The 144,179-nt window shown below is 38.0% G+C and overlaps 4 protein-coding genes, 2 long non-coding RNA genes and 1 other non-coding gene across 8 annotated transcripts; 4 read left to right on the top strand and 3 right to left on the bottom strand.

Annotated features, from left to right (window-relative positions):
• Window positions 1-37,432: 37,432 nt before the first annotated feature.
• LOC118985883 (uncharacterized) lies at window positions 37,433-41,195 on the top strand. The gene is made up of 2 exons (XR_005066219.1): window positions 37,433-37,632; window positions 41,134-41,195. It is a non-coding gene; the product is annotated as an uncharacterized LOC118985883 (long non-coding RNA).
• Window positions 41,196-48,418: 7,223 nt separating this feature from the next.
• ASDURF (ASNSD1 upstream open reading frame) lies at window positions 48,419-54,848 on the top strand. Its single transcript, XM_037043773.1, has 4 exons — window positions 48,419-48,639; window positions 50,550-50,603; window positions 54,013-54,088; window positions 54,710-54,848. The coding sequence occupies exons 1-4, from the start codon at window positions 48,562-48,564 to the stop codon at window positions 54,778-54,780; spliced, it is 279 nt and encodes a 92-aa protein (XP_036899668.1). The 5' UTR covers window positions 48,419-48,561; the 3' UTR covers window positions 54,781-54,848.
• On the top strand, window positions 54,779-59,100 carry ASNSD1 (asparagine synthetase domain containing 1). Its single transcript, XM_037043770.1, has 3 exons — window positions 54,779-56,259; window positions 56,544-56,725; window positions 58,746-59,100. The coding sequence occupies exons 1-3, from the start codon at window positions 54,802-54,804 to the stop codon at window positions 59,029-59,031; spliced, it is 1,926 nt and encodes a 641-aa protein (XP_036899665.1). The 5' UTR covers window positions 54,779-54,801; the 3' UTR covers window positions 59,032-59,100.
• A 100-nt stretch (window positions 59,101-59,200) lies between these two features.
• On the top strand, window positions 59,201-121,639 carry ANKAR (ankyrin and armadillo repeat containing). Its single transcript, XM_037043774.1, has 24 exons — window positions 59,201-59,656; window positions 61,225-61,355; window positions 63,247-63,882; window positions 67,792-68,229; window positions 69,807-69,970; window positions 70,501-70,604; window positions 72,175-72,355; window positions 73,261-73,480; window positions 78,879-79,080; window positions 82,509-82,717; window positions 85,638-85,742; window positions 87,238-87,479; window positions 91,690-91,858; window positions 98,787-99,028; window positions 99,199-99,352; window positions 99,435-99,596; window positions 104,682-104,788; window positions 106,382-106,504; window positions 109,663-109,821; window positions 112,532-112,649; window positions 114,848-114,957; window positions 116,402-116,598; window positions 120,107-120,153; window positions 121,381-121,639. The coding sequence occupies exons 3-24, from the start codon at window positions 63,282-63,284 to the stop codon at window positions 121,626-121,628; spliced, it is 4,302 nt and encodes a 1,433-aa protein (XP_036899669.1). The 5' UTR covers window positions 59,201-59,656; window positions 61,225-61,355; window positions 63,247-63,281; the 3' UTR covers window positions 121,629-121,639.
• LOC118986049 (small Cajal body-specific RNA 1) lies at window positions 78,406-78,555 on the bottom strand. Its single transcript, XR_005066284.1, has one exon.
• Window positions 121,640-123,308: 1,669 nt separating the features above from the next.
• OSGEPL1 (O-sialoglycoprotein endopeptidase like 1) lies at window positions 123,309-135,858 on the bottom strand. 2 transcript variants are annotated; one of them, XM_037043771.1, is made up of 8 exons: window positions 135,264-135,858; window positions 134,382-134,622; window positions 128,692-129,079; window positions 127,714-127,918; window positions 127,488-127,636; window positions 126,592-126,722; window positions 126,401-126,472; window positions 123,309-124,725 (listed from the first exon to the last, which is right to left on the bottom strand). In XM_037043771.1, the coding sequence occupies exons 1-8, from the start codon at window positions 135,370-135,372 to the stop codon at window positions 124,647-124,649; spliced, it is 1,374 nt and encodes a 457-aa protein (XP_036899666.1). In that variant the 5' UTR covers window positions 135,373-135,858; the 3' UTR covers window positions 123,309-124,646. The 2 variants fall into 2 exon arrangements, with proteins under 2 accessions (XP_036899666.1, XP_036899667.1); XM_037043772.1 differs by lacking the exon at window positions 135,264-135,858 and adding an exon at window positions 130,763-132,085 and having other exon boundaries at window positions 134,382-134,469.
• Window positions 135,859-137,630: 1,772 nt separating this feature from the next.
• On the bottom strand, window positions 137,631-143,303 carry LOC118985311 (uncharacterized). Its single transcript, XR_005066095.1, has 2 exons — window positions 142,464-143,303; window positions 137,631-139,796 (listed from the first exon to the last, which is right to left on the bottom strand). It is a non-coding gene; the product is annotated as an uncharacterized LOC118985311 (long non-coding RNA).
• Between the last annotated feature and the right edge of the window lie 876 nt (window positions 143,304-144,179).

The raw sequence follows: 144,179 nt of genomic DNA, 5'->3' as shown, positions 1-144,179 counted from the left end.
TAGTATTTGCTTATATCAAGTACCTGAATAGGAGTCTAAACTACAGTTTTCTAACTTAAAACATAATTATTTACAAGCCTCATTTCACCCTGAGTTACTCCCAAATTACTGGAATCTAGAGAAAAATATTTGGTTGTCCAGAGCACAGAGATGTTGGTTTGTTGCCTGTTTCTCAGCCAATCCTGATGTAAATTATACTTTGGTTCATGTCCAAAAGAGAATACTGTTTTCCTATCCAAGTATTAATAGAACAAAAATACAGTCATGTGCTGCATGACAACATTTCGGTAAACAACGGACCATATGCACAGCCATGGTCCAATGAGATTATAGTGGAGCTGAAAAACACCTGTAGTCTACTGACATCACAGCTATTGTAACATATTGGCACAATGTGTTATGTGTTTGGTGATACGTGGTATAGCCTACGTGTAAACACACCTACTTCACTACTGCTCTCACGAGTATAGTACAAACAATTATGCACAGTACATAATATTTGAAAATGATAATAAATGACTATGTTACTGGTTTTTGTATTTACTACACCATACCTTTCTCCTTATTTTAGACTGTACTCTTTCTATTTCTTAAAAAACGTTTGTTGTGGCCTGGCTGGTGTAGCTCAGTGGATTGAGCGCGGGCCTGCGAACCACACGATCCCGGTTCGATTCCCAGTCAGGGCACATGCCTGGGTTGCAGGCCAGTTCCCAGCAGGGGATTCACTTGAAGCAACCATATATTGATATTTCTCTCCTTCTCTCCTTTCCTTCCTCTCTAAAGACAAATAAATAAAATCTTTAAAAAAACAAAACAAAACAAAAAACGTTTCTTGTAAAACAGTGTGTCCTGTAATGCTGGCAGCAGACTCATACATCTTATTACCACATCTCCTGATTTCATCATTTTCTCATGCTTGATTTAATCTCATGTTGTTTTGTGCAGTAACATGCTATGCAGACTTATAGTTTAGGATAAATAGGCTATACCACGTAGCCTAAGTGTATAGCAGGCTATACAATCTTGGTTTCTGTAAGTACATGCTATGATATTTGTACAAGGTCAAAGCTGTTTAACAACACATTTCTCAGAACGCAGGCCCATCGTTCAGCAGCACATGACTGTAGTAACTCTGCTGGGCTAAGTAAGGAACAGCACATGGGACAAAGGGCAGTAAAATATGTGAGAATTAGGAGGAGGATGGCCAAGAAAGCATTAAAGTTTACTGGTATGACGAGGTTGTTTGTTCCATCCTGTCACTGCTTCATGAACTACATAAAGGAAGAGCAACTTCCAAAGCAGTATTAGCCAAAACTCCAGTTCTTCTCTCTCCTGTGTCTGACAGTGGATGTAGAAAGGAGTTTTGCATGTTTGACAGAAGCTATTCAGCTAATGAAAAATATCTGTTTCCCAGGGCTTTTCAAGCTCCATGCTTCTAATCATGGGCATCGGGGTCAATGACATTTTAGCTTGCATTGTTGTCATACAGTTTATTTATTTATTCATTTTTTCTTTTTTTCTCTTTTTAAATTTTATTTATTTTACTTTATTTCTCTCTTTTTTATATTCCTACCTCAGGACCTTTGCACATATGTCCCTTTGACAGAAACGTTCCTCCCTCAGATCCTTACGTAGCAGTTCCTTCTCTTCATCCATGTCTTGCTCAAATGCCACATCCTCAGAGACCTTGCCTAACCAGTCTGCCGAGCCAGCCAACCCCTTCCCCACGCCAGGCATTCTCCGGCCTGTTACTGTCTTATTTTCTGCACAGAACTTACTGACGTGGGAAATATATGTTTTATTGTTCAAAGGCTGTGTCCTCCACTAGAATGCAATGTCTGTGAGGAGAAATCGCTGTCTCTCTAACAATGACCATAAATCTGGGATGAAGAAAAACTAGAAAAATCCAACTTAAATTTTAAAAATTAATTGAGTTAAATTGGCTGTCAGATAATTTTACTGTATTGGCCTTAAATCCTGCAACTTACCATAAACCAATGATAGGTTTATCAATAATTGCTACCTATTCATGCCCTACCTTATTCGATCAACTCAGTAGCAACTGTTTTGATGAGGGCAGCCCTTGCTCTGAACCCAAATGTCTGATGAGTGGTTGGGGCACAGGCGTTTTGAGTGATGGACTGAAAGGGGATCATATGTTTTAGTCCGAGATGTACAGAGGCAATGACCCAGGAGTTAGGAGGAAACACCTCTTCTTTATTAAAAACTTCTAACTGCAGTCATTTCCATCTTTAGTGAGCAATTCTCCCGCAGAGGAGACAGCATAATATGGAAGAAAGAACACAGACCAGGAACCAGGAGACCTAAAGTCTAGGCCTGATTCTGCTGAAAATAAGGCAAATAGAGTATTTTTTATTTTTTGTTTTCCCTCATCTGTAACCTGACGGAGTTCAGCTGGATAACTTCCAAAGTCCTTCCTCTCCAGTATTAAACTTTAAAAAAACTGTGAGTTCCACCAATCTGTAAAATCCTACAGAAGGGTAGCTACTGAGTTGAATCATGTGCAAAAGTCTGTCCTTGATCACAACACATATAGAAAAGAGGGAAATAGCCTACGATTGTAAACGTAACAGCAAAGATCGCTCATCACTTTCCTCGGAGATATTCAGACTACCTTTACATCGACAGTTCTGAATATTACAGTGCTGAGACTTGTCTTCCATCCTTTGGTAATTGCATGTTGTCACCCAAACAGTAAACACGTGAGCCACAGTAACAGTGGCTGTTTCAGTCATTCATACCACACGTTAAAAGCTCCTTATACTAATACAGCTACTGGTTTGGAATTCCGCCTGTACAGAGGAAACCTTTCTTTTACCTAAGCCACAGAAATCATTTGTTAAGATGGAAAACATATCCCAATGTGGGGGCCAATGAACTTCCTGGATAACGTAGACATGGCTTTTCAGAAGGCTTCAAGAATCTTCTAGTTTTCTAATAATAACGATGTCACCCATACTCATTCATAGCACTTCAAAGTGATTCCACATGCCATGTTGTTTTTGTCTGTTCTTGGATAAAATTGTATGATTTACCATATTTTCCAGACTATAAAATGCGCTTCCCCCACCCCAAATTTGGGAAAAATAATGGTTGTTAGTGCTGCTGTTGAGTTCTGTTCACATTTACATTGGTGAAATATTATGTTATTTATATTATTAAATATTTTACCACATTTTTTTGCTTCAAATTATTTTTTCTATTTTCCCCCTCTAAAACCTGGGAGTGTCTTAGGGTCCGAAAAATACAGGTACATTTATTTGTAGTCCATATTGAAACACTGCATGATAGTCTAATTAAAATAATGATAATAATAGAAAGTTAATTACAATTACTTAATTGGAAATTCATCATTTCTGATTTTTAGTGGGTTGTCTACTATTAATGTGAATTAAAGAAATTAACCTTCAATTTGCTTATGCTTAATTTATTCAAGTTTAGAACAGTTGTAAAAACAACCTAGGGTAGGTTCCTCAAAGATAAAACTATCAAATGTGGCCTTCTACTTGAAGATAGCACTGTGGTTTGCAATAAATAATAGACGCTATAAAAAAACATAGGGGAAACTGACAGAAAAACTGACAAAATCTGGTAGGCAATGCAAAAATAATGCTTATTGGAAAAACAGAATAAATTTGCTTTTAAAAAACCTTGGAAAACAACTCTAAACTAAAAAAAAAAAAAAAAAACAACCACAACAATTTAATTTCACAATCTCCAAATATTTCAATGCCATTGGAGTTTTGAATTCATTCCAATGACTGTTTCTGCCTTTGGCCCTGTTTTGTAAAGCTAAAGAAATGGTACGCACTCCCCAGTTAGGGCTGATGTTGCTGAAAACAGCAAGACCACATTCCCCCTGAAAGCTGCTTTATCTGCCATTCATGTGCTAATGATTAAATAAAACAAAGTATAAACAAATGAGGCCTGAAAGAAAAAAGTTAAAAAAATATAAAAAATTACACATGTATGTTTCCCAAGTAATTCAGACAGAAGAGAAAGAAAGAGAAGGGGTTGGATATGAGGGTTGGGAGCAACAGGAACTGCTCAGGTTGGAAAGACGGGCGTTATGGAGAGAAGAGATGTGGGGTAAGGCATGTTTTTCACCAGCATCAGGTGGGTGGGTAAGAGTCACCACCTTCCCGTTCACTTTGCCTGTGTTCACCTATTGATAACTGAAAATGTGAGACAGATGATCTCTTCTAGAGCGCCATTTATAAATCACAGTCCATTCATGACTCTAAAATATTAGGACTGCACATCCTCACCAAATGAAAATGTCTCAGCTCCCTCAGAAGGGCATCAAGCACTGTGGGCACAGCAACAGTGCTGGTGCTGTGGGTGGGTTTGGGGCCCCACTGCAAGGCTGTGGTGAATTTAGGACTTCAGGAATTCACTGTGAGCATGTGCCCAAGGTGTCTAGACACTCACATTATTCTGAAAGCTCTCAAACTTGCTATTTTAAAACTCCCAATCAATGTATGCCTCCTACGTTAAAGGCCTAACATTTGTTTTTGTCCAAAAGAAACCACTCCCAAGGATCTTTTATTTACATAGCTATTTGGTACCAGAAAAAAAAAAACTTTTTTCTTTCTCTGAGGCCTAGATTCCGAGGCATACAGATGCCAAGTAGTCAGGGAGAGTGAGCCCCTGCCATTGGGAGTCTGAGATCAAGCCACGTCTATACCAGTGAACCAGAAGATTTACCTTCCTTCTAAGGGAAGAGCTGAGTGAAGAACAGCAGCGTTTCTTTCCAAGACCATAGTGAGACTGTGAGCAGTGGTTCCCAAGAAGGACTGCCGAGACTGCTGGAGCAATGACCTTCGTTCACCAGGGCCATCAGTGGAAGGGCAGCAAGAAGACAGTGGTGCCGAAAGGCTCAAGGGGAGAGCCTGAGTTCTGGCTCTGGGACCGTGTGAGCCAGTGCTTTGAGAGTCTCCCTGTATGCAGAAAGGGAACCTGGTGAAGGTTGGAAGCTTGAGTCATAATAATTTGAATATGAAGAGAGAATTGTCACCTTATTTTAGTCATAGGCTGTTGAGTCCTGGGACACAGTCTAACATCCACATAAGTTCCTTAAGGGCAAAGGTCTCTGTGCTTCAGTTTCTTTACCTATAAATATGGCTAGAAGTTAGGTTTGAGGATTAAAATTATGTATAACTTATATAAATATAAATGTTAACATTGTATCATATATAAATTTATTTATATATTGTGTTTGTTACACATTCTATAACATAAAATTTATATTTTATACTATACATATCTTTTTAAAATTAAATTACAAATGTGTAAAAACAATAGAATATCTGGCCATAGAAAGCGATAAAAACAAAGTAGTCATGTATAATTTTGTGCATTTACCCCCTGGGATTGGAAAAAAGGGAGGGAGAGAGGAAAATAAGAGAGAAAGAACAAAGAGGGACAGGAGAGGAAAATGAACAAATGAATGAACAAAGGAAAATATTCCCCTCTTGTGCCTTGAGAACAATGGAGAATCTCTAAATATGCAAGGAAGTGTCTTTATAGAAATAGTGTGGAAAGCACACATTTAAATAAAACAACTCCATTTTACACAGATAAATCCACCCCCTCTTTTGGCTGTTTCCTTACTATTTCAGCTGGTCTCTTACATCCACCAGTATAACATAACTGACAGAGCTCAGCAGCAGGAGCAGCCCCAGACGTCCCAGACCACAGTAGCTGACTGCCTTGGGCCTCCACACTGTCACTGCCTGTGCCTTTAGCCTCTGGAACAGCTGGGGAATCAGCCAGTGGGAGAGAAGTTGGTGGCTCTGTAACTAGTGCTATAAGAACAAAGCCTCAAATAAGCAGCAAGACAAAATTGGTTAGATGGTCTTTTCCCCTGTCCACTGACATTCCTCTGACTGTTCTCTGGAAAGGTGGTGTTCTGATTCTACCTACAATAGCAACATTGAGGAAGGCTGGTGTGGCAAAGGAGATGCCCTGGCCCTATTCCACCCCCTCCATCCCACATCATACACTCCGTTACAAATGTTGGCTTCCTCCTTGCTATACTAGCCCCCTCCCACCTGTCTTCAAAAAACAAACAAACAAACAAACAAACCCTAGACTATCTAAACAAACAAACCCTAGACTTACTAAACCAGAGCATCATGTGTTTCCCTTATGTCACAATATATAAAACGACGCCGTGTACAAGCAGGCCTGCACCAATCTAATCCATTACACTTCTAGTCAGAAGTGGATGTGGATTGAGGGCTCATGCTGGAAAGTCCTCTTTGTGTTTAAGTTGAGTTGGAGAATTACTTCCATGCCATTGTCATTCTGGAAGAAACTTAGTAGTAGTCATTTGAGTAAAGCCAAAAGTAGGAAGGAGACAAAGTTATCAGAGAAAGACTGAGATTATGACGTTGCTCCTGCTTAGAACAGTGCTTGTCACAGTGCGCACACCCAGCCAGGGTGGGATGGTCAATTGTTCAGCTGGCCCTGGATGTAGTCTCAACTCTGATATCGACTAATTGAATCAACCTAAACAAAAAACACAATTTCTCCAGTACTCAGATTCCTTACCTATGAAGTAAGAAAATTGAACAAATTTTTCTATTTTATTTTCAGAAATTGAATCTTTTCATTAAAAAATCTGATGTGTGAAACTCAACAGGGCAAACAGAAACAAGAGTAGCTGTATGTGTAGGGATGTTGGAATGAAAGGGAGCAGAGCCTCATCCACTTGCCTCTTCCCCATTCCCTCTGATGGCTACTGAGCCATCACAGAGTTTGAAGAGAATTGTCATCACTCAGCTGATCCTCCAAGAAGTCTTTAAATTTAATGTGCACTTGCACCCTGTGTGGTGATGCAGTGATTATTTTGCAACAGGGCCAACTACGGCGGAGCAATCCAAACTACGTTCTTTCTGGCCCTTGGGTTCTACAGGGTGCCTCTGGACTCTTAGGGGCAAGGAAACCCTAAAAAAGCCTAGCCATTGGGGTTCTGTCATTTTCCAACCCCATCCGCCACCATTTCATCCAGAGCATGCCTTTTTACTATCTATTTTAGAGCCGTGTTAAAATTTATTTTGAAAAAGATTCTGTTCATCTAAAAGTTCAAAATTTGCGATTTTGGAAAAGTGGTTCTTAGGCACTTTTTCACCTTACAGCACGAGAGAAGTGGTGTTGACCCGCACCTCCCTGTCCCCTGGGGACACCCAGAGTTGTAGGCAGCATCTCCACTGATTTTCCTCCCATTCAGAATACAGAGGGAAAGGCTTGGGAGAGGATGAGAGTGATGTTACCACACGCCTTGTCTTGAACACACAGTATGTATCTGTTCCTCTTCTGTGGCTAACATGATTGATCTCCTCACTGCTTTAAGCAAGAAGTGAATAGGATATATTAATATTAAATAGAAACTTCTTTATTTATAGAATAACTCTGTCCAGATGCAGCAACTCTACCAATCATAAAAAAACTAAGTTTGGTAGTTAAAAAGAAATCTAAAATACAGCACTATGTATCAGAGGAATATTTACCTTCTAACTACTTCACGATTTGTAATTTATCTTCAAGACTGACTTGGCAAGTGAGTAGGCCTGAGGGGCCTCATCTAAGGTGGGGTTTCTTTCAATTCTTTTTAAAATTATGGGGTTTAAAAGAGATGGGAATCACCAATACTTGGAAAAAGATGTGAGGACAAACAGTATGTAGGATTTAGAAAGATAGCTTGATATGTTGTTGTTTGTAAAGTCTGATTTGTTTAAAATGTGTGTGTATACAAAGCCCAGAGGGAGTAGAAGAAAGGAGATAACTAAGATCAGAGCAGAATTAAATGACATAGAGACTAAAAGAACAATTCAAAGGATCAATAAATCTAGGAGCTGTTTCTTTAAAAAGATAAACAAAATAGACAAGCCTTTAAGCAGGCTCATCAAGAAGAGAGAGGACCCAAATAAACACAATCAGAAATGAAAGAGGAAAGATGATAACTGATACCACAGAAATACAAAGGACTAAAAGAAATTAGTATGAACACCTATATGCCAAAAAATTTGAAAACCAGAGTGAAATGGACAAGTTTCTAGAAAAATGTAATCTTCCAAAACTGAATCAGAAAGAAGCAAAAAGCCTATAAAGACTAATAACAGCTAGTGAAATTGAAGCAGTAATCAAAAAACTCCCAGTGCCGAAAGCCCTGAACCAGACATTTTCACAGGAGAACTTTACAAAACATTTAAGGAAGAGCTAACCCCTGTTCTTTACAGACTATTCCAAAAAATCCAAGAAGAGGGAAGACTCCCAAACTCTTTTTATGAAGCCAGCATCATCCTAATTTCAAAACCAGATAAAGACACAACAAAGAAAGAAAACAACAGACAAATATCACTGATGAACACAGATGTTAAAAATCCTCAAGAAAATATTGGCAAACTACATCCAGCAATACATTAAAAAAATCATACACCATGATCAGGTGAGATTCATCCCAGGAATGGAAAAATGGTACAATATTTGCCAATCAATAAACACAATACATCACATAAACAAAAGGAAAGACAAAAATCACATGATCATGTCAACAGATGCGGAAAAAGTATCTGATGAAGTACAGCACTTATTTATGATAAAAACACTTAGCAAAGTGAGAGTAGAGGGAGCATACCTCAACATAATAGAGGACATATATGAGAAACCTACAGCCTACATCATACTCAATGGGCAAAAACTATAATCTTTCCCATTAAGATCAGGAGTAAGACAACGGTGTCCACTTTCGCCACTTCTATTCAACATAGTATTAGAACTTTTAGTCACAGCAATCAGACAAGAAAAAGAAATAAAAGTCATCCAAATTGGAAAGGAGGAAGTAAAATTGTCATTATTTGCAGATGACATGATAGTATACATAGAAAACTCCATAAACTCCACCAAAAAAAATACTTGGCAAAACAGCAGAATAAAAAGTCAATATTGAGAAATGGAAAGCATTTTTGTACACCTATAATAAAATATCAGAATCAGAAATCAGGAATAAAAGCTTATTTTCTATAGCCACAAGAAAAATAAAGTACCTAGGAATAAACCTAAAAGACCTGTACTCAGAAAACTACCATGACACTAAAGAAAGAAATTAAGGTAGACACAAATAAATGGAAGCATATACCATGTTCATGGATTGAAAGAATTAACACCATCAAAAGGTCCAGACTACCCAAAGCAATTTATAGATTCAACACAATCCCTATTAAAATACCAATGGCATATTTAACAGATGTAGAAAAACATTTTGAAAATTTATATGAAACCAAAAATGACCCTGACTAGCCTCACCAATTTTGAGAAAGAATGAAGTAGGAGGGATCACATTACATGATATCAAAATATATTACAAGTCCATTGTAATCAAAACAGTCTGGTACTGGCATAAAAACAGACAGAGAGATCAATAGCACAAAATAGAGAGCTCAGAAATAAACCCAAGTCTCTATGATCAATTAATATTCAACAAATGGGGCCGAAGCATAAAATGGGGTAAAAATAGTCTCTTCAAGAAACAGTGTTGGGAGATCTGGACAGCTACATGCAAAAAAATTAAAACTAGACAACTAACTTACACCATCCACAAAAATAAACTCAAGATGGATAAAAGATTTCAATATAAGTCATGACACCATGAGAGTCTTAGAGGAGAACATAGGCAGGAAAATTTCAGATCTTCCACACATTAGTATTTTCACCAATATGTCCCCTAGAGTAAGGGATATAAAGGAAAGAATAAGCAAATGGGACTTCATCAGTGAAAAAGCTTCTGCTCGCTAAAGAAAACATCAGCAAAATGAAAAGGAAACCACCCATATGAGAAAATATATTTGCCAATGATAATTTGGACAAGGGTCTAATCTCCAGAATATATAAAGAACTCACATTACACCACACCAGGAAGACAAACAATTCAATTAAAAAATGGGCCAAGAACCTGAACAGATAGTTCTCCAAGGAGGATATACACAGGGCCCAGAGACACATGAAAGGTTGCTCACCATCACTAGCCATCAGAGAGATGCATATTAAAACCACAGTGAGATACCACTTTACACCAGTCAGAACAGCCATATAAATAAACCAATAAACAAGTGCTGGTGAGGTTGTGGGGGAAAGGGAACCCTAGTGCATTCTTGGTGGGAATGCAGACTGGTGCAGCCACTGTAGAAAACAGTATGGAATTTCCTCATTAAACTAAAAATGGAACTGCCTTTTAACTTGGAAATTCTACTGCTGGGATTATACCCTAAGAATCGCGAAACGCCAATTCAAAAGAACCTATACACCCCGATGTTCATAGCAGTGCAATTTACAATAACCAAGCGCTGGAAAGAGCCTAAGTGCCCTCAGTAAATAAGTGGATCAAAAAACTGTGGTATATCTATATAATGAAATACTACACAGTAGAAAGAAGAAAGAAAGAAAGAAAGAAAGAAAGAAAGAAAGAAAGAAAGAAAGAAAGAAAGAAAGAAAGAAAGAGAGAGAGAAAGGGAGAGAGGGAGGGAGGGAGGAAGGACTCCAACTTTTCTTGACAGCATGGATGGAACTGGAGAGTATGTGAACTGGAACTAGGTGAAATAAGCCCACAGACCTTTGTGGTGGGTCAGGGTATCAAGTAGTCATCAGATGGAGGCCAGCAGAATTCACCAGGCCCGAAGAGACCGAGAGTTGGCTGTGTGGAGGGAGGGCTCTGCATGAGAGTGGTGGTGTTAGTCAGGCATGCAAGGGAAAAAATGGTCCCTGTCCAAGAGTCACACAATTCAGTTTTCCCAGAATCTTCCTGGAAGTCCTGGAGGGTCTTCTGCACTGGGGACCAGGCTGGCCACAGTTTGCTAACAATTTGCAGAGTGCAAGCTTGGCAGGGCAAGGCCCCTGGGAATCAGGACAGCATAGCTAGTTGTTCCCCTGTGGAGGGGTTAGTGGATCTCCTGTGGGAGGGGGGTGGTGAGATGATACTGCTCTGGCATGTGGAAAAGAGAAGAAAAATGTCCCCCACTCCAGAGTCACACAACTCAGTCTCTGACTCCTCTGGTGTTTGCTCTCAAGATCCTCCAAGAAAGTCCACACCACAGGCACAGGAAGCAGATTCCTTCACAGGGTGTGAGCTTAGCTGGGCAGGTCAACAGGGAGTTGGGAGATGAGGCTAGTGCCGTCCTCCAGGCTGATACTGCATGAAGGGGAATGCTCAGCCCAAGAAAAACGAAATCTGTAGGTGGTTCAGGAGGACTCAGCAGAGGGACCCTGGTGGCTGTCCCTTCAGACTCTCCCTAGAGCCACACAACCCAGTCTGCCTAGCATGACTCCAGTCTGCTCCAATCTGCCCTGCCTCTGCAGAAGCCCAGGGTGTGTGGCTGCAAACAAGATTTTGTACACTGGCCCTTTAATAGGGCATCTGGTTTCTAACAGACTCTCCTTTCTCCCTGACAGACAGAATCCCTGCTGATTTCCACTGCCAGACGTTATGTGGGCACTCCAGGCCCTGTGGAGCCCAGCATGGGGTTGAGACCCCATGTTCCTCCAAAATCTCAGCCACCACCCCAGGGGTATGAAGCCAGCCCCTTTTCGAATTTCCATCCTTTCTACCAGTCTTGATGTGGTTTCCTCCGTAAATCCCTGGTAATAAGAGTTCTGTTCAGCTGGCCATCGGTTGCTTATTCAGGTTGATTGTTGTGTAATTTATTTGTAATTCCAGTATAAACCTGGAAGGAGGCGAAGATAACTTCCACTGACTCCGCCACCATCTTCTTCTTGAAAGTCTATTGAATTTATTTTACACACGTTTTTAAAACACTGCTGAGGTATGATTTGACATGCCAAAAGCTGTACATATTTAATGTATACAACCTGATGAGTTTGGAGTTAAGCGTATAAACATAAACCATAAACATATCTATCACCCCCCAAATTTTCTTACTGCCATATCTTTAAATAAAATAAAAACATAAAATCTACCCTTCCAGCAAATATTAAGTATATAATACAGTATTGTTAACTATAGGCACTATAGGTATCTAGGTCTTATGGATCTTTTATAACTGAAACTTTGTACCGTTTGACAAATACCTCCCCAAATCCCACCCCCCTCAGCAGTGGCATCTACCATTCTACCCTCTGCTTCTAGGAGTTGAACTATATAAGATTCCTCATACAAGTGGAGATTGTTTTATATTCCCACACACATAACCTCCATCTCCTACAACCCCACCTCCATCCCTACCAATCAAGCCCAAATTCAAGGAAATAACAGTGTAGAAATAATTAGTGACAAAAATCTGTCAGTTTTGCGGCATTAGCAGAAATGAGACCAACATTTTTGTAATTGATATTTAGTTTGGGAATGTTTTAGATTTAAATCTGTGAGGGAAAACACTGCAACAGCCTTTATATAGATTTAACTGTTTTGTCTGAGCAGTATGTGCATTTGGATAAAACAGTGGGAGACTGAGGCCCAGGGACTTGGGGATGAGAAAGCAGGGGAAAATGTATCTAATCTAAAGGCAGCTGAGCCCAGCAGCTGGGACCCAATAAGAGAGATTCAACTGGAAATGCCTCCTGGTCAGTAAAATACACTGATCTAAGATATACAGTTATGAGAGCATCTTTTGGTCATGAATTACCAGTGTAAAAAGAAAACTTTTATTTATGTAAAGGCAAACAATAATTTTAAATATCCTCATTGAACTGAAAACACACACATATGCACACACTCATTTCAAAACGCAAAGGCTTGAGGATAAACCCCAACTGGCGTGGTTCAGTTGGCTGGGGGCCATCCCACAAAGGGAAAGGTTGGCAGTTCAATTCCGGGTCAGGGCACATTCCTGGGTTGCCGGTTTGTCCCAAGTGGGATATTGATGTTTCTCACATCACTGTTTCTCTCACTCTCTTTTTCCCTCCCTTCCTCTCTCACTGAAAATAAATAAATAAAGTCTTTTTTTTAAAGGAGGGTAGAGGGGCTTGAGAATAAGGTCCTAAGACCCCTAGGTATCCATCCAGATCCTTGAGAAACAGTACTCTCTTAATATACTCTCATCATTTTGAGCATCAATACATGGATTGAACAGTGCTTTATATCACACATAAGTAGAATGTTAAATTGCTGGAACTCATTTTTAAGTCAACAGTCTGTAACCAGACATGAAAATCCATATTCCTGATTTCTAATTTGCATAAAAACTTCCACAATGTATGGTTGCATCTTTGCAAAGCTTTGGCAAAATGCGTTGGCCTCAGAAAAATCAAAGTTGTGACACACTCATGCTGAGCGAGGCCACTGTTGTGGGGCCTAGTTTCCCTCAGGGTGCGTCCTGCTCTCCTGAGCACGTTGGACTGGTTTGAACAGTGAAGACTCTTGCAGGCCAGCTGATCTGGCTTTTCTGCCCTTCCCCCTCACGGGACTGCCTTGCTCTAGGCTCAGTTTAAACAAACCAGTTACAACCAGCTTTCTCTATACCTTATCTTACCCTTCAAGAGTAATTTCAGTTCAAATTCCAGGGCTCAACTCACATGACACAAACTTAAATCTAGGAACAAATGGGCCCCTTCAAGCAGGAATTTTCTTTATCCTAAAAACTGCATCAACTACTTCAACAAACATGCTTTAGCAGTCTTCCAAGGATTCCAATATGATCCTTCTTTGAAATGCCAGAGATAGATATCACAGTTCAAAGCAAAAGATTTATAAGTACAGATGGAAAATACATTGCGTAGATCAAGGACCAAGTCACAAGAAATGCATTCTTCCTAGAATTCAAACTTTATCTTCTTGAATTTATTTAATAGGCATTCATTGATATTTTTTTAAAGATCTGGAATACCTAAAGGTTAAATCCCACTAAACATCACAAAGGGAGAACTTTTTCTGATTCAGAACCCAGTCCCATTCCCATATGGGGTTTCATTTGCTCCCCCTTTTGACAACATAATTAAGTCAAGTGGAGTCAAGGACTTAATCTAATAGCGGACATTTAAATTACAGAGAAACTAGACAAAATAATCTAGAGAACTACCCTTTTAAATGAGCAATGACTGCCTGTCAGGGACTATGCTAAGATGTTTTGCTTGTCTCATTGGATGCTCAGTAAAGCCATGAGGTAACCCTATTACCAGGCAATCCTAAAAGCTACCTTTTCACCTAGACAACCAAATAGCCCAGGGCAGTGGGGCCTCTGGAATGTCTCTATGAGAAAGCCACAGGAACTGCATGCAATATAGGAAGATTACAGATTTGTCTTAAAACTGTACATAGCAAGCACATTGTTTTTAGATTAAATATTTAGTTGTTATAGTTCAGGACTCAGTGACCCCTCCGCCAGTCCTCCAGACAGGCTTGCTTCTAGTACCACAGCTCTGTGACACCAGCGGGGACCAGCGCTGTGGGAGGAAGGCTTCGCAATGAATCTTGGTTACTGCAGGGGTGAAAATACATGATAAAACTGTGACAACAAAGAAAGGAGAGATGGAGGGAGTCTAAAAAGAGCGAATCACGAGACTGTAGAAACATGAGGTTTTTATAGCAAAATGGAAACTGCTTCACAGCCCTCCAACAGTATGTTTTCAACTGCTTTCTTTGCATACCTGAAGGATTGGCGTCTGATTTAGGAGGCCTTTTCCATCTACAAGGTTTACACATACCAGTTCAAATGCATGGCGTCAGGGAAAAAAGAAAGCCAAGCTGTATACATACTTTGCTCTCACTAGTAAGAGCCGAACCAGGTGTTCTCATGAGCCCGCTTTGGCAGGGACACTACAAGCAAACAGCGTGGGGGAGGAGGGGTGACATCAAGGTTCGCCCAGGCCTGCAGACGCCACAGCTGTCTTACAAACTGCATTGATTCACGTGGTAATACTGGAACCCTCACTAAATAATTAAAACGAAACAAAGAGTTTGTGTCCTACATGATTCTTTGGCCTCCAACGAGGGAAAAGAATGAATATTACATCAGTCTCACATGATATATTTCATTTCCTGTCACATAAACCCTGGAAGACAAATTGCCAAAAAAAAAACCCACCCCAGAACCATATTACTAACAGGTTTCTCTTTTCTCCTCTCTCCTTTCTTCTCTTCTTCCTTCCCTCCTGTCTTTATTTCTTCCTCCTATCAGAGATCTAAACAATAAATGTGTTTTCTAATATTCGCGTACTGATTATTAAGTTAGTTAAGAAAGGTAAAACACCAAAACATTTTTTCCCTTTATACTAAACATCAGTGACTGAGCCGTTTTCAGTTCAGGAGTGTTTGTTTTCCACCAGTGGGAGTCTGCAGTTCTTTAGGACTGAAGCTAATATCTGGGACATGCCACTGGGGGTGTTAGATAATGAGAGTCCCAAGCTTGCCGAAGGCTGAAGCATGCAAGGCTGTATCTTCTCTTTGCTTTTACTAGCCAGAGCTCCACTTCCTGTCATTCTTTTCCAATGTACTTCTGTGCTGTTTTGGGAGAGTTGACCAAAAATGTCAAGATTGTTTGCCATCTCCAATCCCTGAAAAGAACCTTGATCAGAACATACATGATTTCTAAAAGGGAAATGATAGAATTGATGGTAAACTTTTTTATATGTTTTTTTTTCTTCCTGGGGAAAAGTCATTTTCGTTTTTTTAAAAACATTTTACTGTTTATGCTATTACAATTGTCCCAATTTTTCCCCTCTGTCCCCCTCTATCCAGCTTCCCCCAACTCCTTCAGGCAATCCCCACACCATTGTCCATGTCCACGGGTCATGCCTATGTGTTGTTTGGCCAATCCCTTCAAGAATAACTATCTTGAAAGAACAACTCAAAAAATGTTATGCCTACAGGGGAGTCAGAAAATTAAAATTTGAACAAGACTCAGTTAAATCAGCCAATTGACAAATATCAAGTACCAGGTCGAATTAGAAATGAGATTCTTCCCCTTCCCTCCTCTCCCCACCCCACCCACCCCGTCACATATGAGCCAACTATAAAATAAGAAATTTTCAAATGCTTATCTCCTCAAGCAAAATCTCAAGCATGGCTTAATTTATACCAGAAGAGGCAGGCAAATCTAACATGCAAAAATGCAGTTGCCACTCACATAGAAATAAAGTATCAAATCAGGAGCTGGGCCTAAAAAGATTTTTATTAAATTTATTGGGGTGACATTGGTTAATAATATTACATAGGTTTCAAGTGTACAGGTCTATGATACCTTATCTGCATAAGGCCTGTGTGTCTACCACCCAACGTTAAATCTCCTTTCATCACCAGATATCAAACCAAAAAGCTTCTGCACAGCCATCGAATGCATTTTGAAGTGCGCATATTTTGTGTTCACAATTACCTAGTGTTTCCAGTCTGCATTTTCCAACCCACTGATAGTAGCCCCGGCCCGCTGCCCAGCTGCTTGTACTCAGAGGAACCACTCAGCCCTCTCCAAATCTATTCTTGAGTCAATGTCACCATTGGATCTGTTTAAGTGTGTTAATCTCATGAAATGTGTTTTGAATATGAAAAATCTTTAATTATGGAATAAAAGACTTTTCCTTTTTTAAAAGAACTTTTAGGCCTCCTTGTACAGGTTTGGTACTGTGGTGGGGGTGCAGACAGAGAGTTCCCTATACTACCCTCAAGACCGACTTCTACAATTAGGTTTAGATCCAGGCTCAGCAACGGCAGTGAGTCTGTGTAAACATGTGCCATACAATCTGTGTTCGAGAGAACTCTGTGTGTTTGTGACACTTGTACTTTTCAGGCTCCATTTCCCTGGAAGAGTAAAAACAACTATTGCAAATTGCCTTTTCTTGAAAATAATAGTAAAGTATTTTTACCCAAATGTTTTCATGGTCATCTGCCTGACAACAACCTGTGAGGCCAACAAAGCCGACTTATTTCCCCATTCTACAGGGTGGGAAATCGGTTCCCACAGAAAGTTGAGAGCTGCGATCATGGTGAAAGAACCCAAGTCATCTCAGACTTCTTTCCTTTGCACAAATGGGTCCTAAACATGACACCAGAATCTGATTCCTAAATGCCACCTCTAACAGTTCTGGAATAAGCCTGGGAATCTGAAAATTGGTAAAGCGTTCCTCAGTGATTCTGGTGCTCAGACAGAGTCACACTAGTGAAGTAATAATGGGCAGGCACGTTAGGTAGAGGAAATGCTGACACAGTATGGTGTCTTCTGTGATCATCCCTCAGTCAGCTCTGTGTTCCTTTGGATGGCGTTCTCAGAGGAACAGACATAGAGGAGGTAGAAAGGAGATATAAAGGAGGCAGAATATCCAGATCTGGAGAAAAGGCAGGAAACTCAAGATTGACTGCAAATCAATGTAGAGAGCCATCTATACAATGGATTGATTCAGATTCCCCCGGCACACCAGAGTTGCTACTGACCTCGTGGTTCCCTCACTAGTGTAGCGCTAGTGTAGAAAAATACTCTCTTTGCTTTATTTCCAGGCTTTGGATAAATTTTCTTGGTGAGGAATATCAGCAGGGACTCGGGGTAAGAGGCAACAGTGGCAAGAAGGCTTTTCCTGCATCACTGGTAGGTGAGGCCTCTTGTCCAGCAGCAAGGGACAAGAGGGGGGGCCTTTCTTTATATAAGTTTCTATGTCAGATGTTCTTAAAGGTAACACCATAATTAACATTTGCAATGGTGACAGGTTCCTGTGTGCACTTCATGAATAAAGAAGACACCAAAGGCTTGTACGGGTACATATTAGAATAACTGCATTTATTAAAATGCTTTGTTTGACTAAATACTCTTGTATGTCTGATGCCACACAAATTTTATTGCCCGTTAATTAGTTATTTAGGCTTTTTGTTCCTTTCTGGAAGTTGAAAGCCCTTTTCTTTCTCAGCTCTTCAGTTTTTGAAAATCCTAAAAGTCAATTTTTTGTCTTTTAAGTCCTCTAATCCAAGGACAAAGCAGCAGCATTCCAATAATATCTGTTTACAAAGTGCCATTGTAACTTTATTATCCTAGAAATTGTTATTTTTAAGAAATCATATTTTTCAGGACATCCAAATGGAAATGATGTTTATTTTCTAGGAGTGTTTCCTTCTGCTACCATCTGGCACGGGGAATGGATTAGATGGCCTCTGGGACTCCGTTATATTCATGTAGTCCTGGGATTCTAAAGTAACTGGAGCTTCCAAATGGTCATATATCACACTCCAGGGACACATCATTAAAATTATACATTGAGGTAGATTTCAGCAATTCATCCCTTAAATTTTCTGTCATCAACACATTTAAAATATAAAGTATGTGCTCAGAACATTTACCATTCTCTGCCAACTAAATTATAGGCACTTTAAGAGCTGGGATCCTGCTATCTCGTGCATGTATAAGTCTAACATGGTGCTTAGCATATAGCAGCTGCTTAATAAATAGGTTTTGATTGAAGAATGAGTATTGTTGTTAAATATCTGGAGACAGAGATTCTGATTAAAAAATTAGTAAAATTTTTGTGTTGGACTCCCCAGAATGGAAAACCACTCTATAAAAATATTGAGAAAATAGCCATTTTCAAAAATATCTTTTCCCATTTGAGAATGGTTTATATTTTAGAATGTGAAAAAGAAAAAAAACAAAAAATGGGATCTATTGCTATTAATTATTATACCATAGGCAAAGCAACAACTCAAGTATTATCAACAGGATTATAAGTTTATAGTATTTTTCTCCAGAAGGTTTCTTCAGCTTCTTTCCAAGTATATAAATCATTTTTTACTACATTCGTATCTCATTTCCTTCTGGTCATTATCTGAACTGTCACAAAGTCATGAAACTGTTGCTCTGTTTTGTTGGCTTTGTTGCTGAAAAGTACTAAATAATTAATTTATAACCTTTTGAGTCACTGTTTTTGGAAAAATAAGTATATGTTCCTTTTTTAAAGCTATCTAAATTCTGTTTTGATGTGTTTTCAAATGTTTGCCTTTCAGAGAGCTGTTGCAAAATTAAAAGCAGTGGTGAAAGAGTTTTTTGTCTGAGACCAGCTATAAAACTGTTGGAAGTCTGACAAATAACAAAAATAACAAAATTCCATGTTAAAACGACGTCCAGGAAAATTATTCCATTTTGTTTGGAAAAGGTCTGACAGAATTCATACTGATGGGCACATGCAGTATAATTGTCATCTACTGTTTTGTTAGTTTATTTACTTGTTTTTAAGGGGGCTTGGAGCAGGGAACTGGAAAAGTCACATTTTTTAATCTATGAAAAGTTCCTAATCCATACATCTTTTTAAAATATATATTTTATTGATTTTACCATTACAGTTGTTCTATTCCCCCCTTCATTCCCCTCCACCCGCACACTCCCTCCCCCACCATTCTCCCCCCCTTAGTTTATAACCACGTGTCTCAAGTTCTTTAGATTCTNTTTGATAAGCAACATGAAGAAAATAAACAGAGTTCATGAGAAGTAGTCCTGGGAAGAGGGGGCCATTTCAGAGAGGTTTGTCAGGAAAATCGTCTCTGAAAAGCTGCATAGGTTAGAACTCTTTACATTACAAATGAAAACAATAAGAACTGGCTTAAACAATAAAGAGAATGTATTGACTTGTCTGGGAATAGGTTTAATTTCCTGCAGGGTTTGGTCTAGCAACTTAAAGTCCTTCCAAAAGATCGCTGCTTTGTTCACTGATGAAGTAATCCAGTAGGGCTGCACACAGTTGCTACTCTCCACTCCTCATCCCCACATACGTACACAAATATACTCCCATTTATGAACATAACTACTACCCAATAATCTAGAGAAAGAGGAAGGTCTTATCCAAAAGCTCTCAATGAATCAAAAGAAGCTTTCCTTTACTCAGAAACCCTGATAAATGTCTTCTCACATCTCCTTGGCTCTGACTGGGTACAGGGCTGTCCCTGAACTGACCTCCATGACCAAGGTAATGGAAAATGCTTATAGGCTCAAGCCAATCAGGACCATACCTGGACCTGGAACGGGGTCCATTCCCCACTAACCACAAGTTTAAAAAGGGGTAAGGATAATTGAGTCACTATTCTACCAAAAGAGAGATGGATAAATGTTGGGTGCAAAACAACAGATGCACCCATAAGGAGAAGACATTTAAGCTGCAAGATGAAGATACGGGACAAGCCAGTGAGGGAGGGTTCCATGTACCAGAAATAGCAAGTGAAAAAGTCTAAAGCAGAAAAGAGCTTGACATGTTCAAGGAACAAAAAAAAAGTTTAGGTATTTTTAAAATATATAATACATGAACTCTGGTAATTGCATTAACTCTCTTCTGGCCATGACTGGTGTGGCTCAGTTGGCTGGGAATCATCCCACAAAGTGAAAGGTCGCCAGTTCAATTCCTGGGCTTGGAGCATGTCTAGGTTGTGATTTGACCCCCACCAGGGGCACATACCAGAGGCAAACAACTGATGTTTCTGTCTCATGTCAGTATTTCTCTCCTTTCTCCCTCCCTACCCCTCTCACTAAAAAACAAATAATTAATTTTCTTTTTAAAAGAGAACCCTCTTCTAACTACACATACACCCACACAAAAAAAACTGAGTGGTAATATGGCCACTTGAGGTCTGTTTTCCCATATTCCTATAATAACAAATATCTTCACATGAGCTATTTCAATAATATAGGACCATAATATGCCATAAAATGCTACACATGGTATAACTAAATAATTCTATATAAATTGTATATTTAATTGTTATTCAGGTAAAATTAGGGAATGTCTGAGTGGAATCATAAATTCTTATCTTATATGTATAGCAGCACTATTTTTATCAACATTAGAAAGTATTTATATAGCAATCAAAAGGGTTTTTTAAATTACTTTACTGTTGTTCAATTACAGTCGTCTGCATTTTCCCCGCACCAGCCAAACTCACCTCCCTCCCTTGCTTCCATCCTTGGTTTTGAGTCTATGGAAAAACCAGCACTCTTAGACACACTACGAGTGGCCCTTTTTGAACAATGCTGAGTGGACCCTGAACTATACTCCACCACGAATGTTAATGTTTACACTGACAGCTGGCCTTTCCTCTGCCTTGTAACAGGTTGTACAGACCAGCAATGTGTACGTCTAAGATATTGCAAGTCTATTACATGTTGTATCACACTGTTTATTTTAATAACTTTTTACTCTTCATCTTAGTTTAGTAAATACCAAAAAATAAAATAAAATAAATGCTTTCTTACTTGTACTTAATCTGGGAAAAATGAAATTGTTATGCTTTTGTATTCCATTTCATGCAAATAAATTTTTTTTTTCTTAAACAGTCAAAAAAACTACTTGGTTTTGTCCATGTGTCCTTTACAGTAGTTCCTGAAAACTGTTCCCCCCACTGCCCCCTCCCACCTCCCCTCTGGCTATTGTTAGATTGTTCTTAATTTCAATGTCTCTGGTTATATTTTGTTTGCCTTTTTCTTTTGTTGATTACAAAACAAAAGTTAAAGGTGAGATCATATGGTATTCGTCCTTCACCCCCTGGCTTATTTCACTTAGCATAATGCTCTCCAGTTCCATCCATGCTGTCATAAAGGGCAGGAGAAAGTTTTAACCATATTTTCAATTGCTTGTTTTTGCATATAGCAGTTGCTAGGTGATTGAAAGATTATATGAGTATGCACTGAAATACTCGAGTCAGATGACTTCCTTGTGTGTTATGTGAAGAAAATGCATTCAAAATAGACTCTAGAGGTGACTAGAGAACAAAGCAGACTGTCACCCAGAGCCTTGGAAGCACACTGAGTCCCCAGCACCAACACTGTAGAAATCAGATGAGGAAAGTGCATTTCTCAAGTGGTGAACAGATGGAGAGCTCTAAAGTGTTGGAGACCTTTGCCTGAAGGCACCTAGCACTGCCTCCAAGACATGAGGGACATGAAGTTCCATTGGAAAAACTGCTCTTTTGTGGGGGGTTTTTTAGAGGTGGTATTATCACACATGACAAAAGGTCATAATATGTAAGGGGGGAGTGGGTACATAACAATTAATTGTATTTTTTCTCTGATACATATTTTGAAATTTTTCATAATAAAAAATTAAAATGAACTAATTAAAATATGGTTTGTACCTCTTGATGAGAGACAGTCAGTTGGTCATTGTTTCAATTTGGAAGTAATATAAAGGCCTAAAAACAAGTTGTATGATCTAGATTTGCCCTCTTTAAAAGAGTAGAAGAATAGCCCTGGCTGGTGTAGCTCAGTGGATTGAGTGCAGGCCTGGGAACCAGGGGATCAAGGTTCGATTCCCAGTCAGGGCACATGCCTGGGTTGCAGGCCAGTTCCTGCCAGGGGCCAGTTCCCAGCAGGGGATGCACAAGAAGCAACCATACATTGATGTTTCTCTTCCTCTCTCCTTCCCTTCCCCTCTAAAGATAAATAAATAAAATATTTAAAAAAAAATAAAAGAGTAGAATAGATTTTTTTCAAACATGTAATGGTAGGTTACATATATCAAAGCTCTTTTCCTATAAATATTAGTTTCCACATAGTTAAAAAAAGATTCTTTTATATATACACAGTATACATAAACTACCATAAATTTAACGTCGTTATATTGTCTTTACTAAAATCCTGTCAATTTACATAATTTTGTCAACAAAGGTATTTTCTTTATGATTCAGAACATGGTTTTGTGGGATAATTATATTTGGTTTTCATGCTGGAAACAGCCTAAGTGCCCATCAGTAAATGAGTGGATTAAAAAGCTGTGATATGTTTATACAATGGAATATTATGCAGCAGAAAAAAAGAAGCTCCTACCCTTCACAACATCATGGATGGAACTGGAATGAAATAAGCCAGGCAGTGAAAGACAAATACCATATGATCTCACCTATAAGTGGAACCTAACCAATAAAACAAAGAAACAAGCAAAACAGAACCAGAGACATGGAAATAAAACCAAACTGACAGTCACAAGAGAGGGGGGATCACAGGGGAAAGAAAAGGAAGGGTCAAGTCAAGGAACATGTATAAAGGACCCATGGACAAAGATAATAAGATGGTGGAGGCTTGAATGTGGGGGCAGGTAGGGCAGGGGAAATTAATGGGGGGCGGAAGTGGGGACAACTGTAATGAAACAACAATAAAAAAGGAGAAAATAGCATGTTCAAATGAAATAAAAGGAGAAAACTTTTTTAAAAAATTGTCAGAATCATCAATCAGTCACTGCGGCTGGCTCATCTCCATCCCATGAGCCCAGGTCTTCAGCCAGGCCCTGTAGGCATGTGTGAAGGAGGTCAGGTTCCTCAGGTCACCCTCCCCACTGTTTCAGGCTTCGTCTTTAGAGATGCATTTCATCAAGGTAGCAAGAAAGTCTTTTTTCTGAGAAGGAAAATTTCTATCAAAGAAATGTTGCTGTACAATTAGAGAAAATTCATTAGTTCTCCACATGCTGCCACATTCTCTGGATAGTCTCTGTTCACTGTTTATCATAACCAAGGATATATATTCTTTCTACATATATTTTTTCTTCTAATAGCTGAGTGATATCTTCTGTGAGTGCTGTGTTTGGGTGATATTTAGGGAATATCAGAAGTTTGGGCTTAGAGAAAGGAAGGAGTCCTCTTTAGCCCTTACCGAGTGCTTACTTTGGTTTCTCAGAGGTGACCAGAGGGCCAGGAAGGAGGTTGACTTTGCTTTGCTCACCTGCCAGCTCAGAGTTATGTTACAAAGGAGGAGGCAGTAGGGAGGCCTTGTTCACCCACTAAAGACCCTTTCTTCCTTTCTCACCAGAGAAGTGAAAAGACTGCGGTGTGAGAGTTACAGGTGTGTCTGAGTATGTGCATAATGACCTCGGGTACCTGACTATGTTTACTCAGGGTGGAATGAGGGTTGTAAACAATATCTGTTGTCCCCCTTCCTGTCTGTCAGGAAGAGGCCAATGAGAGGAAAGAACAGCCAGGAGGCAAAAGAAGACCTGGAGAAGCAGTTTGTATTTATTTTCATACAGCACTCGGGTCAATTTCTACAACTGGAGTGTGAATTGGATTCCATACTATTGGCTCCTGACTGGCTCTCCCCACAATCTTTTCTGAACTGCAGCTCTGGAGTGGGTCAGGGACAGGACATTTTTTCTGAAAACTGTGGCTTTTTGCATTTTAAAGAAAGTCTCCAATACCGTTGAATCCAGAACAGTACAAGGACTGGATTGGAGTGTGTATGGTGGGTAACACTGTTGTGCTGGGTCCTGGGGTAGCTCAGGGCACAGACTAAGATTAGAGTAAATTCACTTAAGAATCCTTCATGTCTGTAGTGTTAATCTGTCTAAGAAACAAACTTTAAACATGACAAACTGGTCTCCCTCTGAAGTGGGCATCCTAGGAAGGGAACCCCCTTCCAGCTGAGTCTCTCCAAGGTATCCAATTGGATGACACATTGCTAGGATAAGGTATTATCTTGCTATTAGTGGTGGAAATGTTCATAGTGCCCCCTCTCTGCTTAGAAGAAAATGAGGTAGAGAGTAAAATAAAAATGGTTTAGGTTTCACTAAACAAGGAGGAAGAACAAATAAAAAGGGAGAATGATTCAGCTCGTTGGAAGCAATGAGAATGTTCCCATTAACCCCAATCACACCCCTCCACAAACAACCTGATCCAGGCCCCACCTCCTTGAAGCTCATTAGTCATTGTGAGCTTATTGATGTCATCCTGGAGGAAGGGTATAAGGATCTTGTCTTTGAGCATAAGATAATGTTATATGTATATTTCTGGCATGGCCCTATGCCCACTCCGGGGAAGGTAGCTATGATGTGGTCCTTCCAGCCATGCTTGAGGCTTGATGACAATGTGCAGGACATGCACACACTTTGGTCATTAGGGTCAGGGCACTGCCTTCCTATTTTAAAGCTCTTGGTGAATCCATGGAAGATCTCTGGAGAAACCTGAAGTTCATGCCGGACAGGTGAGTGGCTGCTCCCACGGTGCACTGGTGCTACAGGGTGCCTGGGACCCCAGTTCAATGCCTTGAAGTCAAAGTAGTCAGAGATACCAAGCAGGTTCTCTTTATGCACACCTATGTCATCTGATCAAATCCGACTTCCAACAGAAATATCTGCAAGCAAAAAAGATATCAAAGGGATGGGATTACAAAGGAGTCAATAGTAACTTCTGGGGCCCAATTTTAAAAAATTAAACTTAAAGGAGTCCCTTGAGCCACCTGATGTATCAACACCAAACTGCAGGCCTCAGGTGAGAAGGCGGGGGGGGGGGGGGGGGNGGGGGGGGGGGGGCAATGTGAATCATCCTGCCTCCATCCCAGTCTCACCATCCTATCCAAGTTCCCAGTTCATGGGCCCAGCACAGTAACCATTACAGAGAGAGCCAGTGTTATAGAGGAAGAAAAGCCTATAGACTGGCAAGATTAATTGCAGCTCTTAAAATATAGAAAATAATATTGCACAACCCTCATTTTTTTTACTATCATACCTTAAAGTTTAGAGCAGCTGAGTTACCCAATAAGTGAAAAATTCAGTATTACAGAAACCCAGCTGTGATTGTTAGTCTGGGGATCCTTGCCATGAACCCACAGGACATCTAAGGGCTGACGGACTAGCTTAGGGTACATACACCCAAAGTCATCCCTTGTTCCCAGATTTTTCCTTATCTTTAGAAACACACAAGAGACAAAGCAATCAGACAGGATTGAGAAAAGCAGGACGCTAGTAAGGAGGAATCACCTAATCTTACTCTACTTCTAGCTATATGTTTCTCTTTTGCAGGATCCATCCCATATAAGAAAACAGGAGAGCAGAAATCATTAGCAGAAAGCATTCCAATATTCACATCACAGAGGTGCCAGAAGAGAAAGAAACTGGAAATCTATTTTAAAAAATAATAAAAGAAAACTTCCTTAATTTGGTGAAGGAATTAGACATGCAAATCCAGGAAGCACAGAAAGTCCCAAACAAGATGGACACAAAGATGACCACACCAAGACACATTATAATTAAAATGCCAAAGGTTAAAGATAGAGTATCTTAAAAGCAGCAAGAAGAAAGCAGCTAGTTACCTACAAGGAGTTCTTATAAGACTATATCAGCTGATCCTCAAAAGAAACTGCAGGCTACAAAGGGTTGGCAAGAAGTATTCAAAGTGATGAAAAGCAAGGACCTACAACCTAGATTACTCTATTCAGCAAAGCTATCATTTAGAATAGAAGGGCAGATAAAGTGCCTCCCAGACAAGGTAAAGCTAAAGAAGTACATCATCATCAAGCCATTATTAAATGAAATGTTAAAGGGACTTAAGAAAAAGAAGATGATAAAAAATATGAACATTAAAAGGGCAAAAAATTCACAAATATCAACAGCTGAATCTAAAAAATCAAACTCAGAAAATTCAGAACAGGAACAGAATCATAGATACAGAGATCATTGGAATGGTGGCCAGTGGGGAGAGGGTCTAGGGGATTAGGGGAAAAGGTGAAGGAATTAAGAAGTACAAATTGGTAGTTACAGAAGATGCAGGGGGATGCTAAGAGAAGTATAGAAAATGGTGTTGCCAAAGAATTTACACGTATGACCCATGGACATGAACAAAGGAGGGGGTATCACCAGAGAGTGTGGGGAGTGCTGAGTGAAGGGGAGCAAAGGTAATAAAGATACCTTTATTAAGGTATCTATACCCCTAGAAAGATAATAGAGAAAAATTGGAACAACTAAAATAGCATAATCAATAAAATATAAATAAATAAATTAGGAGCTATTTCTCTTTTAAAATAAAGTTTTCAAAAACTTTGTGCCCAAACCTGGGGCTCACGGTGTTCCAATTCAGGGTCATTGTTCATTTGGTATAGATTTGTGCTCCAGGAGTGAACAGTGATATAAAACACAAAGAGAATTGGGCTCCCTGCACTTACAGGATCCCAAGTCCTACACCCAACACTTAATACAAGGCTAATCAAAATGCATACATTGAAAATGCATGAATGGACTGGAAGCTTGGTGTGGAGTGTCTCTGGTCTATACATTTTTCAGAGTTGGTGTTTTAATGTAACTTGTCATAAACTTAATGGGTATAAAGTGGCATGTTGGTGTTATGATTTATAGTTCCCATAAGGTTATTGGTCGTTTTTAAATGAATTCCCTATTCCTTACCTTTATTTTATTTTTATATAGGACTGCTTTCTTTCTTTCTTTCTTTCTTTCTCAGTTAATAGGCAGGATTTTTAGAATTTTAAACTTTTTTCTTTATATGTTTTAAATATTTTTCCATGTCATTTGTAGTTTAACTTTGTTTTTGGAGTCTTTTACCACATAGAAATTTTACATTTTTTATGTATCAATTCTACTGAACATTATCTTTTGGGCAGTGTTAAAAATTCTGATGGTTTTAAACACCAGACAGATAACACCAATGAGTGAGGTGGTTTAGGAGAGGACTGGGTGAACTGGAAAGCATAAATAGAAAGCAGGCATTACTTCTTTAAACAAAGAGGGAAAAGCCCTCGGTTATGGACATGACTGAGCTGGTTTTCATGTGCTCCCAGAGTTCTGGCAAGGGTACATAGGCCTTGTTAGAAGGGTGCCTGGTCATGCCGGGCTTGAGGATTCCTTGGAAGCATACTGAAGCTATGAAAGCAACCTCTCTAATGGCTGAGTGGAAGGAGATGTGACCTGCCTAGGTTGGGACTGGCCATTCTTCACACATCCACTTTAGCAAAGAGGAAACTGTAGTTCATCTAACTTTGATGCTTGGGATCCCAAGTAGTGCAACATGACAGGAGCATCCAGATACAGACATTTCATTGAAGTCTGCTTGCGGTGATTAGAAGTAAATACCTTTATTTCCCTCTCTTTTACACCCACTCTTTCATCCCTTGCCTAGCTAATTTGGACTCCTTCCAATCTCATCTTAATACTTCCTTTTTTTCCTGGCCTCTTTTTGTTCAATGCACCCCCATCCGGTTGGAGGCCCCTCATATATGCCCCCACAGCAAACTGCACTTTCCCTGTCGCCGTATTTATCACTTCAGAAGACCATTATCTGCTCACCGCCCACCTGTCTGACTACACCACATGCTACTTGAGGCAAAGACAGCTACCTGTCTTGCTCACAATTATATTCCCAGCACCTAGCCTAACACAAAGCAGAAGCTAATACTGATTTCTGACATGAATGAATAATGTGTGCATGCCTCTGCAGGAAGCACTGCATATGTCTCATATTTTTCAGCACAGGAATTTATAAGGCAAAAATGGTCTTCCATACTGGGCCACGAAGTGCTCTCTGGTTGGGCAGTGACGCAGACTTTGTCTCCAACAGAAACTGGAGAACTATGAAAACAAACATGTGGTCACTTGAATCTGTCTCCCTGACAGCTAATGCAAGCTCAACTCAAATTTCATCCCAGAAACTGACCTGTGTTACTTTGGTTGTTTATTTATTTTTTTAACATGAAAGGGAATCAAAATGCTAACATGGAACACAAACTGCTTTAACAAAATACAAAGGGGTGGGGGCAAGGAGGAAGAGATGGAAATAGAAAAAAACAGTGAAAATAAACTGAGTAAAACAGTGTTTCAAAACATATTCATATTCTGAGACAACAAACAGGTAGCTGTCTGACTCTGGTTCTCATGATGTAAAACATCTGACAAAGTTTGTTGATTTTCAAGGGAAAAAAATAAAAGCAACTCCTGGATTCGAATATAGACTTTTTCTTAGATATCAAGTAAAAAACAAAATAGTCTTTCTTTTTACTCAGCAGGAATCTCACCCCCAAAAAAGAGAAGAGAGAGAGGGAGAGGTTCTGAAATTTTGTTTTTATGATTAGGATTATGCTATATAGACTAAACATAAAAACAAGGAAACAGCAAAAAGATTAAGGAATAAAAAGAAAAACATCACCTGCTAATTTTAATGATTCTTTAAAAGATTTTTAATGCTTAGAAAGGAAACAGTCTTTCTCCATTCAAACTGAGCAGTTACTGTAAGCACTTCAGGGATATCTGCAGAGCAAACCCCTTCCCACCATCTCCTTACCCACCCCTCGAATGCTCACACACCAGCTATGACTGCAGCACCCACCCCCAGGAAGGATGAATCTCAGGGACCACCTGGCGCCCTTTCCCTGACATAACTGATTGAATCAGGGCCAACATCTTTCCCCACTGTACCAACAAATACATTCTCTCAATGTGAAGTAACAGAGACACAGAATTTGGTTGCAATTCATTTCTCTTTATAACCAGAAGAAATTCCTGTTGCTTCAACCACTAATTTAAATGATTCCACAGCAATATAGTGAAGAGAAAGAAAGAAAGAAAGAAAGAAAGAAAGAAAGAAAGAAAGAAAGAAAGAAAGAAAGAAAGAAAGAAAGAAAGAAAGGAGGGAGGGAGGGAGGGAGGGAGGGAGGGAGGGAGGGAGGAAGGAAGGAGAGGGAGGGAGGGAGGGAGGAGAGAGAAGAAGGAAGGGAGGGAGGGGAGGAGAGGAAAGAGAAAGGGAGGGAAACAAAACACGCTGAGGATTTCCACAGAGCTGAGATAAATGTACATTAACCCTAGATAGGTTCTCAAACAAGGTGACTCAACACATTTTGACCTACTGAAAGTCAAATCTTGTTATTGGGGTCAAATATTTATAAATTCTGAAGATATTTACTGCAAAGCAATTTATTGGTCTTGAAATTTCTAAAATGGTTTCATAGCTTCACTGAAAAAATTTGTATCACATCAATGTTATTATAAAATTATCTATGAATTTTTAATTCAAGTATGAATCCAGATAGAAAAATTAAATAACTGATTTCCTTTGGAAAATATCTAATAAACTGAAGGCAATAAAGCCATTTCCAAGAGTATTTAGCTATTTTTTAAAAATAAAATCCCAGCCCTGGCTGGTGTAGCTGAGTGGATTGAGTGCAGGCTTCGAATCAAAGGGCTGCCAGTTCAATTCCCAGTCAGGGCACACGCCTGGGTTGCGGGCCAGGTCCCCAGTGGGGGCCAGGTGAAAGGCAACCACACATTGATGTTTCTCTCCCTTTCTTTCTCCCTCTCTTCCCCCCTCTCTAAAATAAATAAATAAAATCTTTTAAAAAATAAAATTCCATTAATAGGTCATAATATGGTAGACAATTAAATTTTAGGTAAACTAACATAATTAATTATAAAAATTCTACATTTATCCTACACTTATTGAAATATACTATGTCTTAGGCCCTCTACTAGGCAGTATAGCAATGAACAAATTAGACATAAATCGTACCCCAAGGAATTTACATTCGAGGGGGGGAAGATAATAAACAAAATTAATAAAATAAGCAGCACAGTCTGTAATATAGTGACAAAGTAGCATGAAAAAGGTGAAAGAGATGGTCAGGAAATCTCTCAATGAAAATTTTACCTCTGAGTAAAGATCTGAATGAGCCATTTACTTTGTTCATGTAGTCTAAATTTTTAAATTGAAATAATAAATTGAACTGATACTTATTTCATAAAAACAAAACAGGAAGGGGAACTCTTCCTTGGTGAGAGAAAATTTTCTGTCCTCAGAGTGAGCAGCCCTTCAAGGCGGTGCCACTGAATCTTTGTCCTCCTGGCAAATGCCACTCAAGTCCTGTGCCACCTTCACAGACACCAGGACGCTCAGACAGGATTCATCATCCTTTCTGTCTGATGTCCCCTCACTGGGTACAGACTTGTAAGATAAACTAGGCTTTCTTCTCTAATAAACTCTCCTTCAGGTCTTTTTTTTAGCTCTGTTTCCCCTACGGGTAGCACAAGAACTTGTTTATTGTAAGGACTCATTTACTTAATAACTGAACAGATACACATATCCAAAGAGTTAACAATAAACACAATTATAAAACACATACCTCAATATTGGCTAGATTATCTCTGGCCCAGAGAATAGGGCATCCCTGTCTAGAAATCCTTCATGGGATTCTCACGGCCAACAGGAAGAAGGGTTAGAAGATCTTAACTAGGCATTCAAGGTCGCCAGCAGCTGGGCCTTGCCCACTTTCTCCGCCGACTCTCCCACTCACCAGGCCCAGTCCGGTCGTGCAAACATGCTTATCATACTTGAAAGCCAAGTCTCTGAGCTTCAGAGGCTACATTCTTTGCCTCTGAAAGTTCTCGTTCTCCTCCTGTGTCTAGTAAATTCCTACTCACCTAAAGAATCTGTTCCAGCTTTGATTCTTCTGAAGCCTTCCTGATTTCCTCAGGTAGAGTTAGTTACTTATTCCTCTAAGCTCCCATATTGCCTCGACCATTCCTCGGCTTCAATATTTACATCACATTATGGTTTCCTTATCTGGCTTCTCCACTTGACTGAGAGCTATTTGAGGTTAGATACAATTTTATTCATCTTTGTACCCTCAGTGGATAGCAACAGTGTGAGGCCAGTCTCCAGTGTACTTGTTCCTCAACACCACTCTGCATATTGAGCTGTGGCTCCCATTCTAGAACCACACAAATTAAACCAAGCACATCATTTATCTATGGAGCCAGGATCTCTGAAATCCTTGGTGGCAGAACACATATGTGGCATGCTCTTTCATGTGCATTAAAGATTTAAAATACCTTCAAAATTAGCAATATGAATAACTAAACGGAAGAATTTAAGCAAGAGGTTTTAACTAGGGACATTCAACAAAGTCTGGAGACATTCTTTGTTGTTGTAATTTGGGGAGTGGAGCTCCTTCTGGTATTTAGTGAACAAAGGCCAGGGATTCTGCTAAACATCTTACAAAGTGCAAGGCGGCTCCCTTAAAAAATTATCCAGCCCCAAATATCAACAGTGTAAGGTTGAGAAATATTGACCTAATCCTTTTACCGTAAGAATCTATAATTTTTTTAGAAGTTACTCTAATTACAAGTTATGATGGGCTCTAATGCAGATGATTACTTCCCTAGTCAACTTGTACGAATGCACAACTTCTAAAAGTTGTCATAAAACTTTGTACTCTGAACTGAGGGAACCGCTGGTCCCAGGAAAAAGGGAAGGGCCAGATTCTCACGTTCTACATTAGCAACTGGAACTCTGCTAAAACAATTAGATGATAATAGTCATCATACTAAATCTCAGAAATATTTGGATGAACTATTAATATCATTATTAATGTATGATTGCTGATAAACGGATGACAACTTTGGAAAGAATAACTTGACTACTTAGCAACAAGATTACCAACCTTCGGAGCATTTTAGCAATGCATACTAGGCTCCAGTAGTTAAAAAATAAGGAAATACATCAAAGCAGAATCAAGAATGTGAAAGCACTCTAAATGATGACACCTAAGATTAACCAGTCTCCCAGACCCCAGAAATATGTCAAGAATCTGAAGAGACCAGCAATACTCCAACCCTACCTACTTATTCCAGTGACACAAGAGCAATTTAGTAGGAAAGCAAAATTCTACCTCTGTCTCTAGCTTCTCGTTGACCATACTTAGATTGTCCAGAGGTGATCTGCCCATAGGTTTCCCTTTGACATACAGAATCTAACATTTTAAAAACTGAGCTTGTCCTTTTTTCATAATAAAATGGAGGCCTGCGTTATCTTCAATGGCATCCCCCAACTTCTGAGCACCTGGGCTCCCAATCCTGTTATCTTCTACTTCATGTGTACACTTCAGCCTCAACATCCAACTACCCTCTGGGTTTGTATCATGCAATGTCCCTTGGATTTGCTCCTTTGCCCCATTTATTCCCTTTTATCTCTGCTTTTCAAACCACTACCTTAATGCAGGTCTTTATTGTTTGTATGCCTAGATTTCTGTGAACAACCTCAGGCAGTATCTATCAGGTAGTATCTTCCTGATCCACTCTGCTCCACATGATATTATAAGAACAACAACCACGGCAAGACTAATAATTCTAGGCTGCTCGTAGCTTGGGAGTTTACAGCTTAAGTTTTGGGGCTAGGCTGCCTGGATTTCAAGCATTTACGTACATCATTTCGTACTTGTAACAAACCAATGAAGTAGCTACTATGATTATCCCCATTTTACAGATGAGAAAACTGAAGATCACATGTCTAGGAAGCGCTGCACCAGGATCTTTCCCAGTCTGCCTGACTCCACAGTCTGAGCCCTTACCGCTGTGTGCACTGCCCATTGTCCAGCCTCTTACCCAGGAGAGTCCTACATCCACTGAGGCCACTCTCTGTATATCCGGATCCAGCGAACCCAACTCATTTTCCCTTTCTGTACCACTTTTGCATGTGGGGGGCTGGTTGCTTTTATTTTATGCTATATATGTAGTGGATTGTTTTTTAACTGTTCTCAAGTAGCTCCATTTGCTTATATTTTGTCTCTAGGTTTAAGCTTTTAAAAGAACTTTGTTATTTTTCTACATTTTTCCAAACTACCTGGTATAATACTCATGACTATAGAGTGCTTTAACACTAATCATTTAATTACTTACATGAAAGCACTTCACAAATTAAAAAGATATCATGAATTTAGGTGAATAGCTAATACAGGATATTATTATGAATATAAAAGCCAAGTTGGAGAGTTCCTCACACGTCATCAAAGCAAGCTAGATTTGAAGATCTTGAAAACAGCAAAATCTTAAAGCTTCATTTGTGAAGGCCAAATACAGGCAGAAAAACCAGACTTTATTTTTTCCACTTATATAACTGGCCTAATCATTTCATTACACTGCCTAGCTTAAAGCATAAAAGCTCCCAATACTTTCAATCCCACGGGCCACTGAAATTGGAACCTAGAATTAGAAGTAAACAGTGGTGGGTAGTCCTACTATTTGTACAGTCTCAGCATGTGGGCAAAAATCCTGGGGAGAAGAGAGACTGGCATCTTGCTCCACTCAGTACCACTGTTACCGCTGTGGCTATCACTCAGAAACCTCCAATTGGATTAATAGCTGCGACAAGTCATTAGTATGGGTCTTTGGTTTGGTTTACTTTGCCAAATCATGTAAGCTCAGACTGGTCATTGCAGCTCATTCATTGTCTGTCTTGTGTACCCATAACGGATAATTCAACTTACTGAATTAATGAGTGGGTTCAGAAATTTATGTTCTAACAGGAATAATAGCACTAATATCTATCACTTGTTGGGTTGACAGTATGCATAGTGGTTAAAATCCAGCTCTCTCGAGTCAGGTTGCCTGAGTCCACACACCAGCTATTTGTTTTTAGGAAAGTTACTTAACTTTTCAGACTCGGGTTCTCCACCTATCAAGTAGGCCTAATGAAAGTTACTACTACCTTCGATAGGACTTCTGGAAGGATTCAAGCAGAAAATAAATACTACACAATTAGTATAGTCTTATTACTTAAATACTCTAACAACTGTAGCTATTTTTGAGTACCCACTCTACGTCAGACATTACACCAGGGTTTCTCAATCTTGGCATGATTGACAGTTGGGCCTAGATAATTGTTGTGGGGGGTTGTCCGGTGCATTACAGAATGTTTATTTAGCACATCCCTAGCCTGTTCCCACCAAAAGTCAGAAGCACCTCCCATGTCATGACAATCAGGGGCAAAATCGGCCCCAGCTGAGAACCACTGCACTAACCTTAGCTCTTTAGAAATATTTTACTGATTCCTTAACATACTCTGACCAGGTTGCATGCTATTGGTATTACCTCCATTTTATAGGCAAAATAGAACTCAGAGATGTTACCAACTTGCCCAGGATTACCCAGTCTGCCCAGGTTCAGTTGACACCGTAGTCTTGGTTGCACATTATACCTCCCTAACGTAGGTGATGCTTTTCTTTGTGACTCGTTCTTGGCTTCTTATCTACAAATGCACCACCTATAGGCAGAGGTCGGGAGGACCTTCAGAGCATAATAGTGAAGCCAAGTCTCACTGCTACAGAGTCATGAGCTAACGTCAGGAATCCTCATCTCATGCTCATAACCCAAGCCACAGCATTTCTAGGCAGAGCAACAGAGGTTTGATAAATCCCCCTGGGAGTGGGTAAACAAGCAAAAAGAGCATTATTCTAAAACCCCCCTCGTGAATGTGAACTAAAAAAACATACAGGACCCATCTTTAATTCCTCCCTCTCCCTCAGTTTCCTAGTCAAGTCCCTCTCTAAATAATAGGCATGCTCTTCCATTTAGCTTCTTTTTGTTTCCACAGACTCCACCTTACCTCTGGCCCTCACAGGAGACCACATCCAAAATGCCCGCTGGCTCACCCTGTGCCACAGCTCATTTAGCATCCTGGTGCCTGACCAATATACAGCAGAAATTAACCACATCAAGTTACTGCCGCACTAGAATAGCACTAATAAACCCTATTTTCTGAAGCATCATGTTTAAATTTCACTAATTGACATTCAAGACCTTTGAAATGCTTTCTCTCTCTATCCCTTGTCATTCTGCCTCTCTGTGTCCCCCCCACTACTCCCATTCATCACCTCACCACCCCACCACACTCCTGGCTATCCTGCCAATTGGCTGCGGGGAACCCTTGCTTCTCTGTGCTCCTCATCCCTCATCCTGTGGCTTCCATGCTCCCTTCTCAATGTCTTTCTGTCAAAATCCTAACCACTCTTTTAGGCTCCGCTCAGGCTGAAGCCCCTCCACAAAGCATTCTCTATTGCAGCTTCATCGAGATCTTTCCATTTAAAGGTGTTCACAGCCCTGCCAATCTATCCTATACCACCTCGCACCTTAACTCTCTGGTATGTGCTGCAGTTTCATGCTTTCCCAAATGCATGAAATCCTGCTGTATGCCAGTGCTATATCTCACGTTTATGGGCAGTGCTCAGAGAAGGTCCTCAATGAGTCCTTACAAATTTGCTCCACAAAAGCCTCCTGCTGCTGTAGGAATAGAGGCAGTACACACAGGCATGTGCGCCCAGATCTTATCTTTACACCTGGGCTCCACCCTACATGATGTCACTTCATAAGGTTCACTGCTCCTGGGAGACACCATCACCCGCACACCTGCTTTCTGCCGACTCATTTTGAGCCTGAGCCCTCTGTTGGCCCTTAGCTCTCAAGACTCCTGGTCTCCTTTTCTTATCAGCACACCCTGACTTACTTCAGCATCGCAGTCTTTGATGTTGACCTTCTTCCCTGGGAGTAAACCCAAAGCACAGTGCTGAAGTTAGCTCTTTATGGCCTCTTTAATTGGCATCTCTGGAATGGAAATAATGATGTCATCTAAGCCAACAATTCCCCAAAATAACTGAGGATAAGATCATATGAGTGCTTATGAAACATTCCAATTCCTGGGCCCTCCCTGCTTCAGACCTACTGCATCAGAGTATTCAGGATATGGGCCTAGAAATTAGAATGCTTAGCTAGCATTCCGGGTAATTCTTATGATCAGACCAGTCAAAGAAACACTAATCTAAGATCCTGGGTAATATTTTACCAGCTGATCTAATGAGAGATTCAGGCTGAACTGCCGATCAGAAGTCATGCATCCTGAAAAAAATTGATTTCAGGGGCAGAGCAGCATTCTTCCTTATCAATTTCTATTTTTCTGGCTATTAATATAAGAAAGTATGTTCTACCAAATAAACTGCTACTATAGAAATTTGCCAGGTGGTTTTGAACAAGTCACTAGAGAACTCTTGAGTTTCAATTTCTCTTTCACAGAAAAATGGAGAGTTGGGCCAGATCAGTAGCAGTTCTCTTTCACGGATACACATTGGAATCACTTGAGGAGTTTTTAGAATATATCGTCCTGCCCTGGCGGGTGCAGTTCGTTGGTTGGAGCATTGTCCCTTAAACGGGAAGGTCATGGGTTCGATTTCAGGTCAGGGCACATGCTGAGGTTGCAGGTTTGGTCCCCTGTCAGGGTGAGTATGAAAGGCAATCAATCGATGTTTCTCTCTCACATCAATGTTTCTCTCCCTCTCTCTCCTCCTCCCTTCCCCTCTCTCTAAAATCAATAAGCATGTCCTCAAGTGAGGATAAAAAAGAATATACCATCCACAGGGATTCTAATTCAATTGATCCAAGTAACTATGTTGTATAACTGAAGTTAAAAAAAGTAAACTGGGTGATTTTCTAGATACCTTCCAGTTCTAAAATAATTCTGATTTAATAACGCTACCATTTTTAATTCTTCTATTAACTCTACACATATATGACATACATAAAAACTTATATGCTTTTTTATTCCGCATTTTTAATGCCATCTTTGTTACATATTAGATGTTCATGTAGGAAAGAAACTGAATAACTTCAAAATACTCTTATGAGTTATTACTACCATGCAAAAATGTTCAGGAGTGTAATTAAGTCTTTTAAAATATGTAGGCCCAGATATGAATAGCAACAGCCCAGTTGCTAATTAAATCGAGTAATGCATAGTGGTTTACCTATCCATTGCTTCATTATTCCAAGTAATATTTATTGTTGGGTGCCTGCTATCTATCAGCCCCTTTGCTAGTTACTGATGATGCTGCAATACATGAGAAACACAGTCCAAGCCCACATGGAAAGATAAACATTGTGTAAATATTACCAATGAGATTAGGATCACAATGGCATACAGAGAGCTGCAAGAATGCATAAAGGGGATCTAACCTACTCGGCAAAACAGGCTTGTAGAATGAAGTGAGCATTAAGGTGAAACCTGACCAATTAATTGGACTTAATGTCTGTGTGGGGGCAGGGTGAGCAGCACATTGGAAGGGACTGAGGTAGAAAGTTTGGAGTCTACTGGGAACAGAAGGAAGACCAAGGAGGCTGAAACTGGTAAGTGAAGGGGAAAGTGGCACAATGGGCTACGTAACAAAACTTAGAATTTATTCTAAAATACCCAAGTATCAGAGTTTAGAATTTGTTCTAAGAGCACTGAATATTTCAAGCAGGGTGCTGAAGCAATCTGATTTATAAAGTTTGAAGTCCCCACAGTGCTTGGAGTGGGTATAGGGAAAACAGGCTATCATGGTAGTGGGGAAATATGATAGACTCAAGTGGTGTGAGCAGAAGATGGAGAAAAGTGAATAGATTCAAGATCTCCATCTAAGGAGACTCAGAAGGGCACAGTGATTGATGGACTGTGGGAGAATGGGCTGTGGGAGGTCAGGGAACGTAATGAATCAAGGTTTCAAACTTGAGTAACTGAGCGGGATGGCTGTACCATTTACTGAGATAAAGAAGCCTGGAGGAGGAGCAGCTTCAGTAGAAAACATGAGTTCAGTCTGGGACACAGTGAGTGTGAATCACCAGTGAGTCAAAGAAGTAGAGGTCTTGTTAAAACGGGTCTAGGACTCAAAAGACAGACCGGGACTAAAGTTACAGATTGAGTGTGCTCAGCATAGAGATGATAATGGAAGTCATCAAAGACAGATGAAATCATCTACTATGTGTGAGGGACTCATGATAGGTGCTGGGGCAATAGATTTACTGTGTTCCAGTGACTCACCTTCCAACAAAAGCAACCAGGTATGATCAGTGCCTGCATTTTAGTTCCAGTGCCATGGAAACTACCCTGAAAATCCCTATTATTGATTATAGTAGGTATACCCTTCTCTTTTCTACCACCTGAAGGTTTAAGACTCAATTCAACCCCAAAGTAGAAATTGAACTTAAAAGTAGACTAGCCTATACTTTGTTCTAAGAAAGTGGGCTTCAACAGAGAGTACCTCTTAAGCCTCTAGGAAGTTTTACTTGACTCTTAAAAATAAAATTTGTAAGTTAAAATACATTTATACTACCATCACACCTTTGAAGTATCACTGAACATGAAAATCCAGGGAGGAAATTGCAGATTTTGTGCTTGGCCATCCCTAGGTCGATGTAAACTTTACAGTTTGCAGGGCCGTGATCACAAAGGCCAAGGTCTGCTATGCCTATGCCACATATAAATAAGTCCACAGTCTAAGGGGTTCTTGGGACATGGTCTGCTTTTAAAATGTACCTTGTAGTTTAAAAGAGCACTGCACCTAACAACTAAGCCTTCTGTTTGAAAGCTCACTGATACCGGAAACAATCACCAATAAACCTGACGGAGATGAACATTTCTGAGATTTGACCCTTCTCCAATTACCCTTTTTGCTTCCCCCTTCCTTTTTCTTTCTCCCTTCTCCCCTCCCTCCTTTCATTGCTTCTCTCTGTCTCTCTCTCTTTTTTCCCCACTTTTCCTTCTTTCCACAGTTTCTGCCCCAAAGCTTTTATGGAATGAGACAAGGCACACATATATTATTTACACACCAAACACAATGCCAACGGCCCCTCTATGCAAGACATTTTGACAGAACCACAGCAGTCATATTAGAACTGGAACAGATCTCATAGATCATCCCACCTAACTCACCCATTTTACAAATAAAGAAAGAGAAACTTTCTTGATGTTCCACTGACATGCTTGAGAATCATCTTAACGTTTATTTGGCCATGATGTCAGATTTCGTACAATAATAGCAAACACTTTCATATTATTTTATTAAGGCAGGAAGCCTAGGAATGCACTAACCAAGACAGTCAGCCATTAGACACATGTGCCAACTGAGCCCTTGAAATGTGCCAAGTCTTAACAGAGATGTGCTATAAAATATATAATGGATTTTGAAGAAGGTATAAAAAGAAGGCAAAATATCTCATTAATTATGTTCATATCAATTACATGGTGAAATGATAATATTTGGATATACTGAGTTAAATAAATATATTAAAATTAATTTTACCTTTTTAATGTTTACTTTTTAAAAAATTTCATCTGAGGGTATGTTTACTGACTTTAGAGAGAGAAAAAGGGGGAGAAAGAGACAGAAACATTAATGTGCAAGAGTCAGCGTTGGTGGTATAATGGTGAGCATAGCTGCCTTCCATTAATGTGTGAGAGAAACTTGGGTCGGTTGCCTCTCGTACACACCCCACTAGGGACTGAACCCCAAAATCTAGGTGAAACCTAGATATGTGCCCTGACCAAGAATCGAACCCCAAAACTTTGGGGGTATGAGACAACACTCCAATCAAATGAGCCATCTGGCCAGGACTATTTACTTTTCAAATGCGGCTACTAAAAGTTTTTATATTAATTACATGGCTCACATTTGCTACTCACGTTATAGTTCTATGGAACAGAGTTGTTCCAGTATAATAATGACTATCTCATATAAGGTTGCTTGTTGATTGGCTAACATTTCAGGTCTTTATAATTTAAGTTCTTAAACCCATTGGCATTGACAGATAAAAGCATTCATTCACATATAAAAAAAAAAGGGTAGACTGCATGTCCTAGAGAGCCCATGCTGAGACTTTACTGGGCACAGCTCAAAAAGTCCAAGGAATTTAATGATTTGTCCTTGATATCATCTCTGTTCTTAGTACAAGACCCAGGACTATTTATTTGCTCATTGACCTTTTATCACAGGACAGTTCAATGGACAAAATTATGAAATGGTTTTCAATGGCTGCAAAACAAATTCCAGTTGAATATAACAAATATTTGAATGCCTCATGGGTGCCAGGCATTGTGCTAGGAAACAGTGTTTATAGGTCATGAGTTATCACCTTAATGTCCGAGAAACTTCCATTCAGTTCTAAATGAAAAACAAAATTATTTTCATGTTTTTCTCATCTTCATAACTTAAATAATAATATATCTATATGGGAGTGTTGTCTTAATTTTCAAATTCTAAACTAAATATTTGATCAAGGTAAAAAAGCTGTTAAATTCCCCAAAATACAAATATATGTTAATAAAAATATCAATTTTGACTTTATGGAATATACATTAAAACCATTACCATTTTTTTCCCTCAAAACCATCTTATTCAGTTTGGTTATAATTTAGTTAAAGCTTAAAACTGAAATGTATTCTCTGAAATGTACTATTATAGGATGAAGCAAAAGTAGGTTTACAGTTGCAAATATGGAAAATAATAAAAAATTAATAAATAATAATACAAGAGTAAACTCTGTGCTTTGCATTTTCAGAGCTATAAAGCTACTTTTCCCCCATCTTGTAGATTCTTTTCTTAAAGGGCCGGATTTTAACATCTATTGATATCATTACATGGTTACATGGCTCATTAAGGTTTGTTACTAAATAGTAAACTTTAGTTTATTTACTATAGGGAAATTTTATAAATATCCTTGGTGAATTTAGAGTAATTGCACTTTATCCAGAGTAATTCTTGGCTTCGAGAGTATTACAGAAATTACTTTAATTACTTGCTTTAAATTTCTGAACACTGTTGCTTAATTCTCTTTCTATTAATACAATGGCTTTATTTCTTTGTCACTTAGTTCATCAAGAAGGAAACCTGGCCTTGTAACCTTGGAATAAATTCTACTTTGCTATGATCTTCTTCCAGTTTGGTGATGGGTTTAATTTGTTAATATTTTAGCCGAATACTAGATTGGCCAAAAGTTCACTTTTTTCCATAAAATAAAAGAAATATTTTTCATTTTCACCAGTAACTTTATTGATTCGGATATTCTGAGTATATCAGCTCTCTCCCACTATTGCTTCTAGTGAGCAGAAGCCAGGAGTGTTTAAATGTTCCAGTGCATAAGACAGCAGACTTTGGCCAAAATGTCAACAGTACCAAGAAACTTTGCAAACCATTTTGACATTTCGATCAGTCACAGCACCTTCTCCATACACTGCACAATTTTTTGTGTGTGATTCAGTTATGTTTTTACCTTTCTTGAATTAATAAAGCATAACATGCAAAAATGTTTCATATTTTCTTCCATCTTTAATATTAAAATGGCTGCACAAAAATTCACCAATTTTGATTTTTTCAATGCACACTGATATGACATCTGTCACAATACAATCTAACAAAGTTATTTCAAATGAAGTTAAAGACAACTAAACAGTAATAGAGCCATCTTATGGGAAAAAAATAAATAAACTTTTTGGCCAACCCAGTATTTGCAACTGTAGTCATAAGTTTTGGGGAAAGGGGGCTACTTTTGTCAGGGTTGGGTATTTAAACCATGTTAACTTCATAAATTAGTAGTTTTCCCATACTTTTTTTTCTCTGAATCAGTCTAGTTCCAATACAGAAATTGTCCATTCAGCAGTAAAAATCACTCAGTTCTGGTAGCTTTTTAAATAGTATTTCTTCAACAGTCTTTTCCATTTTTCTTATATTTATCAGTCTTTTCAATTTTCTTTCTTTCCTTGGGTCACTTTTGTTCATTTATATTTTGCCAGAAGTTGTTTCCTCTAGATTTTAAAATGTATTGCCACTGGATAACTGATAGTATTATCTTAAAAGGTTTCTTTTGATTTCTTTCATGCCTATGTTCATAGTCCCCTTCTTATTCCCAAATTCATATGTTAAGATTTTTCCTTTTCTTTAATCAGGCTTACCATCTTTTCCAAGAATCCAGCTTTTTATTTTATTTACTTTCTATTAAATTTTCAAAATCTGTTCTACTTTTTCAAATTTTATTTTCTCTAAATCTCTGTTTCTACTAGGTTAGGTTTGTTTTGTTGCTGTTATTTTAGTCTCTTAATTAATTTGAATTTCTAAATCATACTGTTTAAGTGTTCCTATTTTAAAATTAAATAGTTTGAAATACCTAAGTTGGGGAAGGAAAAAGGATGAATAGTTTTTTCCTTTGTATTCTTCCATGTCATTTGACTTCCTGCCAAAATATAATCTTCTGTAGTTTGACAGAAAACAAAAGAATAAGGCATGTGTTATTTGTGAGGTCCCACAGAAATTGTGGTGAATAAGTAAGGGAAAACTTCATATCCCACAACCATTCAACAATGGTTGAATGACCTGACCATTACAATGACCTGACCACTCCAAAACAATGACCTGACCACTACCCTACAAAAACCTGTCTCCACTACATCGCTTACCTTACTTTCCCCCACGAACACCAGCATTTATCCTCAGTCATTGAGGGGCAGTCGGGAATGGTGATGTTGAAAACATCCAGTGTAAACATACAAAATGACAGTGAACTGCAATGGAATATTGCTAATGTTGCAAAGCTGTGATATTTCATGGATTCCTGGAAAAGCCTTTGACTAAAGAGAAAATCAGAAAGGCTCATATATAGCACAATAGATGATTCAAGAGAAAATGCTTTCAATATCAAAATATTTAGAGTCCATTTTGGGGAAATCAATGAAGTATGAAGTTCTCAAATATATTTGCAAAATTGGCCTTTGATCATTTCAAGTAAATTAAATATAAAGCAAAAGATTTCAAATTAGGCTCCCATATATAGTTTATTCTTGTGTCTCAAAACCCAACACAATTCATTCTTTGTTCATTCTAAGAAATAGGCATGGTAGTCATATAGCCTAAACTTTGTTAAATATAAGATAAAAATAAATTTATTTTCATAAGCTTCATTTTTAAAAGTAATATAATGTTGTTTATTTAAATATTTACTATAAAATTTGTTTTTATTTTAAATATAGTCACTTCTGAGTAAACTTTTCTAGTACCAATTATCCCATTTGTACATTTAGCAACCTTCCCAGAAACCATGTGAAAATGTTTTCTTATTCATCTGGTGGAGTAGACAGTAAAAAAGAATAAAGAGAGAAAGCATCTAGAAATACTTTAACTGCTTCATAGTTTCTCCCAACCAGGTCTTCTTCATGCAGTTTTATTACTTGTTTTCAGTTGAATTCCAAGGACCACAGGCAATAAGCCCTGGACTAGCAGATCAGAGCCCAGGCTGCTTCAGTTCATGTTGTGCTTTTCCCACTTACCAACTGCATGATGTTGAGTAAAAACCAACCACTCTGACCCTTCATCTGTCAAATGGGGTAATATTAACTGCACTTACCCCTCATAGTGTTATTACAAGAATTGAGTTACACACCTGTCAGAATGGCCATCATTAATAAATCAACAAACAACCAGTGCTGGTGAGGATGTGGAAGAAAGGGAACCCCAATGCACAGTTGGTGGGAATGCAGACTGGTGCAGCCACTGTGGAAAACAGTATGGAGTTCCCTCAAAATATTACAAATGAACTATCTTATGACCCAGCAATTCCACTCTGGGTATATGCCCAAATAAATCCAAAACGCTGATTCAAAAACACCTATGCACCCCTACATTCACTGCAGCATTATTTACAATAGCCAAGATATGGAAGCCACCTAAGTGCCCATCAATATAATAGTGAATGAAGATGTGGTACATACAAACAGCAGAATATCACTGAACCACAAAAGGAATGAAATCTTACCATTTGCAACAACATGTATGGACTTAGAAGGTATCAGGCTAAGTGAAATGAGTCAGAAAAATAGAAATACCATATGATTTGACTTACGTGAAATCTAGGAACAAAATAAATGAACAAACAAAACAGAAACAGACACATAGATACAGAGAACAAACTGCAAGTTGCCAAACAGGAGAGGGACTGTGAGGCTGAGTGAAAAGGGCGAAGGAATTAAGAAGTTGGTAGTTACAAAACAGTCATGGAATTGTGAAGTACAGCAGAGGGAATACAACTAATAATGTTGTAATAACCATGTATGATGGGTACTTGAATTACTCTGTAAATTATATAATTATCTAACCACTATGCTGTACACCCAAAACTAATACAAAATAATATTAAATGTCAACTTTAAGTTTAAAATACAATTAAAAAAGATGTAAGTTAAAATATGTAAACTACTTAAATCAGTGCCTGCTCTATAGTGATAACTTCCCAATAGATTTAGCTGTTGCCATTCATATACATGGGTATGTGAATGCCAAGTAGAAAAGTACATAACTTTAATTGTGTTGTTGGATTGATCATCCCTGATTGCTTTTGGATGTGTTCATTGAGTACACAATGAGAGTTCATTATAATAGTTGCCTAAGTGTTTCAGCATATTTTCATTACCACGTACAAAAATTAACACTACACATTACATTTCCAATGATTTCATTTGATAATAAGAGTAGCTTACAACAAACACTGATCTTTAAGATAAAAATTATAAATAAAGCTTTTTCTTTCCAACATCATTTCTATTAACTTTACATTTTTTATGCATCTTAATTTTATATTAGAAATACAAAGAATAATAGAAATATCTGGTAATATTATCTTTCCCTCTGCACTAAGACCCTGAAATCTTAATACATACACACAATCCTTTGCTATTAAGTACAGAAACACCAGGATTCAACTATTTTCCAGTTGCACAATCAAAATGACAATGACATTTGCATCATGTGACTATTCTATTTCATCTGTTTTTTCATCCCTGTTGTTATTGTTTTGCTAAAATACATTAACAATAGAAACAGAATTTTTTTAAAGAATGTGGTGAGTTTCAAAATCTAGGTTATATTTTCCTAACACAACCCATTAAAATCTATTCAACTGTGCCTGAAAACATTTGGTTGGTTATTTAAAAACACACCCTAATAATGTGTTTTAGAGGTTCCAGGTTCTCGCTGGAATTTTTTTCTTAATATGTGCCTTCTCTCCCCAACTAACCTGTTTTTTTTCCCAAATTTCCAGAGATAAAAGTATTATAACACTCTGGTTGGTTAGGAAATGAAACTATTCACCCACAAGTTTAGCAAATATTTAATAGTGACCTAGTGTGCCTGACAAACAGTCACAGTCTCTGACCTTGAGGAGGTAAGCTAAACAAGTGATCGCACAAATAAATGTGCATAGTTACCAACTGCTCTCAAAGAGAGAGAAAAGGAGGGGCTAATTTAAATCAGAGGATCAGAAAACCTCTCTGTATCTAACATTTAAACCAAAACCTAAAGAAAGAATGGGAGTTAACACTGGAAAGAATGAAAGTATCCTGGGCTAGAATGTGTGATGGCCTTGAGGTAAGATGCAGCTTGGTTTGCTGTAGGAAATAGACCAGCTAAACAAGAATATAAAAAAGGATATGAATGGAGGAAATGAGTCTACAGCCATAGGTGAGACTCTGTAGGTTATTTACAGGATTTATTTTGAGCAAAGAACAAAAACAATAATATTGTTAGTTATTAGTGGCAACCGTTTTTCAGGTATCATGTTAAATGCTTTAAATGAATTATCTCCTTCAGTCCTCACTTTAACCTTCATTTTACATTGAGAAAACTGAAATTCCAAGCGGTTTGGTGATTTGCCCAACTCACTTGGCTGGTAAGTGTTAGAGGATATAACTCCAGAGCCCATGCTCTCAACCACTTTGGCATACTGTCTCCCACGATCAGATTTCTATATTTATACACACAATAATTTATAATAATAAATGTATATCTAAACATGGAATATGTTAACTATGAGATGCATGTAAGACATTTATGTCAAGATATAAAAAGAGCATTTAGATATATAGGCCTAAATCTCAGAGCAGAGGTAAAGTGAGGATCAAGTTAGGCTTTAGCCTTTGGATAGATTGAAAGTCATAGGAGTGAATGAGGTTGCCCAAGACCAGGTTGTAGATTGAGAAAAAAATGGCCTGATTAATTCTAACATTTATTGATTGGATACAGATAGTCAAAATGTCTACTTTGGCTAAGAAATTTTAAACAAAGGATTAACCTACTAGATCAGGTGATGTTTCTATTAAATAATTGTGAAAACATTGTCAATTAAATTTTTTGGATCTATACAAGTGCATATTTATGCCTATAGACCATCCTTTAATTTAAGAGAGATTACAATGGAATTTATTAACGCCCTCCAGAAGTATGAAAACATCTTACATTTGCACAGAAAAGCTATTCTAAATTAGACACAAGGACACACAGAGAATTTATAGCTTCAGCTTTACAACTTCAATCCTAAGCTGAGGTCAACACAAAAATTCACTAGCCCAGATCTCAAAAAGCTGCTCTCCTTTCTCCTTTCTCAAAATTCTTAATTATTTTGAGCTTGCAAAGGACAAACAAAAAGACTAAAAAACTGGATTCTCCGCCTTCGCTCTTCTGATAGAGACCAGCTCTCCATTACCCAACAGGTATCACCAAATGACCAGACCATAAAACCAAATTTCCAATCACTGCTGCTACCAATGTGGAATGACTTAGCCATGTGCAAAACAAAAAATTTTTTTTTAGTCATTAAAAAGGAAAAACAGTCAGTAAACTTCATTCTATAACCACTTGGGATTTACTCAAAGAGTCAATAAAAGATAAGCCTGACAACCCATGAGGCTTGTTGTTCCTTAGCCATAGCTGGCGCCATCATGTGAGTCTATCTGGGTATCTCCATGGAACATTGAGATTTCCAATGATAAAGTATAATTTAAAAAAATATAAAACCATGTCTCTCATGAAAATATAAATGAACATATGCCAAAATTTTATTCAATGCATTAATTAATGAGGGAACACGTAAGATGTTAAGACCAATTCAAAGAGTCTCTGAAAAGCTAGGCCTATATTAGTAAAGAAACGTTAGCCTGGGATTGCAGGATTTGATACAAAACTGATTAATGCTTTACAGCATGATAAATTATAACCTGTGGGGTTATGTGGTCCCTCAAATAGAACTTATTTTCACTTCTGCCACACAAAAATCTACAGATTAACCTCTGCCCCTACGGAATCATAAGTCCAGTCAATAGAAAGTCAAGCCCAGAAAAGCACTGAAAAGCAGCCAGTAATCTCCTGCCTATTTCCAAGTTTTAGATAATTTTTCCCATAGGAGTGAGATAGTGCAAATATTGTGTAGGATGTATATTTACTAAAAAGCTGTTCATTTAGCTGAAACTCATATTTAACTGGGCATCCAGTATTTATCTTTTAACCCTAATAAGTTAACAAACTAAGGCTGTACAGTTTGTTTTATAACAATACACCTCTTAAATCTGAGATAGCTTCATATTAGATAATAAATATTGGCCAAAAAGTTTGTTTTTTCCCAGAAGATGGCTCTATAGCACTTAGTTATTAAATTCATTTGAAACAAGTATGTTAGGTTATATTATGACAGCTGTCATAACAGCATGCATTAAAAAGACTCAAAATTGGTAAATTTTTGTGTACCCATTTTTAAATTTAAGAAGGAAGAAAATACACATTTGCAGTGTATTATGCTGTATTATTTTAAGAAAGGTAATAACAATTGAAATGCAAAAAAAAAAAAAAGATTTGTGCAGTGTATGGAGAAAGTGCTGTGGCTGATCAAACCTCTCTGCAAAGTTTCCTCCAGGAGATTTCTCCATGCTCAGTGGTTGAGTAGACCAGTTCAAGTTGACAGCAATCAAGTTGAGACATTAATTGAGAGCAATCAACATGAGAGATGGACAACATAATCAAAATGTCCAAATCAATACATTTATCGGCAAAACGAAAAATGTGTTTTTATTTTACAAAAAAAAACTAAAAGGAATTTTGGCCAACCCAATATTAAGTCCTACTTCTACTGTACTCTTATCCTTCATGTATACCACTTTGGGGCACACATAACTCACAGTCTACCAGCCGGAGGAAGTGCAGAGGTCACAAAAGTGTTTCTACTCCGCCTCCTGGAGGTGACCTCTCAGGGACCTATCAGATTTCTCAAAGCGCTCTGCTGTCGCACGCCTTACGCATCTGTGCGCAGGCGCAAAACTGCTCCCAGGCTAGACCTGAACTGCGCAGGCGTTCCAGTGAGCGCGGGGGGAAGCTGTGGTGCGCACTGTGGGGGAAGGGAGCCTAGGTCGACCCGCAGTGTGGCGCCCAGTCTGGGAGCTAGGGGCTACTGGTGCGCCGGCCGGGCTGCGCAGTGCGTATTTTGTGCTCCATGGACCTGCCCTTACGGGAGGCACGCCCAGAAGACAGCGCGGGGTTGGCCCCTCACCGAGAGGATCTCTGCAGCAAGGTGAGTGCGGGAGCAAATGAGAAGGCCCGCAGGCTCGGGACCGGGCGCCGCCGGCCCCTGAGAAGGTGCACCGCAGCGGCAAGGCCCGGTCTCGGCTTGGTCCAAGTGCCCTGCTGCTTTTATTCCAGCCCTGGCCAGCTACAGTTAACGGAGACCCCGAAACGTGCCCGGAAATGAGGCCCAACTGGCAGTGGGCGGAGATTTGGTCGGCACGGCCTTTGTGAGTTCCGCCGGCCTCGGATCCGCTGTTCTGAGAAAATGTGGCCACCATCCGTGCAGTGGTCCGTCCCTCACGTCCACCTCGAAGCCCTGTCCATTCTACTCCTGAAGCTCGTGTCACGCGTGTGCTTTTGTCACGGTGCACACGCCTACCGTCCCAAACCAGCTGCCGTGTCTGCCCGCTGCCGGGAACCGGCCACGGCCCAGACCGACTTCTCCTCCGTTACCTCCCTCCAGTCTGTTCTCCACTGGAGCCAGAGTTGTGACCCTCAAACACTGATTGTCCTCCCTCCGCCCAAAAGAGGGGAGAGGGAAGCCGATGTAATACAGATCGTAACTGCCCTGGACAGACAAAACCTGCGAAGTATATCGGGGTTGGGGGTGGTTGTGGCCTTCCAGGTATTAAATACCCAACATTCTTTGGTTGTGTCCGAAACTAATGGCCCTGTCTGGGGCAAGTCTCTAATCCCTCTGTGTCAGTTTACTTGTTTGAAACAAAGTGAAATATGTGCATACCTGCCGTTCCTAAAATGCATGGGGAAGCATTGATGAAATACAAGTTTCGAGGTTGTGCAAATTTGGCCTCGGGATTCAACTGGATCCAGTCAGCTGCCACACTGACAGTTAACTGGGGAGACAAAGGGGTACACACTCCTGGGCGGGTTGCATTTTCAAACCTCACGCAGCCCAGTCTGATTTGTGTTGTGCCAGAGCAAGCCTGACATATGACAGACACCTGAGGTATGTGAGGTAGGACAGCGCTTACAAATTTGGTTTCAAAGGCACTGGTGATACTACGTAATGCGTCATGTTCACAAAATAACTACCATTGTTGAAGGGGGGGGCACGTGTTTTCCACTTAGTTGAGCCCTCTCCTACTAATAGAAAGTAAAGCCTCCTGCAGCCATACCTGCACGGTACTAGTCTTTGACACAGAAAGAGGAACAAAGCAAAGATGGAAGGTGATAGGTCTTACTGACCCAGGTGGGGCGTTTAGAACTATTTGCATGTTCTGAATGCCTCGTTGCACTATTTCGTACATAAATCGTGAAAAGGCATTGGTATTTGGGGCAGGGGGAAGTAACCCACCCCTCTCTCTGTTTGCTATTCTTTATTTTGAAAAGCTAAGACAAAACAAAACCGTTGAAAAACTGGTACATATTGTCTATTTTTAAGTAAAGGGTATAAATCTTGTTGAGTAATTCTGCCTCATGCATGAATGCTGATTACCAATAACAACCCCCCTGGGGCTGTCTAACACTTAGTGAGTCTACTCACTGTTTCCTCCTCCCACTTTCCCACACCTGCACCCTCACACACACTGCTGCTGAAGAGAATCTTATTTCACAGACTCATTTGGGTTTGGGGGGGGGGCGTGTATTTTTCTTTTTATTTTAATTGTTCAAGTACAGTTTTCTGTCTTTTACTCCCATCCTAGCCACCCCCCCAGCCCTCCCCACCTCCCTCCTGATTCCACCCTCCCCCCTGTTTTTGTCCATGTGTCTTTTATACTTGTTCCTGCAAACCCTTCCCCCTTTCCCCTGAAATTCCCTCCCCTCTCCCTTCTGGTCACAGACTCATTTGGACAATGAGTACGTTATAGCTTGTTTTCCCATCTCTACTTTTAATGGGTCCCTATTTAACATACTTTGAGAACTTTTGATTAAAGAAATTTTTCTTCATTTCAATAGATTAAAGAACAAAAAATTGTTGTGGATGAACTTTCCAACCTGAAGAAGAACAGGGTGAGTTATCAGAGTGATTATGAATCATTTGTAGGAGGGTTTGATTATATTTTATTAACTGTATGCTAAAGTTATTAGAATTTTATATAAAATATATTTCAATATTTTTTAACTTGCAAAAGCCAAGTCTCCAAGCTTATATATATATGTAGATAATATATAGATGTCTATTTAAATGTAAATGTATTTACCTTAATTTTTGTAGTTCAAGAGAAAATATAGATACCTATATATTAATCATAGTTGATAATATTTTTTCTCATCATATAAAATTCACATTACCTTTGAACCAAATAATACTAATTGTACCATGATACCTTGGAGCTGTAATAACTAATGATATTTATTTTGCACTTTAATTTGATAGTTTCTTTAAAAATAAATGAACTTTAAATATATATTGAGAAAGAGGAAACAGTTTCTTTAAGTGAAAGTGGATAATTGTTAAAAAACAAAAAGGATTGCCCTGACTGGTGTGGCTCAGTAGATTGAGTGCTGGCCTGTGAACCAAAGGGTCACTGGTTCAATNTGGAGCTGTAATAACTAATGATATTTATTTTGCACTTTAATTTGATAGTTTCTTTAAAAATAAATGAACTTTAAATATATTGAGAAAGAGGAAACAGTTTCTTTAAGTGAAAGTGGATAATTGTTAAAAAACAAAAAGGATTGCCCTGACTGGTGTGGCTCAGTAGATTGAGTGCTGGCCTGTGAACCAAAGGGTCACTGGTTCAATTACCAGTCAGGGCACATGCCTAAGTTGCAGGCCAGTTCCCTGGTAGGGTGCGTGTGAGAGGCAACCACTGCTGTTTTTGTCCTTTTCTTTCTCCCTCCTTTCCCCTCTCTCTGTAAATATATAAATAAAATCTTTTTAAAAAAGGATAAATTGCTTCCCCACCCACTCCCACATTTTCTTACATAAATGTTCCAAATATCTAACATGGTCATTTAATGCCATTTCAATTAATGTATTCATAAACAAGCAAACTACTGTTTCATGTATACTTATACTGTCAAAAAATTACACTTTAAAGTTAAGGAAGAAATGACTTTGAACCCTTTAAAGTATTTTACAGTTTATTTGATAACTGACAGGTTAGATATTTCTGATATTGTCACTTGTATAATATTAGAGGTTAAAGCACAATTGATACAGACTTCCTAGAGGGCAAATTGACAGAATGTATCAAGACCTTAAAGGTATATAACACTTCAACCCCACAGTTGCATTTACAGGAATTGATACTGAGGAAAGAAGTCATGGGAGAGCACAGAGATTTAGTTACAAATATGTTCATCACAGCATAGGTTTATAATAGTTAAAAGTTGGTAACACCTTAAATATCTAAAACTTGAGAATTGACCAAACTATAATATGTTATACCCATACTGTAATGTTACAAAAGAACACATTAATAAAAAAGCTCTTAATACATTGTTCATTGATAAAAGCAAGTTATAAATCTGTACTTACAGGAGACTTTTTTTAATAAAAACATTTTAAAATATTTTTTATTTAATTATTGTTCAAGTACAGTTTTCTGTCCCCCACTCCCATCCCAGCCCACCCCCCTATGATCCCCACCTCCCTCCCATTTCCATCCCCCTAAGTTGTTCTCCATGTGTCCTTTATACTAGTTTCTGTGCATCTTTCCTCTTTTCCCCTGAAATTCTCTCCCCTCTCCCCTCTGGTCCCTGTCAGCCTGTTCTGTATTTCAGTGCCTTTGGTTATATTTTGCTTGCTTGTTTGTTTTGTTGTTTAGATTCCTGTTGAAGGTGAGATCATAGTATTTGTCTTTCACCACCTGGCTTATTTCACTCAGCATAATGCTTTCCAGTTCCATCCATGATGTTGCAAAGGGTAGTAGTTCCTTCTTTCTGTCTGCTGCATAGAATTCCATTGTGTAAATGTACCATAGTTTTTGGATCTATTCATTTATTGATGGGCACCTAGGTTGCTTCCAACTCTTGGCTATTGTAAATTGTGCTGCTATGAACATCGGGGTGCATAGGTTCTTTTGGATTGGTGTTTCAGGGTTCTTAGGATATACTCCCAAGAGTGGAATTGCTGGGTCAAAAGGTACGTTCATTTTTAGTTTTCTTAGAAAATTCCATACTGTTTTCCATAGTGGTTGTACCAGTCTGCAATCCCACCAACAGTGAACTAGAGTCCCCTTTTCCCCACAACCTCTCCAGCACTTGTTGTTTGTTTCTTTGTTTATGATAGCCATTCTGACTGGTGTAAAGTGGTATCTCATTGTGGTTTTAATTTGCATCTCTCTGATAGCTAGCGATATCGAGCATCTTTTCATGTGTCTCTGGATCCTCTGTATGTCCTCCTTGGAGAAATGTCTGTTCAAGTCCTCTGCCCATTTTTTGATTGGGTTGCTTGTCTTCTTTGAGTGGAGTCCTGTGAGTTCTTTGTATATTTTGGAGATTAAACCTTTGTCTGAGGTATCATTGGCAAATATGTTTTCCCAAGCTGTTGCTTCTCTTTTTATCTTGATACTGTTTTCCTTAGCCATGCAGAAGCTTTTAATTTTGATGAGATCCCATTTGTTTATTCTTTCCTTTATATCCCTTGCTCTAGGGGACCTATCAGTAAAAATATTACTGCGTGGAATACCTGAAATTTTCTTGCCAATGTTCTCCTCTAGGGCTTTAGTGGTTTCACAGCTTATATTTAAGTCTTTTGTCCACCTTGAATTTATTTTGGTGTATGGTGTAAGTTGGTGCTGAAGTTTCATTTTTTTGCATGTGGCTGTCCAGTTCTCCCAACACCATTTGTTGAAAAGGCTGTTTTTACTCCATTTTATGTTATTGCCCCCTTTGTTGAATATTAATTGACTGTAGAGAGTTGGGTTTATTTCTGGGTTCTCTGTTCTGTTCCATTGGTCTATGTGCCTGTTTTTATGCCAGTACCAGGCTGTTTTGATTACGGTGGCCTTGTAATACAGTTTGATATCAGGTATTGTGATCCCTCCTACTTTGTTCTTCTTTCTCAAAATTGCGGCTGCTATTCAGGGTCTTTTATGGTTCCATATAAATTTTTGAAGTGTTCTATGTCTGTGAAATATGCCATTGGTACTTTAATAGGTATTGCATTGAATCTGTAAATTGCTTTGGGTAGTATGGACATTTTGGTTATGCTAATTCTTCCAATCCATGAAGGAGAATTTTTATTTGTTAAAGAAAAGTAGTACTGTGGTATTTGCAGAGAAAAAGGAGTTTCATCTCAGTGTTAATGGTAACAGTAGCAGGATAATGGGTAACTTTCGTTTATCTTTATGCTAAGGTACTGTTCTGAACATGTGCCTGAAGTTCAAGAATAAGTAATACTGGGGTACAAAGTTTTGACTTCTGCTGCTTTTTATATCAAGTCATAATATTGGCCTAAATTGTTTTGCAGAAAGTATATAGGCAGCAACAGAACAGCAACATTTTCTTTCTGGCTGACCGAACAGAAATGCTTTCTGAAAGCAAAAGTAAGTTTTTTTGGTATATTATATAGAAATACACAGAAAGTCTTTTGCAATCTTTAGAAATCTGTAGAAATTCATGTCAGTACCTAAATTGTACTGTCTGTATCAGACTGTTTTAATATCTATCTAAAGATTGGGTAGTGGTACACCTTTTAATAAATTTAATACAATAGTGTGGTTTTCTTCAAGTTAGCCTTCCAAAGATGAGTTTATGGTAAAAGTGAAAATCAAATAAAAATATGTAAGATGTGTTAGAAAGCACTAATTATTAAAGCGTGCTTTAGAGTTTGAGATAGACCTAGTATGAAAAACTATTCTACCACTTTCCAAAACCTTTGTGACTTTGCATGAATTACTTTGAGCCTCCAAGTCTATGGAATTTAAATAAGATGGTATGTGTAAAAGTGCACAGCCCAGTGCCAAAATAAGCATTTAATACACTAAAACTATTTTCCTAAAAGGTAAATATTCATATGAGAAGCCTGTTGTAAATTATTATTTGCACTAATACACTGCACTATACTCAAATGGTTTGATCTTGGTAAATATGTTGTCATGTGAATTACTAGGTAAAAGTGCAAGAATTTTTATTTTACTTAATATTCTTTTTCTGTTTCCCCACAGATATATTGGATGAGCTGAAAAAAGAGTACCAAGAAATAGAAAACTCAGAGAAGACCAAAATCAAGAAATAGTGAACTTGATTTCACATAACAATGTGTGGCATTTGTTGTTCTGTAAGCTTTTCTATTGAACATTTTTGTGAAGATTTGAAAGAGGATTTACTGTGTAATCTTAAACGACGGGGACCCAATAGTAGTAAACAGTTGTTAAAGTCTAATATTAACTACCAATGTTTATTTTCTGGTCATGTCCTTCACTTACGAGGTGTTTTGACTGCCCAGCCTATGGAAGATGAAAGAGGTAATGTGTTCCTATGGAATGGAGAAGTCTTTAGTGGGATAAAGGTTGAAGCTGAAGAGAATGATACTCAAGTAATGTTTAATTATCTTTCCTCTTGTAAGAATGAATCTGATATTTTGTCACTCTTCTCAGAAGTTCAAGGTCCTTGGTCTTTTATATATTATCAAGCATCTAGTCATTATTTATGGTTTGGTAGGGATTTTTTTGGTCGCCGTAGCTTGCTTTGGCATTTTAGTAATTTGGGCAAGACTTTCTGCCTCTCTTCAGTTGGCACCCAAACATCTGAAGTCGCTAATCAATGGCAAGAAGTTCCAGCATCTGGAATTTTCAGAATCGATCTCAAATCTACTTCCATTTCCAAATCTGTGGTTTTAACATTGTATCCTTGGAAGTACATTTGTAAGGAGAATGTTATCAAAGAATGTGTTGATAGCCTGACTCAAATTTCTGCAAACTTGCCAACGTTTGTATCAGTGGTAGCAAACGAAGCCAAACTGTATCTAAAAGAACCTGTTGTTCCTTTAAATATGACATTGCCACAAGCTTCATTTGGTAGTCGTTGCAGTGATATTTCCAACATTTCACCTACGAGAGAGACACTTCAGGCCTTTCTTACTGATGGACACATGAAAGAAGTAGTTCAGCAGTTCATTGATGTCCTGAGTATTGCAGTCAAGAGACGAGTCTTGTGTTTACGTCGGGATGAATACCTGACACCCAGTGAAGTTTTGAAAACTTGTGATAGGAAAGCAAGTGTTGGAATCCTGTTTTCTGGGGGCATTGATTCCATGCTTATTGCAGCCCTTGCTGACCGTCATATACCTTTAGATGAACCAATTGATCTTCTTAATGTGGCTTTCATGACTAAAGAAAAGACCATACCAACTAGTTTTAACAAGGAAAGGAGAGAACAGAAAAACTGTGAAATTCCCTCTGAAGAACCTTCTAAAAATGCTGTTGCTGCTACTGCTAGTCCTGATAAACAGTTCATTGTACCAGATCGAATCACAGGAAGAGCAGGACTGAAGGAACTACAAATGGTTACTCCTTCCCGGATTTGGAATTTTGTTGAAATTAATGTTTCTGCGGAAGAACTGCAAAAATTAAGAGCAGCCCGAATTTGCCACTTAATTCAGCCCTTGGATACAGTGTTGGATGATAGTATCGGCTGTGCAGTCTGGTTTGCTTCTAGGGGAGTTGGTTGGTTAGCGACCCAGGGCGAAGTGAAGTCCTATCAAAGCAGTGCAAAGGTATGACAGTATTACCACTCAGAAGAATTCCTGAGACCTAATCTTGGTCCTTAAAGCTTTTGGCCTTTAAGTTGTGAAAGTATAGCGTATTTTAATTGCATTTCAACTACAATACAATGTATATGACTTTAAAAATTGAGCACATTTTACTATTTTATGACTTTGCCTTGTGGATTTTCTCTGAAAATGTTATCTTTGAGGTAATTTTTTTTAAGCTTTTATCTTTATTTTCTTTACTGTATGGTAGATAACATGTTTATATGTATTTCTTTAAACTTCTATAGGTAGTTCTTACTGGAATTGGTGCAGATGAGCAACTTGCAGGTTATTCTCGTCATCGTGTTCGTTTTCAGACCCATGGACTGGAAGGATTGAATAAGGAAATCAAGATGGAACTGGGTCGAATTTCTTCTAGAAATCTGGGTCGTGATGACAGAGTTATTGGTGATCATGGAAAAGAAGCAAGGTAAGACCAGTTCTCTGAGTGTTGTGTAATTTTGTAAAAATAATAGACTGTAAAAGGAAGTTTTTAGGCTCATTTTTTCTTTGGAGACTGTTCAAGTAAATAACCGTAGCAATGATAATATTGTAGCTTTATATAGCAAACATAGATGGCAGCAAAGGATGATGTGTCATTCAGTTTTAAAAAGAAGACGTGTTCAAATAGGTTAATTTATTAAGTGGTAGTTTATTATAAGCATACAAGAGCAAGGAATCCAAAAAGCTTTGTGGGATTTAGAACATCCTAATACACCAACCCTGAGACTTCTTTGTTTCTTGTTTCTGTTCTTTTTTTAAAATTATTTTTAAAAATTTATTTAATTATTTTTCAAGTACAGTTTTCTGTCTATTACTCCCATCCCATCCCACCCCCCGTGCTCCCCCCTCCCTCCCATTTCCACCCTTCTTAGTTGTTATCCATGTATCCTTTATATTTGTTCCTCTAAATCCCTCTCCTATTTCCCCTGAAATTCTCTCCCCTTTCCCCTCTGGTCACTGTCAGTCTGTTCTCTATTTCAATGTCTTTGGTTATATTTTGCTTGCTTGTTTGTTTTCTTGTGTCTGTTCTTTTCCTCCTTCCACTGAGCTGTGGTTGCCTTTGCACCATTGTCATTCTTATGTTGTCTGTTCTGACATGTAAAATCTTGACCACTGTCTCATGATTCTAGTTTTCAAAATTACTTTATAAAGAGAAAATGCCACAATACAAAGTCTGTAAAATGTTACTCCTTTTGAAGGGTGTATGTATGTGTATGTGTCTGTGTGTGTGAAAGAGAGAGGTGGGGGGAAAAATTCAGTCTTATTTCTGCTAGGTCACGGAAAAGGAATTTATTTTATTTAGTGAAAGCAGTTAATTCTGAAGGTCCCATATGATACTGTCAGGTAAAAATGCATATGAAAATGTTGAAAACATTGTGATTTAACAAACACCATAGTGGCTAAATCTAAAAAATTTATTGTGTACTTTCACGTGCACGTTAACAATAATTGATTGATTAGATTCTTAATCTAAATATTCTTTTATAATTAATTCATTTTTATAAAATACTCCAAATAACAAATGCTTTTACCCTTCTAAGTCTCTGTACTTGAGCTAGAATGAAATACAATGAAATGCAAACACCACTTTAACTGTATTGCATTTTGAGGAACTGGGAGGAAAGAGAATGTTAAAGTACAATATTTTAAACAGAAAAAAGAACAGTTTTGTAGGAAAACAGGAAAGCCAAAAGTGCAGAGTTATTTTTTAACATCTAATACTTTGTTATGTTATATTCAATTAAAATGGCTTAAATGTAATTGAACTGTTCTACTACTTAAAGTTTAAGTTCAGGATTATATAGCCCTTCTGTATTGGTTTCATATCCTTAAAGTTCAATTTATTAAGACATGATAAAGACCAGATAGAAATTGAATAATTGACTCAAGACTATGCTTATTTAAGGCATCCTCAAACATATCTTATGAAACAATTTGAAATTATTTTTTGATGCCATAGGTCTAATTTAATTATTTATTGAGGCAAATTTTTGTAACGTACATATTAAAATTATGTATTATGAAATACTTTTTTATGTGATTAAAGGTTAGCTGCAAAACTGTGTAAGTAACCAGAATATTTTTATTTTTTATTTTTTTAAAGATTGTATTTATTTTTAGAGAGACAGGGGGGGAAACAGAAAGAGAGGGAGAGAGACATCAGTGTGTGGTTGCAACCCCCAACCAGGGACCTGGCCCGCAAACCAGGTACGTGCCCTGACTGGGAATTGAACTGGCAACCCTTTGGTTTGCAGGCACACGCTCAATCCACTAAGCTATACCAGCCAGGGATAAAGAATATTTTTAACTGAGGAAAATAGTACCTTGAAAAGTTTATTTTATACTGTAAATTATAGCATTGAATAAAATGCAAAAGTACATAAAAAAGAATTAATTATAACATTGATTTTATATTTATAGTGTTTCTATTTATCTGTTTATTTTAGATTTCCTTTTCTGGATGAAAATGTTGTCTCCTTTCTAAATTCCCTACCAGTTTGGGAAAAGGCAAATTTAACTTTGCCTCGTGGAGTTGGTGAAAAACTGATTCTGCGTCTTGCAGCAGTGGAACTGGGTCTTACAGCCTCTGCTCTTCTGCCGAAACGGGCCATGCAGTTTGGATCCAGGATTGCAAAAATGGAAAAGAATAATGAGAAGGCAGCTGACAAATGCGGAAGACTCCAAGTCGTTTCCTTAGAAAACCTTTCTATTGAAAATGACATTAAAACATAATATTTCACAATGTAATAACATTTGCTAAATAATGATTATATAAAAATAAAACACTGCTGCTGTATTGTATAATATAGTAATTTTAAATTCATTATGTGAATTTTTACTTAACTATACAACTTAATATAACCAATTTGGTCATATTGACCACCTACAGAAAGAATGATTACACTCGAAAGAACAACTTTGGTATTTTAAACTATGATATTAACATTGTTTTCAACTCTGACATGGTTAATGTCCCACCAGCAACAGAAGGCAGCCTTCGCTGACACTCTTCATCATGGTAGCTACATGCAAAAATCACTCAGTTTGTTGTTAGGATCATGGCTTACATGGGACCCTATTTGACAGTTGAGAGAACTGAGGTTTAGAGAAGCTAAACTATTTGCTTGAGGTTCATGCTCCTGAGCAATACTTGGTGCTTTTGTTACATTTCCTTAAGCAACTCATTTCCCACTCTGAGAACATTTAAACACTATTTTAAACATTCTCTTGTCTCATAAATCTCTGCTTCCCTCTCTTTGCCCCATTCTCAATTCATGACCTGGGCTTTTCACAGAGAGATCAGTCATCAAGCGATGAATGGCCTCCACTTTCCAACAGCAAAACTTCTGATGCACCTGTAGGTACACATATCCTTTTCTCCTTCATGCCATTGGGGAAGGAAATGTGTTAGTCCACCCACGAAAAGGGTATGCCTCCACATGTTCTCTGTATCTCAATCCTTCCTGGATTCCTTCCTTTTCAGGAATCTTACACTCTCTCCAGCATCTTCAGCCTCTTTGCTATCATTATTTAAATATTGCAGTCTGTACCAATTGAAAATGCACATCTCTAGTCCTTCATCTTCCTCTACTTACCATCTGCTTCCCATCCACACTTGCCCTCTCCACCTTTCACCTGATTCACTCAACTCTACTCCAACTTGACATCCACCCACAGTATTCAGCTGTGATCACCATACTAAGACCACTGCTGGGGATCTGTCCCCAATTAGGGCTGACATGCTTTCTGAATATGGACATGCTTTGATTCTTTGAGTCATAGGAAGAAATATTAGGGTACATTTAGGACAGACAATTGTCAAAGACTTTCATATGCCCTGAATTTATTCCCTGGTGAATGCAATTTTTAAACCAGGTTTACATATTATCTGAATAGCTTTCATCTCTACCTAAAAGCAAACAACTCCAAAGTATCTGGTATTGATTGCTAATTTGACATTGCTCATAGTGGGAGTGGGTGACTTAAGAGGTTTGCCCAGCAGCCTAGACTATATTAATCTTTATAATAATATAGTTCGGTACTAAAAACAGCTATCGTGTATGTAGCGCCTAATCAATGGAACCTGTAAGGAATCTCCCAGTCATCTGCTCCGGCAGGATTCTCTGTGTGCATGTTTGTTTTTGTTGGTTTGTTTTTTCTGTAGTTCCCAGAGGGCCTGATTGTTTACAGCCTTGGTAATTAATTCCACAAACGGGGATAAAGTTCTCTGTTAATCCTTAAAGGAATAATCTTTCTGAAGGTTTGAGACACTTAGAACAAACCATATGGGTATCTGAATAGGAAGCATCTTATGTGAAGGAATTTACATGTAGTGATCCTGCTTCATAACTGCAAACAAATCTCTTAAAAGCCATGATTTTTGACACCCTCTTTCCCAGCCCATGGTCTTGGTTAGCTTTCCTTCCTGTGCTGTCCATACCTCTGACATCTGTCACATTGTTTAAATAAACCTATACAATCATTTATGGCCTCGGGGCTTGATGTCTGCCCTGTGTTCCAGGTTCTCCAATTCCCAACGCGGTGCCTGGCTCATAATAAGCGGTTCATAAATGTCCAAGAATGATGATGGCGGTGGGATTCCAACTTAGGAACTACCTTCCTTAGAGCCTGGTGCTGTCGCCTCTGCCACTCTGTTTTTGTTTTCTTCACTGAGACAAATAGTGGAGGTAGAAGAAAGTAATAGAGAGGCCAGGTAGCCAGAACATGAGGAGTGGCTGAGTTTTAAAGAGGGCGGGGCAGAATGGGGGTGATGCCCTCGTACAGGAGGAATCTGTGCAGTCATCAGTGGTGCCCCGGGTGCGAGGACCACCGGCTCTAATCCCTGCGCGGGAGGCTGGGTGGAGGGGCTTCCAGGGCAGCCACACGGAGCAAGCAGGCCTCCCCGGACTCTTCTTGCCCGAGCAGGCTTCCTGATGGTGGATTCCCACCCAAAGAGAAGCCATTCCTGATGATCACGGTCTACGGCCCCCAGGAATATCCCGAGGACCTGTGTGGACGCAGTTTCGCTCTTCGGACAAGGAAACGACCATTTCAAAGTAGGTTTCTACACTTTCTCTCGTCTTTTCCCCTTTCCCTTCTCCATGTGGGCATAGGTATAGGATTTGCTTATGGACAGACCTGGGTTGGCCCTGATTCTGAAGGTGTGAAACCTTAGGCACGTTCTGAGACCTTCTTAGTTTCCATTTCCATCTACACAGTGAGGGTACTTACTCTCTGAGCCGAGTTCTCAGAATGACCTGATGATGGCATCAGCATCACCTCCTAACTTTTCAGAAATGCAAATTCTCTGGCCCCAGTCCAACCAGCTGAATCATTAACTCTAGGGTAGGGTCCAGAAATCTGTTTTAACAAGTCCCAGGGGTGATTTCAATGCAGTCTGAGTTTTGAGAACCACTGTAAAAAAAAAAAGGTGGAGGGGAGGACAAATAAGTTAAATATTGGTATGAAGAGTTAAACAAATATTAGATGTTCAGTAAATAATGGTTATGATTATTATTCCAGGAACAGAGAAGTAGTTACACAAAAACAGTTAAGCAGGCAATTCTTGCTTTTCCTTTTCTTTTAAGCAAATCTTTATGTTCTTGCTTTTAAAAATTAAAATAAAAAATAAGTATATGTCACTCCAACAAAAAATAGCTATGCAACATTAGCTTCTCATATATAAACTTACATTTCTTTTTGACATTCTTATTAGCATCTTTTGACTTCTTTAGAATAGCAGANATTATTATTCCAGGAACAGAGAAGTAGTTACACAAAAACAAAGTTAAGCAGGCAATTCTTGCTTTTCCTTTTCTTTTAAGCAAATCTTTATGTTCTTGCTTTTAAAAATTAAAATAAAAAATAAGTATATGTCACTCCAACAAAAAATAGCTATGCAACATTAGCTTCTCATATATAAACTTACATTTCTTTTTGACATTCTTATTAGCATCTTTTGACTTCTTTAGAATAGCAGAACATGACTAATGTTAAAGGTCTTACTAGTTTAATTGTTTTAATTCAAATTATAACTTTTTAATGCTGCAATTGGCTTAAGATTGAAAAGTGTAATAGTCCTGGCTGATGTAGCTCAGTGGATTGAATACAGGCTGTGAACCAAAGGGTTGCCAGTTCAATTCCCAATCAGAGCACATGGCTGGGTTGTGGGCCAGGTCCCCAGTAGTGGGTGTGCAAGAGGCAACCACGCTTGATATTTCTCTCCCTCTCTTTTGCCTTTCCTTCCCCTCTTTCTAAAAATAAATAAAGTCTTTTTTTTTAAAAAAAGAAAAGTGTAATAGATCCTACCACATGACCCAGAAATTCCACCTCTGGGTATTTATCCGAAGAACATGAAAACACTAACTTGAAAAGATATATGCACCCTCATATTTACTGCAGCATCTTGTAGACAAGATATGCAAACAATCTGTGTCCAACAACACAATGGAATATTATTTAGCAATAAAAAAGAATGAAATCTTGCCACTGTGACAATATAGATGAATCTAGAGGGTGTTATGCTAAGTGAGGTAAGTCAGAGAAAGAAAAAGAAGTGTTGTATGATTTTTACTTATGTGTAGAATATAGACAAACAAATAGAAACAATAGAATCAAACAATAGAAACAAACTCATACATACAGGGAGCAAATGGATAGTTGCCAGAGGACGGGCAGTGGAAGAATAGATGACAAAGGTGAAAGGGGAATAAGAGATACAAACTTTCACTTATAAAATAAATAAGTCGCATGGATGTAACATACAGCACAGGAAATATAGTCAATAATATATTAACTTTGTACAGTGACAGAAGGTTACTGGTCATATGGTGATCATGCTGTAAAGTCTATCAATGTAGAATCACTAGGCTGTATACCAGAAACTAATATAATATGGTATGTCAACTATAATTTTATTGCTTGTTTTTTTCTTTTTATTTATTATAGAAAATTCAAAAAGGACACACCAGAATTAATTAAAAATGTTAAAACTGCCCAAAAAAGGATTACCTAGATTTGATCAAATTCAAGATGAAGAAACCTACCTGGAAAATTTAGCAGTACAGAGAAATGCTTCTGCTTTTTTTGAAAAATATGATCGGAGTGAAGTGCAAGAGTTGCTAACTACTGCACTGGTTAGCTGGTTGTCTGGTAAAGAAGACGTCCGCTATCAAAGTGACATCCCGGGTGGAATTATGAGTCAAATGAATAATGTAGCCTTCAACACTGCCATCCTGCTGACTCCTGTGGACCCTACTGCCCTCTTAGACTATAGAGAAGTCCATCAGATCATAAGGGAGTTGGCTGTTGGGATTTATTGCTTAAACCAAATTCCTTCAATTAGTTTAGAAGCTAATTATGATCAGAGTTCTTCTTGTCAATTACCTCCAGCTTATTATGATACTAGGATTGGGCAAATTCTGATCAATATTGACTACATGCTGAAAGCACTGTGGCATGGAATATACATGCCCAAAGAAAAGCGAGTCAGATTCTCCGAATTGTGGCGTACCATCATAGACATTGATCCAGATGGAAAGCCTCAAACAAATAAGGATATTTTTGCAGAGTTTAGTTCAGCAGGTAAGATAATTTAATACATTTTATTTTTATTAGATGCCATTTAAAAATAATTGTGTGTGTGAGTGAGAAAAAGATTTTTTAATTGAAATGTATTGGGGTGATGTTGGTTCACAAAACCATACAAGTTTTAATTGCATTGTACAACCCCACAAAACATCATCTGTACACTACATCGTGTGTTCATCACCCAAAGCAAAGTCTCTGTCCCCATCTATCCCCCTTTGCCCACCTCCACCTCCCTCCATCCCTCTTCTGGCTATCACCACACTATTTTCTGCATCCATGTGATAGGTAGATAGATGATAGACGATAGATAGATAGATAGATAATAGATAGATGATAGATAATAGACAGAGATATTTTTCTTAATCTCTTCACATTCTTTCATTCAGTCCCCCCAAACTCCCTCCACTCTGACAACTTTCAGTCTGTTTCATGTAGCCATGCCTTTGTTCTGTTGTGTTCGTCAGCTTACTTTGTTCATTAGATTCCACATTCAAGTGGGACTGTATGGTATTTGTCTGTCTGGCTTATTTCAGTCAGCATAATAATCTCCAGGTCCATTCATGCTGTCATACGAGGTAATTTATCTATGACTCAGTTTTAGGTAATTAGCCACATTTCTTAAAAGAGATTTTTTAAAACCAAAGAATCCTTTCAATAAAATTTTATTTTTTTTCAGTGTCACCAAAAGTTAGATTTTAAGTCAGGCAGCTTGCCTCTCTCATCTTAATCTCTGGTTTCTGCAGAATGGATCAGATTTCAAAAACCTGATGGAGGATTTTCAGTTTATACTTTTTGTCTTATGGAGCTTATGCAGGAAAATCCACAGTAAAGCCAGGGATAGATGGAGTGCAATGAGAAAAATCTTCAGACTTGAAAACAAAATGATTACCAGATTTGTTAGCCATCCACATTGCCATTTTTATAAACCTCAAAAATATGAATGATCTAGGAGTTGAAATTAAGGATAAATAATGTGCATCAGCAGTCCAAGCTTTGGTATTTTAGTAGCATTTTGTTTCATGATTATTTATCTTTGATTTACCTAATTTTTAAATCCCTCTCTTCTCATGGTCATCATTCTCTAATGCCTGTATACAAACAATAGATGCCACTGAATCCTCGAGCATCTCTTTCACGTATTTAGGTTTTTATTGAAGCTTTAAGATGACTTTTTTCCGCACAGTTCCTGTGCAGTGGGCCATGTGGAATGGGGAGTAAAATGGGAAACGATCAAATATATTTAATCGTTTTATATATAAATTGTTATAGTTTCATCCCTGGGATAAAGCCCACTTGATAGTGCTGGATCCAGTTTGCTAATATTTTATCGAGGATTTTAGCCAATAAAAAGAATTCTCATCAAGAATACTGGCCTATAATTTTCTTTGTAGTGTCCTTATCTGGCTTTGGAATTAGGATGATGCTGGCTTTGTAAAATGAGCTTGGGAGTCTTCCCTGCACTTGAATTTTTTGGAACAGTTTGAGAAGCATAGGTGTTGTTAGGTCTTTTTTTGAACGTTTAGTAAAATTCACCTTTGAAGTCATCCTGTCCAGGAATTTTGTTTGTTGGAAGTTTTTTTGATTGCTGCTTTGATTTCCTTAGGTATAACCAGTCTGTTCAGATTGTTTCTTCCTAATTCAGTCTTGGAAAATTGTATGTTTCTGGGAATTTATCTATTTCTTCTAGATTGTTTAATTTGTTGCCATCTAGTTGTTCATAATATTTAATGCAGTTAATATGCTAAGTTATTTTCATGGAATTGTTTTCTTATTTTTCTCTTCTTGGTCAACTGATAGCTAAGTCAAAAGGCATATGCGTATGAGCAAAATATACATATATATTTGTAAATGACTCTAGTTTGATTTACTCACGTTATATTCATTGAGCTTTTATTTCTTGCTGAGACCCCAAAATAAGTCTGATTCAAGAACGAATAAACAGTAAGCCTAAGTGTAAGTAAGCTCCATGAAAAAGGGGCCATTATCTGACTTGCGTATCCCTGAATGTTTAGTGCCAAAAACTGCCTGGCACATTGTAAGCACCAACAAAGGTTTGTTCAATTGCATTAAATGAATTGAATCAATTCACTTAATGAAAGGTTGTTGCACATCCTGAGAGACTAAGTCTAGCATGGCTGTCCCAGGGGCATTTAATAATTGTGAGCTCAGGGAACAGCCCCTCATCCAGGGTGTCATCCTCCTATTTCTGTCTCGATGACTGATTCTTCTCTGGGCACTTTCTTCTCTCCAAAGTAGATTCTCCCATTCTCTGGTGTCACTCTCCCCTCCATTTCATTCTTCCACCTCCTCTCCCCACTGCCCTCCCTCTCTCCTCTCCCCCTCCCATCCCCCCCCTCTTTCTTCTGGAGGTGCTACCTGGGAAAGGCGATCCCAGGTTCTCACTGCTCATTAACCTTATACTATGGCCAGTCTTTGGGTGCTTTCAATTTCTGAGTCTTTCTGTGGTGACAGTTGACTTGTTCCTACCCACTCCAACCCAGGAAGTTTTAGAGGTATCAACAGTGCTCTGACTCATATGTAGATTTAGTAAAACTGTCAGTAACACTTAAGTTTCTTTATAAACTCTTAATAATTTATTTTACTAACTTTAGCAAAAGAGTGAGAAATCATAATGGCCATTAAAAAATGCGCCCTGTCTGGTGTAGGTCAGTGGATTGAGTGCAGGCCTACAAACCACATGATCTTGGTTCGATTCCCAGTCAGGGCACATGCCTGGGTTGCAGGCCAGTTCCCAGCAGGGGACCCATGAGAGGCAACCACACATTGATATTTCTCTCCTTCTCTCCTTCCCTTTTCCTCTAAAGATAAATAAATAAATATTTTTAAAAATCCAAGAATATTGTGGAAAGATAGAAAAACAGACAGACAGAATTTGAGGGGGAAAAGGAAAAAGAAAGAGGGGCACATTAGTGTATCATTTATACTTTAATGTTCATGTGTTACAAACTCCACACTTTATCGATAGTTATATCTTATGATTCTAAGCTGTTTTCTCAAGCTTAAATTAAGGACAATGTTATAAATCCAACTATCCTATCTTTATTTTATTTTTTAAATTTTATTGTTCCATTACAGTGGAATAACATTCAATATTATTTGTATTACTCTCTGCTGAATAGCATAATAGTTAGACAATCGTATACTTTATAAAGTGTTCTCCCCTATATTTTTAATACCCCTCTGACAACATACATAGTTATGACAGTAATACTAACTATATTCCCTCTGCTATACTTTATATTCCTGTGACTCTTTTGTAACAATATTTTATACTTCTTAATCCTTTCATAAATGCAATTATGAAAAGACATTACTGACAAGAAAGTCCTTAATTTCTTCATAAATGGAAAGAAAATGTAACAGGAAATTTTTCACTTATAATTGAGTAAAATCAAGTTTTGATTCTTATTTGATTTATCTTGGTTAAGCAGGAAAGTTATTGATTGCATATGTTTATCCCCTGTTATGAGCAAAAACAAGAACTATGTAATACAGTGCTTGAAAAGCAAATTACCCTATTAGCCCAAGTGAGACACTAATTTCCTATCTAAAGGAAGATAAGATTTTCTTGTTCTTTCATATTTTCCCCAATTTAAAGTCGGAACTTACATTGTTGTTTTCATGGTGTTGTGTTTCTCGTCCTTTAAGGAGAATGGAAATCTGCCGTTTTTAATTCTACAGATTTTCATTGTTCTTTACTCTGCTTAGTGACCACTCATTCATCTTTTTTTCACCTTTAACAATTTTACTGGCATTTTATTACCCCCTCACGGTCATGTTAGTAGGATGTCAAGATGAACCCCTGGGTTTAATCTGCTGTATTCATCTAGAAGCAAAGTACAAAGTTTTCATGACCTAAAAATTTTCTTTTTCACTGTGAAGGTTTGATTGATATTACAGAGGATCCAGACTTTCATGGAATCTATGATGAAGACATGAATGAAGATCCCACATATAACCCCAATTGCCCTGAGGAGAAAGCTGTATTTATGAAACATGCTGAAAACATTATGCTAAAGCTGACATTCAGTACCACGGAAGTTCAACAGTGTGAAAATGTTTTTATTTTTGAAACAGCCTATTGGCTTACTAATGCTATAAAGTGTAGTCAGGATGGTCTTGATATTTGCACCTACCAGCGACTACAGCAAAGGTTATACCTTCAAAAGAAGGTTATTCAAAAACACTTTGAGAAGAAAAAAGAAATCAGAAGAGGGATAGGATACCTAAAGTTAATATGTTTCCTGATTCCATTTCTACTGAATTTAAAAAAGAAAATGAAAGTTCCGTATTTAAGTAGTCTGCTTCAGCCTTTTTCAGGTATCACCAAAAGTCAAATATAAATATAGATATATATTAAATTTCTATTTAAATTTAATTGTGTTTTAATATGTGAGTCCAGGCATGTAACCTAGCTGTTGCCTGTTGGAAATAAAAAACAAGATTTAATGTCTCCAAAGTAATTGAATATACTTGGTATTTGTACATAGTACTTAGTATATGTAATTGGTATACAATTGGTATATAAAACAATTATAAGAGCTATTGAAAGTCTTGAAACAAATTCTTGGAACTTGAGAAATACACTATGTTTATGACGGGACACCACTGTGGATACATCATATTTTATCCAAATTACTCTGTAAAGTCAGTGTGCACTTCTTCAGAAAATCCCTAACATGTTTTTCATGTAAGTTTATAAATTGATTCAGAGATTAATATAAACCAGTAAAGGATCATGAATGTTCTTACTTTTCAGGAAAAGAGATGGGACATATTTAAAATGTTTAATATATGGCTCCATAACTAAAAATAGACTGATGTAAGAGAACAGAGAGCTAAAATAGGACCATACGTATGTGGCATCTGGTGGGACTACAGTGCAAACTATCCCACCCACCCAAAATAGCACACAAGTTACATATTTTCATTGAGACCCAAGCATGTGGGTTTTCTATTCAGATGACAAATTTTCAGTCAAAATCTTGCAAATAGCATGACAATTTGTGTCATGAGGATTCAAATGGTGAAGATTATCCACATCTATGAACTATTTAAAAATAGGTTCATGCCAATACTCGTCTGGGGTAGGCGTAAAGGGATGGTTCGTGTGCAGAACTAAGAGGGCCTTGCTTAAAAAGGCTGTTAGCTGTATCTGTAGTGTTTCATTGCTTAGATTATTAAAGCCAAATACGTTAATAGTTAATAGTTAATTCCAGGGGGTGAGATTAGGGTGTAATACTATTCTTTGTGCTTTTCTGTATTTCTGTAATACTATTTCTTTGTGCCTCTGACATTTTTCAAAATGCATTGTATACTTTATATTGAAGAAACCATATTCTGCTAACAAGTCAAAATATTGAACAAACATAACCCTTACTGAGATTTTAGAAAATTATATTTTTAAATTAAATGTTTTATGTGTGGTTTTATTACTTTCCAGGAAAGTGGGCTGGTTATTTTTGTAATGTGAGAGATACCCCCTTATTTATTTTTAATGTTGCCTTTCAGCTAAACTCAGGTAAATTTTTTTTACTTAACCAAAGTTTCTCTAAGGAACAAGGCTTCAAATCTTTTCTGATATTTGGAGGTAAGATCTTACTTTTGAGCTCACACATAGAAATCATTAAGTAAAATAATGTTTTAACTATTCTTTTGGAATATCTGTGCAATAAAACTACAGAAAATGCCTAAAATGTATGACATATATATATATTCTAATGTTTAAAATATACACTTAAGAGCATAAATAATTTTGTAGACTACAATTGCCAAATTTTTCACTTCATGTGGATTTTTCACTTTGTTTACGTAAATGAGAATCTAGACTTCCAAAATATGATTGTTTATATGCTGTTTATCATTGTTTAAATAAAAGTTTGTTTTCATTTTTGGAGATGACAAGGTCAAGACAGAGCGAGAATTGCCTCCATTTATTTACGGGCAGGATTTTAAATGCCAGAATTTTCACTACACAGAGGATCAGTATTTTCATGTTCATGGAGGAATTGAATTCGATATCACCACCTCTTCAATTGAGAATGCTTTGGAAGATTTTAAGGTTTCAATTATTATTGTTCCTGAAACGGTTTATCATTTCACACCTCTTTTATGCTGTTTTCCATTCAGAAATAGTCTCTGTTGGTACAGACACTAGGCAGTTCTCCAAATGACTATCTTCCCAACTCACTAATTTTTTTCATACATTATGTTACACACATGAATTAAGTGCCCTCAAATAGTTAACCAAAATTGTAAGAGAAATCCCTGACCGTTCATTCACTACATGTTCCATCTTCCTCAAAGATTAGTGTTGTTACAGAGACTTTCCAGGGTTTGGGAATAATCATTCTTCATCTGGGATGAAGCTAAACATTATACATTTCAGTTGTCATTGCTTTTCAACCTTATCTATATTTCTTTTGCATTTTTCTTCATTCTCAAAGTAGGGATGTGATACATGCAGTTATTATTACGGTCTGGGAGGGATATTTTTAAAAATTGTCATTTACATGTATAGAGTTTCATCTAAAAGACATCATAATTGTGTCATTTGTTTAAAGATATGTTTTTACTAACATTATATTTTAGAACAATTTAGAAAAAATAAAGGATTGTGCTGCTAATACATTTGTAGAAGATTCAGGATACAAAGAACATTACTCAATACCAGTCATGGAACTGAATGGAAAAAGGTAAGGGACTTGCCTTTTAAGGTAAGTAGTTTTTCACAGCAGCCACCACTTGTTGAAAGCAGAAAACTGGAAAGTGTCAAAATTCAAAGGCTAACTTACAAGCTGAGATGGAGATCTCAGAATAATAATGACCCCCATGAACGATATACAGATTTAACAAAGTATTAAATGTTATATTTGTTATTTCCTGCACTTGGATACATTCTGTGTAGTAGTCCTCAGAGATGGTAATTATAATTAACATGGTCTGGTCTATACAGCTCCTTAATGTTCTAGAGCTTACCACCACTGTGGTTTCAGAGCTTTCTGGTAGGATTCAGAATACCTGCTCTTTGATGTCATAGGCTGGAGTCAGGCAAGTCTATGTTGATGAAGGTGGCACCTCCATAAGTTGGGACCCCCAGACAAAGTGACAAGGACCATCAGCAGCCTGGGCAGTGTATTTGCAAGGTGCGGGTGGAGACAGCCGTTAGCTTTTTGTGGTCCAGTTTCTCTTTCTTGGAGAGGATGGTGGATAAGAATGACAAGCTCAAGTAAATGTGAACAGGTCCTCAGGCATTCCTACCTCTGTGCAGAGGTCTAGGTCAATATTCAGAAAACTGGGATTGAAGCAAAGGTCAAGGAAGAGGATATTAGCCTCTGACTAGTTAACAGTGTTTCCCTGAATCCTTCCTTTAACTGCCTCATGAGGCCTAGCTTTCTCAGCATAGGCAGTTACTGACTCGCTTCCCTAAAAATGTGCACAGTGGAACAAACTCCGCACACCCTTCAGAGAACTGATAGTCACCAAGCAGTAAAGTGAACAGCCATAGGAAGGGGTTGACCACTGTCAAGAATACTGTATTTACAGCAATAAGTGCTTGCATTTGAAGCAAAAACCCAGGAACAGTAAGAGGCCTCCCATTGGCAGAGGCACTCACCAATGGAATCTCGAGATGGGAAAGCGTATCTCATGGGCACAAGCAGAGCAAGGCCACCATCTTCTTTGACCTGTGATAATAAGGAATCCCAGAGAACAGAGTCACTCAAAATTTTGTTCATTCCCCATTCCAGATTGATAGGGGGCTAAGACTATTGTCTCCCTATGCCTCAAGGACCTGGTGGGTTGGGGGCTTCTCTAGTCCACTGCTGCAGTGAGTGGAAGTCAAGCGTCCATTACCCAATCATCATTCCAGGTCAGACTCAAAGCAAACTCTTGAGAAAGCAAATGGAGCAATAATTAGATTAAAAGGGTTAATATATAAATTTGTGAAAGGAGAGTAAGCAGATGGTTAAAAGGTAAGCCTAGGATTCCTTCAAGGAAGCATTAGGGCTTCCAATGATTTTTTAGGCAATGCCCCTAGTCACTGGCATGGGAAGGACAGAGTCAGCTGGAAGGAAGGGCCAATAGGGAGAAGATACTTGTTATAGAAAGACTTGGTTTGTAACAATTGATAACTGTGTTACTAAAATATTTACAATCAAGTACAATTTAAACTACATTTTTACATTTGTTATTAAAAATTAATGCTTACCAGCATATAAAAAAGTAGCAAATTACTTAAACTTACATTTTTAAAATTTTTTATAGCTACTATGTGATTTATTTTGAACTTGAAACTTTCTACCAGCAACTATATAAGACACAGTGGTGGGGAGCCATAAATGAAATAGTGAACAATCTAAGACCAAAAAGACTTCCACTGACAGATGCTCAATTACATGAACAATTTAAGAAAAAATTTGGTTTCAAGAAAGCTATGAAATGCAAGGTACTTCAGTAATTACCACATAATTTTGTGTAAGAAATTATATACCATAGTATATCTCTCAAAGTTTTATCTTTGGGATAAATAATAGATTAAATAAGGTTTTCAATATGAAATAAAATTTTTACATTTTAGCAGCTGAAATCTATACAGTTCTGGGTTATAAATTTATGGCAGGGTTATAAAACAATCTATTAATAAACTGGATTGTGATTAATTTTAATAATGGCTAGTATTTATTGAGCACTAAGTTTGTATGTCAGGCCCTATTATAAATCTTTTCATCAAACTCAAGGTACTACCAGTATTGTCATTATTCCTATTGTACAAATGAGAAATTTGAAGTGCAGCAAGTTAAGGATCTTTCCCAAATCACAAAGCTCATAAATGGTAGAGGCCAGACTCAGTCCTGGGAAGTAAAGTAAACCTAAAGAGCAAACCGAACATCCTGAAATAAATCTCTGCATCTGCTTCAACAAGTCTTGATTTATAGCTTCTGGAACTGATTTTTAAATGGTGAGCTGACCGATTTCAAAGAATACACTGGCAGTTACTTACCATTAATTTGTTTTAATTTCTATACATTTTAAAATTTTAAGAACCTGTTAGTTTTAGTTTAAAATATTAAGTAGTTGGGGCCCTGGCCAGGTAGCTGAGTTAGTTGGAGCATTGTTCTGGTATGCTAAGGTTGCAGGTTCGATTCCTGACTAAAGCACACATAAGAAACCACTAATGAATGCATGGATACGTGGGACAACAAATCAATGTTCTCACTGCTGAGTGAGACACTTTCTGAGAACCAATCCTGTGATTATATCAATATATTTCACTGTCCTTTTTTTTCCCTATAAACAAAACTTAAGCCGTACTTTGAAAAAAATTAATTCTGGCCTTCTTAATAATTGTAGAGTATCCCATTTGGTATGAAGTCTGCTGTTGAAAGAGGATTGTCTGCTGTTTTCCACACGTTCTGCCGTAAAACCTCAAGCTCAACCATCAATGTTTCAGATGAGGCCGGTTATGCTATTTTCCATCATGCCGCTCTGCACAACAGAGTTTCCATTATATGCCAACTGTGCTATGCAAACTTCAACGTCAACCAGAGACGCTTTATCATGGTGAGCCAAGGTACTCTCAAGTTTTTAAATCTTTTAAAAGGTTTTAAAATGTTTTTATTTTTCTTACCCCATTCAGCATTAAGAATGCATGTCAATGCATGTCAGTTTTAGACAAGGCTAAAATCTGGTGCTGGCACCTAGAGCAAAGTGGAGGGTTTTGTTTCATTTATCTCAGAGGGGCTCCTTTTAGTTTTCTAAGTGTCACTTATTGCTTCCTTGCCTTATTTGTTTATTGTGTCTCTGTCACTTGAGTATAAGTGCCCTAAAGGGCAGTGATTTGGTTTCCTTTGTTTGCTGTGGCATCGAGTGCCCAGACGACAGCCTGGCTTCGACAGGTGCAGGAAATCGTTGTTGTTAAGTGAATGCATAAATGTATGAATGCAGGGTAGCCTTTGATAATCACTGGCATGAAGTGCAGTGATTTACTCTAGAAATTCAGAGACAGGGGAGATAAATAGAGATGTTAACAGAATATCCATTTCTATCCTGGGGATAGTTTCTTCACATGACATAAACTTAAATTATATTTATAACAAAAATGTCCTCTATAATAATCAGTTTTAGGATTAGTGACCTTTTTAGGGCTACCCCCATTTAAACTTTGAAAAGCAAATTTTCCTGGTTATTAGCTACACCTACATATGTATATATTCTTTAGAACATATTTAACCAGTACAAAAATAATAAAATTGAAAATAAGAGTGGAGGTCCTCCATAACTGAAGAGAGAAATAAAGTGTCAGGAGTGGCGGGTGCAACAATATTGGCAATAAAAGAAAATGATGATTTTATATTTTAACTAGCTATCTTAACAAGTTGTGTTAAATTTTCACTCATCAAAATGACATGTCTGCTTTAATTCTTTTGACTACTAATAAAGTCTGTACTCTATCACTATAATTAAATTGTTTTGATAGTAAGATGCTTCTATTATTTGATTAAAATGTTCAATACAGAGTGAACTTAGTTAAAATAGCACACATTCGGTCAAATTTAAGTGCAATGGGTAGCTATTATTTTAAAATGTGTTCTATTTTAAGCTTTTTGGTGTGAAAAAAATCTTTGATAAATTAGTCTCTCATCCATCCCATGACTATTTGAATTTCCACTGGCTGAGAATTGGGTAGATTTTGAAGTATAGAAAAGGTTTAACTCTACTCGCATTGTCTATTACAACCTAATCAACACAACACTGCCTTACCTGTGAGTTTGTACCAACCACTTGGGAGGCACAGGTCTCTCTGACGTGATGTCAGGTGCACACAACATGCCCAGGTGGCTGGACCAAAAGTTATCCCCACCCCTGTTTGATGTGATCTGTGCCTCCACATAGCCTTCCTGTTCTTATTCATATGTGTCTATTTTGACTACTTTAGGAAACTGCTACATATTAATAATCGTATGTCAATGTATGTTTCCTTTTAAATCAGAGTCATCAAAAATGGACGGGAGAAAAGAAAGAAATGGTAAGACAGAAGTCAAATATTTGGTGCATTTTAAAACATTGTTGCATATATTTAAACTTTTGTTATAGTGTATAATCTCCACAATGCTGTCTCACGAGAATGTCACATGATAACGTTTTGTATACATGTTGAAATATAAACATTTTCTACTCATGGTTACTTATTCATATTCCTCCTAAGTTTGTTATTTTTTTTCATTTTTTAACTATGAAATTTGCAATCACCTCTGCTTATTTTTATAAAATCAGACCCCAAAGTGGTTGTGATCCCTTAAACAAACAAAAGCCAGTTAATATTATTTAGATATGCTGCCATCTGGTGACAGTGACAGTCTGTGAGGCCTGAGGGATGAGTCTGCCGTAAGCATTAGATACAGGGAAAACAGAAAAATATTTAAAGGCATATGTGCATATATATCTTCACGCTCTGTATTAGGTAATTCAATGAGGGTTTGTTTTTTAAAGAAACCATTTAAAAGCCCTGACTTTGGTAAGGGGAGGGTGGTAGTTATTCAAACCAGCCACCTTGCATTGGTGGAGGAGCACAGCTGACCGAGATGAGAGGAACGTGTCACAGGGAATGAGTAGTGCGGGGTGGGTGGTAAGGGGCGATGAGTGGGCCTGCAGTGGAGAAAGAAAGGTTGTCTGGCCCACCTACTCTGTAGGAATTTGCAGTTGAGTAACAACAGTGTGTGCTTCCTGGCAAAGGAGGGGAAATTGGGACAACTGTAGTAGAATAGCAATAAAAGTGATTTTAGAAAAGAATCATTTTATGGCTACTCTGTATAATAGCACTTGCTTGTTTAGTGTGCCTCCCTCATGTGAATATAAACTCCTTACAGGGCGAGGATTTGGGTTACTTTGCAGTGGTGGCCTAGTGCCCAGAAGAAAGCCTGGCATTGGCAGGTACTCAGCAAACAGTTGAGTGAATGCATGCATGGATGAATGCAGGGTAGCACTTGGCAATCACTGCCATAATTAGTACACAGTGATGTACTAGAGGAATTCAGAGAGAGGAGAGGTAAATGTGCCTTTCAGGCCCCGAGAGAATATTTATTCCCTAGACCAGGATCAGAGAATGGTTTCTTCTGACTACATAGGCCCCATCAGAGCTTCCCTGATTCCAGCATGACTCTGGACAGTGTTTCTCATCCTAACCGTTGTTGGTGCTGTGGGAGCCTGTCCTGTTCACTATGGAATGTTTAGTAGTATCCCTGGCCTCTACCCACTAAATGCCAGTAACAACTCCCACCCCAGTGTGACAAGCAAAAATGTCATCAGACATTGCACATAGGTGTGTTGGGAGGCTCTGGGATAAAGTTTCAAGTTCATAGGAATCAGCCAGGAACCTTATTAAAATGCAGAATCTGATTCAGGGGCCCTAGGTGGGGGCCAAGATTCAGCATTTCTATGAAGCATACTTTAAAGTAGTAACAGGGGGTTATAGGGATACAGTTCCTGCCCCTTGGTTGTGCTGAAATGTTTTTTTGGAGAGTGGTAGAGAGGTTGAGAGGAGAGGTTGCTGTGGTTTTAAAGAAATTCTTCAGGTGACTCTGATATGCTTCTCCTGCGGAGAGCAGCCTACTGCCTTCCCTTTGGTTGAAATGAACCCATGTGCTCTAAGTCCGATCATCAGGTCTCAGTCTTTGGGGAGCCTGCCCTTGTCGGTGCTCTCCCCCACCTAAGGCGGGTCAGGGTAGCTAGCGGGGGCCGGATTGGGTATTTCCTTCTGCTAGATCAGTAAGGTTCTGATAACCCAGCAGTTTAGGCTCCTGTAAAATCGTTTCTCCTGCAGGCAGACCTTGTTAAGGAAGACGGAATGCTTTGATGTATTTCACAACGGTTCCTTTTCCCTTCCCCCTGCTGGAAGCAGAGGGGATTTTTTTCTCTGATATTCACTGTGAGGACCTGAAGGTAAAACTCAGTCACTTGAGTGTCTCCCTCTGACTGGGTCCCCTGGAGTTTTTAACTCTCGGATTCGTCCTCCTTGAGCCGCCAGCAATGTGCGTCCCAGCACTGGTTCCCGTGCAGGTTTCTGCTCCTGGGTCCCTGCTCTGGTAAGTTGTGATGCTCAGAATTTGCCCGTCTAGCTCTCCCATTTTGGGGCAGCATTTTTACCCTGTGACGTCACTTCTGTAAGATATCTAAGAAGAGTTGTTGATTTTTCAGTTTGTTCAGGTTTTTCCTGAGGTGAGAGTGGAGTGATGACTTTTAAGCTCCTTACATGCTAACCCAGAAACAAGTAAAACTAAGCGAGTAGCTTTAAGTAGATTTGTTTCAGGTGTTATAGATTATCAAGTCTATGATCTCAAGCTTGGTCTATTAAAGCAGGCAAAGGCCGTTAGACGTTTTTGAGTCGGAAGAAAAATAGTGCTTTTTCAGAGAAATGAAGGAGTTAGCTAGACCCTGGTCAGGGAAGTGTTGTTTGAGAGAAGGAAGCTTTCAGAAAGCAGGAATAGATAATTTGTCATCAAAATGAGGAAGACTTGATGATGGAAGGGGCACTAGTAAACATTGTTCTCAGGCAACAGTCATAGACTAATAATTGCCTGGGCAGCCTGGGATGTGTGGTCAGTCACCTTACACTGGAGGAGCTACAAAAAGGCCCAAATAAAGGAAACAAGGTGTGTAAGTTGTGGGGTTTGGGGAGGGTGGGAGCTAGCTGGTGGTTCAGGTTCGGTGGAAGCCAGTGGATTTTCTTTCCTGTATTCATGTTCAGATGGTCTTGAGAAGCCACTGAAGAGTTTTAAACAAGGGGATAAAAAGATCACATTTACATATTGGAAAAAACAAATGGACTGGGGGAGGGAAGAAGGAGATGGGGATACCCCTGAGAGGTGATTTTGGCTCGGAGTAGGGTGGTGGTGGCAGTGAAGACAGGTTCTGCAGGTATTTAGAACTGGTGATGGGCTGGTTGTGGAGATGAAATGAAAGGGCGGTGCCAAGGAGTCTTTCAGGTTTCCAGTTTGTAAAACTGCACGGCTGAGTGATGATACCTGTCACTGACTTAGGGAGCCGTGAAACAGGACCAGGTTTGGAGGGAAAGATGGGAGTTCGATTTTGAATGTGTCGGATTTGAGGTGGTGTGTGGAGAGGCCCAGTCAGATGTCGCAGATTCAGATCTGGAGCTTGGGAAAGAAACTGATCAAAAGACATAACCCTGGGAGCCAACAACTTATAGGTGGGAAGGGAAGCCTTTGAGAAGATAAAGAGGACCAAGACAGAGGTTAAAACTCATTTGGACAGACAATGAGAAAATACCAAAGGAGACTGCAAAGGACCAGCCAGAGAGGTAGAAGAAGAATAGGATGGTATGATATCACAAAAGCCAAGGAAAGAAACTATTTTAAAGAGGCAGATGTGGTCAATGTACTGTTGAGAAGTCAGTAAGGTGAGAACTGAAAAATGCCCACTGGATTTAGTGACATTTTGAGTGAGGTGTTTGTTTTTTTTTTAATTTTCCCATTTTCCAGTTATGCCACTGAGTTATAACTCAGAGTGTGTCTTTAACAATGAGCTTAAAAGACTCATGGCTTTTGTTTTAATATTGCACTTCTGAAACCCAGCTATCACAACTTGAGTTTTAAAAAAATTTTTCAAAAAATCTTATCTCTTGTACAAAACATTTGAATCAAATGGAAAATAATTTAAACAAGAAATAGCTTATTTTATCACAAGACTGTTTAACACTTTGACTTAATTTTTTAATTATTTGATATTTTCAGTGTTATTTATTCTTATAAAGAAGTATTCATTTTTAATGGTTAGATATCCTGAGTTAAATAAAGAAATATAGAATTGCCTACATTAATTCTTTTAGTGCTTATCTTGGAGCTTCTGTATCATACAATACTAAACTCTGTGGAGAGAGATCAAAAAGGCATGTTTTTTAGAAATAACATGTTAGCTCTTTGAACACTGAAGGAAGTGTCCATCCATTCCAGGTCCAACCCCGTTACACCTGGCTGCACAGGCTTGTTCATTAGAATCAACCACCTGTCTACTTTGTTTCAAAGCTGATTACACGCTTTCTGAAAAAAAAGGCTGGATGCCCATTCACTTTGCTGCTTTCTATGACAATATCTGCATCATCATTGTTCTCTGTAGGAAAGATCCTAGTCTGCTAGAAGCTGAGGCAACAGCTGAGTAAGTTATTAAGCATTTGTAAAAATATACTTTTCTGCTCCCAGGGCTTGCCCCAAACACTGACACTAAAGGAAATCGTTGGTATGGTTGATTTGAACGGCCGTGTAAGGCTCACTCTGCCATCCTTTCTGGTCGCTATCTTCTTCTCCTACCACTTATCTTTAGAATTTATACCGACAGAGCTTCTATTAACCTATGCATGTTGTCTGGAAGAACAACGAGTAAGCCCTAGCAAACTGTTGTTGAATCATTTGGAGGCTGGCTGTCCAGGGCTGGGACCGGACCCCTCCAAGGCCGCCAGGAGTCTGGGATCTTCTTTCCGCTTTGCCATCCTGGACGTGGGCCTTTGATCTCATACCTCATGGTGTGCTTGTGCTTTCCATGCAGCAAAGAAGTGGACAGACGAAAGGGAAAGGCATATGCCAGCGGAAGCCCATCCTTCAGGATTATAATAATTTTCCCACTTAGGAGACTTAGTTATCTTACATTGGCCAGATCTAGGTCACATGAACTTCCAAAGAAATAAGAGGTGGGGGGCAGAGAATAAGCCCTAGCAAGTTTTTCCTAGCCTTCTCCCCATGGCGTGGTTCTACCGTCTGGTTTGTCAGGCTTACTACTTAATGCCCCAGAAGAACCCTGAGACTGGGGAGGAGAAAGTTCCCCTTAACTGGAACCTATACAATCAGGATGCAGCCCACAGGCTCCAGAACAAAATGGAGCCTTAGATAACAGGAGACATATTTAGTGGTATCCAGAAGAAGAACACATAAAAAAGAAGTAAAATGATTTACTTTGAAATACAGAAACAGCCCAAACAGGTGTCTGTTTCAGTTTTTCTGAGGACCAACTTTTAGGGTGGAAGTATAACTTCTGAGGGTACACTCTTGGCTGGTATTCATAAAACCAGGTTATTATTTTGAATCTCTGAACATGATTCAGGCATGGTTTCATTCAAATATTTCTGGGTCTTCAAATAACCTGTCCATTATTATTCAGCGTAGAAATTAATCCTCTCTCTAGGTTGGGGCAGAAATGTATATGGAGGAAGCTTTCAGGAAACCAGGATCTCTGGCTAATAGATTGTCTAACTAATGGATTCTGGAAAGAGCCATGGAATGTGGAAACCCAAGTTCAGGTCCTGGTTCTGTCATAGTTTGGACAGTGTGTCTTTGGGCACAAGGAGGCTACAAGCCTGCGTGGATTATAAAAGATCTAACAATTGGATATCAGAGGTAGAACGTAAGGAAGAGGCAAAGGATTAGTAGAGAGGATGATTACAGAGGTTGAGATCTCCTCTGTGGAGCTGAAGAGAGTGGCTGTGCTGAATGTGCATTTGAACATGGAACACAAAGGAAGGTTTGACAAGGAACTGAGAGACTGGAACACAGATGGTAATCAGCACAGATGTTGAAGTCACTGGCAATAGGAGGGACCACGTGGGTGCGGCAATGCATGAGCTCAGATGTGGAAAAGGACTCGCTTGAGCGGGGCACAATGGAACTAGATAGGGTACCATAATGTGATAGCATACTTCTCAAATGAGGCAAATCAGAGTGATGATGTTAGAAGCAACAGTAATCTTTATTCCTACCATTGAATACGAGAAAGAAAGCAATAGAACAGTCTGGTTAAAGTAGAAAAGGGAGAAAGTAAAGAGATGGTCACTCATAAAGGGCAAGAGTTTCTTTCCCCAGTGCCAAGAAAAAAGGAACAGAGGAGACGCTTGGGATCAGCTGGATAGAGATGAGAGTTCAGAAACAGGATGCAAGAGAAGAGGTTTCACAAAGAGATAAAGGCATAGATATAAGGATTGTTTTAAAAGTAACATTGAGGCAATGTGATGGGGTGAAAGGAGCAGAGGGGAACTATGTACTGAGACTGCTAAGCACCTTATTCACCTCTTTGACCTGTACTATCAGCTGATTTTTACCTTCATTTTTTACAAAGATAAGAACCCAGTTTGCTTCTGGTGACATTGCTAGTCAGTAGATCTATAAGTTAAGACATGGTTGAAGCTGCTATGACAAAGATACCCAAAAATACTTGTAGTTTAAATTAGATAAACATGTAGTTCTTTTTTATGAAGTCCAGGTTCATGGTTGAGGACTGGCATAATACGAGGGACCCAGACTTCCTCTTGTTGCTTCTTCTTATGTGATTTTCATGTCCTGGTGCAAAATAGCCACTCCTGCTTTCATTATTATGCCTGTATTCTAGCCGTGAGAAGAAAGAGAGGGGAAAAGTAATTGTGCTTTCCTTTTCTCATTAGGTTGTTGTCCAATAATTTTTATTAATATGAGATTGGCCAACATGAGTCTGGCGGCCGTTCCTATCTGCGGTGAGGTGGGAATGTCATATTTTGGCAGAGAGCCATGTACCCAACCAAAAGGTCTTCATACTCCAAAAAGCAGATAGCGAGTTTTCAGAAACACTGTTAGTTTCTGCCACAATGAGGAAGCTGGGATTTGAGGACCAGACCTGAAGTATAAATGTATTGTAACTCCAACTGAGTCCCAGTTTAATCATTTATAAAACGGGCTGATAATAATTGCCTTGCTTTTTCCTTCACTCGTAGACTGGTTGTAAGAATTCAATGAGATAGGATAGTCTCAGAACTTTGTGAATTATCAACTTTTGAACAAATTATAAGACATGGTAATTACTGGGCTGCCCAAAAAGTTCATTTGGTTTTTCCCATGTGATGGCTCTAGTAGGGCTTAGTTGTCCTTAACTTTATTCAAAACAATTTTGCTAGATTGTATTGTGACAGCTGTTGTATCAGTGTGCATTAAAAAAACTTATCAAAATTGGTGAATTTTTGTGTAGCCATTTTAATAATGAAGATCAGAGAAATAAGCATTTTGGCATATTATTCTTTATTGTACCCAGAAAGGTAAAAATGCAGCTGAAATGCAAAGGAAGATTTGTGCAGTGTAGGGAGATGATGCTGTGACTGATTGAACATGTCAGAAGCAGTTTGTGAAGTTTCATGCTGGAGATTTCTTGCTGGACAATGCTCCGCAGTCCAGGAGATGAGTTGAAGTTGATAGCAATCAAATAAATATAATAATTGAGAACAATCAATGGTATACTATGCAGGAGATAGCTGACATACTCAAAATACCCAAATCAATAGAGTTATTCATGAAAATGAAAAATGTGTCTTTTATTTTATGGGAAAAAAACCATGCGAACTTTTTGGCCAATCCAATAATTTGGGAAGGAGTGTAAGGACAAACACTACGGACAGCCAGGACAGGGGAAGCAAATCTATTATACATGGAACATACAGAAAAATAACGTGTAAGAAGGAGTGGTGATGGGGAAAATCAGACTTCCTCCAATAACAATTTGGATAGTTTGACAAAAAGTAAATTTGACATATCATATGTGTACTCAATTATTATAATATGTTCCTTGATTTTTAGGAATCAGTGTACTCCACTCTTACTTGCTGCCACTTCAGGAGCACTGGACACTATTAAGTACCTATTTTCTCTGGGTGCTAACTGGAGAAAAACAGATATTAAAGGAAATAATATAATTCATTTAGCAGTGCTAACCTTTCACACAGAGGTTCTCAAGTATATAATAGAGTTAAATATTCCTGAACTCCCAGTTTGGAAAACTTTGGTAGGTGAGTATAGAACATGTAATCTCTTTATAAGTAAATGTTCTGATGATTATTCAGTTTAATTATTGATACTTACTCTGAAATAGGGGAAATAAAATGCAGTAATACATGTATCATGTTTTAAATATTTAAAAATCATGAAATAAACATTTTTGAGTTAAAGCCAGAAATAAAAATAGCACTAAACTTTATTTTTTGTGTGTAAAACTAGTTTTATTTCTAAATTAAAATCAAAGATAAAGAACCCAAACAGAATATAGTTTATACAATTATTTTTATTTTCCAATTTTCTTCAAAAGTCCAACCATGTTCTCTCCATCAAAAAAGCAAATTAAAAAAAAAGGAAATGGGGAGGAAATTAAAGTTTGGGTGGAAAAGATTCCCACCAGTTTATTCCTCACTTCCTAATTTTAGAGGCAGGTTCAGTAACATTTTTTTCACATTTTGATAACTGTTTTGTGAGAAATTCTGTTCAAGATTTCTGCCCAAATTTTTATACAACCTAGCCAGAAATATTATAAGGGTAAGACTTCCTAGGCCAACTGAATGTACACATCTAATTTACTCCTTCTCACTAAAATTACATGGAGATTAAATAAAAATAACACCAGCAGCAGCAGCAGCAGCAGCAGCAGCAGCAGCAGCAAATAAGCATTCAGGAGAAAACAGGAAAGGATACAACTGCAATGAAATATTGGAAACAGATAGACAAGTCTTAGGATTTACCTGACCGGAAAAGCCATTGCAGGCCAACAGTGGAAAAACTAAGAACCTCTCGGCTCACACCATAAATCCGCCATAGGTTCAAGAACTCGCAGTGCCGGTCGGGAGTGCTTTCTGCAGAGGCTAACGAGGAAAGACCTAAGGGTGCTAAGCAGGGAATTCCCCCCAGCCAGCAGGAAACTGGGAACCTGGCCCTAGAGAAAAGCAAACAGAATTTCAAAGAGGACAGTAAAGGGAAGTCCCAGAATGGAAACTGTGTACCCAGGCCGGAAGGGAAATGGGAGGAACTACTAATAGGTACAAAGAAAACTAAGTAGATGAAATAAAATAAGAAAATTATTACATACAAGGAAAACAAAAGTAAGAAAGGAGACTCAACTGTACTATATTATAATGCTTAGTTGTGAATATGTTTAAGTATCATAATGTAAGTACTGAATATTCATTTTTTAAAGATTTTATTTATTTTTAGAGAAAGGGGAAGAGAGGGAGAAAGAGACAGAGAAACATCAATTGGTTGCCTCTCATACGGGCCCCAAGAGGGAACCGAACCTGCAACCCAGGCGTGTGCCCTGACCGGGAATCAAACCGGGAATCAAACCGGCAACCTTTCGCTTTCGCTTTGGAGGGTGACACCCAACCAACTGAGCTCCACCAGTCAGAGCTTGAATATTCATTTAAATATTTACATAAATATGGGGAAGAAGAAGCAGAGGACATGGCAGAGCAGTATTGAAAGAGCTAGATTCTCATTTACCATAACATGAAGTCAATCAATGATGTCTAAAATTTATATAGCAAAAGGCAACAATGCATATAAGTATTTAGAAATATAGAGATATGTAAATCACAGAAGGTATAGGGAAGGAGCCCAAAGTGGTATAGGGAAAGAATCCGAAGAGTCCAAAGGGGCTATCTGGGGAGAGAAACTCAGAAGGCTGAAGAGTGTGGGCCAGTGAACCACTATATTTTGCTGCAGGCCTTTTAGTAACATGTACTACTTTAATAAAATAAAAACTAAAGCAAAAATGAAACAAATTAGAGATGAGAACCAATATATTTTTCCAACAACTCATTTTAGCATGGGAAAAGATATATTTATGACTTTCAGGCCCAATCTACTGACTCAGGAAGTCAGCATAACTGGTTTTTACTGGTTATGGGGAACACATTCCAATTATCAGCCCCAAGAGATATTGGGAAGTGTTTTCCACATTTGTATATGTGTGCATATGTATCATTTTATATCTTAGTCTTTTTAGGAAGAATTAAGAAGACTATCCTGTTACTTTTAATAGACTAAGATATTTGCACACTCACCTCAGTATAGAACAGTATTCCTACCAGGAGGAGCTTAATAGCCCAAAACCTTCCCTACAGCCACTGCTTCCTACAGTCATTGTCAGGAAGTCCCGATGATGATGCAAACACAGTAACCAGTGAGCATCTGGCCACTGTTTCTTTGCTTTGAGCCCTGGAATAGCTCTTCCTTTTTACATTGACCATGTCCACTGTGAGTAAAAGAAAAATAGTCAGAGTTTATTATGTCTTCAGGATTAGCTCTTGGAGTGGAAGCTAAATTTTAAAAGAGAGAGCCATGGAGTAATCTAGCCAAGGTAGGGATTAGGGCCAGATGTGTTATTACAAGAGCTGGAAAGGAGAAATGAAGCAAGGATACTGCTATGTGGTTTTTCTTGCACCATAAACATTGTTTGGAAGTATGAGCATTTGTATTATCTCATGTCTGGAGTATAAGTTCATTCTTCTTCATACTCAGAAAATATATAAAGCCTCACATATGATTTAATAGAATTAAATTTTTATTGACAGTAATGTAGTTTACATCCATGAAAAGCCATACTCAAATTTTATTCAGCAGCTGATTTCCAGCAGCTGAGGTATACTATTTTCCAAGTGAACTTGAATCATGTGACCATCTAATCTAAGCCATTCAGACCAAAGATAAAAGGCTTAAGATTTTTAATACTAATTATACAGATTATAAACCTCAAAGCTCATGACTGTATGTGGTATGTTCAGCATCTCACAGAAGCCCACACGCAAAGGGAACTTAACGACTGCAGTGGTGGTGATCTCAACTCATGGCTTCACTTAGCCTAGACAAAACAGAAACAGAAGCATTCATTCCACTTCTTTGTGTAAAATTATAACATGTGTTTTTCTGTTCAATGCTCACCAGAAATGTTGCAGAGCGAAAGCTACAAGCGAAGGATGATGGCTGTCATGTCCCTAGAAGTAATTTGCTTAGCAAAGGAGGAGTACTGGCAATATATTTTGAGTGCAGGTGATGTATAATTTATTAACTACCTTTTGCTTATGCTGTTTTATACAGAGCTGTATTATAGTCAGTTAATCACTTTAGGAAATATTTTTATTATCCACACAGAAGTTGCACAGGACCAAAAAATGGTATAAATCCCATTTTTCTAAAAATGCACAAATTTACAAATATTAAATTATGACTTCTCATATTTACTACTTTCATGTAGAAACTATCTCTATTCTGTATTTACACAATTTATTTTTTAAATTAAAAATTGTGTTTGTGCCCTGGCTGGTTTGGCTCAGTGGACTGAGCACTGGCCTACGAATCAAAGGGTCATTGGTTCAATTCCCAGTCAGGGCACATGCCTGAGTTGTAGGCCAGGTCCACAGTTGGGGACCCGTGAGAGGTCACACATTGAAGTTTCTCTCCTTCTTTTTCTCCCTTTCTTTGCCTCTCTAAAGATAAATAAATAAAATCTTTAAAAAAATAGTGGTTGTGGTTTGTAAAAGCAGTCCTGGGTTTGTAGATAGCTCTGCACTTAGAACTTAGGCTAATTGCTTACCCTCTCTAATCCTAGTTTCCTCATTAATAAAATGGGTCCTACCTCATAGGATTGTTTAGAGAATAGCACTGCTCAATATAACTTCCTAAAATCATGGAAATGTTGTATCTGTACTGTCCATTATGGTTGCCTTTACTCTAATGTAAATATTGAACACACATGATATGTTCCATAAATATTTGTTGAATGAATGAAGTGAAAAAAATTAGGTAGTCCCCCTAATGTGTTCCTAAAAGCATGTACAAAAGTTCTATGTCCAAAGAGTGAGCCATAGACAAAAAGTTACGAGGCAGATTACATTTCAGATAGATAAATAAGGCCTAATTATACCTATTCAGTATTATAGTTTCCAGCATTTTGTGTGTACTCCATAATGTGCTCTTTTCTTTCACATTGAACTGATATAATGAGCATCCAACTGAGGCCAGATTTTCTATTTTCACCATGCCCACTGATTTCTGAACCAACTGTGATTAATCGGGCTAAGCTTGCTTTTTACTAGATTCAGCACTTCATTTTTGTCTTTGCAGTATTTGTATTTGTACAAAACATGGTTAAAATATAATACAGTGCTCAAACAACGACACAAACACTGCCACAGAAATCTGAGGCAATAAACAAAATGAACTCTACCGTGTGGCAGCTCAAAGAATTTATTTGTCCATGATCTTAAGCCAAAATTCAGTTTTTGAAAGGTTGTTTATGGTTACCAATATGAAATGTATGATTGTGTGCTATGTGAAATTAAACATATGAATGAGAAAGCTCTGTGTTGTAGACAAGACAGAAAAGTGCATTTATGTAGTTATAAGTGATAACTTATATGTTTTATAGAATTATTTGCCAGTTTTTCTATAGCAATACCCATAAACTCCATTTAAATCTTATCATGATAAATTGGCTACAAATGGTTACAAACAATTCATTATTTTCTTGATCTCTTCATTGCAGGCACCATTCCTGCTTTAATCAATGCATTAAAAGGTTCCAAAATAAAATTACAGTGCAAAATTGTTGGCTTATTGAGTAACATCTCAACCCATGCAAATGTAGTGCATGCTCTAGTGGAGGCAGAAGGCATTCCAGCTCTGATCAACCTACTGGTTTCTGACGAACCACAACTACACTCTCGCTGTGCTGTTGTTCTGTATGATATTGCACAACTTGAAAACAAGGATGTTATTGCCAAATATGTAAGTTCTTTTCATAAGAAATCATTTTGACTGGTAGTAATTCCCTCATATAGAAGCTAGAAAGACACATACCATGTCATTATGCAGTAGCAAAACTTTCAGGGAAAAATTCCAACTTCAATGAGGACAACAGCAAACCTGCCACAATCCAGTGAGTGCCAAAAATAAACAAGTAAGACAGTACTGGAACAGCACAGCAAAGGGCATGATCTTCAGCAGAGATGCTCGGTTCCCCTGTCCCCAAGTCTCACTAGGTGACACAGTGGGTCCAGGTGGATGCTACCTACACATTGGGTTTCTGTCGCATCTGTGGAACCTGGAGCTTAAGAAGTCTATCACTTTGATGGCAATCAGTAAGCAAGCCTGTTCTTTGTCTGGAGGGAGCCATTGCCATGTTATACAAGATTTCTAGCCACATAAAAGTCCCGAAGCATGGCCCAGGTGAAAGAGCTGTTACAATCTTGACACACTGGCACAATACAAGTAGGCGTGCAAGAGGCCCAGGGAAGACTGTTTCTCAGTGAAAATATCTGGTAAAGCTAGCACCTGGGCAAATACAAAAGGCAACTGCCAACTTAGCTCTTGGGGATGTGGTTGCTTCTTACTGTTGATGAGAAGATATTATAAGAAACAGTACTGTTTTAGATGTCCATCCTCCCTGAGTCTAATTCTGTACCAGAATTAGAGGAAAATTATTGTTTATAAACATCAAACAATCTTTGCCATGTTATATTTCCTCAAATAAAACTCACCTTACTATGTCTGCTAATGTTTTATTCTTCATATTTAATTGATATTTATAACTAATATTTTAATAGTATTCTTCAGGTAATGCATCTTCATTATGGGTTGAATCAGTTAGCATTATAAAATGTACCATTTTTGTCAAGTGTAATACTTTTGCACTGACTGCTGTCTTGTCCAAAAATATGTTTGTGATCTGTTTTCTTTGTGCTCTCATGTTTAACTTGGCTTTGCCCATCCTTTTCCTGTTATTTTATTTCTTGTTGGTTGGTTTGATATCAATCATTTGGAAAATATATTAGAAATATAAAACCCCCCAGGCCCACCTTGACAGTTATTCAGTCTTATTAATTTAGACCTTATAATCTTCAGTGATTCTGAGAACTACCCAGAGTTAGGATAAATGTGTCCTTTGTATGAAGTATATTTAATTTTTGTTTCGTCATTTACTTTTTATTAGGTATATAATTCATTAACATTTGTTGATGTAACATTTTAATCTCCATTCTGTTATATTTTGTCATTATTTTTTAAATCTACTATATAATCAGTGTTTTCTCCATTTTTAAAATATAGGACTTACACATTAACGTTAGTTACCTATTTTTCCTGGGACTTGCTATAATTTTTCAACATGTACATTCATCTTTTATTTTTGGAATGTTTTCTTGAATTTATATCTTTAAATACTACACCTCTGTAGTAGTCTTTCAGTTCATTCATACAAGTAATTTTTGAGAGTTTATTATATGACAGATATTATTTTAGATGCGGGGGTTGTAGCAGTGAATAAAACAGATGAAATCCCAGCATTCATGGAGCTTTTATTCTGTTGAGGGTAACAAGACAATTAACAAAGTAAGTGAGCCGAATATATAGTACATTATGTTCGTTGAGAATAGTAGTTAAAGAGGAAAATAGAGCAGGGAAAGGGGACAGTTATTAAAGGGGAAAGGGGAAGCTTGTTGAAAAACACTCGACTAAGAATTTGGCATTTGAGTATAGACCTAAAGTACATGGGTGAGTGTGACACGTTTTTCTGTTGGAAAGACCATTCTAGTCAGAGGAAACAGGGCCAAAGTAATGAACTGGAAGTGTGCCTGTCATGCTCAAGGAATAGCCAGACAGCAAAAGCAGCTGAAGAGAAATAGGAGACGATCTTGGCTGGGTAATGGTGGACCACATCATGTAGAGCCATATAGGCAACTGTTTGACACTTTGGCTTTTACTCTGAGGAAGTCTGGAAGTTCTGTGCAGAAATTTACATCATTCTATCTCTGTATTACAAGGGGTAAGCAAGGGTAGATACAGCAAGACTAAGAAGCTATTGCAATAATTCAGGTGACAGATGATAGTGTCTCGAACCAGGGTGTTAATAGTGCAAATGATGGGAAGTGATCATATTCTCTGTGGGAAAGTTGTAAGATCTGGAGGGATTGCAAATGAGACTACAAAGTAATAGCCAGTGAGGTAGGAGAAATCTGAAGAATCTATTGTCCTATCAGCCAAATGAAGAAAGTGTTTCAAAGAGGAGGGAATGATTGATAGTGTTAAATGCTATTGTAAGATGAAAGTCAAAAATTGACCATTGAATGTATTGATCACTGAAGTAGCTGACCACTTCCATTTAGGAACATCAACTTATTTGTGAGCTGAATCATCTTTTCCTGTCTAACATAGCTATCATTTTCTCTCTAGTCCTTTCCCATTTATTATATCATTTTTCTTTTTTTGTCCGTCCTGGTCTCCTTGTCCCTTGCTGTTTTTTAGCGTCATTTTTGTGTGGATAGAAATTAAGCTTTTATATCTCCTCACATCTTTCCTGAGCTTTTCCAGCTTTTGTTTGATCTCCTCCGTCTCAAAAATATTTTCCCTGCGCTCTAGGGTGTTTCCTGTGTACCCTTGTGTTATAGAGGTGACTGCCTTATTATTTTTCATTGATGACAATATACTATTTACTAATAATTTTATCTACTTTGTGGCAATATTTTTCTGAAGAGCATTCTTTATCTGTCACAAATTTTTCCTGTTTTTTCCTCATATTTGGACAGATCCTATCCTGGTTCTTTTATGATTATTACTCATCTCTGAATTCATTTTTTTCCAGCTCAACTATTTGCAGGAAGTATACGTGGGAAAGAGCCTAGACCATGTGCGAGTCTAGCAAGAATATGACTTAGAGAATAGGGTTGTGTGCATGGGTCCTGTCCACTTTCCTTCTCCCTAACCAGCAAAGACTGGTGGGTAGTAATTTACAATGTCAATTTTATTTCCTCCACAAAGTGAAGACTATGTTTTTCCTTCTTACCTTCCCAAAAGACTGCTTTTTCCAAGCATACCTGTCGGTATGCTCCTTGTGCCTCCTTGCCTTCCTTGATTTTTGAAACTTTATGCCACACTGGTCCAGAAAAGCTCATGCTGCGATGCTGCTTCGTCGTGGCTATTGTCCCAGATGGGGAGTATGTGTTTCTTTTTCTGCCTCCCAAGGTAGAGCCACTCATTTTGGAAAACTGTCCTCTGCCAGCATTTTCTGTGGCCAGTGGCTGTGGGAGATCTGTGCCTGTGGACAACACATTCACATTATTATGGTTTATATTACAGGTGTTTCCTAGCTTTACTGAAGATGGGGTTACATTTACATTTTTTATCTCCCTTAATGCTCTTGCATTATTTCTATTAGGGAGGAGAAATTCCATCTTTATTTCATTTAATATTAGGAAATTAATTCACACTTAAAAATAACAATTTATGTTGCCCCAATATAATTACCAATAATGAGTGCATCTACAATAGCAAATATTTCCAAATGGATACTGTACTCAATTGATCTTACTCAGTTGCTTTATTTTTTATTAAATGTTTAATATATTATAAATGTATAATAAATATATGTGTATTATATTTATAATACATTAAATATATAATACATTTATTATATAAGCATATACAATACATCTATTGGATATAAATGTATTATATTTAATATATAATAAATATATAATAAATATATGGTATATTTAATATATTATAATATATAATACATAAAGTTTCAAAAATATATTTATAATATATTAAGCATATAATAAAATACCACATTTGTATATTATAAGATATAATAATATATTTGTAATGCATAATATAATATATTATATCTTGTAATGTGATATATAATAAATATTTTTATTAAATGTTACAGTGAACTTGGAGCATCAATTTATTTTGGTAGAAAGGAGGCTATAGTAAAGTATATTTATAGAATACTTACCCTAATATTACAGCGTACAATGTTTTCAGAGTTGTATTAACTGTCGCTTTATAGGCCATATCAGTAGACATTTGTTTATGGATATGTTCTGCCCTAAATGAACTGGTGTTTGCAGCAAGATCATATAATTGTGATTCGAAATAGAGATTGCATTGATCGCAAATAAATTTAACTGTAGTTAAACTTTTTGTTTATTTTTAGAATGGAATCCCAGCCCTGGTAAATCTCTTAAAGTTAGACATAGAAAATGTGCTAGTAAATGTAATGAGCTGTATACGGGTACTGTGTATGGGAAATGAAAGCAATCAAAGAGCAGTGAGAGACCATAAAGGCATCAAATATCTCATCGCATTTCTGAGTTCTGATTCAGGTGAGCCTCTATTTATGTATTTTTAAGTAGCTAGATATATTAATGCAAGTTAATTAATTTGCTATATTGTTAATTAATTTGTTAATTTGCTATATTAAGTAATGCAAACACAGGTTTGGACCTGTCCTGCATTTGTCCTAGAATGGATCTAGACATATGTAATATAATCCAAATATTCAGAACACCTGAATTTAAACTGCTGGGTTTATAAATTAAGGGAGCAGGAGGGAAACCTTTATTTCTCTTACTTCATATTCCTGCATTGGTCTAAAAAGTAGAAATTCCTACTTCAACCTCCCACTCAGGAATGTTATTTATTCTTCCAGTGAAAGAAATAGTGAGTTATATAATTTCTCAGTTTGAAGAATGAGTCATTACAAGTGTATGCTTTAGGTTCTTTTTGGCACTTTATCTCAAAACATGCTTTCTAGCAATATGGCTGAAGCTATTTGATTCCAGTGTCTATTTACCAATTGGATAGAAATTCTAAAGAAAGAGGGCTGTCTTTACTTAGCACTTCAATTACCCCAATAATCTGAGCTTTAAAGTTCAGAGGAGGGGTCAGGGATTTGGATAGAGAAATGGGAAGAATAGATTATAAATATAACAAAGTTCTTAAGAAAAGATTGCTGCCCTGGCTGGTGTATTTCAGTGGATTGAGTGCGGGCCTGTGAAGCAAAGGATCTCGGTTCGATTCCCAGTCAGGGCACATGCCTGGGTTGCAGTCCAGTTCCCGATTCCCGACGGGACGAACAAGAGGCAACCACACATTGATAATTTCTCTCCCTCTCTCCTTCCCTTCTCCTCTTTCTGAAAATAAATAAATAAAATATTTTTTTAAAAAAAGAAAAGTAAGATTGCTTAAGAAGAGTTTGCTGTGTGGAAAAAAAAAGCCGCAGACCAAGAAGAGAAGGTTGAACAACTCCCATTTTAAGGGTTGGGTGGCCCTGGCTGGTGTAGCTCTGTGGATTGACTGCGGGCCTGTGAACCAAACAATTGCGGTTTGATCCCCAGTCAGGGCACGTGCCTGGGTTGCAGGCCAGTTACCAGCAGGGGCTTCACCAGAGGCAACCACTCATTGATATTTCTTTCCCTCTCTCCTTCCCTTCTCCTCTAAAGATAAATAAATAAATTTTTAAAGTTAAAAAAAAAAGACTTGGGTGAAAGAAGCCCAATGGTGAAGGTAATCTTTATCTAAAATTCTTGGGATCATAATCCCAAAGTTTTCAGATCTTAGAAGGTAATGAGTGCATGTAAACATTTCTGCAGTGAAAATGTGTTAATAGTCATTCTAAGATGGGGAAGGTGCTCTTCAAGTTTTGCTCAGGTAGTTTGGAGTTGAAAGCCCTTTGTATGATTTCTGTTACATATTTGAATTTCCATGGTGGTGTCATATAAATCTTCATTAATAACACAGAGCAGGACAATTGCGTGTCATAAAAAATGAAATCAGAAGCACTGAATGAATGGAAAGCATACACGTATACACATACATATGTGGAAAATATGAAGCAAATCAATAAAAATGGGTGAAGCATATGCCTAAGACAAACCAAACTCAGAAAAACCTCTAGAGATAGGGGTTAAATCTTAGGAGATGGTAACAAACCCATAGTCTCAAGAAACTGCTGTGAATCTACTTTAGGGCCATTTAACCTGAATGCATGACATTTTAGAGTGTTTCAGAATGGTTAAAAAGAAATTGGAATTAATAAAATTCCTTTGTGATCTGCTACAACTTAACAAACCAATAAACATCCTAGACCAGGGATGTCCAACTCATTTTCACCAGGGGCCACATCAGCCTTGTGGTTGCCTTCAAAGGGTCAAATGGAATTTTAGAATGGTATAAATGTAATTACTCCTTAACTAGGGGCCAGGAGCTCAGCACTGCCGCCAGGTAGAAATAAGGTGCCCGGCTGGATAAAACAAGGTGGAGGGCCGGATCCAGATCCCGTGGGCCTTGTGTTTGCCACCTGTGTCCTAGACAATTATTTTTTAAATCATTAAAAGTATAAAGGTAGCACTTCTAAATAGTAAACATAAAGAGAAAAAAATATTTTTTTCAAAATTAATTTTTTATCTTCCTTGCTCTGAAGAGATAAAATAGATTAACAGTCCTAGATAAATTACTTTCATTTAGGTTTCAGATAAGACAAGTGCTGAGTGGCCTCAGACCCAGCCAACACTGACAGTGAGTTTTAAATCTCTATCAGCCTGGTGAACACTGCTTGCCCCTACCTGGAGTCTCAGAACCTGCCTCACACAACTTGTGGACCACCAGAGGCCCTTTCAGTGGCTGAGCATAACAGGCAACTGGGAGGTGAAGGCAGATCTCAGAGTTCCTTTGGCCTTTTGCTGACCTGATCCAGGACTAGTACTAGAGGAAGCTGGCCTCAGAATGCGGCTTGGCCCCTCCCATGTGTACCCAGGCCCAGAAGAAGCAGTCACCAACTGTGGATCGCTCTGCAGTTCCTGACAAGTAGCCCAGGGGTGGTCACAGGCAGCATCTGACATTGATCTGAAACAGAGTCCCTCCTGAGAGGCCCCAGAGGCAGGATTCAGACCCAGTGGCAGGATTCACACCATATCAAAGCATGGTCTGATTAGTGCCAAGAGCAGCACACACAACGGGAAAGCTTGGAAGGCACCAGACCCTGTGGTGGCACATTCTGCTTCGTGGGGTCAGCCCCCACGCATCACCTTGTACACGATGGTCAGGGCCACATCTCAGAGTTAGCTAACCCAAGGGCCAGCCATGGACAGGCCAACGGCAATCAAGAGTGAACTATAACAGGAGGGCTCACATAATCCACACAGGAATATTCCTGGAGCATGTATGTCAGGTGAGCATGGCAACTGCACCACTGCACCCCACAAGACACCTACTATGTAAGGCCACCCTACCAAGACTTGGACACATAACAGACCTACCTAATATACAAAAACAAATACAGAGAGGCACACAAAAGGGGAGACAAAGAAACATGCTGCAAATGAAAGAATAGAAGAAAAACCCCAGAAAAAAATAAAGAAATTGGAGGTAAACAATCTACCAGATACAGTGTTCAAAACAATGGTTATAAGGATGCTCAAGGAACTTAATGAGAATTTCAACAATGAGACAGTACACATAAAAAAAAACACAGAAACCATAAAAAGGAACCAGCCAGAAATGAAGACTATCTGAAATGAAGAATATACTAGAAGGAATCAGGACCAGATAGATAAAGAAGAGCATCACACTGGAGATTTGAAAGACAAGGTAGCAAAAAGAGAAGAAAAATTTTTTTAAATGAGGAGAGTTGAAGAAACCTCTGTGACAACATGAAGCATGCCAACATCCACATCACAGGGGTTCCAGAATGAGAAGAGACAGCAAAAGATTGAGAACTTATTTAAAAAAATAATGACGGAAAACATCCCTAAAACTGGTAAAGGAAAAAGACACAAGTTTAGGAACATAGAGAGTCTCAGAGAAGATGAACCCAAAGAGGCCCACATCATAATTCAAATGGCAAAGGTTAAAGACAAAGAATCTTTTAAAATTTGTTATTTTATTATATTGTCCCAATTTTGAGCTCCTTTGAGCTCCTTCCCCCTTTGAGCTCCCCTGCCCATCCCACCCCCCACAGATAATCCCCACACTGTTGTCCATGTCCATGGGTCATTCATACATGTTCTTTGGCTAGTCCCTTCCCCTTCTTTCCACCATTAGTGCCCTCCCCACTCCCCTCTGGCTTCTGTCAGTCTGTTCATGTTTCCATATTGCTGGTTCCATGTTGCTAATTAATTAATTTTGTTAATTAGATTCCTCTTATAAGGGAGACCATATGGTATTTGTCTTTCGCCGACTGACTTATTTCACTTAGCAAATTATTCTCCAGTACCATCCATGCTATTGTAAAAGGAGGAACTCCTTCTTTCTTTCCGCTGCATAGTATGACAAATCCATGGCTAGCATTATCTTCAACAAGGAAAAACTGCAAGTGTTTCCCTTAAAATCAGGAACAAGACAGGGATGTCTTCTTTCACCTCTCTTATTCAACATAGTACTGGAAGTCCTAGCCACAGCAATGGGACAAATAAATAAATAAATAAATAAATAAATAAATAAATAAATGAAAGGCATTCAGATTGGAAAGGAAGAAGTAAACTGTCTTTATTTGCAGAAGACATGGTAATGTATACAGAGAACCCTAAAATTTTACCAAAAAACTACTAGAACTGACTAATGAATGCAGTAATTCAGTACAGTACAGTACATTCAATTCTGAATGATACGAAGTACATATTTAGAAATTGGTTGCATTTTAAAATACCAATAATGAACTATCATAGGGGGAAACCAAGAAAACAATCCTGTTTACAATTGCATCAAAAATACCATATGATCTCACCTTTAACAGGAAGCTAAACAACAAAACAAACAAGCAAGCAAAATATAACCAAAGACAGAGAACAGGGGAACAGTGACCAGAGGGGAGAGGGGAGGGAATTTCAGGGGAAATAGGGGAGGGATTTAGAGGAACAAAAATAAAGGATACATGGACAACAACTAAGAAGGGTGGAAATGGGAGGGAGAAGGGAGCACGGGGCGGTGGGATGGGATGGGAGTAATAGACAGAAAACTGTACTTGAAAATTAATTAAATAAATTTTTTAAAAAAGAAGTAATAAATGGGTGTATGAGGCTCTGGTTCAACCGTAGACTTTTAAGAACTGTTGTACTACACCCTCACACCCTTCCCTTGATGAAAATTCTAAAAAAAAACAAAAAAAAAACCTCAGAATAAATTTAACCAAAGATGTAAAACATCTATACTTGGAGAATTACAAGACACTGGTGAGAGAAACTGAAGGAGATACACATAAATGTTATCATACACTGTGCTCATGGGCAGGAAGAATTAACCTAATTAAAATGTCAGTACTACCTAAAGCAATCTATAGATTTAATGGAATTTCTGTCAAAATACCAATGGTGTTCTTCATAGAATCAGAACAAATAATCCAAAAATTTATACGGAACCACAAAAGACCCAGAGTAACCGCAGCAATCTGGAGAAAGAAGAAAAACATCAGAGGTATCATAGCACCTGATATCAAACTATACCGGGGTATAGTAACTATACCAGGCTAGGGTAACCAAACCAGCACAATACTGGCATAAAAACACATATAGATCAATAGAACAGAATAGAGAGCCAGAAATAAACCCATGCCTTTATGGTCAATTAATATATAACAAAGGAATCAAGAATATATAATGCAGTAAATGCAGTTATTAAATAAGTAGTGTTGGAAATATTGGTCAGATACATGCAAAAAATGAAACTAGACCTTCTTACACCACATATAAGAACAAATTCAAGATGGATTAAAAACTTAAATGTTGGACTTGAAACCACAACACTCCTCGAAGAGAACATAGGCAGTAAAATCTTAGACATTTCTCTTAGCAATATTTTTCTAATATATCTCCTCAGGCAAGGGAAATAAAAGAAAAAATAAACAAATGAAATGGTACCAAACTAAAAAGGTTTTGCACAGCAAAGGAAACCATTAACAAAATGAAAACACAACCTACTGAGTGGGAGAATACATTCACCAATGACATATCTTGTCGGGGTTAATATGCAAAAGTTATAAAGAACTAATACAACTCAACAGCAGAAAAACCAAACATCCAATTAGAAAATGGGTAGAGGACCTGAATATACTTACCTCCAAAGAGGACATACAGATGACCAATAGACATGAAAAGGTGCTCAAAGTCATAAACCATGAGAGAAATGCAAAGTAAAACCACAATGAGATGTCACCTCACACCTTTCAGAATGTCTGTCATCAATAAATTAACAAAGATGTGTTGGCGAGGATGTGGTGATAAGGGAACCCTTGTACGCTGCTGTTGGGAATGCAGACTGGGGCAGCCACTGTGGAAAACTATGCAATTTCCTCAAAAAATTAAAAATTGAACTGCCTTACGACCCAGCAATTCCACTTTTGCGGTATATATCCAAAGAAACCCAACACACTAATTGGAAAGAATATATATACCTGTATATTCACTGCACTGCTATTTACGATAGCCAAGATATGGAAACAACCTAAGTACCCAACAATAGAAGAGTGCATTAAAAAATGCAACGGAACATCACTTGGCCATAAAAAATAAAATCTTACCATTTGTGACAGCATGGATGGACCTAGAGGGTATTATGATAAATTAAATAAGTTACCTTATGATTTCACTTATATGTGGAATCTAAACAGCAAAATAAATGAACAAACAAAATAGAAGCAGACTTAATAGGTACAGAAATCAGACTGATGGTTTCCGGAGGGGAGGGAGTTTGGAGGGCTGGGTGAGAAAGGTGAAGTAGGTGAGAAGTACAGGTTGGTAGTCACAACATAGTCCTGGGGATGTAAAGCATAAGGAATACAGTCAATAATATTGCAATAACTAGTATGGTACCAGGTGTGTACTTGAAATATCAGAGGCCCACTTTGTAAAGTATATGATTGTCTACCCATTTTGCTGTACACTTGAAAACAATACAAAATAATACTGAATGTAAACTGTAACTTAAAAATAAATTCTGAGTTACTAAGAAAATGTGACATATCTATTCATGGAATATTTCAAAGACACTGATGATTATACAGAATAGGGAAATGTTATATTGATAAATTAAAATGCAGACATTGTATTTCTAAGTTCAACTGCATTAAACATGTCTTTAACACTATCTAAAATTATATATATATATATATTCATAAAAATAGTAGATGGGTGTAAATAAAATGTTTGTGTTTGGGTGATGAGAATGTAGACAGTTTTATTTTATAAAATGAGAAACTGAAGATATGCTGTGCTTTTATATTCTTACATTTAATTAACTGGTTCTTGAATTCATTTGAAGATTTGTTGAAGGCTGCATCTTCTGCCACAATAGCCGAGGTTGCACGTGACAATAAGGATGTTCAGAATGCTATGGCTCTGGAAGGAGCCATTCCACCCCTGGTGGCTCTTTTTAAAGGAAAACATCTTAGCGTCCAAGTGAAGGGTGCAATGGCTGTGGAATCACTGGCAAGTTACAACTCTTCTATACAGAAAGCTTTTCTGGAAAATTCATTAAGTAAATATCTCTTAAAACTTCTCAAGGTAGGCATTTTATGATGACTTGTCCCTTTTCTTAGACAAAGTATTTGATACTGAATTCAGTTCAGCAAAAATAAAACTAAAACCTATTGTAGAATAAACATCTTACAAAACAGATATGCCTACAGTATTAATAAATGCTCATTAAATAAATGAAATATGTTTTAAAATAGGCATTTCAAATAGATGTTAAGGAACAAGGAGCTGTAGCACTTTGGGCCTTGGCAGGACAAACACTGAAACAACAAAAGTATATGGCAGAACAAATTGGATACAACTTTATAATAAATATGCTTCTGTCGCCATCAGCTAAAATGCAGTATGTTGGTAAGTTATTTTCAATGTATAGATCTATGCAATGTGGAATACTGGAAATCAGACATGTTTTTTGCTTTTTTTTTTAAACCAGGAGGTGAAGCAGTCATAGCTCTAAGTAAGGACAGCAGGATGCATCAAAATCAAATATGTGAAGGGAATGGAATTGCACCATTGATTCGCTTACTAAGGATTAGTAAACTTGCTGAAGGCACACTTCTGAGTGTCATCAGAGCAGTGGGATCAATGTGTATTGGTTTGTAAATTTATTCCCAATTTTTAAATTATCAAGATACTTCCCATACCCCTCTATCCCCACTCTTCAAGCCCTCAACCATATTAAATATGGTTGAGTTCTTAATTAAATTAAATTAAATGTATAGATATCATTTTTTATTTCTCCAAGACCTTAATGAGTAAGAGTGGTATAATTCAGATTTTTGTATCAGTTTTGCTGTCCCCATTTTCCTAGACAAAGGGTCCTCCAGTAGAAGTACAAAAGAAATAGCTTGTTTTCAAACTTAACAGCTTAGACTGGTCACACACATACATGCACACACACACCCCTTTTTATCTCTCATCAAATTCATGGACAAATGCAGCATATTTAAAGTAGCCACTTTATGTAGGATATAAAATAACTCATAGACACAGATACACAACAGCATGGTGGTTACCATGTAGGTTACCAGCCAGACAGAAAGGGGTGGGGGCGGAAGGGCAGTAAAGGGGATCACATATACAGTGGTAGAAGATGATCTGGATTTGGGTGGTTGGCACACAGTGTAATATACAGATAATGTATCATAGAAATGTACACCAGAAACCTATATGACCATATGAACCAAAGTCAACCCAATAATTTAATAAAATATAAATGAAATTTTAAAATTAAAAAATACAAAATAGCTGCCCTGGCTGGTGTAGCTCAGTGGATTGAGCATGGGCCTGCAAACCACACGATTGCAGTTCGATTCCCAGTTAGGGCACATGTTTGTGTTATGGGCCAGTTGCCAGTAGGGGACTCACGAGAGGCAACCGTACATTGATGTTTCTCTCCTTCCCTTCCTCTCTAAAGATAAATAGATAAAATCTTTTAAAATATATATATATATTTATATATATAATATATATATAATAGCTGTTTTATCACCCCTGTATCTAGTTCCAGTATCTCTGTCATTTCTGGGTCTCTTTCTATTGTTTAATTTTTTTCCTAATTATGAGCCCTGGCTGGTGTAGCTCAGTGGATTGATCACAATCCTGTGAACCAAAGGGTCACCACCAGTTTGATTCCCAGTCAGGGCACAAGCCTGGGTTGCAGGCCAGTTCCCAGCCGGGCACACATGAGAGGCAACCACACATTAATGCTTCTCTCCCACTTTCTCTTTCCCATCCCCTCTCTCTAAAAATAAATAAATAAGATATTTTTAAAAGAAATTAAAAATATAAAATAGCTGTTTTATCATCCCTGTATATAGTTCCAGTATCTCTGTCATTTCTGGGTCTCTTTCTATTGCTTAATTTTTTCCTAATTATGGATTATTTTCCTGTTCCTTTGCATGTCTAGAATTTTTTAGGTGTGGGTTCTTCTAAGTTTTATTGAAATATAATTGACATACAATAAAATATTTAAAATAGATAATAGAATAAAAGAAAATATATGATTTAAATGCTCAATTTGATGAGTTTTGACATGTATTCAGCTGTGACACCATTGCAATCAAGTACATGAATATAATCATCACCCCAAAAGGTTTCATTGTGTCCCTCTGTGATCCCTCCATCTTTGCAATCCCATCTCCAGATAACCACTGATCTGTTTTCTATTACTGTAGTTTAATTTGCATTTTCTAGAATTTTGTAAATGGAATGAATCAGATGTACTCTTTTTACTTTCTTCACTCAGCATAATTATTTTCTTATTCATCCATATCATTGTGCGTGTCAATAGTTCACTTCTTTTTCATGCTGAGTAATATTCCATTATATGATGTGATGGTTAATTTCATGCCTTATGAGATACATACATACATATGTTCATATGTATCCTATTGGTTCTGTTTCTCTGGAAAACCATGGCTGTGTACATATCAATATACTAGTATTTGTTTATTAATGCACTCATTAATGGATATTTAGATTGTTTTGTTTCTCCATATTGTAAATAAAATTGTTATGAGCATTTATGTATAAGTCTTTGAGTAGACATGTTTCCATTTCTCTGGGGCAAATACCTAAAGGTAGGATTTCTGGGTCACATGGTAGATGTGTTTGACTTCTAAAGACACTGCCAGAGTTTTTCAAAGTAGTGTTACCACTTGGCATTCCTACCAGCAGTGTATAATAGTTCCAGCAGCCTCACTTCCTTGTCAACACTTAGCATGTTAATCTTAGCCATTCTAGCATGAGTGTGTAGCAAATCTTGATGTAGTTTTAACTTGCATTTTCCTATAGACCGATGATTTAGAGCATCTTTTCATGTGCTTGTCATTTGTGTATCTTCTCTATCAATGTGTCTGTTAAAATATTTTGCCCATTTTTATTGTATTATCTTATTTTGTTCCAGTTTATAGTGTATCTTTCCAGATTTGTTACAAGGTCTTTTGAAGAGCAAGAGTTTTTATTTTGATTATTTATCGATTTTAAAAAGTTTTAGTTTATAGGTTTTGTGCCTCTTCAAGAACCTCTGCCAAATCCAAAATCAGAAAGGTTTTCTGTCTCCCTGTATATTTTGATGTATGATCAGTTTTTTAAAATTTTTTTATTGTTGTTCAAGCACAGTTATCTGCCATTCCACCCAACCCCTCCCCACCACTCCAGCCCTCCCTACCTCCTTCCCCTGTTTCCACCCCACCTTGTTATTGTTCTTGTGATATTTTACTATCCACTTTAGTACTATTTATTGGAAAGATTATATTTCCTCCATATATTTTAGGCACCTGTGTCAAAAATCAGTTGACTAAGTATTTGTGGGTCTCTTTCTGGACTCCATTCTGTCTACTTATCCATTTGTGTATCTTTATGCTTTACTTACCATCACAATTACTAGAGGTTCACAGTAAATCTTGAGAGTGGGTAGTATTAAGTCCCTAAACCTTTTTCAAAGTTCTTTTGGGGATCTCAGGTCCTTTGTATTTCCATACAATTAAAAAAATTAATCTTTCAATTTCTGAAAAAGATCTTCTGTTATTTGATTGGAATTACATGTAATCTATAAATAAATTTGGGGAGAACAGACATCCCAACAATATCAAGTCTTCCAATATGTAAGCATGGTGAATCTCTCCATTTATTTAGGTCTTTTTATATCTCTCAGCAATGCTTTATAACTTACAACATACAATTTTTGCATATATTTGATCAATTTTATGTTAGGTATCTCATTTTAAAATCTTGAGTAATAAATTCGGATTGAATGCTGGACATTGTGAGTTTAAATTGATAGATGCTGACTCTTACTGTCTCCCTTTAAGTCAGGCTCCATTCTGGCGTCTGGGATCTGTTTGATCCTTTTGCAGCTAGCTTTTAAGGTTTGTTAGGACAAGTCTAGAGCAACCTTTACTCTGGAACTAACTTAACCCCAGTATTAAGATGATACTTTTCTTTGAACTTGATCCCTGGTATATAGCCCCCTTGTATTATGAGGTATCTAGACTCTGGCCAGTAGGAACACAAACCATCCTTCGCCCTGTGTGAGCTCTGAGAACTATTCAGCCATTGCTTGTCGTGGTTCTTTCTCCAATTTAATGGAGTTTCATCACATTATTACCATTTGAAGTTTCGGTCAAAGAATTGGGTATATTCTTCTTATAACAACACCATTATTATTATCATAACAATTATGAAAAGTATTTGTATTTTGAGACCCATCTGTTGTATCTTTACCCTTTGAAATCCCCTTTCCTATCCCTTTCCCACCTACTCTGAAGTGAGCAATCCCTCTTCTGTGCTCCAACTGTACTTTTCTGTACCTCTATTAAAGCTCTTATTACACAGTATTGAAATCATGTACTTAAATTGTTGCTGCCCCTATAGAATATAAACACCTTGAGGGCAGATATTCTAATTCCTATTTCTAGCCCTAATTCCTATCTCAGTGCCTAATATATTGGGCATTCAATACCTGTCAGTTGAATGAAGAATGTTCACAAAATAAGTGTTTGTATATATCTCTAGGCAGCCAGTGAGCGAGTATGGCACAAGGACATAAATGTGTTCTTTGTTCTTCTATTTCCCCCAATTCCATCAAAGCTCCCAAGAACAATAAGTAGATGGTTTCTCTTTCTTGTTTATGGAAAGGTCCAATCTTGCTTTTATATTTAAGTTTATAAGCCTTCTTTATATGTGTTGTGACATTTATGGCAAAAGAACAGAATTAAAATTCTGTTAGATCCACTAAAAGAGATTTTTTAAGTTTCTCCACTGAGATCAGGCCTACAATTTAAAGTAGTAGGTTAAAAAAGAAGATAGTAAGATTATCTTTTAGTGTGTGTATTTAGGGAATCCAAATAGCATCATAAGCTTCAGTACTTTGCACATAATTCTTCAATAGATGACAGCTATTATATTATTATTGTTTGATAGTCTAGCATTTCTAATTTGTTTTGTGACTATTAGAAAACTATGTACACTTTTAGGTTGGTGTCGCTCAGTGGAAAACTATGTACACTTTTAATAGTAAATGTTCCATTGAACTTTGCCTTTTGAAAACAATTGAGATAAATTAGTGTAGATATAGCATTTCTTTTGGTAATTTACTAATCACATTTTTATAAGAGAACAAACCCTCCTATATTTGTTTACTTTCCAAAAAGTTTAAATCCCTGAGGGGCACAACATTACACAGATTCCATGTCCATTGGCCTTAGCAAGAGGTTGCTTTGGAACTTGGCATGAACCATGCCACCATTTCCATGAGAATGAGTTACCTTCCCCCAGACTACTCCAGTTTTGCTCAGTTTGCCAACAAAAGTCACTGTGCTGTTCTTTACTTAGTACATCAACACATCTCTTGCCTAAATGGAATTCAGTTTCACCTCAAGCATAAACACCTTCAGTTTTAAGAAGAGCTGTGTGATTCCTCTGGTTCCAGAGACCCCATTCATTTGTGGACCACAGCCTTCCAGACATGTTTGTCATTGTGGAAGCCCTGCCCAAACAGGCCTGTGCAGTTCAGAAGCAACAACCCCACTTACCTCCACAGGCTCCAATGTGGTGGAAAGAGTTTACTAATCGTATTATGTTAGGACACTTTATCAATCAAGTATATCAAACTATGCTTGACTTGGCCATTTCCAAGATGGAGAAAAGTTTCTTATTGATATGTGGATCCTTGCAGGTGTTGCCCATACAAGCAATCCCATTAGTCAACAATTTATTGTAGATGAAAATGCTTTTCCAGTACTTATTCAACTACTGAGAAATCACCCTTCTCCCAGCATTAAGGTATGTATAAGGTTTTAGGATTTTTTTCTGGATATGGTAAAAATTAACATAAATGAGTTTTTAAGAATAATTTGTATCTTTATAAAAAGTTCATAAGCTCAATAAAAATATTTGACTTTTAAATAAAATTCTAGAAGTTTTAAACTAAAAAGTTGCTATAAAGATAGTAAATTTTATTAAAATATTTCTTCAAAATATAAGTCTGATATCCTTACTCATCGAACAAGTTTTATTCCTCAGATGTTTGATTACTCACAGAATTTATTCCCTACTTCTTCATATATTGGTTGCTAAAAATTGGGTGGGGGATGTGTGATTGTAGCAAAATTTTCCAAATATAAACAAATCCTGCCATTGCTACACCATTAAAACATCCCTACCTTCTACCCAATAGTCTGTTTTAGCTGGCAGCAAGTCTTCTCAAGGGTAAACATTCCCAAGAATTACTAAGAGTTGTTCAAGAGTCATTCACTCTTCCTTTTGCTTCTGGTAGAATGCCTTTAATAAAATGACATTGACCTCTACTTAGTCCCTTTTACTCAAGCTTTGGAAATTGAGGCCAAGCACAAAAATGATAAAAACAAAAAAAAATACATTTTCTCTTCAAAATTTGGTATGGGCTCCACTGGAAATGAGAAAATAGAAAGAACCAAAGTGGAAAATATATAAGCAAACATAGCATTATTTATTTTAAGGAATGTGTTTGTTATCAGAAAAGATACTATAAGTTTTGTGGCTTTTCTTGCTATAAAATAGATTTTACTACAGAACTTGAATGAGGGGGAAAAAAGAAAGAGGCATATGCTGCCAGGTTTTTTGACTTGAATTATAGTAAAAACTACACTGACTTTCAAAGTATAAATAAATTTTATAAGACTATGGAAAATGCTATGTAAAAATACATTTTTATTTTAAAATGTGCATTTCATGATTGCATCCATATATATTTCAGTATATATTTAAAATGAATTCTTAAACTTGTTGAAACAGAACACAAATACTTTTCCTCGAATGAAATTCTGTAGTAAATAAAATACTTTTGCAATATTCATGCCTTTCAAATTCATAATATTTTTCATAGAAATGCATAGTGTAAGCACTTAAAAAACTTAACTTTGAACCCTAGTAATAAATTCTGTTCACTTACATCAGAATGTGCAATAAATGACTGCAGATATAGAGAAGTATTCCTTAGTACTCCTCCTCAGTACTTTGCTTAAACTTATAGGCATTCCATTAAAGGCTTACAACTCAAAGGTAGGGAGCTAACAAGCAACTCAAAACAGCTTTTTAGCCCATGCCAGGAAATTTTAAAAAATATTTAGATATAGAAGGGATACACCTATGCCCTCAAATGGAATTTCCATGGTCATGCCAGCACAGAGAGGAAGAAATTTTCCCAGCTGTTCGAAATGATAAGGGACATTCCACCAAAAGTTGTAGATACCACTCTCTAAATACTAGTGAGAGAACTGGAATCAATAGATTTCGTAGTATCTTTGAATTAATATATTAACTATAAATTTGTATGATAAAATGTCTTTTGATAAAGCATAAGTGAAAAATGTTAATTTCTGAAAACCACATATTTAGGTTGAAGTGGCATTTTCCTTGGCATGCCTTGTCCTAAGGAATGATGAGTTGCAGAATGTATTACAAGAAAATGAAGGATTTAAGTATGCTGATGTCCTTTACCTTCTTCACTCACAAGATAAGGTAATATGTGTACAAAATATTAGAGATCATTTAGAAAAAAATGTTTTTTCGATCACATCCTCAAATTATCATCAAGTCTTTTTCATGGCGATATTCAATGTGTTACTTAAGAAATGTAAAATCTCTTCAATAAGTCATTTGTAATAATGGGATGATACTGTTCCATATTTTTCATACTTAGCACATTTCATTTTTGAAATGTAGCAATTTTATACATTGGAACAAACCAAAAATCATATCTCTTCTATCCATCAAATCTTTAATCTAATTTTATAACCTTTCGACCCTCAGTTATCTGCTGCTTACCCAATACTCTAGCATGGAGCTTCTCAGTCTATTTGTGATAGAAAAAATAGCTTTTTCCCACCAATCTGTTATTATTTTTTTTAAAAAAGACATACTTTAAATTTTGAAATAGGCTTACACTTTCCAAAAATTTGCAAAAATAATAGTGTTCTGGTATATCTCTCATCCAGTTTTCCCAGATGTCAACCAGGAAATGAACATTAATACATTACTATTAACCAATATGCAGACCTTATTTAAATTTTGCCTATTTCTAAACAATGTCCTTTTTCTGCTCCAGAATTCATCAGAGATTCCACACTGCATCTAGTTGTCATGCCTTTTTAGTATCTTTCAATCTGTGAAATTCAGTCCTCGGTATTTCAAGATTTCATACCTTTCATGATCTTGACATGTATGAGGAGTCCAGGCCGGTAACTTTGTAGAATGTCTCTCAATTTCAGTTATCTGATGTTTTCTCACAATTCAATTGAGGTGATACATTTTGGTAAGAATACCATAGAAACGATGTGGTCTTCTTCACTCATTTTTCCCAGTGCGTCCTTTCAGGAGTTACATCATACTGACACATCTAAGAACTGGCAATGTAAACTCATTAAAGTGGTGTTTCCCATATTTCTCACTGTAAAGTTACTGTTATTCCCATTGTAATTAATAAGTATCTTGAGGTGAGACACTCTGAGTCTATGCAAATATTCTGGTTTGCATTGTACCTTTACTCACCAATTTTAGCACACACTGATGCATCACTAAATACTGTGGCATTCGCCTAATGGTGTTTTTTAAAAAAATTCCCTCTTTCCTTCACATTTATTAATTGGAATTTCACTGTAAGAAAGAGACATTTAAAAAATGTTTATTCTCAGTTTCTGTAAACCTGCTGTCAACTATTTTGTGGATTGTCACTGGTCCATTGGCCACAATTTGAATAGCACAACCCCTAGAAAAACTCAGGGATTTCTGTTACCTACAGTGCATTCAGCAATTCAGGAAAAAAATTGCCAACTATGTCCCTCTCAGTCCTGGGAGATTTGGGAAGGAGAAAGAAGGGTCATGAGGGGAGAAATGAAGTCACTACATTATTTATTTTCATAGAGAACTTTAATTTACTGTGGTAGACAAAAGACAGAGAAGTTCTGCTTTAATAAGATGAGGAACAATGGGGTGAGGAGGTTGAATTCATGTCTGACTCTCCGTCACCCTTCTTCTCTCTCTGTTCCTTTCACATTTTAGTCTTATCACCCTATTCCTCAGGACACACTTCTCACTTTTCTTCTACTACCCATTCCACTATTCTCTTTTTCCTTCCAGCCTGTTACCACCTGCTTCACTCTCTGGAATCATCTCTTTGGATGTACCTAATACCTTTCTTCTTGCCTGTCGCCAAGTGACTATTTAGTGTGCATACAATTTTTATTGTGAAAAATTTCAAACAACTCATGGTCAATCTTATTTCCTCTATAGACCTAGTTGCTACCCCTATGGTATTTTTGAATCAGATATCAGGCATCATATAATTTTATCTGTAAACATTTCAGCATATAACATTTTTTATGTAGTTCTTTTTTTAATATAATTTTTATTTAATTCTTGTTCACGTACAGGTTTCTGTCTTATATTCCCAACCCTGCCCGCCCCCCGCCCCATGCTCCCCACCTCCCTCCCCTTTCCACCCCCCACCCTTAGTTATTGTCCATGTGTCCTTTATGTGAGTTCATGTGAGTCCATTCCCTTTTCCCCTATGATTCTCTCCCCTCTCCCCTCTGGACCCTGTCAGCCTGTTCCATATTTGAGTGTCATTGGTCATATTTTGCTTGCTTGTTTGGTTTGTTTAGATTCCTGTTAACGGTGAGATCATATGATATTTGTCTTTCACCGCCTGGCTTATTTCGCTCAGCATAATGCTTTCCAGTCCCATCCATGATGTTGCAAAGGGTAGGAGCTCCTTCTTCCTTTCTGCGGCATAGAATTCCATTGTGTAAATGTACCATAGTTTTGTGATCCAGTCCTTGACCGATGGGCATCTAGGTTGCTTCCAACTCTTGGCTATCGTGAATTGTGCTGCTATGAACATCGGGGTGCGTAGGTTCTTTTGGATTGGTGTTTCAGGATTCTCAGCATATAACATTTTAATATAATGATTCATAGTGGCAGAGAAAACTCAGTAAGATTAGTGGTTCTCTCTCTCTCTCTGGACTACACTGTTCAAATAGAATATTAAAAATAAGATTTAGTCATAATACTCTATCTGTCCCACGAGCCAGGAAGACCTACGACACTTGTTCACCTGGGGCAAGCAGACTGTCTTTACAGGGGAATCGGTTTTTCCTCTTTTCCCAGCCCCAGAATGTTAAAGTGTGATTTTTTAAAATAAATTATTCATTAATTCCCTCTTAAAATACAGCATAATAGAATTTTGCAAATGAACTTATTTTAAGAGATGATAATCATTCCATAATGCATAAAACACAATATATAGCCATTATACAAGGGGAGTTCTGATTTATCAACTCTACTTTGAAATGTTGAAAATTAAACTATGTTGAGACAAATTAGTTGAGTGTAAGTGAAATTATAAAGTTTCCTGTTACCATTTGGTATTCAATTATATAATCAGTAATCTAACATTTCCTTTAAAAATTATTTTTTTCTCTTCTCTCTGATATCACAACCTAATTCTGTATTTTCTGAGGTAACTTTTTTATCCGTGTTCCCCAATACAGTAATGTCATATTTTACTTCCAGAGATAAGAATGCAATATATTATGATGGGCAAGAATTCAAAAGCTATTAGCTTAATAGCATGATAAATAAAATAAGTTAATAATAATGTCTGTTTCCCCTATTTCTAGGACATCTGTTTAAGAGCAGGCTATGCACTGACCCTTTTTGCCTTCAATAATCGCTTTCAACAATATTTAATATTGGAAAGTGGAATGATGACCATATCAATTTTTGAACCTTTTCTTGAATCAACAGTTGAAACTGAGAAGGCAATGGCAGCATTTCAGGTATAAAATTAGAGGTTAAATCTTCAATAAATGTCAATTTTTTGTGAAAAGTAGAGTTTTTTAAGTATATTTTATTGATTATGCTATTACAGTTTCCCCAGTTTCCCCCCTTTATCCTCCCTCGGCCCTCTACCCCTCAACCCTCCTTCACTGCCTCCCTTAGGTCATTTCCATGGGCTGTACATGTAAGTTCTTTGCATTCTCTGTTTTCTATACCATTCTTGACCTCTTCCCATCATTTTATGACTACCAGTTATGCTTCTTCTTCTTCCCTGTACTTTTCCCTCCATTCCTCCCTTCCCCTTCCCCACTGAAAACCTTCCGTGGGATGTCCATTTCTCTGATTCTGTTCCTGTTCTAGTTGTTTGCCTAATTTTTGTTTTTGCTGTTTTTTTCTTTCTTTTTTGGGGGGGGTTCATTTATTGATAGTTTGTGAGTTTGTTGTCATTTTACTGTTCATATTTTTTATCTTCTTTTTCTTAGATAAGTCCCTTTGACATTTCATATAATGGCTTGATGATTATGAACTCCTTTAACTTGACCTTATCTGGGAGGCACTTTATCTGCCCTTCTATTCTAAATGAAAGCTTTGCTGGATAGAGTATTCTTGGGTATAAGTCCTTGACTTCAAATACTTCTTTCCAGCCCCTCTTGCCTGCAAGATTTCTTTTGAGAAATCAGCTGATAGTCTAATAGGAACTCCTTTGTAGGTAACTCTCTCCTTTCCTCTTGCTGCTTTTAAGATTCTCTCTTTATCTTTAGTCTTGGGTAACTTAATGATGAAGTGCCTTGGTGTGTTCCTCTTTGGGTTCAACTTCTTTGGGACTCTCTGGGCTTCCTGGACTTCCTGGAAGTCTATCTCCCTTGCCAGATTGGGGAAGTTTTCCTTCATTATTTGTTCAAATAAGTTTTCAATTTTTTGCTATTCTTCTCCTGGCACCCCTATAATTCAGATATTGGAATGTTTCAAGTTGTCTCAGAGATTCCTATGTCTCTCTTCATTTTTTTTGAATTCTTTTTTCTTCATTCAGTTAGGATTAGATGTTTATTTCTTCTTTTTGTTCCAAATCATTAATGTGAGTCCTGGTTTCCTTCCTGTCACTGTCGGTTCCCTGAATATTTTGGTTTATTTCCTTTTGAGTATCTTTCATGTGTTCTTTTGTTTTGCAACCAAGCTCAATCAGTTCTGTGAGCATTCTGATTACCAGGGCTTTAAATTCTCCATCAGATAGGTTGGCTACCTCCTCATCACTTAGCTCTCTTTCTGAGGTTTTGCTCTGTTCTTTCACTTGGGACATATTTCTTTTTCTTTATTCATCTGTTAAGTTGTAAGGGGGTGTGGCCTTAAGTATGCACCAGGGCAGGGCAACCCTCTTTGCTCTGCTGGGGCACTGTCTGTGGGGGAGGGGCCAGAGAGGGAACAGTGCAGCCCCCCTGCCTGTCTCTAGCCCACTCTCCAATGAACTCTTATGTGAGACTGGGAGCATCTCCCACTGGGGCAACCGCCATAGTTCACAGCCACCTCTGAGTATCAGTTTCCCATTCAGTCAGCCCGGCCTGCTGTCTGCGACCTCACTGCAGCCAGCCCTGCCTGCGAGGTCTGCTGCCTCACTGCAGTTTCTCTCCATCAGCTGCCTTACTGGTCTGGTGGTTCTGGTTGACTGTTTCTTCAATTCTTTGGTTGTCGGAATTCTCTTCAGTTAGATTTTCTGGCACTTCTGGTTGTTTACTGATTTAGATTGGTTGTTATCCTCCTTTTGGTTGTGTGAGGAAGGAAGGTTTTCTACCTACACCTCTATCTTGGCCAGAACTCTGATCCAAAGAGTAGAAAATTTTTGAATCTGAAAAAATGTTTTGTTTTGTTTTTTAAATATTTTATTTATTTATCTTTAGAGGGGAAGGGAAGGAGAGAGGAAGGAAACATCAATGTATGCTTCTCGTGCATCCCCTGCAGGAACTGGCCCCTGCCAGAAACTGGCCTGCAACCCAAGCTTGTGCCCTGACTGGGAATCGAACCGCGATCCTCTGGTTCGCAGGCCCGCACTTAATCCACTGAGCTACACCAGCCACGGCCTGAAAAAAATGTTTACTGATCTGTAAAATTCACATTTTTCACGACAGCCCCTTTCACATCATAAAAACCCTATTACCTATAAGGATTTCTTCATTTATATAGAATTTTATAAGTTAAAATGGAATATTTGCTTTTATACATCCTCTGATGTTTATAAGACCATGACACATTGATAGGCAGGCAGTAGTATTTTCATCACCTGCATATTATTACAAGGGAGGAGGCAAGGAAACATGTTAGTATCCAACCCAAGTTTTCTAACTGCAGATCTTTAGCTGATCACCTGATTCTTCAGCCCATGACAGCTAGATGTATCTGGGTTCTAAGTCTTATTCTCTCTCTTCTTTTTCTACCCTATGACCTTTAGGAGCAGTACTTTCCATGAACCTATACTTCAAGGATATAAAAGTTACAAACATTGTAGAAAGAATACTACGGCCTACCCCGGTCAATAAAATGATCAGACAGGGACGAGTGTTCGAACTCCTGCCCCTGCCACTTGCCTCTCTTCTATTCAATCAGATCAAACTACCCTTCTCACCTTCCAGAGAAGTACTAAATCATTCCATCAATTAATTAATTAGAGAAGCTGAGAGGAAAATGTTCAATAATTCTATGCTTCTTTTTTGTTTTTAGATTATTATATTAGCTAAAGTCATTATAGACATGGACCATATCACTTTGTCTTCAAGAGGCGTTACTATTTTAGTTGACTGTTTGTATTCAGTTCAGTCCGCTACTATTGTATTGACAGGTGAGAAATAACTAGAATCTAATTGTATCCACATATATCTATTTTCAAAAAAAAAATGTTTTTGTAACCAGAGCAATAAGAAGATAATAAGCCTGATACTCTGTCACTCGGTTTGGAGAATGAGTGTACGTGGACCTCTTGAATGGTGTCCCACTGACAGGCAGGTAGTAGTGAGAACTATGTAAGTCTCTTCTGCACCCCAAACGGAAGCAGAGTAACTCTGAACATGGCCTTTTTTATTTCTTCACATACTTTTTCAAACCCTAGTTATTTTTTCCAGAATATAAAATTAGAATTCAACTATGAGTTACTGACAAAATTTACACACTGATTTAGAATAGTGGCTGATTTATACTGACATACCTGTGTCTGGTGCCCTTTTGACCAAATGGGCATATTTGGCTAACATTTAAGATTTCTCTACATTGATAGTCAATATAGCAAGGCAAAATGGCCCAACAGAGTTCTTGACACAATGCTAACTGGGTAACTATATCTACTCCAGATCCATCTCTCCAGGTGATCAATAAGTACTTTATTGACTTCAAACATTACTGTCAATACAACATACAACAGTATCAAAACAACAGCCATTTAGAATTCAGAGTAAGTTACAATTTGGAGTAACTACTACCAAAATCTGAAACGGATCACTGAAACAGATCACTGAAGACAGTGAACGAAGCTCCACCTGCTGCCATAGACTTAATTGTATATTTTATGTTGTACATTTACTTAGCATGTAAGGAAACTCAAGCGAATGAAAACTTTCTGATAGAAACTACCTAGGGAAGAAACATGTTTTTAAAAAGTTATTAAACACATTTTTCTCTAAGTAACAGTAATCCTATGACTCTGAAAAACAATTGTAATGGGTTTAATTTTACTCCATAAAGTGTTGTGTGCAAGAAACGCCACATTATAATAGCTTTCAAATATTAATTCCCCCAGGCTGGTGAAAATTTAATCCCCCAGATTACTGGGCTTTCTCTGCACTCCATCAGAGTTATACGCATCTCCAGAGTCATATGCATATCAGAGGTATCTCAAGCAGAGCAGGCTATTCTTGCCTCAGGTATACCATAAAATAAATGATGTGCTCAATGTCCAAGTCCACATAGTTCCCAGAAGAGGCTCCAAAGGTATAGATGTTTTGCAGAGACTGGAATTTCTGTTGCCAAGTGTCTGGTTTTCCTACGTGTACGACTTAACTATTATCCAAGTAAGGCTTCGGTCCCTACTATGTCCTTCTTAGTCTGGACTCTCTGCCCTCCTCCATTTGTTCCCTATTTCTTACTCCACGCGTTTAAAGACACCTCTCTCCCTTCCTGCCAGTGTACGCCCTCTATAAACTCAGCTTTTGAAAATATAAGCCTGAAAGGAAGGTTATGTGTAGGCAATTTTTTCTCTAGGCTATACAACCTAGCCCTCCCCATCCTTAGGCAATAAATTCAAAGGTCTTCTTGGTTTATAGTGGTGGGAAAAAAATAAAACAAAAACCCAGTCAATACCTCAATAAAGTATCTACCCACAAATGTAAAAACACATTTACTTATATCTTAAAAGTTGTTATACTTATACAACACAGCAACAATGTTATGAAAGAATATCACAAAAGAAATCTAAAATTAAAGCAAGAATTTGAATGAAATAGTTTTATGTTGGTAGTTGCACACTTATTTAATTACTGAATCACTTAGTTTCAATCCCAAATCATTTATTTTCATGGCAAAAATTTCAGCGATTTTAACCTTCAATAAGCAATATAATATTTGATTTTAAAATACCATTAAGCTTTCCTTAACTCAGAGCCATTTGAATTTCAAGAAGGACATATCAAGTTTTATTATTATTTTTTTAGTCTTGTCTCTATATATTGTTTTCTTAAGGAATGTCAGTGTTCATAGTCATTAAAAAGAAAAAGCCCTAAAACCTCAAAACAAAACATATTCTGAAACCACAAGGAAGAAAACCTCTAATTTTTAAATATTCTCTCTCTTAAATAAGTTTACTTAACTTTTAGTCCTTGTGACAAAAACCAAACCATAATTATGGGGAAAGTTTATTCTAAATTTGACAAATGCTTTTCCTCAGCACTTGTGACTCAAGTCATTTTAATACTATGTGCAAACAATCAAAAGCACAGTGTATCAGTTTATATCAAATAACACATGCATTTTTTCTTGTTTAATTTTTAGGGAATTTAATAGCTAGCCTGGCTCATTCTAGAGCCGGCATTCCAGAAGCATTTACTACATTAGGGACAGTCCAACGGCTCTGCTATCACTTGTACTCGGGAAAAGAAGAGGTAAAGACCAAAGTAATTCTAAAATTGAATCTTCTAAAACTGCCATTTGCCTCTCTAATTTCTGCACGCCAATTTCTCCACAGGTTGACTGTGTTCTATAATAGCTTGTGTAACTAACTGAAAATGAAATCACTTCTCTACTACAGTATCTGCCATCCACAATTCTGGTGCCCACAAAATGTGAAAATTTGTTTTAACTTTGATATTTAAGATTCAATCTACAAATTTGTACATTGATGATACAGAAATTTATAATGAAAAATATATGAAAATCTCACAAAGTTTTGTGATCTCACTGTCATTTCTATGATTATTTGGAATGCATGGAAGTGGAATTTATTGGACAGCTTTTCTTACCTGCCAAGCAGGGTTAGCGATGAGGGTGTGAGAAGAAAGCCAGGCTGGCCAGTAGGGGTGTGACTCTGAGTATTCCCCTACGCCTTTCAGTGTTTCTCCAATTCAGGGTGGGCTGGAATCACCCAGAGGAACCTGTTACAGCATAGATTCCTGGGCTCCGTTCCAAGAGCTTCTGATCCAATGTATCAGGTGTAGGACCAAGAATGTGCATTTCTAACAAGTTCCTGGAAACTGGAGCTATTGTTCCAGGGACCATATACTGAGAACCACTGTTCCAAGGCGTGGGAGATATATGGGGACATACAGCAGTCAGATGCCAGTGTAAAGACCAAAGTGTCAAGCTTCTGGTACCAGGCCTGGGCCACCTTGCTTGTGCCAACTAACAGATTTTCTTAACAACTGCCTACAAGTATACTTTAATCAATCATATGAATAACCTAATTAATTCTAGGTCACAGACAGAGGGTATTATTTCCTTCCAGAAAAGAAAGGACTTTTCCCGGAGCCCTATGGCCTGATGCTTGTTCTTATTTGTTTTTGCCAGTGGAAATTTTAGTTGCTTTCCTCAGTGGTTTCCTGTTACAATCATCTGAGCAGTTTGGAAAAACTGTGATGTCTAGGCCACACCCAAAATTAAATTACAGTTTTTGGGGGGTGAACCCTAGGCATGAGTAACTTTCATAGCTATCCAGGGGATTGCAATTCAAAATCAAGATTGCGATCCACTGGCTTAGTTCAAACTCAATAGTTCTTACTCTGGCTGTACATTAATTATAATCTCCTGTGGCACTTTAAAAACAATATATATGGCCAGATTCTGCCCCAAGAATCTGATTCAGTTGATGCACTTAAACAACAACGAAAACTTCTGGTGATCCTAAAATGTAGTCAGGACTGAGAATAACTAGTAGAAACCAATGGCAGTTGACATCTTCTCTAAAAATATGACTGTGTTGCCATAGGTTGACATACATATTTGCTATACATAGCTGCAGGGACTTTCCTATGAAATACCCAATGAGAGCACTGGGTTACATATTTTAAGAATAAAGCTCAATGGCTAAGGAACTGTTTCTTCTTCATGTAGGTTCGCACAGCTTGCTCCTGTGCTCTCGGCTACTTAACTTACAATGCAAATGCTTTCCGCATCCTATTGAAGGAATGTAGGAATAAGCCTAACCAGTTCCTTCGTATAACAAATAACATCAGCAGAGATGCAAGTATTAACCCAGCCTTTTTGAAGGAATTTCAAATACAACAAAAAGTGGGACTTCCTTCCTTAAGGTAATGTGCTTATATTTGAAGTTGCAGTGGTGAAATTATTGATAGAGGGAATTTTAAGGAAGTTTAAGAAATATCAAACAAGGGGAACTATTCTTGATAGGAATATATGCCTTTTATACTAAAGGATAAACTTCATTCTAAATGTCCATGGCCAAAGCGTGTTTTAATTCCAACTTATGAACAGGAGTATGAGTGCAGACAAGAATACAACCAGATCTTGGGGGTCCTGTCTGACAAGGATTATTCACATTTCAGAAATTTTGCAGAGTATGGTTGCTTCCACATCTGTGAGAGTTCTGAGCCAACCAGGACCACCACCAACATGACCTTGGCATCAAATGGGACTTTGGAACTTGATGCAAAGTTAGGTCAAATAAGAACCAGTGGTTGGAGTTATGCCAGTTTGCCAGACATTTATTCACATTTCCTTCTGTAAATGTAGCTGCATTATAAGTCTTCTCTGCAAATAGCGCTATTTACATATAGAAAATATTGTACTATTAACTTTATAATAATAGAATAGGATCCAATATCATGGTTCTAAAAATAAATTTTAAGTACAGAGAAAAATGAGCACATCTTCAGAGTCACTTTATTTTGAATTCTTTGAAAAACTGAAAACCTAAAACTTGCTCCTTAATTTTTTCAAAAGATGTTATTTATTATTTTTAGAGAGGGGAAGGAAGAGAGGATGAGAAACATCAATGTGTGAGAGATATATACATCAGCTGCCTCTTGCATGTCCCCAACCAGGGACTTGCCTTGCAACCCAGGCATGTGCCCCGACTGGGAATTGAACTGGGGACCTTTTGGGTCACAAACTACAGCTCAATCCACTTAGCCACACAAGCCATGGCTATTACCTAATTTTTTTAAAAGCAAGCCAGGGAAATCTAAATTGTAATTGCTGTAATTGACAGTATCAAAAAGCAATTTTTGCTGGTTGAAAAAATTAGTTTAGGATAAGTAATGGAAGTATTATTTAACAGTCACTCCCACAGCTAGCCCATAAGGCAACTTTGGGGGGAAGTAGAAAAAATATCCCTTCTCAGAACACTTTACTGCCATCTGCTGGAAAATTGTTGTAGTAACTATACAAATCTACAATGACTGAGGTGAATGCACTCCCTATAGTTGTAAACACTCCACTTTCAGGGTTATAAATAAGCAGTGACTAGCAATTAGTAAACTTACAAGAATGGTTACCCAGGGAGGTGGAAGTGGTGAGCAAATAACAATTACTCTCATAACAAAAAGTGCTACGTACTCTCCTTGGAGCACTTATATGGACTAGTCCCTGTAATTTTCATAACACTCCTATAAAGGAGTGTGGTTTAAAGGAAACTATGGGGAAATGCATTAAAAGATTACTAAAATGGCCTTGGCTGGTGTAGCTCAGTGGATTGAGCTCGGGCCTGCGAACCAGAGGATCGCAGTTCGATTCCCAGTCAGGGCACATGCCTGGGTTGCAAGCTGGTTCCTTGCAGGCCAATTCCCAGCAGGGGACGCACGAAAGGCAACCATACACTGATGTTTCTCTCCCTCTCTCCTTCCCCTCTAAAGATAAATAAGCAAATAAAATCTTTAAAAAAAAAAAAGAAAAAAATGTGAAAAAAAAGATTACTAAAATGAGTTTGGAAGCTTGGGATGAATAAACATATCCTTTCACAAAATATTCCTTGATTCCACTAGTAGAAAGAGAATGTGGATTGTGATTGGGATAATAATAGCATTTTTTTTAGCATACACCACTTCTATATTCCCACATTCCCATCCAAGATTGGAATATTAGAAGAGTTTCTGGATGTCTAAATTCTGAAGTACCTGTAGAAACATATTTCACTGGTGTCAACTGACTCTGCATGAAAATAGTATGAGACCAACACTAGCTAGTTTCATGTTAGCCTACTGGCATGAAGTTGCTTCATTGAGGTTGAAAAGAGCAAATATTTCTCATCTAATTAACCAGAAATATATTTATGATAACTATTTATTACTTTAATCAAGACTTATATTTTATTACCAGAGGATTTTTACACTGTATTTGTATGTTAAAGGTACAGGATGATGATTAAAATACTACTTCTTTTAAAGCCACAGACACCTCCTTCCAAACACACACACACACACATTGGCTTAAACATACCTTACTATTCTTTGACTTGAAACACTTCCTTGGTACCCCATTACTTGGGAAATGAAGTTTAAATTTTTTCACATTCTTTTTATATGTACAAACAACTTTTTATTGCGACATGAAGTTACTCTTTTTTATTTATTTATTTATTTATTTACCTTTAGAGGGGAAGGGGAGAGGGAGAGAAACATCAATGTATGGTTGCCTTTTGTGTGTCCCCTGCTGGGAGTTGGCCTGCAGGGAACCGGCCTGCAACCCAGGCACGTGCCCTGACTGGGAATCAAACCGTGATCCTCTGGTTCGCAGGCCTGTGCTCAATCCACTGAGCTACACCAGCCAGGGCTGAGGTTACTCTTAAAGTCAGTTCAAATACATACTTTCAAATATTAAGAATTTTTTAATCTTTATTTTTTTCCATTACCATTTAGTCCCCTCATACCCACCTCCCCCCCGCAATCACCACACTGTTGTGTGTCCATGAGTCCTTTTTCCTTTTTGCTCAATCCCTCTACTTCTGCTTAGCTGTCATATTGCTCTGAGTCTGTCTCTATTTTGCTTGTTAGTTCAGTTTGTTCATTAGATTTCACAGATGAGTGAAATCATATGGTATTTGTCTTTCTCTCACTGGCTTATTTCACTTAGCATAATGTTCTCCAGGTCCATACATGCTCCGGCAAAGGGTAAAATTTTTCTTCTTTTTTTATGGCCAAGTAGTGTTCCATTGTGTAAATGTCCCAGTCATTTTTTTGCCTTGCCTGGTGTGGCCCAGCGGATTGAGTGCCAACCTGCAAACTGAAAGAATTCTTATATTCCCAGCTGGTACCTTCTGGGAGATGGTGTTCACAAGAGAAGTTTGTGGAAGGTAATCCTGTGGGAGTTCTCGGCCTTGAAACTTCACAAGAATTCAAAATACAGAGTAAACAATGCCTGTGATTTCTCATATTCTTAATATATAAAATGACCTGATCTGTACTCTCCAACCTCATCTCCTATCATGTGTCCAGATCCCTTTAATTCTGACTGCACCAGACAACTGAGTGCCCTTGGAACATGCCCTGCTGTTTTATAGCACTACGATCTTTCACACCCTATTCCCTCGATCTGGGACCCCATACCCCACCTCATCCATTTGAAGACCTATTTTCTTCAAAACGCAGATGAAGTGTTTTTCCTTCCACGAAGCTTTCCCTGATCACTTCAAGTAGATTTAATGTTTCAAATATTCTGAATGATTAAGTGTATAAATGAGTACATGAATATAAAATACCTACAGATAATATGTATAAATTAGACCATTAGGCACTGAACATGGTACATAGATGTATGAAGTATTTATATATTTCTAGTTTGATAAAAATGTTTTCCTTTTAGTCTGGAGAAAAATGGCGGACCATCCATAATTCCTGTCTTTAAAAAAGGTAATTGCTTTTTCTTTTATCTCTGAGATACCTTCTAGCCCTGACACTCTGTTTTCTGTTTATAAAAATTCAAAATGTAGAGGCTACCAGAAGTTTACCCGTAAACTTTTGCTTTTGTAATTCTGTATAACTAAAGTGTCTTTCCATTTACAAACCAATGTTAAACATTTCTTTTAAGGCCTTTCCAACTAACACCACTTGACAGAAATTTATCTCTTACTTTGCTTTTTCTCACAAGCTACGCACTGTAATAAGTCATTACTGAAAAACATGTAAGTATGACTTAACTTATGACCTTGTTATTGTTCTGTTCCATGTACAACTTATCTAGTGAATTCTTAGGAAAGAGACCACATTTTTTTTCCACTGATACTCTGTATGGTTTTCTACAGAGTTGGCAGATGATGGCTGGCCGGTCTAGGCCTGCAAGGTCAAAGTCCAGATCTTATACTGTTACCCATCAATGCCTATCAGACATATAATAGGAAAAACAAATTACTCACTGATTTCACATACATGCTTGTTCACATGTGTTTAATGTAGGACCAAATTCAGTCTTACTCGGTATATTGTCCTCAAGTCAAAAGCAAGCATAGAATCACTCAGAAGTCAGTTTGCTTTAGTTAAAACTGGAAAGAGAGAAATTAGGGAGAGAGAACAAAAGAAGAAAAATTTCAGTTTGCAGGGAGTATTGGAGGGAAGCTACATATACGGGAGGTTCTATTTCTGAATGTCATGGGCAGATGAATGTCTGTTTTTCTGTATAACTTCTTTAGTTAGTCTTACTCTTTCTTCACTTTAATACTGATTTCTAAATAACAGTCTGTACCAGTAATGGTCTGAAGAAGTTTTCACAGGTTTGTGGAAATAAGACAAAATAAAGACAAGGTAGCAAGTTTCTGATAAAGTCTGCCACTTTGAAATAATGCCTTTTACAATTTTTTGTTGTTAAAATATCTTCTTTTACAAAATAATATTTAAAATAATGAGTATTTGTTCTTTTATTAAGTGCCAATTGGCACAATAAAAAGCTGGCAATCATATATTTGGTCCCCAAAGATTTCTGCACTCTGACATCTAAAAATCTGGAAGCTACTGATCTATTCTCTTAGTGTGTTTTACTGATGTAAAGAAAATAGAACTCTGTAGAACTAAAGGCAGTAAGACCATACCTAGGTTTCTTAGGCTTAAGAAACAGACATTTAATTGTGGCTCTCTAATTTTTAGGAAAACAGCACAGAAGAAAATTAACACCTAAAATTCAACCAAGAGATTCTTTGACTTTATTGCCTCCTGTAACTAACTTCATGGGACTCTTCAAAGCAGCAAAAAAGACCACTGTTTCTCATAATATTTTTTCCTTTTCATCTGCAATGTCATCAGATATCATAAAAGTATCAAGACCAAGAATAGTGTTTTTGAACAAACTTGGAAAACACGAACAGAAAGCTGATTTGGAACCCACAGAAGGCTAATAAAAGCATTTTAGCATGAAAGGATTCCTGAGAAATCTTTTTAATTTTTAAGTGTGGTAAAATACACACAACATAACTAAGTAATCTTTTTTAATGGAAGTTCTTGATACTGATATTTAACAGATTTCCCTTAGCACGTCTACTGGAATTAAACTCTGGTAGAGTTATAGTTGCAAAAAATAGGTACAATTTTCTGAAATAGAATGCCTGAAATTAAAACTATTAAAATATAGGAACTGACATGAGTGGCATACTTAGTATTTGTATAAAGTGTTATAAGTGTTTTTTAATTGGTATGCTGTGCTAAAGAGGCCTGATTCAAAGTAGCTCACATGTTAACACTCATTGTAATACCTTAAGATATTTAATGAATGATAAATTCCACAAATGCATGAGGCTTCTAAAAGTATACCTTTAAAACATTTTATTTAAAAGAAAATCTGAACTCATTGACCATCATGTACAAAAATATGGCTACAACTGTGGCAAACAGCACTGACCACTCTCCATTGTCGAGAACTTCTGGTTTACAGCTGGAAAGGGCGATATTCTCTGTGCGTAGAATCACATGGTGTCTCGGCCCAGAGAGGTTTCGTTGTATGTCTGCTTCTCCTATGTTACAGCAGCTCATAGATGTGACACATGAAAGCAAGCTGGGCTCCACTGGACCCTTTAGAGGACCCCCTTTTTCTCTGTCCACTTTGCTCAGTATCTTCATATGCCTTCCTGCATTGAACTTATCTATTAATGAGCGGTTATTTTCCCCAACACGCCTTAACACAACAGGAAAGATGGTGATGACAGCAGCTACATGTACTTAGACTTCACCATGTGCCAGAGTCCAAAGCCTGTGCTCTTAACCACTACACAATACGAGACCTCTTTAATCCTCAAATACAATTCTATATTCTCTTAATTGCTGTGAGTCACAACTTTCTGGTGGATGGACTAAAATATAGGAATTGTGGTGGGGGGATGGCTTACTTTATATTAGAAAGGGATAATTAAGAAACTATGTCATTTATTCAGTACCATTAAAAATAAGAATTAATATCAAAGGAAATATTAAGCCTATATAGACTTTTAAAAAAGCCTTTAGATAGCAAACTTTAGCTTTGCAACTATCTTCAGGTAAGCTAAGTACTGTATTTTAAGAGTATTTTCAGGTATGAGGATCAGCATTTCTTTATTTTCAGCATAGACATTACCTGAGTATCTTGGCCTAGCCAGGCACCCTACTACTTCTAATACTTATTGTGTTCTCTTCAAGTACAGCCCCCTCCTCCCTGTAAAGATTATTTTTGTTATGTTGCATTTCCTTTTGTTTTTTAAAATCACGTGTTAAGATGAGAAAGGCCTCTCAACAGAAAGTTTTTAGCAAATTGCTTGCCTCATACCAGACTATAAGCTAAATTTGGTACATGTCCTTGCTGATATAGAGCGCAATGTTTCTCCTTTTCCTTTCCATCTTTCCTTCTTCTATTCTTCATTCCTGTGGCTAAGTACTGAAAGGGCTCAAGATATGAATGGGTCCAGAATTTGCTCATTTTCCTTATCTATAGTTTCTCTTACTTATATCATGAACCCAATTTTGACATGTATGCTTATAAATTTAACAACTTATATTATAGATATCCCTATTTTACAATATTTGTGATAGTGGTAAGAACTTTTGGTCAATTTTCTTCTATACTTTATATGCACCCTGATTCTAATAGCCACAGCAAAGGATTATACTTCTCTTTGAATTAAGATCCACATTATACAGAACACAAGTTCAAATATAAAATGTGAATTCACAAACTAATTGTTTCTTTTAAATATCTGTGAACCAATTCCATCAAACCTATATCTCAACATCAAGAAATGCAAAGCATTATAAATTGGCTATTTCTGTAAGTTCCTTCATATAAAGTATGTTTTCTATTTCCACTATAAACTGGATGATCATAAAGCAATACTCTACGATCACAATTCTAAAGAAAATAACTTAAGGAATTTCCCCAAAGGGAAGTCACCTGAAGGCAGGATTAAAATAAGAAATCTTTTTATTATAGATTTATATCCTTATCTCCTAGTTTCTATATAAAGCAAGTCACTAACTAGAAAGTTAACTTGTCCTGTGTGGATGACATTCTATAAATCTCTACTGGCAAATCCTCTCAAAGGACACTAAACAGTCTGTGGCATTGTCCTTAGAGTCAAACCTACTTTAATCTAGGCAGAGAAAAGTGATAAACTATTATGATATCTGCAGTATGCAGTTTCTAGGAAATTATCTAAAAATAAAACCAAAGCCCTTTTCACCTCATCTATTTTAATCAATTAAATAACATTTCCAAAATAATGAAAATAAATATATGTGGTCATCTAAAAAGTGCAATACACAATGAGGGATTACTTGCATGTCACATTTCTTATTTTTAAAGTCCCAAATGGGTCTTAAGAAATGTACAGACATTCCATTTGCTCCAGAGAACATACCTATGTAACATATTTTTAAAAATTTTTATAATTAATAACATACATTCTGTTAGATGTCACCTTTTGTCTTGATTTAGAATTGTACAACTTGACACAACTTTGACCTGGCTCCCTTTCTAAAACTGTTCTCTCATTGGAAAAGTCAGGCTAATTTTCAGCAGAAGCCAAAGATACAGCTTCTGCTACTCTGATAGGAAAAAGGGGAAGATAGATCTCGGCCTGTGTAACCTGGGGCCAGAATTCAGCAGAGTCACTGTATTTCTTCCTATAGGTTTGTTTCTTCTATCTGCCAATATTAGTACATCCTTTCCCCCAAAAGATGTTTTACTTTATTTTTTTATTTCAAAATTTATCTTCTCTTATAAGACAATAACATTTTATTGTAGTCTCTCAGAAGAGCAGGTTAAAAATCAAATATAAGAGGAATAACAAAAGAAAGTGTCCGTCAACATATTATATATCTTCTACAATCTGATATACAAAAAAACTACAACTGTTGACATACTACCTTCAGGGATTTTTGAAAAGCAAAAGTCAAATCTTCATTTTCAACCGTGGTACTTTTATGGCAGCTTCTCCAACTTCTTTCGATATATCTACTCCTAGAGGGCATCTGCATGATAATCAGACCAAACACATTATTTCAAATATTTGCTTCCTGACCTGTCACTAGTCTGCAGACTATTTGCTTAGAATTCTTAACAAAAATAGGTGTATCTAATTTACAGTTAGTTGTATGGAGTGATAATTCTCGATACATATAAATACAACAGGACCTCAAACCAGAAGAATGGATGAAGAAAGGCGAGTTTCACTAATAAAAAACCTAAATTTTGAGAGTTTTTTAGCCACTTTGATGTATACTTGACATGTAAAAAGCTATACATATTTAATACATACAACTCAATGACTTTGGGGATTGAGATGTTTCGAAAGAAATAATTCTATGGCTCTCAAATACTGCAGATAAATAAAAACAAAATGAAGTAGGAAGATTTTTTAAAAGCCTTATAATTCTCTATGATGCTAAAAAGGCAAAAACAATTTACCATATACCTGAAGTCAAAACTACATCCACTCCTACTTTAGAATTTCCCTAGGTTTCCATTGATTCTTCTCTGAGGTTTCAAAGTTGAGCTTCTTTTCCCCCTTCCTTTGTCAGTACAGGCAGGAGAGGTCTCAGATCCCACCCTCTTAATTTGTTCTTCCTTAGTAAGTAATGTTGGCTGCAGATTCCTGCTTTTTCACTATGTTGCCCAACCTGGAAAAAGCCATTGTCTCCAGCCTCTACACCGCCCAAAGAAGGCACCACTGGATCAGATATATTCTACAAAAGACCAAGCCACTGACATAAGGGTTTCTTCTGCCATTACTAACTAAACTCAGTTCATTTACAATCAGCCATAGGAGTCTGTGGTTCATGTAGCTGTAGTGATGGACCACAATGCTAAAAAGTTGTAAAACATCAGATGAACCAATGTTAAAAAGAGAACCAATGTTAGATTATGAAACACAATCATCCTTCACTATTTTTGCTATTCTTGAATTAACTTAGACCAGAACTTGATAATAAACTGAATAACTGTGCTATTCTTCGGAACTTTGATTAGGGAGATAAACTAAGGCTTGCAGAAAACTTGGGCCATTACTCAGCTGCACATAGAAGGACATAGCCCAGTCTCACACCCAAATGCTTTTTGTTTCCCAGCAAACTAGCTGTTTCTGAGATGGTCTTGACATTGCAAACGTCAGGCCATAGGGTTTCCATTCTGGTTCCAAATAAAAAAATCATCATTTTATAATTCTCACCTTATAATGTTTCTAACTTAAGATCTGTCACTGGGATGGGATTGAGGGACAGAAAACTGTACTTGAACAAGAATTAACTAAAAAAAATAAAATAAAAATCAATAAAAAAAGATCTGTCAAATTTTTTATAACTTGAAATTGTAGCAAACATATTTCTTATAAGGTATCTACCTCCTAGGTTCATGAAATAAATTAATGTAACCAGAATGTCAGTGAAAACCTCATATATAAAAGCAACATCCAGGCTTAGACTTTTTCAATTTATTTATTTATTTATTTATTTTTATTGTTATTTTCCAGCATAGTTTTCTGCCTTTCCCCTACCCCAGCCCTTCCCACCTCTCTCCCCTGTTTCCGCCCCCACCTTGTTGGGGGTGGAAAGTATAATGTTTCAATTATAATTGTTCCTACAAACCTTTCACCCAAGGCTTTGACTTTTATAATGCAACTTGCATAAAGATATGAATGGTTCTACATACTTCGGTTCATAACGGATGCCTTCTGTGTTGTATAAAACGCCCAAGCCAGCACGCAATCTTTCAATACCATTCCTAAATAAGAATCATTGAAACAAAGTAAATAGCCCAAAATTTAAAAGAAGAAGATTTAGCACGATGAAATGGCAATATGTACATAATTATGAGGGAAGCACATATATCTCGTGGCTTACCACGCGATCATAATGCCGTTGTCAGTGCACAGTCTGGGAGGAGGACACAATAAAGTGCACTGTGTTGCATTTGTCACAATTTCCAGAGCTTTTCGGATATATAAGTTACTTGCAACTCCTCCAGATACAACCTGAAGTAATTGAGAAGATCAGAATAAACAAATATTACATATGGATATGAGCCAAGCTGTTAGCTATATTATACAGTAAAAAGATCACATTTTAATAGATGAATAATCAGCAATTGATATATCTCTACAATAAAAATTTGGAGTATAAAAAATCACCAAAATTTATCAGCCTATAATCACTACTACCACTTTTTGTATATTTTCTTCTAAACTTTTCCTAATTATAATCATAGTACAATGCTTTAGACCCTGAAGTTTTTACTTATAAGCATTTTTTATTACATAATCCTTAAAAAACTGTCATCTTTGATATTCAATTTTGTGAATATACCATCATTTAAATAGTCTCACTTTATAATTTTCAAAACAATTAAGTTTAAGATATAGTTAAATAAGAAGTTTATTGAAAGGCTCTAAACACATTAAAAGGATTTCATCAAAGAACATAAATTTTAAGGAAATCACCCTATTTTTCGAAAAATAATGAAAACAGTTACTGCATTTCATTTCTTATTGTAAACCGTCTTTTTAAATTCAATGAGAAGATGCGGCTTGGACTGTTTTGCCACATAGGCTGTACATATCCCATAAAGCTGCCACACCAGTACAAGAAATGGATGTTAGCTTTATCTGGAAATTTCATAGTCAGGTCTAGTGTATGGCATAAAGGCGTTTTCATCCTATGCATAGGGTCAGTTAAGTTCTTGGAAGAAAAGTATCGAACAGTGAAGTGTTACTATTCCAAAATGAGATGAGAAAACTTACCAGTACCGCATTATTTTGAGATAACAAGTTTCTCTGCTTGCAAAACAGAATGGCACGATGTGTTCTTTTTGCAATGTGGCAAGCTGTCGTGTGCTGCGCTGCAGCAGCAATGTCGGCAGCTGAAGACAGAAGTTGCCCCTTCTCAATACCTGCAGAAACGAGCAGGCAGTTTTAGGCAAAAACCCAGGATTATTTATCTGTCTAACTTTACTAATTATAAACATACCTTCCTCTTTTTCCTTTTGTGTTATTGTCCTATCTATAACGTGTTGAAGTCCAGAAAAAGAAAAATCACAATTTTTAGCACGTTGCATGGGAGGTTTGAAATCAAAATGCAATTTATTTCCTTGTTTAGCCAAATGTTCTATAGCCTTCCCACCACTCATGGTGGAGCATTCTGGATGTTTTATTAAAGAGAGTCTTCGTGCTACCTATCAAAAGCAAACAAAAATTTTATAATGAGTCATAAAATTGCACATTCCTTTGAAATAAAAATGCAAAGGAAATGAAAAACACACAAAACCCTGAATGGATAATACATGCTCTACTTTTACTTCTGACAATCTGATCAATAATGGCTCATCACTGTCTCCTTATCTACTTTTGCTCTTCTACTGGGTATGGAAAATAGATTTGAAGTTAGCAATGACCCCTTAATGCTGAACTTCAAGAATAAAAACTTCAAAAGTGAGATGAGTTTTCACATCTCATTTATTCCAATCATTTCAGCTGTTGGCAGCAGGATTTCTTTGTATGGCATTAGGCTCTGCAGGATTCTAAAACAAAGGAAAAAGAAACCTGCCTGGTGATCGCGTCAGCAACTATGATGTTTAACCTTAGAACTTTGTGTATCTTCGATATTCTCATGTTATCTTTACCCTCACATTTCACATTTTCTAGTACTTTACACTTCACAAAAATGCTTTCTTGCACATACATTATCTTAGCAGATTAAAAACCTAACTGTATTTGCAAACTCTTTGAGCCCTTATGTGTTGATGTAAACCTCTTACCATTTTATTTGGAACGGATATGAAAGAATCTTTTGTAAACTAGGTACTAGTTTTTCTTGTTTTACTGCACATACGTTTTTCAGTCTAATAGATCATTCAGAAATATTTAGGTGAATGATACTAATGCAGCTATTACTATTTAACTGAAACTGACACCTTAAAAAAGAACAGAGAAATTAATTCTTAATTACCTTGTCAAGCATGTCACCCGGTGCTATGTCCAAAGACTTTCCAAGAAGCAGAAAATCTGAAACTCCTCTAACTAATGCCAACAAACAATGGCCTCCAGAAATCAAAAGAACTAAAAACGGAAATTCTACTTTGTTTGTCAACCTAATAGTAAGTGCATGAGCTTCCATATGATGAATGGGAATAAAGGGCTTTTTCAACTGATCAACCAGCTGTAAGCTAAATGATAAGCCCACTCCCAAGCTTAAAGCAAGTCCTGGTTTTATGGTAGTTGCAATTGCTGAGAGGTCACTTGGACTGACTTTACTGACAGACAGAGCTTCTTGTACTATTCGTTGAATGTTTTCTCTGTGAAGCTGTTGAGCTACTGGAGGAATAATTCCACCTGTTCTGAAAGAGATTATTAAAAAGCTTTTTATAATTTTAAGATTGTAAAATAGGAAGAAAAAATACATATTATAGCTGAAGATACGGTTTTTAATCATTACATAGCTAAAAATGTTAGTTAAGTATTTTCAAATGTGTCTTATATTGAATGCAGCACACTATAAGAACTCAGGATGTAGTGCTAAATTAAGGGTATACAATGTTTATTTAAAGTTGTCCAAAAAACTCCTACTGATTTGTTTGCTGATAAAAGAAATAACCAAAATAATCTTGAGAGGCATTTTAAGGAAGAAATTTGAACACAGAAATGACAGGATAAAACTAGATTTTAGGGAAATTAATGTCTCTGCGGTGGTAAGATTTTTAAAGACTTAAAGTTAGTGCAGAAGTGTAAGGTGATTACATCTTAATCTAGTGATTGTGGGAATAAAGACACAGGGGGAGAGAGCCTGGAAACCTGTAATAATTAATTGGATATAAGAGGAAAGGAGACAAAGGCATCAGAGATGATTCAGATACTTAGCTGGAATGACTGGGAGTAAAGAAGTACTAACAGAAATATGAAGAGTTTTGTAAAGAAAGTAAATTTCTGCAAACAGATAAAACAGAATCTGCACTGAAGTCACAGCAGGAGAGCAGACAGCTTGCAATCCTGAAATAAAGTTTGTGCTGAGTCGGTAATTTTGATTTTTGATCCATGTAGGACAGACAGTGGTTAATCACTCCAAATGTCACAAACAAACAATTAGGAAGTAAAGTTGCCAGCAAAAAAATTGCCAGCATGTGATGGAGAAGCAGAGCAATAAAATATAGGGTCTTTGACATGTACCTCGACTCTTGAAAAGACCTTCAAGCTAATTTGATGTGGAATATCTTCTAGATCTCTACACAGAAGTTAAAAATCCTCAGTAGGAGCATACAATGAATATTAACTTAATACAGTTGACCGTTGAACAGTGCAGGGGTTGGAGGGGCCAGCCTCCATGCAGTCGAAAATCTATGCATAACTTTGATTCCCCCAAAACTTTACTACTAATAGCTTACTACTGGCAGCCTTACTAATAACACGAACAGTTAATTAACACATATTTTGTACATGTATTAAATATTTAAAGTAAGCTAGAGAGAAGAAAATGTAATTAAAAAATAATAAGGGAAACTACATTTGTAGTACTGTGCTGTATTTATTGGTACCATGAGTTTATGTCTGTTTACAAGATATGAATCATCTATCACACCTACACATCAATATTGTCTTATGTGATACAGAACATTGCAGATTTATACATATTACTAATACTAGACATTAAAAATGAAAAGATACTATGAGAAAATTTCATTTATTTATAGGGTACAATGATTCACGCACTGATAACAAAGCAGCAGCAATGTGATTGCTCTATAGTAGTCTCACATAATGGACACAATTGCATCACAATAGCCTAGCCTATACAATAATGAATGGTTATAAAATTGTTATGGTATGCAGTACAATAACCATATTCATAATACTGTTTTAAAAACATGGTTACATTTCAAAAAAGACATTTGCCTCTGGTGATTGGCTGAACTGCAGTTTTTTCAATGATGGGAGAGGGGCATACTGTACCGTAATTCTCTGAAAGCTAAGTTATACACCAGTAAGAAAACTAACACATTATTAAGTTTATGTTAAATATCACTCACCTTATGCTTAAGTATGGGTAGGCTAGCCACTGCAATGCAGGTCTTGCATACGATGTTCTACAGGAATAATACTTAAGAGATGATGATACAGAGAAGTCTCATACGTTCTTGGCGTACAGTTATTAGATTCACATGAAAATACACATATACAACAGGTAAGTTTATTAACTGTACAGCATGATTATTTACTATTCATTAAATGGAGTGGATCACTGTAAAGGATCCAAAGGATGAGGTCTCTAACCTCATTGTCTTCATGGTGAGTAGGCTGAGGAGGAGGAAGAGGAGGCTGAGAGGGCAACCTTGCTCTCTCAGGGTGGCGGAGGCAGTCAAGGTTGAAGTGGAAGGGGAAGTGAGAGGCAGGCACAGTTGATGTAATTATGGAAACACATCATCGCTCTGTCTGACTTTTTCCTTTTTCATTCTTTAAAAATATTTCTGTAAGCACCAATCCTTCTTCCACTGTTTGCTTTAATTACAGTTTCCGTATTATAGAAGAGTCCATGCCGTAAAAGAAGTGAAAAGCAGTCTTGAATAACTGGAACCCTTCTGCCAGATTACCTAATGTCAATGTGTTTTCTGTCACTGCTTCTTCTGCATCTTCTTATCTGGTACTGGTTTGGAAGCACTCATCTCCATCAGGGTGTCGTTTGTTAATTCCTGTGGTGTGGTATCTATTAGCTCTTGATTTTCTCCAAGATCCACATTTTGAAACTCTTCATCCCCACCTTTTTTGCTGCACATGAAACCTCTTTCATGACTTCCTTGATTGGCTGCCGTTAAGTCCTACAAGGCCATGCACAACATCTGGACAGTTTTCTCCAGCAGGAATTTATGTTTTGCGCTTGAAGGCTATCACAGCTTTTTCTCTAACAATGGCATTTTCAATGGTGCAATCCCTCAGACCTTCATGAGATTCTCTCCCATCCGGGTTCTCTTCCACAGTGTTGACAATACTTTCCACAGGGTCCGATGTGTAATGAGGCTTAAAGGCCCTAATAACCCACCCTCCCCTTACCCCCATACCCTGGATTAGAGGCTGAATTAGAGATGTTGTATTGGGAGGCAACCAGATCATTTTGATGCCTTTAGCGTTAAACTCACAGCTTTCTGAGTGGTATCAAAAGAACTTTAAGAGTGAGTCCCTTACTGGCAGAGTACTTCCTGACTTCAGGGACAACCATTCCAGAAAAAGGGTCCTCATCATCCAGGCCTTCTGGTTGTCATACTACCAAAAGACTGGCAGCTGATGGTTATCTTTTCCCTTCAAGGCTTGGGTGTTAGCATCTTTATAGATAAGGTTAATCCTGATCATAAATCCAACTGTATTTACATAAAACAGTAGAGTTAAGCCTATCCCCTCCTGCTTTAAATCCTGATGCTCATTCTCTTCCTTACTAATAACTGTCCTTTGTAGCATTTTGTTTTTCCAGAATAGGGTACTTCTGTCTACATTAAAAACCTGTTCAGGTGGATATCCTTTCTCCTCAATGGTTTTCTTAACATCTGGGAACTCATCTGCTGCCTCTTGGTCAACAGAAGCTGCTTCACTGGCCATCTTGTCATTTTTTAAGCCAAAACTCTTTCTAAAATGATCAAATCATCCAATGCAGGCATTAAATTTTCCAGCTTTAGATCCTTCACCTTCATTTTACTTTAAGTTGTCAGGTAATGACTTCACTTTTTCTATAGGTATGCCTTTCTTATAGCAGTCCTGCAGCCACATAAAAGCTGTATTTTCAATACGAGATAAAAAGGTACTTCCTAAGAAGTGCAAAATATTTACAACTACTGACATAGGTGCAGCAACAGTCTCGTGATTTTTTTTCTAACAATGGCCCTTACACTGGATTCATTTACCTTAAAATGGCAGGCATATCTAGACATATATGAAGCAATCCAACTTATTCCTGTACTGTCATAACTCTTCTCTGCTTGGAGCACCTCCAGCATCACTAGTGGCACTTCACATGGGTCCCCTGGTGTTATTCAAGGTTTATGATACTGTACTAAACACAGTGAAAACTACACAAGAATCCCAAGTAGATCTCTTTCTACCATGATACCCAATTTACCAGAGAGATGACCTGCTATGTAGAGGTATCAGAGACAAAAGCACTTCAAGCAGATACAACATTTGAGCAACTGCAATAGCAACAGATGGTGGCTACAAAACTATTACAGTAGTGCGGTATGTGCTGCAGTTAATTTTATGCAGTTATGATTTATTATTTCATCTTTGTTGGTTTACATTTCTCCTAACTACAAATGGCAGTGTATGGTCTATAAATATATTCATAAGTTTGATAAATTTTAACTTTTTAATAGTAGATTTGCATAGTAAAAGATTTTATGGTGGTAAATGATAAAGTAGACTAGTATCTACATATATTTTATACATTCATGACATATGTTTTTCTTGTTTTTTCAATATTTCTAAGCTGTGTGGTTCATTTGCAAGTTTTTTCAAGCTGTCACAAATATCCAATAATATTTTCCAATATATTTACTGAAAAAAAATGTATGCATAAATGGACCTGCACAGTTCAAACCCATGTTGTTCAAGGGTCAACTGTATGTCATATCTTAGAGATTAGGTTAGCTTCCTGAAGGCAAGGACTTTCTAATACTTCACTAGGCCTTACGTTATAACACCTGCCAGTCACTTTCACATATTATGTAACCACTCAAGGCCTATTCTGTCTCTTCACCTACATTATTTCTAATTATAATATTCTGTATTATTTCTATTATATTTCCCACAACCCTATATGGTAGGCATCCTTCCCACTTTATGGATGTAAAACAGAATTAGAGAGGATGAAGAACTTGCCTTAAAGCAGCCAATACCAAATGCCTAATTCATAATCAAAATATAATTCTGCAATCTCAAAATACCACTCTTCATCTGTTTTAAATTGAGCACTTCAAGGCATTTTTAATTTGTACAGTGCTTCAACATATTTTGAATTAGCTACTAATTTTAAAAATCTGGAGATATTACAGTAACATTCTGGATTTCCATTTTTTTTTTGAAAATTTTTATGATCAAATAATACAGGGTCTATATACCTGCATGGCAATAATTGGCTGGAGCTAAGTACTGACTTGCTCCAGATATTTTCCACTTCATATCCAGCCCACTTATTTATGTAGCTTGCCTGGTGGTCCTCTGGAAACATCTTAGTTTATAAAACTTGCACCATTCTGTGCTTCAATACAATAATCCATTAATCTTACAGTACCAACATGAGTTATGTATATAAATGTGAATAGAATTTTTTGTTTTCAGTGATTAACACAGGTTAGAAGTCAGGCTTTCCTAAGACAGCAGTTGGCAACATGATACGTACAGGTGAACAAAAGAGGAAGGGCATTGCCAAGGGGAAGTCACGGATAAATACTGGAGTTGGGAATGAGCTTAGTTTCTTTGTGTCAGCAGGATTAGCTAAGGTTTAAACTTTATTGTGGAGAGCCTTAAAAGCCAGGGCTGAGAGGTTTAAAAAAGTTAAAGAAGAAATTTGCTCCTAAAATTTGACTTTTATAGATGATACATGCAAAAGAATTATTTTACTTTTTTCCAAAAAAAGTGAGTACCACCAAGATAATGTCTACTTACTTCAAATGAACTTCAGTTTGAGAATGTATTGCTTCTCCCAAAATATTTCCAGTTTCATCCACCACAGCAGCTGCTGTATCATCACAACTGGTTTCAATTCCCAGCACTAGTTTATGAAGAAATACTTTTCCAGGATGAAAATTAAAACTTCTTACATATTCATAAATTTTCCTTTTTGATGGTTTAGAAAAAACTCCTGCTGTCTTATTCAATATTAGCATACTTACTCTATAGATAATTCCTGGAAAAGAATTAAAGAAACAAACTAAATATTATTTGGAAATGACATGAGTCACTAGCACATTTAGTTAAGCAAAATTCTGAAAGCTCGGTTTATATTTCAATATAGAGTTTATAAAATTATAGGAAAGTTTTGTAAAAGTCAGCAAAAATCTTTAAAGGCTATAACAACCTGTTGTATAATTATATAATTTATATAATATAAAGAACAGTATGAATGAATAGAATGGTCTTCAAGGGGGGAAACAGGACAGTGAGATTGGTTTTTCATTACTATTGTTTTCATGCTCTTCTTACCAAACAACTCATTATTCTTTATTAAAAAGCTGTATTACGGTAAACTAGCAGCATAGAATAGTCCTTTGGGAAATGCTGTTTATTTTTGACAGCTAAAATTATGGCAAAATGGAACAGTAAAAATAAATGCATTCCATTTTCAGGAAACACTCTTCAAAATAAAATTTAATCATTTCATTGGAAAACGGAGTACACACAAAACACACTCAAAATAAGATTTAGTCATCTAGTTTAGAAACAGGTGTTCTCATACAGCTTATCTTAAACGAACCACATCTCCACTAAAGAGACTGCAACTTCCTACCTATTTTATCCATTAATTACAACTTTTCTAATTAAATCTACCTTTTTGCCACAGCTTTATCACAACAGAGATCTTCTCAAATCTTATTTTTTTTCCAAAATAACAGCAGTCCATCACTAAAGGCCCCTCCTGGTACTTCCACACTGCCATGTATCTAGTTTCATGCTCCCAAATCACTTTTTTAAAATTCTCTGGGTGTTTACTAGGTAGGCCTTTTCCCTACTACACTACTGACAGCATGGAAACAACAGTGAATAGATATTGGAAATATTATTGTTCCACTGGGGCATCCAGGGGCTGGATATGATCGACCACAGAGAACAGCTGGGGGAGTGCTGCTCAGACAGACACACCCTGAGAAACTGGATGTGCAATCACTGAATCCACGCAGGGCAGCTTGTGCCAAGTACAGCACTTTTCTTTTGGTTAAGAAGGCTCCCAAGTGAACCTGGGGATTTGGCCAGCGCTATCCGCTGTAAGAAGGCGAGGGACTCGGTCTAGAACCGCTTCCCCACGCGTGCAAAACCGGGCAGGGGTGAGCATTCACCCACCTCTCCGGTGAACAACAGCAGTTAGTTCTCCTCTCCGTTCCCGAGTAGCGACGGATGGAGTGCCCTTTCTCCGGCGCTATAAAGCCCGACCTGGGCGCTCCGGAAATGACGTCACCAGTACGGTGTCGCGTCCTGTTGTCAAGCCAGCTGCGGTTACCCTAGAGGGCGTCACTCTTAACTCAGCGTAAATGTAGACGTAATCCTTAGCTTTGCCCTAGACGCTGTGCCTGAGCTCCTACATTTTCTCCCAGGTTTCTAGGTAACAAGACTTCTCTGTAAGGTCAGCGGGCTAGTGAGTGATCTGGCGGAGGCAGAACACAGATTTGTCTAACAGCATACCATTAAGTTCTGAACACTGCTACATGAGAAGAAAAAAATTATTTGGCTGGAATTCGGACGCCCCTGTGAGAAAATGATTGGTAGATTGTTCGTCGTTCTATCTTGGAAGAACTCTCACCCAACTGAACGGTGTGGTTTGAGATATTTAGTATTTTAAGAGACTGGAAACTCGGGGCGCCCGCAAGGACTTGTATGGGGCTCCCAGAGAACCAAAGCGTTTCTGGTCAGAAAGTAGTAAAACGTTACTCCTACTTCACTTGAAGTAAAAGATGTGGGGCTGGTTTGTTTTTGTAATGAAGAATAAGAAGGGGGTTGTGGTGAATATTCACTTATAAAAAAGTTAATATCCTATCTTTGCAATACATTATGTGGTCTTTGCCCTGTGTACACAAACAACTTCAGCATAGTATGTCTTCAGATTCTTGCACCTCCATTTTTTTTCTTTGATTGGTATGTAAGCTTATTACATTTGTTCGAATAGATTTATCCCGAGGCTTTCTTCTTCTCTGCTAAGCTTTAAGGTTTTATTAAGCAAGGACCTTATAAACGCAAGGTTGGCACAGCTGGTACATATACTTGTGCCTTGCAGTGTTAAGTTCTTGGTAAAAAGAAAAGATGAATAAATCACAATCAGGAAGTCACAGATATAGTCTAGTGGTAGATACAGACATGTAAATTCCTAGTTACCAGAATGTTTGGAAAGTTATTTATGTGTAACTCATGTTTTCCAGTATTTTCGTTTATCTGTGGCAATAATAACCACAATTAACAATAAAGTGTCACTATGTGCAGGGCACTGTTGCAGATTAATTTATTTCACCCTCCCATGAGGTAGTTACTGACTTCATTTTAAACACAAGGCAACTGGTCCATAGAATCTGGGTGACATTCAGGTCATACAGCTAGTAAGTGCAGAGTTAGAAGTCAGGCCATCTGCCTCTGGAGTCTGTTTTCTTAATTGGTAGAAGATAGAGTAACTCCTATTTCCCCTATGCTGTATTGTTGACCCCAAAGAGGGGAAAAAAATTAAGATCTAAAGGTTAAAAAATTAGTCATCCTATCCAATTTGGTATAATAGGCTAGAAGTTGTTTTGTAGTATGCACTGGAATCTAGCCTGAACACAGAGCCTTTCATATGTGGCATCGTTTTTTCTTGCAATTTGAATTATGTTGAGCAGATGTGGCCTGATGCTCTCCTGTGTTGTCAAGAGTTACCTTTGTTGTGTGTGCTAGTATCATTGGTAGATTCCTCATCTGGGCATCTTCAGCTGATGTTGAGTCTGAGTGTTACGTTATGTGAAACAGCAGAGCTCCGGACACATTAGGAAGGAATTTTATTCTTCCTTTGATTGCATGTAAGAAAGAAATGGCACCTTATTTGACAAGTGAAGGTATACATCTTCCATCTTCTTTACTGCACTAGAGAAGTTACTGGGGGAAAGGGTTCTCTCTGAGACAGGTCTTGGCTTTCATTAGACCAAATCATGTGGTTTTGTTGCAGAAAAGTCACTCACACTCAGGATGACGGAGCACTCTTTATTACGCCCGGGGGCTCAGAGGAGGCAGTCTCCAAATTCTGAGCCCTGTTCTGCAGGTTGGTCTTACTTTTAAAGAGCAAGATGCAGGTTACAGAAGCAGGATGCGGTTAGATATTTGCTTATCTGGGGTGTACACAGTTCGGGGTGGGGCAAGCACACTCTATCTTACTAAAATGCTGCAAAAACAACTTTAAAATGATACTTCCTTGTCCCTATCCTGCTTCATTCCCCCTTTGATGCTTAGACAGCTTCTTTGCTAGTCTTACCATCACCTGTCTGTACTCTTTGATATTGGTATTGCTGGAGAGAGTATTTTGGTTGTGGCCTTGCAGACGACTGTGGCCTCTAACTGCTGTAGTAGGGTCCAGAGTAAACATGGTCCTAAAGTTAAGACTAAGAATAGGATTAAAAGCGGGCCAAGGATCGGGGCTAGTAAGGAGAACAGGGTGAACTGCCACCGGGTGGTACCTTGGGATGGGTAGTCAGAGGTCTTTAGTCTTTTCTGTATCTCTTTTAATTTATTAAGATTTTCCTCAACTATCCCACTCTCATTAATATAGAAACAGCATTCTTCCTGTAAAAATAGGCAGGTCCCTCCTTTTCTTCAGTGAGTAAATCTAGGGCTCGTCTGTTCTGTGCTACTTGTGCCAGTGATGTTATCTGACATTGTAATGATACCATAGTTAGTGGTGGCTTCCGTGGCTTCATTTAGTTCATCCCTTAACTGTTGCTTTGACTGGAGGCTTACTGCTAGTCCAGTCCCTCCTATACTGGTCCCAACTATGGAAGTAGTGAAGGTAAGTCCTACTAACAGTGGTAGGAACACTGCTTGCTTTTCTCTTGTAGGAGTAAGGAGGCCACTAAGTTCCCCTGGCTGGTAGAGGGCTAACCGGGGGGCTAGGGCTACTAGGCGCAGAGTTCTCTTTTACTACAGTTGTAGACCTGGGAAAGGGTCCCGTTGCACCAGAAGAAAAGCCCGGGTGGGCTTCTTAGAATAGCAAACAGTGTGTTGGTGCACCAGATCTGGTTGTACTGTGTCTCATTAACTAGGTAAAGAGGAACTCCGGAAAGGGCTGGAGATGCCAGGAAGCTGTCGGCGGTATTGGGAGTTCCTGATACTGGGACAGCTGTCAAGGGTGGTCTGGTGAGAGAGGCACATAGGAAACAATCAGTATAGTTCCCAGGGCTAGATAAATTTAATAACTCTGTCCCTTCCTGTATCAAGCTTATCTACGAAAAGGGCTTTTCTGAATCCCGAAACTGCTCGGTGATCTCTTTCTCTCTCTCTGTGATGGCCTGTTGTGCCTGTTGGATTACCTTTAGGCCTGGGTGGGTTACTTCTTGTGCTCTATATATGTAAATGTCCCCTACTGGCCCAGAGTGGAGGTTGCTGGCATATAATTTCCCTGTTACTCCTTTTTCCCATATTTTGTCATTTGGGTTTTTTATAGTTAGCAGAATCTCCCTGCCGTTTGTACCATGACCTTGGCAGCTTCGGTAAGGGCAACCCCCATAGGTTTCTGGCCACCACCTGCAGTAGTCTTGGGTTTGATCTGCTAGTAGGCAAATAAAGGGGCTCCTAAACCAGACCCACCGGTCCAAGCTTTTCAGTTCCTGTGAAGGGAGAGGGATCACCGTGCCAGGGTCACATCCACCTTCTGGGCAGGGGTATACTTTAACATTGTGTGTGATGATGTTCTCGCCCTTCCTATAGGTCTCCCTAACATAAAATTTCCACGAGGAATTTCCCTCGTCAATTCCTAAGGTTAGCTTGACTAAGATGATTAAACCTAGCAGATACATAACGTTATAGTAAGCAACAGATTCCAAGAAAGGCAGAGGCTATACAGTAAAATAAAACTATACTACTCCCAATGTTTTCTCCTAGTGTCCACTCCTCAGGTTGTGGTGGGTCCCAGGCCCAGACCTAGGATCCCGGTTACCAGTATGTTGGGGACTAGGAACTCATCTGGGTATCTGTCTATCTCAGTCTGTAGGTATTATTCCCACTGTTTGGCCATGGCTGGTCCGTGTCGTCGCAGTTTCAGCGGCAGAGTGGTGGTGTCTCGGCGGCGTCCTCCTGCGGTGGGTCTGGCTGGGCCGCCGCCTTCACCCGGGAATGATGGATCCACAGTATTCCTGCAACCTTTAAGGCAGTGGGAGTGGTTAAAAGAACTAGGTGTGGGCCTGTGCACACAGGATGGAGGGGTTCCTTTTTCCAGTCTTTTACCCAAACATATTGCCCTGGATGATGGGGGTGCACTGGCCCCCCTCGAGGCTTGGGTTCAAACCCTAAACTGGCTTCCCTTATCTGATCTAAGGTTTTCCCCGGTTGTTCTAAATATCTCCTCTGTGCTATTTCTCCTTATACTGGCATATTTGTGCTCTTAGTTATCCTTGTCACTGGAGTAGGCTTTCCATATACTAATTCATAAGGGGTATACCCTGTCTGGTTCAGGGTGTTCCTCACCCCGAGTAAAGCTATGGGCAGTAAATCAGTCCAGGGTAATCCAGTTTCTTGACATAATTTTGCTAAGGTCTCTTTCAATGTCCTGTTCATCCTTTCTACTTTTCCTGAGCTCTGGGGCCGATGGGCAGTGAGTAGTTTCCACTTCAGGTTCAGTGCCTTAGCTGATTCCTGTACTACTCGGGGAAATGAAAGCAGGCCCATTATCACTTCCCATGCTAAGAGGCAGTCCATGTCTAGGAATTATTTCCCTGAGTAAGACTCTGGCTACTTCCCTAGCTTCCTCTGTCCTTGTGGGGAAGGCCTCGACCCATCCTGAAAAGGTACATATTAGTACAAGCAAATATTTGTAGCCCCAGCTTGGTTTGATTTCAGTCAAGTCTATTTGTAGGTCTTCCAGGGGTTGGGTTCCCTGATGTTGTATCCCGGGCGGAATTCGGTGGTTTCCTGAGGCATTGTTTTTGGCACATATTATGCATCTGGCCGCAGTACTGGCACACAGAGTGGGGAGGCTAGGTCTGTATAGATACCTTCGAAGCAGGTTTTCTAACCCTGTTTTTCCGAGGTGAGTTAGGGTATGGCAGTTCTGGACCACCTGTCCTGCTTGGCTTTGAGGTATGTAAATGAGCCCATCAGGGAGTCTCCACAGGCCCTCTGGGGTTTGATTGTCCGTACCTCTATGGCCTGTTGTTCTTCTGCCGGCTGGTAATCTTGGCTATTAAGAGGGGAACTGATTAAAGGGCCAGTGACTGATACTTGAGGCCTGGGTTTTCTGGCAGCCTCTCTTGCTGCCCAATCTGCTAGCCGATTTCCTACAGCTTCAGTTTGGCCCTTCGTATGTCCTCTGCAGTGTATCTCTGCTACTCGGGTTGGTTCCCAGACTGCCTCTAACAGCCGGATTTCAGTTTTGTTCTTAATCGAGAAAATCTCCCGGACATTCGTCTGGCTTCTGCATTATACTGGAGACCTTGGCCATATTAGTGGGTCTCCTAGCCCCTGCTCGTATTCCCTGCAGAATGGCATCCCGATAGCGCTCTAGGGCTGTCCTCCTCTGTTCAGTATTATAATCCCAGTCCAGCCGTCTGCCCGGGCATATTGTATGGGATCTAAGGTTCCGGGTGGGGCATGGGTCTCTAAATACCGGTGGGCCTCTTGTAAAATCTTCCGCCTCTCCTCGGTATTGAAGAGGGTCAACAGGAGTTGGCGGCAGTCATACCAGGTGGGCCGGTGGGTTTGCATAATGGATTCCATCAAATGTATTAGGGTCTGGGGCTTCTCTGAATATGAGGGAGTGTGGTGCTTCCAATTCAAAAGGTCCGTGGTGGTAAAGGGCTGATAGTAAAATATCATGGGGCCCGGTCTCAGGGTCCCATCATTGGCAACCTGTGCGGGCCCCTGGGTTTCCCCTAGCGGCATTTGCAGGGCCTGACGGTGTCTGAGTCTAGCGGCAATGGGAGGGGTTCTCCCTGGTCGGGGCTCCCGTATCCCGCGGGGGTGGAGTCTCTGGTCCGGGAGGAGCTGACGGGGACCCGCTCTACGGGGGTTGGTAGACTGGTGGGTCATCGTCCAGGTGTCCCTGATGGATGGGGTGTTTGGGCCCCCGCATTACTAAAACTCCAGCCTCTTTTCATGTCTTCCTCTTACAACAGGACCAGCTTCCCGCCATCTCAGTTACGCCTGAACGCTTCGGGGGCCATCTTTCGGCACTGTTGGGGCCATTTAGGCATATCCTGGGCTAACTCCTGCCACCTATTGATGTAGGCAAATTGATCAGGGTGTCCTGGCTTTCCTGTCACTACTAGATGGACTGCCCGAATAATACTTAAATTCAGGGTGCCTTCAGGGGGCCAGTCTACCCCGAAAGTGGGCCACTCCGAGGAATAAAAAGTCTTTAACCAATCGATCTAATGAGGGGTCCTGCCCCTGAAACCGACTGAAATTTTGGAGCATACAATCTAAGACCGTTGAGGGCGCCCCTCCCATCGTTGCTCCCTCTCGGCACAGACAAACGAAGGCTTGGGTATAGACAAGCGCCCACCTGGCCTGCCCCCACGAGGTGGTGGTCTTGGCTAAGGCTGCCCCAGCAGAGGTCGGGGTTAGCTGCCAGCCATATGCCGTATGATCTGACACAGGAACCGCAGGTTAGCGCCCACTCAGACCCCGTAAGTCTGCAGACTCGTGGGGCCACAAACACAACAATCACTTATATTCACTTAAATCACACTCACAGGCGGAAATTAAACATTTCCTCCCCGAATGAGGTCCGATGACTCAAAATGAGTCTCTAGCAGGTTCGAGAGATAGCTAATCTCTCTCCGATTTCGGGTCCGGTCCCGGGGCACTTACCGATCCTGGTGCCTCTGGTCTCGTGGTCCTCCAATCCCCTGCAGCCCGTCCGGTACCGGCTGGCCAGGGCTCAGCGCAGGGGTCCCCGCACTAGAAAGCCCGAAATACCGGGGCACGTGCTCCTTCCTCTGGGGCCAGGTTCTCCACCGGAGCCCCTGCTCGGCTACTGTCACCGGAGGCAAGTCGCCCGCTCATGTGAGGTTTGTTCAGGTCTGGGAACCAAAATGTTGCGGAAAAGTCACTCACACTCAGTTAAGATGGCGGAGCACTCTTTATCAGGCGCGCGGGCTCAGAGGAGGCAGTCTCCAAATTCTGAGCCCCGTTCTGTGGGTTGGTCTTACTTTTAAAAGGGCGCGAAGCAGGTTACAGAAGCAGGATGTAGTTAGATATTTGCTTATCTGGGGTGCACACGGTTCGGGGTGGGGCAAGCACACTCTGTCTTACTAAAATGCTGCAAAAACAACTTTAAAGTATTTCCTTGTCCCTATCCTGCTTCAGTTTGAATGGTACTCATGGGCATTCTCACGAAATATGGCCTCACCACTGTAACTTCAGCTTGAATTGAAAATTCCAAATCAATCTATACATGCTTATTTTGCCTCGGTTATTGTCTAACTTTCCATCTGTAAACCTTAGAGGAAAGTTATTTACTGAAGAATCTTTACAATATTTGTTTTCAAACTATGTCTCACTAATTTGGATTTCATCATATATGTATCGGATTCTTCCCTTTGGGCTAGGAACTTTATTAGTTGTTAGAGATAAAATATCTATTCTCTACCTTCAGTTAACCAAGTCTAATAACAGGTAACTGCAATACAGCATTATGGAAACTGTGTGCTTGGGGAAGGTGGTACAGCTTGCCTGTGTGATTGCTGGGTTTCAATATCTGATTCTTTTCTAGGCTTGAAATTGGTTTACCAGAAGTGTCTGGACTGTGGAATACTTAGTCACACATTCAATTTGCTAATAAACTATGTAAAAACCATTATACTGATGTATTCATTTATGAGAAATGTAATGACAGAGTTAACAATAGTTTAACTTGCTGGTCCTCACACCTTCTCTGTTTTGACCAAATTTCAATGGAAGCAATAGAAATAAGTGAGTTTGGTGCTTTTAATGACTAATGTTTTCAGCCTGAGGCACCCCTTCCCACTTGAGTCACACACTTCTCTTACTTTCATCATAGGTTGGATTGTGCTAAAAATACACTGTTATTTGCCTTTACAGAGGCAAACTTACAGAGGACTGTAAGTTTCTTTAACAAATATCTCTCTTGATATGAAACATTCTTTCATTAATGGTAGCATTGTCAGTCAGGTCTCACCTTTGGAAGGTGTTTTCCTTTTTATTTTGTTTGCTAAGCCATTATGCTTATTTTACAAATTTACCCTTAGATGATTTTAAGCATTTTTAGGTGTACAATTCAATGGTATTAAGTATTTATATTGTGCAACCATCACTACCATATTACCACCGAAACTTTTTCATCTTCCCTAACTCTGTATCCATTAAACACTAATTCCCCATTTCCCTTCCCTGCCCCCGCCTAAGGCAACCACCATTCTATCTTTATGACTTAGACCACTGTAGGTATTTCATGTAAGTGGGATCACACAATATGTGTCCTTTTGTGACTGGCTTATTTCACACTTAGCATTGACATCAAGGTTCATCTAATGCTGTAATGTGTGTCAGAATTTCCTTTTAAAG

This window comes from Sturnira hondurensis, unplaced genomic scaffold (genome assembly GCF_014824575.4).
Source record: "Sturnira hondurensis isolate 20B ecotype Veracruz unplaced genomic scaffold, ASM1482457v3 Scaffold0004136, whole genome shotgun sequence".
Taxonomy (NCBI): domain Eukaryota; kingdom Metazoa; phylum Chordata; class Mammalia; order Chiroptera; family Phyllostomidae; genus Sturnira; species Sturnira hondurensis.
Note: the sequence above shows the minus strand (reverse complement) of the source record. Positions and strands in the feature narration are given on the sequence as shown.

Bases quoted from the DNA above. Each gene is read 5' to 3' on its own strand.
- ASDURF (XM_037043773.1), top strand. From the start codon at position 48,562: ATGGACCTGCCCTTACGGGAGGCACGCCCAGAAGACAGCGCGGGGTTG. The intron at 50,604-54,012 runs GTGAGTTATCAG...ATTGTTTTGCAG, and splicing joins CCAACCTGAAGAAGAACAGG to AAAGTATATAGGCAGCAACA. The intron at 54,089-54,709 runs GTAAGTTTTTTT...GTTTCCCCACAG, and splicing joins AATGCTTTCTGAAAGCAAAA to ATATATTGGATGAGCTGAAA.
- ASNSD1 (XM_037043770.1), top strand. From the start codon at position 54,802: ATGTGTGGCATTTGTTGTTCTGTAAGCTTTTCTATTGAACATTTTTGT. The intron at 56,260-56,543 runs GTATGACAGTAT...AAACTTCTATAG, and splicing joins CCTATCAAAGCAGTGCAAAG to GTAGTTCTTACTGGAATTGG. The intron at 56,726-58,745 runs GTAAGACCAGTT...TGTTTATTTTAG, and splicing joins GATCATGGAAAAGAAGCAAG to ATTTCCTTTTCTGGATGAAA.
- ANKAR (XM_037043774.1), top strand. From the start codon at position 63,282: ATGTTAAAACTGCCCAAAAAAGGATTACCTAGATTTGATCAAATTCAA. The intron at 72,356-73,260 runs GTACTTCAGTAA...TAATAATTGTAG, and splicing joins AGAAAGCTATGAAATGCAAG to AGTATCCCATTTGGTATGAA. The intron at 106,505-109,662 runs GTAATATGTGTA...CCCTATTTCTAG, and splicing joins TTCTTCACTCACAAGATAAG to GACATCTGTTTAAGAGCAGG.
- OSGEPL1 (XM_037043771.1), bottom strand. From the start codon at position 135,372: ATGGCAGTGTGGAAGTACCAGGAGGGGCCTTTAGTGATGGACTGCTGT. The intron at 127,637-127,713 runs GTATGTTTATAA...TCGTTTCTGCAG, and splicing joins ACAAAAGGAAAAAGAGGAAG to GTATTGAGAAGGGGCAACTT. The intron at 126,723-127,487 runs GTAAGTTTTCTC...CAATTACTTCAG, and splicing joins CTCAAAATAATGCGGTACTG to GTTGTATCTGGAGGAGTTGC.